The sequence below is a fragment of the Budorcas taxicolor genome, chromosome 5 (genome assembly GCF_023091745.1).
Source record: "Budorcas taxicolor isolate Tak-1 chromosome 5, Takin1.1, whole genome shotgun sequence".
In the NCBI taxonomy this organism is placed as follows: domain Eukaryota; kingdom Metazoa; phylum Chordata; class Mammalia; order Artiodactyla; family Bovidae; genus Budorcas; species Budorcas taxicolor.
In genome coordinates, this window is record NC_068914.1 from 19,041,683 (window position 1) to 19,163,578 (window position 121,896).

General features: G+C 47.6%; 2 protein-coding genes across 4 annotated transcripts; one reads left to right on the forward strand and one right to left on the reverse strand.

Annotated features, from left to right (window-relative positions):
- The first annotated feature begins 63,671 nt into the window (after positions 1-63,671).
- NODAL (nodal growth differentiation factor) lies at positions 63,672-70,604 on the forward strand. Its single transcript, XM_052641439.1, has 3 exons — positions 63,672-63,867; positions 68,179-68,870; positions 70,452-70,604. Exons 1-3 carry the CDS (start codon positions 63,672-63,674, stop codon positions 70,602-70,604), a joined length of 1,041 nt encoding a protein of 346 aa, XP_052497399.1.
- Positions 70,605-73,809: 3,205 nt separating this feature from the next.
- On the reverse strand, positions 73,810-100,736 carry EIF4EBP2 (eukaryotic translation initiation factor 4E binding protein 2). 3 transcript variants are annotated; one of them, XM_052640643.1, is made up of 4 exons: positions 100,322-100,736; positions 81,223-81,408; positions 80,188-80,262; positions 73,810-74,111 (listed from the first exon to the last, which is right to left on the reverse strand). In XM_052640643.1, exons 1-3 carry the CDS (start codon positions 100,464-100,466, stop codon positions 80,231-80,233), a joined length of 363 nt encoding a protein of 120 aa, XP_052496603.1. In that variant the 5' UTR covers positions 100,467-100,736; the 3' UTR covers positions 73,810-74,111; positions 80,188-80,230. The 3 variants fall into 3 exon arrangements, with proteins under 3 accessions (XP_052496603.1, XP_052496602.1, XP_052496601.1); XM_052640642.1 differs by having other exon boundaries at positions 73,810-77,231; XM_052640641.1 differs by having other exon boundaries at positions 73,810-80,262; positions 100,322-100,733.
- Between the last annotated feature and the right edge of the window lie 21,160 nt (positions 100,737-121,896).

Sequence of the window (121,896 nt, forward strand, 5' to 3'; positions counted from 1 at the left end):
TTCCTGCATGCCCCAACTCAAGATCCCACTGCTGCAACTAAGATCCAGTGCAGCCAAATAAGGAAATAAATATTTTAATAAAATAAAATGAAGCTATCTGGGATCTGAGATTGCAGGAAACCTTCACCAGCTGAATATCTTTCTGAAATGTTTCCATTTTTTCTAAACTGAAAAAAAAAGGTTTAAAATTAAAATCAGAAGGTGAATGAATGTTTGGAAATAATGCCATATGTTCAGCAGTGGGCTGCCTCTGTGAGGCGGGCCTTGAGTTCCAGACTTCGGCCTGCAAACAATGGGGAGCCCCAAGAGATGGAACTCGAAGTGGGACAAAGGCAGGCAGGGCAGAGTGACTGGGCAGCCAGCTGAAGAACTACAGTGAGCAGGGGCCAAGGTCAGAGTAAGGGGATCACCCTGCAGGTGGAGCCCTGGGCTGGGAGAAGCTGCAGGTGGAACAGCAGGCCCCCACTCTCTCTGAGGGGCAAAGGAGCGTCACTCTCAGCTCACCTGACAGGTGGAGAACAGAGAGGGGGCTCCTGCCGCCAGCAAAGACCCTGCCACGTGTCACCAGAGGCTCCAGTAGGGCCTGCATGCTCCTGGAATCTGGGACCCTCAGGAAGGAAAAGCGCCCTTTCCAGCACCCCTTGTTGTCTGCCTCCAGGTTTAGGGAGCCCCCTACCTCAGGAGCTCCCCATGGTGGGTCAGCTGTCCTGAGAGGAAGCTCTGCCTATGTGATGGGACCTTAGATTGGAGATGGGGGCAGGGGGCTACAATAGACATCTTGAGGAGAAGTCAGAAAATCTGAACATAGATTATATTTTGTTGGATAAATAAGCTGACTTCCTTGGATGCCACAATGAAATGTGGAAACGAGGAGAATGCCCTCATTCTTAGGAGATACAAGCTGAAGGGTTTACAGGTACAGGATCCTGACGTCTGTGAATTTCATATGGTTTAGGGAGTGGAAAGCAGAGGGAACAAATACTAGCAACGGGTGAGGAGGGGCTTGTGTTCTCTTCTTTCAACTTTTCAGTAGCTTCGAAATTTTTCAAAATAAAAAACTGGTATTTAAAGTATTTTTAAAATTAAAAAACGTTTAAATATTTAGCTACCTTATAAGAAGCTACCTTCCCACACATTCCTCTCACTGAAGCCTCAGAGAAGGCATCTCATCTGGAAGGAGAAAGTCTTCAGTCCACACAGGCAAAGTGCTTGAGCCCTGTGGTTTTGTTTCTTTCCATTCTCATTAGCTGCTAGGACCTGAAAGTCAAGGAATTTCAAATACAGCTCCAGATCTCCAGAGAACCCAAATATGCCCAACAACAGGGTGCTGTGGGATGCCCCTGGAGGGGCCCCTACCACCCTCCAGGCCGTGGGCCAGGTGGGGACCATGCTCCGGTTTAGCCCTCGTCCTGGGCCAGCCCCATGAGCACCGTATCCAGTCCACTTGTGTCCCTGCACCTGTGGGTCTTCCATCTTTCCCAAGCGAGTCCTCTTCCCTCAGGCCCCAGCAGCCCAGACAGGGCCGCACTGTCTCAGCACACACCAACCCTCTGAGAAGAAGGTGGCCCACCTCCCTCATTGTGACCACTCCATCGGGCTGGCTCCAGCCCCTGGAAAGCCTTTCTCTCTTAGGCTCAGCCCCTGCTTACATTCTTGTCCTGGAGCATGTGGCTTTCTGGTCCCAAGGCAGGACTGGCCTCCTCCAGAGAAATCTCCCTCGTGGAGATTCTGCCACCTTTGAACCACTGGCCCAGCTTCTCAGCCTGGGAAAAACCTCCAGTAAATGCCCACAGTGGGGACTTCCCCAGTGGTTCTGTGGTTAAGATTCTGTGCTTTCCCTGCAAGGGGCACAGGTTCAATTCCAGGCTGGGGAACTAAGATCCCACAAGATGCATAGCCCCCCCCACAAAAAAAAGGAAGGCCCACATTGTCTTCAGCCCCCCTCCCTCCCTTCATCTGTATTAAACAAACCGGACAAGGGACAGGGCAGCTAGCGGAGTGTGTGGCTGCCTACAGCCAGGGCCAAACTCCTGATCTCCCCCGCAGCTACTTGGGCCAGGTGACTAATCCTAGCTAATGAAACATTAGGAGCAGTGTCCTTGGCAAATTCCGGATCCTTCCCTATAAGCCCCCTTTACTCCTTTCCTCCAGCCTGCTGCCTGGAACACAGACATGATGGCTGACATTTTGCAGCCGTCTTGAGCTGTGAGCACATGAAGCCACACCCCGGGAATCTGTGTAGCAGAAACACCACATCATGGCCTGGACCGCAGAGCTCCGGGCTCAGACAGGACACAGAAATAAACTTCCATCTTGTGTAAACCACTGTCATTTGGCTTTTCCTACCACTCACAGCCAAATCTAATCCTGACTAATGCACACTCTGTTATTTTTAGGGACGGCCCTCAATGACCACAAGCTGCAAGGCACAACTTCCTTCTTCCTCCTTTCTCAGGAGAACATCAAGTTCTCTCTGGTCGTGCTCCGGCAGGTCAACACCACCAGGATCCCGTGAGTCCAGCCCACGCTGGGGCCACAGCGGCTCACGGAATACAGAAGACGCTGTCCACAGCCACCAGGGCCCATGGGGTAGCTGAGGATATGCACAAATGTCACACCACCGTTGACTGACAGATCATGTGATGCAGAAGCCTTCTCCAAGCCAGCTGCAGAAATCTAGAAGTTCCAAGCTGCTAAACATTCGTTCCACCCTATAGATAGAGGCTTGGGCTCCATTCCTCCAAAAAGGAAGACAGAGACCACAAGTCTCCCCATCTGGAGTCTCTCCAAGTCCCTCTCGAGGCCTTTCTGAGGAGGACAACTCTGCAGAAAACAAGAAGGTATTATCCGGCTGGGAGGGACTCTGCCTACAGGGTCTGTAGAGCAGGAGGGGAGTACAGACATCCCCGGGAAGATGTCAGTCAACTCTGGGAAAGACATTCCTTCTGTGCCTGAAAGACGCTGAAACTCTTCTCCATCTATGATTAGGAGTAGTGGGAGGGCCCCAGAGAGAGCAGAGTTAGAAGAATCTGGACACCCTCACACGCCCAGTGACGCTGCCCCAAGAAGCTGACCATTTGGGCTTTTCAAGGCCAGCAGAACCTACAGTCTCCTGACACCACGTCTAGGGCCCTGACCCTGCCAACACTCTCCTGGCTGCTTCCAGGGACTGGGCTCCAAAGGGCCAGCAGGAACTTACACTTGAACCCCATCCCTGACCTCCAGCAATGCCACAGGGACCTGAAGCATCACTTTAAGGAGCTGGGAAGAACAATGACCCAATTCTGCAGTTGGTCCCCATCCGTCCCAGCCCTGTGGCCTCCAGTCTAGACTCCCGTGCCTGGCCTTCAAGCCTCCAGCTCCCACCCTCAGCATCCCCTATTTACTCTCCACACCCCTGACACTCCAGGCAAAGCCAAGTTCTCAGCTGCCCCATAGGATGGAGCAGGTCAAGCCACAGGAAATGTTCCCCTCCAGCACAGGTTCTCTGAGAAGCCTCAAGTTCAACCGAGCCCTCTGTGGGTCACACTTGATGTCCACCTAGGAAGTAGGAGGCCTGGTCAAGATTGGTAGGATGAGATTTTAGCAGCTCAACCCTCTGCACAAAATCAATCTTTCACAGAAGTTCAATGTATAAAACAACTAGAAGCAGAGCTGCTGTGCTGACCGCTAGCCCAGGAAGACGGTTGCCAAGCTTTTGGTCCCCAGACCCACTGTGGGGCCCCTCCCAGGGAGGAACACACCAGAGCTGCTGACCAGGGATGCTCAAGGCCCTTGACTGCTGGAATCTCCCAGGATGCATCTGGCCCTTCCCCGCCTCCATGCCTCTGCCCTCCTGGTCCTACAACCAGGAATGTCATCCCTACCCTCACGCCTTCATCCCATCCATTAGCATGCAGTGGAAATGTCCCCTTCCCCTCCAAACCTTCCAACACACAGGCTGGACCCCAAACGACCCTGACCTTGAACCCACTGGACTGGCATTTGGTAAGTACAAGCCTCATCTCCCACTCTGGATCTGACGCTCCTCTGTGCCACGCCCCGTTCAACCCCCAACCCAGGGTAGAATCCACAATAGTTGTAGGTTCCGAATGTCAAAACGAACTGCACATCTACTATCATTTCAGCTTCAGAACAACCCTATGAGAAAGGCAGACGCACAACCTTTTGTGCCATTTAACAGATGGAAAAACTGAGGCTCAGAGAGTTCACTACATGACAGAACAGAGCCAGGCCTCTGGTTCCGCAGCCTGGGCCCTTTCCACTACACCATCCACCCAACACTCTCCCATTTCTCCTGAAGCCAGCCTCAGTTTCCCAAAAGACACTGGGAAGCTTAACCCAGGGACCTGCAGCAGGCAGAGAACAAGCTGGACCCAGGGAAGAGTGCCCCTTCCAGGGCCACAGCCTCTCACAGACCGCTGGCAGCCAGATGCCTGGGGCGGGTAACAATGGAGCTAAAAATAGGGCAGGAGGCTGAGTGGCCAGCTGCAGGAAACATCTGTCTCAGCCACAGAACAAACACAGAGGAAGTCACCATGCTCCAGGATTCCCCTACTGCGGGGCCAGGGGAGAGCTGGGGAGGAGGGGAGAGAGGGGGGTTTCAGATATTCAGCCTGGGCCCAGAGCAGGGGCGCACACCAGCCCACCCCCAGCCCTGGGTCTCATCCCCCAACATCCAGCACACACACACATGCAGACACGGGACAGGGTCTAAATTCCCCTTAAGCAGCAACATGTATCTTAAGTTAGAGCCACACCCACCTCTGAGACTCCAGTCTGTCCCTCTCATTTTACAGAGGAGCAAACTGAGGTCCAGAGACCTGCCCAGTCACAGAGACAGTGGAAGAAAGAGCCAGGACCGGGGGCCTCCCACCCTTCTCCCTCACCTCCCTGTACATCTGCTTCACTTTCCTGAGCAGGGAAGACCCTGTCCAGGAAGAGCTCTTTTGCTCCAATGAATGAAGCACAAGGTGAAAGTGATCTCAGGTACTAAGACATCATTGCCCTTCTCACCATGAGGAACAAAGGCCACAGTGGGTGAAAGTGCTAGACGCTCAGCAGGAGGCTCAGCAGTGGCCCCAGACGGGGCTGGTCGTCAATTGCGATGACAAAATACACCAGCGTCACTTAAAGATGTCCTTGATAGAGCAGTGAAGTACATGTCTTTTCAATAACGTGGCGAATAACCTGGGAAGAACGTGGGCTGGTTACCAGCACACGGCAGCTATCTGCAAGATAAACCCTCATGAACTGGTCTGCACTGTGCTGAAGCAGCCCCTTTGTCCGTGGAGCATCCCTTTTATGCAAAAGAATGGCTGACAGACAAAAAAATGTTATTCAGAACTGGGTATCTGGTAGACATTTTCTCCAGAACGAACAAAGTGAGCCTGTCCCTTCAAGGAAAATAACTGACAGCATTTGTTGCCAGTGATAAGTTTGAACACTTAAAGAAAAATTAGAATTCTGGAAAACCTGAATCAGTCACTGTGAATCTGAAAGCTTCCTAAAACATAAAGATTTTGCAATGATATAACTGATGATGCTAACACATGCAATTGTGGGATATGATGAAATGAGCTGTCCCACATTTGGAAGATCCAAACTCAATGACCTTTCCCAATCACTGATATATGTCACCAAACCACACCTGGTCAAAGAGCCATTCACAGTACCAGAGAGTCCAGTGAATTTTAATGTAACAAAATATGAAAAGTTCATCAATGTGTTTTCAGATTCTATATTCCCTTTAAGAAATTATTACTTTTATGCAGCATCAAAGGAAAACATCCTCAGGCTAACAAAATATTCCTGCCCTTTCCAATGACTTACCTGTGTGAAGCTAGATTTTCTCCCTATACTTCAACTGATCAGCATATCATGACAGACCAAATGCAGGAGCAGATATCAGAATCCAGCTGTCTTCTATTCAACCAGACATTAAAGAGATTTATAGATTGGCCAAACAATGCCACTTATCCCACTATAGTTATATTTCAGAAAAAAAATTATTTATGTGTAACATATAATGGGATACTACAAAGGCAACCAGAGAAGCGAAAAAAGAAAACCTAAGTAAATATGTAGATAATCTTGGGGCAGAAAAGAACTTTCTATGCATAATGCTAGGGGATAAATATAGTAAAATATTGATAGAGCAGACTACATTATAAAATAGCCAGCTTTTCAACAAATTTGAGTCAGTTGAACTGAGATGGACAAACCTAGAGCCTGTTATACAGAGTGAAGTAAGTCAGAAAGAGAAAAACAAATATATGTTAATGCATATTTATGGAATCTAGAAAAATGGTACTGATGAACCTATCTGCAGGGGAGGAATAGCAACGGAGACATAGAGAATGGACTTATGGGCACAGCAAAGGAAGGAGAGGGTGGGACGAATTGAGAGATGCTTTACGAAGTGTCAAACAGAGAACAGGTGGGAGCCTGCTGTAGACACAGGGAGCTCAGTTTGGTCTCTGTGACAACTGACAGGGGTGGAACTGGGGGTGGGGAGGGAGACTCCAGGGGAAGGGGATATATATGTATACTTATGGCTGATTTACACTGCTGTAGAGCAGAAACCACACAACGCTGTAAAGCAAGTATCCTCCAATTGAAAATAATTTTTTTTCAATGGTCAGGTTTCATCTAACACAGAAAAACCACAAAGTTATATGACAACTGACAAATTGGATAAAAATACTTTCAACATATTTTTATTATTTATCATTTTATATAGAGGGATTTTTTTAAAATTAGAAAACAAGTATATCTTAAAAGTAAACCATACAAAACAAAACAAAAAGCCCAAAGACACAACAAAGAAGAAATACAAATGACTGATAAATGTGAGAAAAGATATTCACCCTAAGCTGTAATTTTAAAACTGGGAGCGGCTGCCACGTGTTGCCTTTCATGGCCTCACCAGTTCAGCAGGGTGAAAACACCTGGTCTCTGCAAGGGTGCCAGGGATGGGCGCCCTCCTAAGGACGGGGCAAGGTGTAAACTGGCATGGCTCCCTGGAGGACAAACTGGCAATAATTCTAAAGTACCTTAAAAAGGTACAACTCTTCAGCAATTTTTCAAACAAATCACAGGAAATACTCAAAGATATGGCCACTAAGGTGTTCGGTACAGCTTTGTTTACATCAGTCAAAGACTGGAAACGTCTCTCACATCAACAGTGGTCGAAGTTGAACATACCACAGACGTCATCACATCATCATTCAAACAGATGGAACCTCAGATGACCGTCGCTAACAGACTGTGGAGCCAAAGAACCCAGACTAAGCAAACACTGTATGATTCCATTTGTCTAAAACTCAAAATCAAGCCAAACTGGTGCAGGGAGCTGGGAGTCACATCTGGAAGCAGGAAGGAGCGGGTGGCGATGGGGTACGGGGCCAGGGTGCTGGAGGAATTATGTTCTTTGACCTGGTAAAGCTCTGAAGGCTGTGCTCAATTCATATGACCATCAAGCTGTACATCCGTGATGTGTTGTTAAGCTCCGACTTAAGAGTTTCAAAAGAAAGAAGGAGCCCCTTATTTACTGACAGGAAAATATCTACTGTACGTTTAGTTTGGTGGGGGGGAAGAAAAGACACTAAACAGCAATTTAGAGCTTTGCCCCATTAAAAAGGAGAGAGGGATCCTGTACAAGAACACGCACTCACGCTACACAACGAAAAATGTCTGGAAGAACAAATCTCCAAACATGAATGGTCAACTGTGGTTATCACTGGGAAGTGGGACCACGGATGATTTTCCTAATCTTTCTGCATATCTTTTATTTCTCTGATTTTCCTATGTGAACAGAGACTATTTACAGAGAAAAAAAAAAAAAGAGGGGGATAAAAGGACATTCACAGTATACACACCACACTGATGCCAGGAACCAGGCTTCTGTGTCAACTCAACAGCCCAAGAAGACCATGATCCACAGAAAAAGGTCAGAAGAGGCTGTTCCTGAGTTGTCATTGAGCAAAAACTAAATAGCTTCCCTGGAAGATGGAAGAAACCAGGGTTTTAGAGTCAGAAAGACCTGGCTAGACCCTCAGCACCATTCCCGACAGAGACCCAGGTCAGTTCCTGAAGCTCCATGAAACTGAGGGTCCCTGCAGCGAAGTGAGGGCTAAACGAGGTCAAGGACGTCCAGGGCTGACCAGATCAGTTCTGGAGGCAGATCTGACAGCAGCCTCCCCCAGGTTCCACAGAAGAAGAAAAGGAGGCCCAGGGAGGCCGAGCGACCTCCTTCCTTTACCCTGCAGGCCTGCGACTCCAGGGGAAACCCACAGAGGCCCTACAATTGCAGTGTGGTCCAGAGTCCTGACCTCAGGAAGTGCCCTGCCCTCCCTGGGTCTCAGTGCCCCCAGAATAAAAGGCATCAGCTGGACATTGAACTTGACCTCAGGTAGCCTCCCTTGGGCCCCACACCCATGATTCCTGTGAAACCCCCACATGGAAGGCTATGGCAGGAAAAGTGGCTGGCTTCTCCAGACAGGAAGTGACCTTGCCGGATGAATGACAGGCCAAACATTCCATGGGGAGCCCCACCTGCTGATGACCTTCAGGGTCATGGGAGCCAGGAGTGGGTGGGCACACAGAAGCCCAGGAGGAAACAGGATTTACTGCGGAAGGCCAGGCACACGGCAGACCCCCAGGCGGGGAAGTGACTTCATTTCACATTCAGTCCTCCTCGCCTCCGCCCCTGGCATGGCAGGGAGTTAACCCTGAGGCGGCCATGCTTCACTGGCCCCGGCCACCTTTACACAGGGCAGGGCATGAAAATGAAGGCTTTCTCCTCTCCCTCTGTCCTTGGATCCCCAACCTACAGATGAAAAGTGAGGCTCAGAGAGGCTGACAACAGAGCAGAGTTTCTAAGACCTTTCCCACTACCCTGAGCTGCACAGAGGAGGGAGACGCTAATTCAGAGTTGGGAACTCCAGGAAGACTTCCTGGAAGAGGAGGCCACTGAGCTGGGCCTTGAATGATAAGCAACATATGACAGATAAGAAAGTCATTCAGCACAGAGGAACAGTGTAGAGAGAGAGATGCCTGGCACTGTGCAGAGCCTCCTAGGAAGTAATATTACTCTGGCCTTGTGAGGCCAGAATAGAAGATAAGGTAAGGTTGATTTAAGTCCCAGATGTCTTGAGGACCATGCCAGAGAGTTAGAATATTGTTCTGTGGGGTGAGATGTGCTGTCCAGGCCAAGGCAATAGGAGAGAGCCATGACAATGCCCTGTGTCAACCCAAAACGGCTGCATGGAGGAGGCAACCTAAGGGGAGCCAACTTAGCAAGGGGGACGTCTGGGGCCTAGACCTCAGCGGGCTTTACTCCACCATGCCATCACACCCAGTTCAACTTGACTTCTCTGTAAAAAAAGAAGGGAAAGGTATTCATACTACCTGTGTTGACTCATTGGAAAAGACCTTGATGCTGGGAGGGATTGGGGGCAGGAGGAGAAGGGGACGACAGAGGATGAGATGGCCGGATGGCATCACTGACTCGATGGACATGAGTCTGGGTGCACTCCGGGAGTTGGTGATGGACAGGGAGGCCTGGCGTGCTGCGATTCATGGGGTCGCGAAGAGCCGGACACGACTGAGCAACTGAACTGAACTGAACTGATAGTCCAGTGCACCCAGGTCTGCACCAGATGCCAAAATGATAAAACAGCAGGGCCCTACGTACATAGCCACTTAGGTTCCTGTGAGCTCCACCACCCCTACCTGTGTGACCTTGACAGAAACACTTGACCTATCTGCTTCAACAGCTGTCACATAAAGACAAACCCCTACCCCACTTTGAGGACTGTGAGGATTAACTGAGATGATAATCCTTGTACACGCCACTTGAGCACCCACAGCCCGTGTTCAATGCATATTCAGTTTGTTATCTCTCCATTCTGACCCACAGTGAGGCGGAGTGAGTTAGCTTAGATCGCATGCCAAAGAAATAGCAGAGCCAACATTCAAACCCAGGCCAGACCCACGCTTAGCCCAGCCCATCAGGGAAAACAAAACCTGAAACCCTCAGACCTAAAGCGCCAGCCTCGGCTCCCCAGCCTCAGCGTGGTTTCTGACAGGTGGAGAGCTCCACCACCTCAAATTTCCAGTGGCCAAGGAAAGAGCGGGGAGCAAACACCAGGGCACAGAACGGGAAGAAAAATATTTCTAAGCTTTTCCCTCTTCCTGTTTATCTATCCTCTCAAACCCAGAGCTCCTGGTAGCTATTTGTCCAGAGCAAGGTCTGCCAAGAGAGACATCCTGCTGGTGACTGCCCGGCCAGGCTTGTGCCAGATTAAGTGCAGGGGACACTGAGGCCCACACCCACCCCTGCAGCTCCCTATCTGGCCCAAGAACGCTGCTTCACAAAGGGACTTTCAACAGAAGCCAGGGTCCAGGAAGAGGGACCCAGGCGAGGGAGGAGGGGCCGCTGCCACTGCCTCCTCAGCGCCAGCTGGCACCTGTCGGCTCCATACTCAGCTCCCAGCAGCTGATGAGGATTCAAGGGAACAACTCTAAGCTTGGGCTGGGCACTGCCCTGGGTGGTGCTGGGCACTCAGATCACAGGCTGTGCAGGCAGGCAGACTCAGCATCCAATCCCAGCTAACCAATGGCCTGCTGTGTGACCTTGGCCAAGCTAGTGAGCTTCTCTGAGCCTAATACCCTTATCTGTAAGTTGAGGATAATATTAGTACATATTCCATAAGGATGTGGAGAGGATGACACGAGACAACATAAGGGAAGGGCTGGCGCCTAGTAGATGTGAATAAATGTTATTTATTTCTCACTCACACTGTCAAGTTGATCCCCTGACTCAGTCCTGAAGATCTGAGGTGCCTTTAAAATGTGCTCAAAAGAACAATGAAGGCCTTGAAAAGGAATGAAATTTTGACACATGCTCCAACCTGGATGAACCTTGAAGACATGCTAAGTGTGTAAAAAGCCAGACACAAAAGGACAATTACAATGATTCCACTTATATGAGGTACCTAGAGAAGTCAAATTCGCTGAGACAGAAAGCAGCAAGGAGCTGCAGGGGGTAGGGAGGTAGTGTTTAACAGGCACAGTTTCTGTTTGGGAAAATTAAGAAGCTCTGGAGCCTAAGAAGTTCTGGATGGTGATGAGGGTTACACAGCAATGTGAACTGTACACTTTGAAACGGTTAGAAGGGTACATTTTATGGTCTGTATATTTTACCTCAATAAAAAATTTAAGACCCATTAAGAGCATTTTTTGTGAATGTTCACATTCCTTGGAGAGCTCAGGATCGAGAGCTGGAACAGGTATGTGAAAAGCTAAAGGCTCCACCCGCCAGGAAGTTGGTAGCACCAACCTAAGTGGAGGAAGCTAAACAAAGAGACAAAAGGCTGCCTGGGAGGGCTGTGAGAGGAGGCAGCGCTAGCCAGGCTCCTTCCTATGTGAGCTGGGGTCTGACCAACACCCACCAACGCTGGGGAGAAGCAGGCCAAGGGCAGAAAGCGGGTAAGCCCACAGGTGAGAGGCCTTGGCGGGGTGGGTGGATAGACTAAACTTCCCCCATAAGTCACCATGTGACCTTGAGCAAGTCATTTCCCCTTCTGGATCTTCTGAAATCTTCTTTGCCTTCCTTGTAAAACCAGGATTCTACCCCATCACCCAGCAAGCACCCCTGAATCTACATCCTAGAGAAGCAAGTGTTTGTGTCCACCAAGAGATGGCAAGAGTGTCCAGTAGTTTTTCTCAGAATCCCTCCAAAACTGGAAAAAAGACAAAAGTCCAGCTACAGGAAAAAAAAAAAAAAAAATATATATATATATATATATAGTGATACATCCATACAGTGGAATACTACACAGCAGTGAAAAGGAGCAAGCTGCAGCATCAGTGATGAATCACAGGGCTCACGTTGAAAGGAAGAAGTCAGAAGAAGCCAGATAAAAACACCTCATATTGTATGATTCCATTCACATAAAGTTCAAGAACAAACAAGACCAATCCTTGAAAGGCACTCAGAAGCGTGGCCACTTGAGAGGATGGGAGGGTCCAGTAACTGGCTGGGAAGGATACCAGGAACCTTCCAGGCCACTGATAATGTTCCACATCTTGCTCTGAGTATGGGTTGCACAGGGGATACGCCTGTAACAATTCATCAAACTACACCCTGATTTACTGTCTGAAAATCGCATCTCAATTTACAAAATAAAATACAAACAGCTAGTAACTCATACTCTATCTTGCGAACTGCAGTGAGGTGACTCTGAGAAGCCAGCTGTGGAAAGGTTATAGAAGTGTTGCGTGGTGCGTAAGAACACGAGCTGGGAATCAGAAGGACCAGGGTTCAAGTGCTGATGCTCCCTCTGACTATGATTTTTTTTCTTTTGTGATTTTGTTGTTGTCGGCCAAACTTTTCATCATGAAATTTGTACTTAATGCCACAAGTCAAACAAGAACACATAAAAAAAAAGTCTATGCCCTTCCCTCCCCCTCTAAGCCCAGCACTTAAGCATCCTTCTATAACAAGATTTTTCCCTTAACATCACAACACAAAAACCCCTCCAATTAACTACACAGATCTCCAACTCTGTTTAATGGTGACGTGCCATTTCATTGCATCACTACTCATTCAGCAGATAGCTACTAACTATTGACCCTGTCAACCAGATAGGCATCTGAGAAGACATTCCCACAACAGAGAAAAAGGATGGGAGGGAGGAAATCAACAAATAAATACAATAATGACACACTGTGTACACTATGATGAGGGCTCCGAAGGCTGAGATGCTCAGCTAGAAAATAAGATAGGAAAAGACATATAGAGCTTCAACTTACAACAGTATTCAGTTCAGTTCAGTCGCTCAGTCGTGTCTGACTCTTTGCGACCCCATGAATCACAGCATGCCAGGCCTCCCTGTCCAGCACCAACTCCTGTCCCAATAAACCCATCAAAAGTTGAAACTATCACAAATCAAAAATGCACTAAACACACCTAGCCACTACACATCGTAGCTTAGCCGAGCCTACCTTAAATACGCTCAGAACATTTACATCAGCCTACAGCTGGGCAAAATCATCTAACACAAAGCCTATATATTTTATAACAATGTCGAATCCCAACTCCATTTAGGGCACTGAACGTGAAAAGCAGCAGGGTTGTGTGGATGCAGAATGATTGTTACATGCAAGTAACATATATATTGATTATTCACCCTCCTGAGGGCGTGGCTGATGGACCTGCCGCTACTCAACATCACGAGAAGAGTGCACTGTACATCACTGGCCCAGGAAACAATCCGAACTCAAAATTCCAAATACAGTTTTCCATGGATGCACCGCTTTCACACCATTATAAAGCCAAAAAACCCTAAATCAAACCACCGTAATTTGGGGACCGTCTATATTTGAGATATCATGGTCCCAGAAGGCCTACACTGGCATCCAAAGAACAGGGATGTTTGGGCCACACGAAAAGCAGGCCAGGCAGAGGATACAGCCGTGCCAGGGTCCTGCTGCGAGGAGGACACAGAAGTGAAAGAAGGCAGGGTGGTCTCTGGAGCAAAGTCTTATATCCTGATCGTTCTACTTCTTTAGGATAGGCTACCGAAATTTGGACTGCTTTGATGAAAAGGCGTGTGCATTTTAAAAACTAGAGTAGATCCTGCCATATTACTTTTCCATAAGGTTGCAGGACTCCATACAGCAACCAGGATCATTTAAGAGGTCCAGTTTCCCCACAGCCTCACTGGTTCAAAAAGTTACAGATCCTCTTCATTTTCGCCCACATGAAAGCTCTCTACTTCCACAGGAAAACTCTCCAGGCCCAATTCACAAGAAGGTAGATGACAAACCCTCCTCCTCAGCTGAGAAATAAATCCACCCAACCTGCTGAGCCCAGTGCCTAGCACAGAGTGAACACTCAACAAATGGGGCCTGCTGTTCCATCACCTACATGAATGCCAACTCCACAGTCACCATGCTAACACAGGGAGCTTCTATGGGGAGCCTGGATGCCCCAAACCCCAGAGGCTTAGCATGCCTGTCCCTGGAAACAGGGCTACAGGGAGAAGGAGGTGGAATTATGGCTCAGCAAAAGAGCACTGGGCTGGGAGTCAGGAGACTAGGTTCAAGTCAACCTTTCTGAGACTCCGCTTCCTCATCTGTAAAATGGGCCAAACCACTCCCTCTTCATGTAGCCATTCTACCAACGTTGCTGGGGCATCTACAAGAGATGACTCTGCACACAGACATCACCAGACAGTCAATACCAAAATGAGATTGATTCTATTCTTTGCAGCTGAAGATGGAGAAGCTCTCTACAGTCACCAAAAACAAGAATGGGAGCTGACTGTGGCTCAGATCATGAAATCCTTATTGTCAAATTCAGACTTAAATTGAAGAAAGTAGAGAAAACCACTAGACCATTCAGGTATGACCTAAATCAAAGTCCTTACAGTGGAAGTGACAAATACAAATAGAAGTGACAAATACAGTGGAAGCGACAAGTAGATTCAAGGGATTAGACAGGATAGACAGAGTGCCTGGAGAACTATGGACGGAGATTTGTAACACTGTACAGGAGGTGGCGGTCAAAACCATTCCCAAGAAAAAGAAAGGCAAGATGGTTGTCTGAGGAGGCCTTACAAATAGCTGAGGAAAAAAGAGAAGCGAAAGGCAAAGGAAAGATATACCCATTTGAATGCAGAGTTCCAAAGAATAGCAAAGAGAGATAAGAAAGCCTTTCTAAGTGATCAATGCAAAGAAAGAGAAAAAAATAATAGAATGGGAAAGACTAGAGATCTCTTCAAGAAAATTAGAGATACCAAGGGAACATTTCATGCAAAGATGGGCATAATAAAGGACAGAAATGGTATGGATCTAACATAAGCAGATGTTAAGAAAAGGTGGCAAGAATACACAGAAGAACTGTACAAAAAAGATCTTCATGACCCAGAGGACCACCATGGTGTGATCACTCACCCAGAGCCAGACAGACATCCTGAAATGTGAAGTCAAGTGGGCCTTAGGAAGCATCACTACAAACAAAGCTAGTGGAGGTGATGGAATTCCAGCTGAACTATTTCAAATCCTAAAAGATGATGCTGTGGAAATGTGGCACTCAATACGCCATCTAATTTGGAAAACTCAGCAGTGGCCACAGGACTGGAAAAGGTCAGTTTTCACTCCCATCCCAAAGAAAGGCGATGCCAAAGAATGTTCAAACTACCACACAATCGCACTCATCTCACACACTAGCAAAGTAATGCTTAAAATTCTCCAAGCCAGGCTTTAATAGTATGTGAACCGAGAACTTCCAGATGCTCAAGCTGGATTCAGAAAAGGCAGATGAACCAGAGATTAAATTGCCTACATCTGCTGGATCAACGAAAAAGCAAGAGAATTCCAGAAAAACATCTACTTCTGCTTTATTGACTATACTAAAGCCTTTGACTGTGTGAATCACAACAAGCTATGGAAAATTCTTAAAGAAATGGGAATACCAGGCCACCTTACCTGCCTCCCGAGAAACCTGTATGCAGGTCAAGAAGCAACAGTTAGAAATGGACCCAGAACAACGGACTAGGTTCAAAACTGGGAAAAGAGTATGTCAAGGCTGTATATGGTCACCCTGATTATTTAACTTATATGCAGAGTACAACATGCGAAATGCCGGACTGGATGAAGCACAAGCTGGAATCAAGATTTCCGGGAGAAATATCAATAACCTCACATATGCAGATGACACCACCCTTATGGCAGGAAGTGAAGAGGAACTAAACAGCCTCTTGATAAAAGTGAAAGAGAAGAGTGAAAAAGTTGGCTTAAAACTCAACATTCAAAAAATGAAGATCATGGCCTCTGGTCCTATCACTTCATGGCAAATAGTTGGAGAAACAATGGAAACAGTGAGAGACTTTATTTTCTTGGGCTGAAGAATCACTGCAGATGGTGACCGCAGCCATGAAATTAAAAGACGCTTGCTCTGAGAAAGAAAAGCTATGACAAACCTAGACAGTATATTACAAAAGCAAAGACATTACTTTGTCAACAAAGGTCCGTATTATAGTCAAAGCTATGGTTTTTCCAGTAGTCATGTATGGATGTGAAAGCTGGACCGTAAAGAAGGCCGAGTACCGAAGAATTGATGCTTCTGAACTGTGATATTGGAGAAGACTCTTGAGAGTCCCTTAGACTGCAAGGAAATCAAACCAGTCAATCCTAAAGAAAATCAATCTGAATATTCATTGAAGGATTGATGCTGAAGCTGAAGATCCAATACTTCGGCCAGCTGATGCAAAGAGCTGACTCACTGGAAAAGACCCTGAAGACTGAAGGCAGGAGGAGAAGGGGACAACAGAGGATGAGATGGTTGGATGGTATAACCAATGCAATGGATATAAGTTTGAGCAAGCTCCAGGAGAAGGTAAAGGACAGGGAAGCCTGGCATGCTGCAGTCCATGGGGTCGCAAAGTCAGACAGGACTGAGTGACTGAACAACTACGATATAAAGGGCACTGTTCTAGGAGTTAACAATACAGAATAAAATTTCTGCTTCATACATGCTAGCTGGACACACAGAAATAAACTATGAATTAGTAAAATATATGGCATATCAGGGGGCGATGCGTGATTTAAAAAAAAGGCTCTGTGGATGAGGTATGAAATTTTAGTGCACCCAGGGCAGGCTTCACATCTGAGTAAGGAGGAGAAGGAAGTGACAAGGCAAGCTTTGTGACTCTGGGGAGGACAGGCACCCCTGCTCAGGGTCAGCATGCAGATGCCCTGCGGTCGGGGTTCCCATTGTGTAGAAGGAGCCATGCGGCAGCCGGTCGGCTGGAGCCAGGTGAGAGCAAGCAGGTGAGTACTAGATGGAGGCCACAGGGAGAGCACTGGCCTTCACTGCAGGTAAATGAGGGGCTACTGGGGGCCTTGGGGCAGAGAACTGTCCTGATCTGACTTTGACATTCCAACAAGGTCACCCTGTTGCTGTGTTAGACGAGTCTTTTCGGCAGACAGGGTAGAAGAGAAAGGCGGAGCCTGTTAGGAGTCCACCGCAACCACTCAGGAGATCCTGATGGCTCAGACCTGCAGTGTGGCTCTGAACCTATTCTGAAGGTGAAGCCAAAAGGGCTTGCTGAGGTGTGAGAGAAACAGAGGAACCATGGGCCACTTCAGGTTTGGCCTGAACAACTAGAGGACGGGCCGCCACTCCCTGAGACGAGACAAAGGGAAGCCACAGGCGGGGAGGAGTGAGCGGAGGGAGAAGGGTGGGAGGCTGCAGTCTCTACTTCAATCTCAGAAGGAAGCCACAGGGCCTGGGGACCTGAAAAGAAAGAAGAGCTGATCCAGAGGCCTGTGTGGCTCCCTCTGGGAAGCGGTATGAAAGTCAGAGAGAGGAAGGGAGGCCAGAGGGAAATCACGGCAGCATGTACGACCCGCTACAGGCCTTGCTGCCCACAGAGCCCGGACCACGGCCATGACTGGCTGCTCACGGACCCATTTCACAGGTGGGGAAACTGAGGGAACTGAGTTTCACAGTGAGCACCTCTCTTTTAGAAGCTGGAAGGGCCAGGATGAGGTACGGCGGGGTGGCAGGCAGCTCACACCCACCATCCCAGTCAGGGACCAGGGGGCTGAACCCGGTGTCCCCACCAGCCAGGAGGTCTGCACGATCCCAAGAGGTGACGAGGACTCCGGGCTTCTCAGAGTTGAGACTAGCACTCAAACCCAGATTCCAAGGGTATCTGCTTTGGGACCCAGGAGCTCTTCCCTCCTTCACCCACTCCCTCATGGGAATTTAATTCATGCCCCATAAAGTTCACCCTTATAAGATATACAACTCAGGAACTGCCCCGGTGGTCTAGTAGCTAAGACTCTGCTCACAATGCAGGGGTTCGGTTCCTGCTCAGGGAACTAGATCCCACACACCACAGCTAAGAGTTCGCAGGACACAACTGAAAGATCCCGCATGTTGCAATGATGACAAAGACCCCACACGCCACAAGTGAGACCTGGCATGCACTCAGTCGCTCGTCGCGTCCAACTCTTTCAGACCCCTGAACTGCAGCCCACCCGGCTCCTCTGTCCATAGCGATTCTCCAGGCAAGAATACTGGAGTGGCTTAACATGCCCTCCTCCAGGGGATCTTCCCAACCCGGGGATCAAACCCAGGTCTCCCGCATTGCAGGTGGATTCTTCACCACTGAGTCATCAGGGAAGCCCTGGCATAGCCAGATAAATACATAAAAATATTAAAACAAAGAAATAAATTATACCACTCAGTGGTATTTAACACACTCACATTATTGTGCAACCATCACAGCTACCTAATCCCAGAAAAGTGAAAGCGTTAGTTGCTCAGTCATGTCTGACTCTTTGTGACCCGAAGGACCTGCCAGGCTCTTCTGTCCACAGGATTCTCCAGGCAAGAACACTGGAGTGAGTTGCCATTCCCTTCTCCAGGGTCCCTTCTTGACCCAGGGATTGAACCCAGGTCTCCCATATTGCAGGCAGATTCTTCATCATCGGAGCAAGCAAGGAAGCCCCAATTCAGGAATATCAAACCCAAAAAGTTAAACATACAATTATCCTATGACCCGGCAATTCCATTCCTAGGCACATACCCAAAAGAACTGAAAACTGGTATCCAAACAAATGCTTGTACACAAATGTTCTAGTTATAACAGCTGACAGGTAGGAGCAATCCAAATGTCCATCAAATAATAAACTGATAAACAAAGCATGGTATGTTCATACGTTACAATCCAAACACAAAGAGTCGCATACTGTATGATTCCACTTGTATGAAAAGTCCAAAATAGGTAAATCCACAGAGAGAGAATGCAGATTAGTGGCGCCAGGGGCTGGGGGAAGCGGGTAATCAGGAGTGACTGCTTTATAGATACAGAGTTTCCTTTGAGGTGATGAATATGTCTCAGATGTTGAACATTACTAATCATCCAGGAAATGCAGATCAAAAGCACAGTGAGATATCACCTCACACCTGTCAGGATGGCTATTCTCAAAAAAAGAGGCAACAAAACGTTGGCAAGGATGTGGAGAAATTGGAACCCTTGCACACTGTCGGTGGGAATGGAAAATAGCACAGAGGTTCCTAAAAATTAAAAATATTAATGGAACTTCCAGACGATCCAGCAATCCCACTTCTGGGTATTTATCCAAAAGAACTGAGTCAGAATCTCAAAAGAGGCATCAGCACAACACCCATGCTCACTTCAGCACTAGGCACAACAGCCAAGAGGTGGAAGCAACCCAAGTGTCCACCGATGGAGGAATGGATAAAGAAAACGCAGTGCACTGACTCAACAGAATATTGCTCGTGCGTGCCAAGTGGCTTCAGTCACATCTGACTCTTTGCGACCCCACGGACTGCAGCCTTCAAGGCTCCTCTGTCGATGGGATTCTCCAGGCTAGAATACCAGAGTGTGTTGCCACGTCCTGCTCCAGGGGATCTCCCCGATCCAGGGATCAAACCTGCGTCTCTTACATCTCCTGCATTGGCAGGCGAGTTCTTCACTACTTTACCAAAGCCGGCTGGTGCTTCCCAGTGGAATATTATTCAATCTTTAAAAAGAAGAAAATTCTGCAGTATGCTTCGTGGACAAAACTTGAGGTTGTTACGCTAAGTAAAATAAGCTAGTCATAGAAAGACAAATACTACATGATTTCACTTATGTGAGGTATCTAAAACAGTCAAATTCAGGACTTCCAGGGGTGGTACAGTGGATAAGAACCTGCCTGTCAATGCAGGGGACATGGCTTCGATCCCTAGTCGGGGAAGATTCCACATGCCGTGGGGCAATTAAGCCCTCAAGCCACAGCTACTGAGCCCGTGCTCCACAAGAGAAGCCGCCACAATGAGAAGCCTGTACACCGCAAGGAAGAGTAGTCCCTGCTCATCTCAACTGGAGAGAGCCCCCGCGCTGCAACAAAGACTCAGCCCAGCCGAAAATAAATAAAATAAAATTGTTTTAAAATAGTCAAATTCATAAACTCAGAGTGGAATGGTGGTTGCCAGGCTCTGGACAGAGGCAGAAATGGGAAGTTACCAATGAACAGGCACAAAGTTCCAGTTAAGCAAGGAAAATAAGCTCTAGAGATCTGCTACACAACATTGTCTTTATAGTCAAAATGATATTATACACTGAAAATTTTGTTAAGAGGGTAGTTCTCATGTTAAGTATTCTTACCACAATAAAATAAGAACTTTTTTCAACGTTTTGGAATTAGGTAGACGTGACATTTGCACAATTTTGTGCATATACAAAATACCACTGAACTGTACACTCCGAAATAGTTAACTTTATGTTATATGAATTTCACCTCATAAAAGAAGTACTGAGAGCATGTCCATGCATCCAAATGACTATCTCTCCCAAGCAAGTGCTACAGCGCAATCTAGGGCTCGAGCCTGTTCCTGTGTTCATGATTCAGTTCCTTCTTTGTGAATGCCAAATGACAAGGTTGTGGTTCAAATAAGAGAAGGGGTATAGGGTGGAGAACGGAGTCAGCATAGCAGCCTGGACATGCCCAGTGCAAAAGCCTGGTCTCTCAGCAGTCAGGACTATGTTCATCCATGTGAACAGAGCAAAGCCCACCTCTGTGCCAAATTCCACAAGAAGTGGGTTGAAGAGCAACAATGTGTAGATTTTGATAACACCATTATTTCAGCCTTATCTTTGATCAAACGAGCTAGCATTCCAGGTTATCAAGTGATGCTCTATTAAAACAGACAGTTGGGGGATTACTCATTGGCAGTTCAGGCTCAAATGTTAGTACAGTCAGCCAGCCACATCTTTGGGTTCTGCATCTTCAGAATATATTTGGGGAAAAAAAAAAAAAAACTCCTGAAAGTTAAAAGAAACAAAACTTGAATTTGCTGTGTGCTGGCAACTTTTTACATAATATTTACATTGCATTTACAACTACTTACATAACATTTACATTATATTAGGTATTATAAGTAATCCAGAGATGATTTAAAAGCTAGGGGAGGCTATGTATAGGTCATATGCAAATACTATGCCATTTTACATAGGGGCTTCAGGGTCTTTGACTTCAGAATCCAACTTTGGAATCCATGGGGGTCCTGAAACCAATCCCACCGCCAAAGATGCTGCGGAGGGACAACTGTAATCAGAATTACCCCAAACCAGCCAGCCAGCCCCTTTTCTAAGGCCCCTCTGCACAGCAGGCACAAAAGACAGAAGCAGGGGAAACAGAAGGCGCCAGCTCTCGGCCATCAACCCAACAATGGCAATTTCGTTTCAGTTCACATCCTTCCAATTAAATTAACATTGTTCATCTGAAATGCACTGGCTTTCTGGTTTTATTAGTTTCACTCTGGTTTTATTTCATGCTCGCTTTATAGTTATGTAAAAACCATGTAAACATGTCTAAGGCACTTACACTTAATTTTATATTTGTACCTTTAAGTTAGAGTTTAAGAAAATTCAAATAAACAAGTGAGGCTTTTTTTCCTTTAAAAAGCAACAAAAAAACACCTACTTATGATTTCATTTATACAAAATGTCCAGAATAAGCAAATCTATAGAGACAAAAAGTAAACTGGTAGGGTGGGGAGTGATGACTAACGGGTACAAGGTATCTTTCTGATGAAAATATGGCAAAATGAGACGGCAGTGGAAGATGTACAACTTTGTGAATACACTGAAAGCTACTGAATTGTAAACCTTAAATGCCTGAATTGTACAGCACGTGAGTTAAACCTCCATAAAGCTGTTTTCAAGAGTGGGGGAAGGGGAGTCGACCTATTACCCAGCTTTGAACAGCATTAAGCTAGAGAAGCTGAAGTTGAACGGTTCTATGAAGACCTACAAGACCTTTTAAACTAACACCCAAAAAAGATATCCTTTTCATTATAGGGGACTGGAATGCAAAAGTAGGAAGTCAAGAAATACCTGGAGTAACAGGCAAATTTGGCCTTGGAATGCGGAATGAAGCAGGGCAAAGACTAATAGAGTTTTGCCAAGAAAATGCACTGGTCATAGCAAACACCCTCTTCCAACAACACAAGAGAAGACTCTACACATGGACATCACCAGATGGTCAACACTGAAATCAGACTGATTATATTCTTTGCAGCCAAAGATGGAGAAACTCTATACAGTCAACAAAAACAAGACCAGGAGCTGACTGTGGCTCAGATCATGAACTCCTTATTACCAAATTCAGACTTAAATTGAAGAAAGAAGGGAAAACCGCTAGACCATTCAGGTATGACCTAAATCAAATCCCTTATGATTATACAGTGGAAGTGAGAAATAGATTTAAGGGACTAGATCTGATAGATAGAGTGCCTGATGAACTATGGAATGAGGTTCGTGACATGGTACAGGAGACAGGGATCAAGACCATCCCCATGGAAAAGAAATGCAAAAAAGCAAAATGGCTGTCTGGGGAGGCCTTACAAATAGCTATAAAAAGAAGAGAAGTGAAAAGCAAAGGAGAAAAGGAAAGATATAAGCATCTGAATGCAGAGTTCCAAAGAATAGCAAGGAGAGATAAGAAAGCCTTCCTCAGCGACCAGTGCAAAGAAAAAGAGGAAAACAACAGAATGGGAAAGACTAGAGATCTCTTCAAGAAAATTAGAGATACCCAGGGAACATTTCATGCAAAGATGGGCTCAATAAAGGACAGAAATGGTATGGACCTAACAGAAGCAGAAGCTATTAAGAAGAGGTGGCAAGAATACACAGAAGAATTGTACAAAAAAGATCTTCATGACCCGGATAATCACGATGGTGTGATCACTCATCTAGAGCCAGACATCCTGGAATGTGAAGCCAAGTGGGCCTTAGGTGATGGAGGTGATGGAATTCCAGTGGAGCTATTTCAAATCCAGGAGGATGATGCTGTGAAAGTGCTGCACTCAATATGCCAGCAAATTTGGAAAACTCAGCAGTGGCCACAGGACTGGAAAAGGTCAGTTTTCATTCCAATCCCAAAGAAAGGCAATGCCAAAGAATGCTCAAACTACGGCGCAATCGCACTCATCTCACACGCTAGTAAAGTAATGCTCAAAATTCTCCAAGCCAGGCTTCAGCAATACGTGAACCGTGAACTTCCTGATGTTCAAGCTGGTTTTAGAAAAGGCAGAGGAACCAGAGATCAAATTGCCAACATCCGCTGGATCCTCGAAAAAGCAAGAGAGTTCCAGAAAAACATTTATTTCTGCTTTATTGACTATGCCAAAGCCTTTAACTGTGTGGATCACAATAAACTGGAAAATTCTTCAAGAGATGGGAATACCAGACCACCTGACCTGCCTCTTGAAAAACCTATATGCAGGTCAGGAAGCAACAGTTAGAACTGGACATGGAACAACAGACTGGTTCCAAATAGGAAAAGGAGTACGTCAAGGCTGTATATTGTCACCCTGCTTATTTAACTTATATGCAGAGTACATCATGAGAAACGCTGGACTGGAAGAAACACAAGCTGGAATCAAGATTGCCGGGAGAAATATCAATAACCTCAGATATGCAGATGACACCACCCTTATGGCAGAAAGTGAAGAGGAACTCAAAAGCCTCTTGATGAAAGTGAAAGAGGAGAGTGAAAAAGTTGGCTTCAAGCTCAACATTCAGAAAACGAAGATCATGGCATCGGGTCCCATCACTTCATGGGAAATAGATGGGGAAACAGTGGAAACAGTGTCAGACTTTATTTTTTTGGGCTCCAAAATCACTGCAGATGGTGACTGCAGCCATGAAATTAAAAGATGCTTACTCCTTGGAAGAAAAGTTATGACCAACCTAGATAGCATATTCAAAAGCAGAGACATTACTTTGATGACTAAGGTCTGTCTAGTCAAGGCTATGGTTTTTCCAGTAGTCATGTGTGGATGTGAGAAGGCTGAGCGCCAAAGAATTGATGCTTTTGAACTGTGGTGTTGGAGAAGACTCTTGAGGGTCCCTTGGACTGCAAGGAGATCCAACCAGTCCATTCTGAAGGAGATCAACTCTGGGACTTCTTTGGAAGGAATGATGCTAAAGCTGAAACTCCAGTACTTGGCCACCTCATGCGAAGAGTTGACTCATTGGAGAAGACTCTGATGCTAGGAGGGATTGGGGGCAGGAGAAGGGGACGACCCAGGATGAGATGGCTGGATGGCATCACTGACTCGATGGACATGAGTCTGAGTGAACTCCGGGAGTTAGTGATCGACAGGAAGGCCTGGCGTGCCGCAATTCATGGGGTCGCAAGAGTCGGGTACGACTGAGCGACTGAACTGAACTGAACTGAAGCTAGAGAAATCATAGAGAAATGAACACACCCACCTCTTCACAGCTTCCCTGCCAGGCCCACTCCACATCTCCATCCCCCTATACTGTCCCCAAGGGCTCTGGAGCCAGAAGAGGCTAAGAGGGAACCCTAAGTCAAAAGCTAAGACCTCCCTGGGTGAGCAGGTGGCTGCCCTAGGACACCACAACTCAGGATTCCTATCTCCTGAACAGTATTAAGGCACTGTTTTGAATTATTAAATTGGGAAAAACTTAAAAACAATGAATACAACCAGTGTCAGTAAGTATGCAGGGAATGTGATTCTTGTATACTTCAAAGGCAGCATCAAGGGAGGATCCATGACAATAAAGATTGAGCACTTCAGCGACCCAACTGGCTGGGATTTGGGTAGAGGCAGGAGCACTCCAAAACTGAGCACAGGCAGCCCCCCTTCCTGGGGAGGCAGCTGCCATCCCCGCCCTCCACCCAAACACGCTCAGCATAGCCTGCAGCGCAGGAGAGGGTCCCTATCCAAGCACGCTGCCTGCAGCCAGCCTCAGCAAGGGGCAACTCTGCTGCAACAAGAAGGGAGGCCTCAGTCCATCTTCTGTCCACCCAGCAAACCTCCCTCTCCTTCGGCCTATCGCTTCCAGGGACACTTCACAGAGACAGGAAGAGGAAGCCCCTGCTGGCAGCTGCTGCGTAGGAGGCGCTGGGGAAGCCAGCGGGAGTGCACGTCTACCCATAACAGGCTGACCCCTTTTGTCCCAATGCCTTCCTCCTCTAGAAACCTGCCTGGAATCGGACCACCTCCACAAAGCCGTCATTCTGTCTCCCCCAAAGGCTCACTGAGCCCCAGCTTGGAGCCAGAGGAGGGGGAGGAGCAGACACCGGTTTGCCTGGCCCAGGACCCCCTCCTCTGGGCCCTCAGCTCAGGGATGGCTCCCAGGGAAGGTATAGAACTTGGATAGCTCTGCTGGCCACACTCCCAAAAAGTGCTAAGTGAAGAAGTGGGCCCCAGAGCCATGGACCAAGTGCAATTCTGTGTCCCCAAATTAAAACTACACAAATGCATACAGAGGCACAGAAAAGATGACTGGGGGGATATCCACAAACTGCTGACAGAGACACCTCGGGCCAAGAGAGGAAGTAAGGAATGGAAGGGCTTTCACAATTCACTCCCTTTCTCTAGGAAGCTACTACCCGAATCCTTTGTAAAGATAACCACTTAATTTTTTTTTAACTGAAAACATTTTCAAAAGCAGAGTAGATATCCATCAACTGGGAACTCGGTAAGCAAGCTATGGGCCCTACACACACTGGGATACATACCCAGCAACGAAAAAAGGAATACACTCCTAGAACACATGACATGACACCACGTTGAGGACTTGCCTGGCGGCCCACTGATTAAGAATCCACCTGCCGTGGAGAACAGACTTGGGGAGAAGGGAGGAGAGGGTGAGATGTGCGGAGAGAGTAACAAGGAAACTTACATTACCATATGTAAAATAGATAGCCAGCGGGAATTTGCTGTAGGGCTCAGGAAACTCAAACAGGGGCTCTGTGTCAACCTAGAGGGTTTGGATGGGGAGGAAGATGGGAGGGAGTTTGAAAAGGGAGGGGACATATGTATACCTATGGCTGATTCAGGTTGAGGTTTGACAGAAAACGGCAAAATTCTGTAAAGCAATTATTCTTCAATAAAAAATTAATTAATTAAAAAAAAAAAAGAATCTGCCTGCCAATGCAAGGGATAAGGATTCAACAACCATCTGGGAAGATCCCATATGCCTTGGGGCACCTAGGCTCCAGCGTCACAACTACTGAAGCCGCCGTGCTTGCTCCACAGTAAGAGAAGTCCCACGATGAGAGGCCCATGCGCCACAGCTAGAGAGAAGTCTGCACTTACTGCAACTAGAGAAAGCCCACACACAGCAAAGAAGACCCCGTGCAGCCAAAAACAAATTGAAAAAAAAGAAAAATCACGTTGAATAAAATAGGCAGAAATAAAAAATACCTATTAACTAGATGAGTCCACTTATGTGAAAATCTAGAAAAAAGCAAAACCAGAGTGACAGGAGATACCAGGCGTGAGAGCAACCACGGACTGCAGGGGAGCCCCAGGAAACTTCTGGGTGATGGAAGTGTGCCCACACTCAACTGGGGTGGGGGCTGCATGCCCATGACATTCGCCAACACTCAGCCAGCTGCACCTGTAGGCTAGGTGAATGTTACGGTATGCACACCTCAATAAAACTTAAGAGAGGCAGGAGGAAGGGAGTCAGCACTTAATGGGGAAGCGGGTCTCCCTTGGAGTGATGAAAATGTTCTGGAACTTGACGGAGGTGGTGCCACAACATTGTGAATAAACTCAGTGCCACTGTAGCTGTACTTCAAAATGGTTAATTTTACATCAAGTGAATTTCACCTCATTTTTTTTTAACTTTTTAAGTAGACAAGGGAAACATTATTATGCCCATTTTGCAGATGGAAAAACTGGGCTCAGAGGAAGTAGTCAACTGCTAGTCCTGGGTTTATCCTTAGACCTGATTTAGAGCCCAGGAGAGGAGAGAGAGTTGCTCTGGACATCCCCAGGAGGCTCTGCAATGCTGGGCCTCTACCTCCAGGGAGGGCTCTGGGCCTTTTTCTCTGGGGCATTTGAAAACCAGAGCTTCCCCACAGACCCCAGAGTGAGCCAGCAGTGCGGCACCCGCAGGGGCTCCTGAAGGCTGTGAACTCCATCAACAGACAGGGCTGCAGCCGTGGCAGGGACCGAGCATCAGCAAGAAAGTGGTCAAACTAAGGCTAAAGCCAGGATGGGGGTGGGGATGAGCCCAATCAGATCCAGGCTGGATGAGGTCTTCTGGGCCCTGCCAGTCAGGGCCCTAGAGAGATAAGGGGTCAGCACCAACCTCAGGGACCCAGGAGAAGGCCTCAGCAACTACAGGACGGCAGTCAGAGTAGACACATCCACCAGCCTCTTTGTGACTAGCAGGAGAGGGGTTCACGCCTTCCTGAGCTCTGCAGGAAAAGAAAAGAGGAGGACAGGTTCCCCTCTGTGCTTTCTAAACAGAATCTTCAAAAACACCCAGTGGCCCTGTCCTCCACTCTGGGGAGGGCCCGGACAGAGGCCACCGCCTGCAGACATGCAGAGCCTAGAGCCCAGCAGCATGTAGAGGCCGGCAAAGCCCAGGGTCGTCTGAGGGCACCCACTTCTCTCCCCCCTAAATGCCCCTGCACCAGCCTCTTGGCAGTGGGGCCTGTTTCTCATGGGCGAGGGCGGGAAGCCATGGACCCACAGCCGTCCCAGCACCACACCCTCTCTCTGCCTGGAATTTCCAAAAGCCCTGCTCCCTGGGAGCCCACAGGGTCAGGAGCGGCACACCCAGTTCCCAAATGCTCCCTACTGCCAGCCACGGGCATGGAGGTAACCCCAGATGCCCCATGTCTCTCCTTCATCAGCGTGCTTCAGCTCCAGCCCCAGCAGGGGCTGAAAATCCAGTACACATGTCAGGTACAGAAAATAAAACAACTTCCAAGGTCCAGGAATTCCACTATTAGACATTCTCTCCTCAGGAGAGGTTTCAAAGGCCTCAGTTCATTCCTGAGAAAGGGGATCTGTTAACCCATAGGTATTTCAGCTAAGAGCAAAAATAGGCATGTTGATGCTGCAATGGGGGCAGTCTGGAGCCCCCAGCTCAAAAATGAGGGGTCCCAGGGAGGGCTGGCAGGCCTTCCCCAGTGGCTTACATGGTAAAGAATCTGCCTGCAATGCAGGAGACCCGGGTTCAATTCCTGGGTCGGGAAGATCTCCTGAAGAAGGGGATGGCCACCCACACCAGTATTCTTGCCTGAAGAATCCCATGGACAGAGGAGCCCGGCAAGTTACAGTCCATGAGGTCGCAAAGAGCTGGACACAACTGGGCACGACAACTAACACAGAGAGAGGGCTGGCAGGCCTTCATAAGAGGGCAGGGAGGTCCCCTGGAGAATGGGGAGACCAACAGCGAAAGAGATTCCTTACAGTAAAAGGAGGGGCCTCTAGGCGTCTCAGGTCCTAAGAGGGAGGCCAGGGCTGCCTCTGAGCCCAGTGTGGAACAGCAGATCACAGGCCGGGAAAGCTGAGCCTGGGCCCCACCCCAGGTCTGTGGATCTGCTCAAGTTCCCTAAACATGCCAAGATGCCACATCTCTGCACGGGTTGCTCATTCTGTTTGGGAAGCCCTTCTCATCCTTGTAAACTCTTGGCCATCCTTCAAAGCCCCCCTGAAGCATCACCTCGTGCCCAGGCAAGCCCTTCCCTCCCTTCAGCTCTGACCATAGCAGACACGGCCCCCAGCAGGTACCAATGGTAGAATGTACACAGGTGCCTCTCTAGCTGGCAGGGATTGAGTCTCACTCACCTTTGGTCCCCTGCACCTCACACTGATCCCAGGGCCCTCTCACCTTGAGCCACTGCGCAAACAGCCTGGCCTCTGTGGTTTCACAGGCCTGTCGCTCTGCTGAGATCACTCTAATCATGATACTAGCAGCACCGAATGTTTACTGAGCACTTACTATGAGCCACACGTTACTGCGAGGGTACTCCATATGCTACCTCCTTTCATCTTTGTGACATTCTTCTAAGGAAGTTACTATTATTAATCCTGTTACACAAGGGAATCCGGCAGAGAGAGGTTAAGTGAGTTGCCCAATGCCACAGAGCCAATGAGGGAGGAAGCCAAAATTCAGACCCTAGTAATCTGGTTCTGGACCCAGTAATCTTAATCACTAAGATGTCCTGCAAGTATGAAGATGGTCAGTTGTCAGGACAAGCTCTGAGTGGAAGAGGAACTTGGGGGTTTTAAAGGCTAGTTCTCCCTGGGCCTTCTCTTTCCCTGGTCCCAACAGAAGACTTAGGAAGAACAGCAAGGCCTCTGCCCAGATCCAGCCTGCTGCTCCCAAGCTCATCCCTGTGCTGACTGCCAGTTACAAGAAACACAAAAGGCCCATCTGCCAGCCCCTTGGCCCAGACTGGGGAGGTACACAGCTGTCCACTGGGAGGCAGAGCCATAATTTGGGGCTATTCTTAGCAAACCACTGGCTCCCCTCCCAGAGGCCAGCAGGCCAGGCCCAAGCTTCATACAGCCTCCTGCAAGCATGGAGAGGTCCCACAGGGCTAAGGAGTGACTGCAGGGTGACAGGGGAGAACAAAGCCCTCGAGCTTTCAAATCAGAGGTGCTGGCCTGCCTACCTTCCCAGGGCTTGGCCACCTGGCTGCTGACCAGCTCTGGGGAATCCTGGCCACAGAGCAAGTCCAGTCACCAAAGTTCCACCAACAGGGCTCACTCTGTGCCAGATCCTGGGCCACACACTTTCCACTCACATTAAACCCTTGCCACACCCCAAGGGTGAGGGGTTACTGGCCCCACTTAAAGATGAGGGGTTGCACTTTAAAGATGAGTTAGTTAAGACATTGAGTAAATTGCCCAGGTAACACACTGAGTCAGTGTCAGCTGTATCTCCCATCTCCAGGTTGGGCCAGAGCCAAATGGTGGGGCGGGGGCCCTTCCCTGTCCAAGTCCAGGGTTTGGGGGAGGGGCAGTCCACACTAGAGCGCAAAGGTCTCACCAAAGATCCAACTCAAGTCTACTCTTTCTCTCCCCTCTGCCCCCTGGGACTGTCCCTTCCCTGCAAGAAACCCTCAGGTTTAGGCTAAGAAGGAGAGTCCCCAGCAGGTTCCTCCCCTATCCCGGCCGCACAGTCTCACTTCAGAAGTTGTGCAGACCCAGAGGAGATGAACCTCAAAGTTCAAGGAGCCCCTGCCGATGCTTAAGGCATGCGCCCAGCCCTTAGAGAATAGGGAGGTCAACGAATTCTCAGGCTTAAACAGAGGATCCTGAGCCCTTTGGGGTCTCCAAACCCCAAAGCAGGAGTCTAGAAATGAAGCCACACCACTCATCACCTGCACAGCCACTATCCCAAACAAGTCACCTTTCAGCCACCGCTGCCACACAGAGTCACAGGAATAACTCAACAGTGCCTGCCTTGGACTACATCTTGGTTGTTGCTGTTTGGTCACTAAGTTCTGTTCAACTCTGTGGCCCCATGGACGGCAGCACGCCAGGCTTCCTTGTGCTGCACTACCTACTCATATCCATTGAGTCAATGATGCCATTAACCACCTCATCCTCTGTCACTCCCTTCCCCCCCTGTCCTCAATCTTTCCCAGCATCAGGGTCTTTTCCAGTGAGTCAGCTCTTCATATCAGGTGGCCAGAGTAGTGGAGGTTCAGCTTCAGTATCAGTTGATTTCCTTGAGAATTAGCTGGTTTGATCTCCTTGCTGTCCAAGAGACTCTTGAGAGTCTTCTCCAGCACCACAGCTCTTGGTACCCACCTCTGACTGTGTTCTGCCTTCTGCTGCTGGTGACTCAGCAGGTTTAAGTGTCTGCGTTTCAGGTGTTCACAGCCAACTCCATGTCTGCCCAGGGATTCAAGCCACATCCATGTGGCTCCATGTCTCCCATCAGTGAATGTCAGCTCACATCCCTGTCTATGCTCCTCTGAGCCCACCAACACATCTGTCCACTTATGCCAGCCAAGTCTCCATGATGGCATAGATCTGTCTATACGGTATCTGCAGCCCATTCGTTGTCCCCGCTTGTCTGTTCACACTGTCTGCCCCTGCACATGTCTGTGCCCTGAGTTGCTTGCCCACCTCCACTGTCTTCCTGTGTCTGCCCTCATGTCCACTGTATCCAGTTCCTCACCGGCCCAGCCCACACAGCTATAAACCTGAGCACGTTGGCACACATCTCTGCCCACACCAGCATTCCCCACCTGTCCCTGGGTGACCCCGTGGGCGCCACCTGTTTGGAGGCAGGTGGGCATGTGTCCACCCAAGTACTCACAGTGCCGGCCAAGGGCTAAAGGGCAAGCTCAGCAACTCCCACTCCAAGAACAGTGTCCAAGGCCACAGGCACGAGCTCACCGCCACCTCCACAAAGTGTTCCAGGACATCTTGACAGGGATGATGGGGGAGGGAGCAGAGCTCGAAGCACAGCAGAACCTCAGAGGTGAGGTCAGAGATGCCCCAGGTACCACTAACCTCAAGCCAGTTCTGCCGGGTCTGTCCACTTCCAACACCCCAATTTCAACCCCAATGGCCAACGAGAGGAAGACTGTCCGTCTGCACTCACAGGAAATGGTGCCTGGCTCCAGCCTGCCAAGCTCATCCCCAGCCCCCAGAGACAGAGGCTCTTCAGAAAGGAAGTGAGGACTTCCTCCTGTAAGGCTGGATCTAGACCCCAAGCCTCAGAAGCCCCAGGGAAGCTAGGAAGGTTCTACGGTCAGCCTGACCCCAGAAACCAAATGTAATTCTCCTGAAGTCCGGAATAGCTTCAGTCAGCAGGGGAAAAAAAAACAACTGGGAGTGGGGCTGGGGCACATTTCTGCTGCTCCCTGTCCCTGGAGGCGGTGAGAGGTCCTAAGCATCAGGGTAATCAGAAAAGAAGGGTATGGAGGCAGAACAAGAATATTTCAAACATATTTGCATGGCTGCATGAGAATTGCATCCCAGCTTCCCTGGCAGTTACAGCCTGTGTCACTCATTCAGCAATTAATCATGTGTATTTTCTTGGTATTTCCACTGTTACTATTAGTCCAGGACTGGACTATGGAAACCCTATAGTAACGAAATTTTTCTGTGTTTATGCCTTGCATCCCACCCACCTCACCGCCCCCCACGGGGTCGCACAGAGGGGCTAAGCCACCTAAGTGGAGAACCCTCCAACTCCTTCCACCACTCCCATCCTCCTTGGCAGAGCCCAGTGCCTGGCATTTAAGAGATGCTGTCGGGGGTCCAGGCTGCTCTGCAGGAAGCCAAGGAGTTGTTGCTTGGAACTCTGGTGGAGAGAGCGAGAAGCTGGAAGCTTCCTGAAGTCAGGGGAGCTTTTCTTCCATTTCTGACTCCCTAAGAGGTAATAACATGTTCCAATAGTCCTGGATGTTTTTAAGAGTCCAGTCTCCCTGACACTGCACTCGGCTTTCTGACAGGCCGCCTGCCCCTTCAAGAAAAACCTCTGAAGATGAAAAAAGGGCTCCCCTGGGAGACCCAGGCCTACAGAAGGCAAGAACCAGATGCGGCCCAACATCAAAGCTTGCACCCACTGGGATCTCTGGACTCTTCCCAGTTCCATGGACCTCAAGTGCCTAAAGAGGAGCCCAGGGACCTCAGGTGTGGAACATGAGGCTGCTTGCCTCGCCGCAGCTGCACAGGAAGCCCAGCTCTCAGGTCTCGCCCGAGAACCAGCCATCAAGGGTGGAGGCGTCGCCATCCCACATCTACCCTAGTCGGAGAGAAAGCTCCTGGAGAAAGTGCGTAGCCCAGAGCCGGACAGAAAGAACGCCTCAATAACTCCTGTTTAAAATGTGTGGTTCCGCTTCTCTCCCAGGCACCGATCCCGTGCGGGTTTCGTTGAGGGGGGCAGGCTCTCTCCTCTCCACAGAGCCCAGGGAGGCTTGTGACCTAGGGGATGGGGAGTGGGTGGTCGGAGCAGCCCCGGCCCGGGGGTGCCGAGAAGAGTCCCTCATCAGCCCTCCCTCGCCCGCCCCGGGTCCTGACGCGTCGGTACCTGCAAGCCCGTGGCTCCGGGGGGCATCCGCGCTCCTGCGGCAGGCGCGCGGCGCCCGAACTGCGGGCGCCGAGTTAGGCAGCGGCGGGTCGCGCCGGGTACTGGCTCCGGCTCGCTCCTCCCAACTTCCCCAGCCCATCCGTGGGCAGAGGCGGCTCCGGAGGCTGGCAAGCCGGGCGCGACGAGGCGAGGGCACAAGCGCAGGAGGCCGCGCTCGCCTGAGTAGAGAGCCGCGCACCCCAGCAGGAGCGCGCCGCTCGGCTCCCGGTGCCCCGCGACCCCCACGCCGGGGGCGGACCCGGCGGGGCCGCCAATCACCGCGCCCGCCGTCGCCCAGCCAGCCAGAGCCCCGGCCCCAGCCGCCGAGGGGGCGGGGGTCTCGGATTTAAAGACACACTCACCAAGCAGCGTCCGGACTGGCATTCCAGAGCCGCTGCTGCCAGGGGGAGAGGGAACGGCTGGCCCCACCTTTCTCGGCCCCGCTTCCTCCCTCCGCCAGCCCACCCTCCGCCTAGAAGGAAAAGTTTGGGGCGGGGGAGACCGCCTGGGAAACCAGTTCCGCTTCCCTTGTCATGAGTTCGGCTCTTTCTGGAAGAAACCCAAACCCTACATCCAGCCTCCCTGGCAGGAGAAAGAAGCAAAAGCTCTCGGCGCCACACCCCCGTCCAGACTCCAGCTCCCCGGGAGATCGGCGGGCCCTCGCCGCTCTCTGCTTTTTAAAGCCAAGCCAAGCCTCCGCGGGCGCCGGAAGAATCCTCGCTGTGCTGTGCAACCTGAGCTAGGCGACTGCTCTCTCTGGACCTCGCCACCACAGGAGTCAACGGTTAGCCCTTAAAGAGCAGACTGTCCGCTCAGCTGTGGGCTTCTCCCAAACCTTGGACACCCTCAGTACCCGGAGACACAAAGCGAAGAACCTGGCAGAAACTTCGGAAGGGGAGAGGTCCCTTTGTCCCCACCCATGGCTCCCTGCAGTGACAGCACAATCCTAACCCCCAGGGGGGTCTGTCCCCGGCTCCCCTGACCGGGGGAGGCAGTCCAGCCTGGCCCACCGGAACGCTCCAGCAGTCCCTGCCAGCCCTCCGCGGGTGCGCGCCTGCAAATGAACGCTGGTGCCTTCACTCTCACCACTGTTTTTCTGAGGGAGACGAAATTGGTTGTGGTTAGTGAGTCACTTGCCGCTTCTCTCTGCCCTGCACTGGGGACCTGCGTCTTCCTCACCTGTCACTCCCGGCCTCGCCCACAATCAGGGATGGAGCGGGAGTCAGTGAAGTCCAGGTTTGCCCAGGGATGAAGGTAGTGCAGGCCTGCCCTCTCTCCAAAGTCAGGCCAGAAGGCGCTGGGCTAGGAGAGGGACACGCAGGCCCTGCAGCCCCTGTGAGCCCTAAGAACAAAGACAGACAAGAGGAATGGCTGTTATTTATGGTGCTCTTACCAGGCCTCCAGCACCTAGGTCTCAAGTACTTCACTGGGTCATTCTATGAGATGACTACTTTTATTACCCCTCTTTTAATGTGAGGGCTTCCTCCTGTTCCATCCAAGGTGTGTGAAGAGGCGAGGAGCAGAGGAAGCCCAGGAGTGGCCTTGGGAAGCAGATCTACCTTCAGAGACCAGTAGAGCAAGGCTCAGGCTGATACATACCTTACTGCCTGTATGGTCTGTGACATAATCTGTCTTCAAGTCCCTCAGCCAGAGGACAGCCTGTCCTTCAAAGTGTTGACAAGTCAGGGAGCTGAGGCCTGTGATGCCCTGGTGTGGTGCGTGGCACACTGTGGCTCCATCCTTAGGCACTGCTCCCTTCCTAACTCTTCTGCACAACCTGACAACCCCCACTTCTTGCCCCTGCAGATTCCCCATCTGATGCCCTGCCATACTGAGGGTGCTGTTGCTGTTGTTCAGTTGCTAAGTCATGTACAAGTCTTTGTGACCCCATGGACTGCAGCATGCCAGGCTTCCCTGTCCTTCAGCATCAAAGTGTTTTCCAGACTTTGCATCAGGTGGAAGGTGCTGAGTTCCAGGATAATGTGCCCTTGCAGCAAGGACCATGGTAGGGGTGTGCATGTGTACTAAGGCTGTGCTTAAGCACACACCTATACACATACACACATGCACACTCATCCCTCCTCCTCCCTCAGGTGCTGGGATCCGTGGCTGGCTGCCTCTCTAGACTGAGCTCCTGGAGGATGGAAGTCCATGTCTGAACTGTCTTTTGGTCCCTAGCACAGTGCCTGGCACATTGGTCATTCATTCGTTTGTGTTCACCATGCACACAGTAGGTGTTCTTGTTGAATCAAACAAAAAGCCCAGGACAGAGAATCACAGCCCTTCTTGCTCCTATGGACAGCCTCTGGGCTCAGCTGATAGACCCCAGAAGGAAAGGGATGAGGGTTTCCAGTTTATCCCAGAGACAAGTACAGATGATAAGATGTATAAGTACAAGTACAGATGGTGTCCAGTCCACAGTGTCCAGCCCCACCAAGCCACCCTCAGCCTCTAAGGTTCTGCCAAGTCCCTGCTCAGAGCAGCATCCTAGGGGTTCCCCCCAACCACAAGAGAGCCTGCAGGCTTTCTTCCTTCCCCACCCCCTACCCCTGGCACCTGGGAGGGGGACGGGGACTGAATGTTGAAGAAAAGAAAAAGGAAAGGACACAGCAGCCCTAGATATACCCAGAAGAAGCCACTCTGCCTTTGCTCTCCAACCCCAGGCAGAAGGGAAGAATCAAATGAGCCAACACTCAGTGCAGACCGCCACAGAAGCCCCTGGAGTGGTCTGGACACTCAGAGCAGAAGCGCAAAATTCCCTGATAAAGGATCAATGGTCCCAGAACAGGATCTCAGAAACCAGATGGCTCAAGACCCACCCTTCCTCACCCAGCACCCCCACCAGCTCTGCCACCACCCACCTCCAGATGCACAAAACACCCAGAACACCCCCTTATCATCTAAAGTGGGGGCCCTGCAACAACCATCTGCTTGCGTGTAAACACACGTATCCACACATACGTACTTGTGTTGCTCATGTATTTGCAGAGATGTGGATGAGAATGTGCATGTTTGTGTGGGTGTGTCTAGTGGGCATGAGTGCGGATGTCCAAGTGAGCATGTGTGTGTATGTGGGCAAGTGTAGCACACACATAGACTCACCCACCACCATCCGAAACCAGGCAAGCTGCTACTGCAAAGGATAGTAAGCCACCCCATTACTCACGCTTCCAAGAGAATCACCAGTGGCCATCCACAGCCCCTCTGCCCAGGCAAGCAAGTCCCAAATTCAGTCCCTGCAAAGAACCATAAGCTGTGCAAACATCCAGTTCCCTCGTGGAACACTCAAGCCAAGAATTATTTCCTGACAGGCAGAAACAATTCGCTGGAAAGCAGAGGAGCTGGGTTCCAATCAACAGAGATGAGACTTGACAAAAGATGAGAAACAGGCCCTACTGCTCTTTCTGCTCCTCACTGCGTGCCAAGCCCGCCACAGGCTGGGGGACACTGAGCCCAGGGAATGGACAAAGTCAGGGAGGGTGCTGTTCTGGCTCTGCTCCCCCTTATTGCCAAGACTGGGACCCACATGGACCCTCCAGGACAGGTGTCTTGGAACCTGCGTTCTCCCCTGAGACCCAGGTGGTCTCTGAGCCCCAACACAGAACCCTTCCCCTTTGCCCTGGCTGCCCCTCCAGGCCCACTGTCCCACCACCAGCATCCAGTAGCCCTCCGTTGTTCAGGCCCTTCCCTCTGCCGTGCAGGGCTGAGAAACCCAGGCTCTGAGGAGGGCTGACTTGCCCTGGACCTAACCTTGGCAGTTTTACCACGAAGAGACCCCTACCCTAAAAGTCACCATATTTCTCCAAGTCTTCTTTTCCTTGTTTGTAAAATGGTATGAAGAGCTGTTCATGCCTCCAGAAAATGTCTGGAAGATTAAAGGAGTGCCTGGCTCTCAGCTGGTGCTCGCAGTTGGCCGGAGCTCACTGACTGAAGCTATTTTATCATTATTGTTATTGCCACCTGAACTCACACTCTGACCCAATCCCAAACCTGCCAGGGCTAAGAGGTTCTTCGAGGCTGAGTTCAGGTTATTCCTCCTCCAGGCATCCTTCCTTGTTCCCAGGATCTCGGTTTGCTCCAGACTCCTTCCCCCTCACCTCTACGCAGGAAGCTGGGACCTGAGCACTCCTGCTTGGCACAGGATACATGGCCAATAATTGACATTATATTAATAATTATCAGCAGGATTATTAATTTCATTGGTTGGCTTTCCTTTGGGTCTAGGTCCAAGGATAGTATCTCTTATCTCCCAAATTCACACACTAGGTTCAAACTTTTTTGACAGAGATTCAATGTAAGAAATACATTTTAGGGTATAAATCCAGAAAAATCAAAACTCTAATTTGAAAAGATACGTACACCCCAACGTGCACAGCAGCGCTGATTACAATAGCCAAGATGTGGAAACAACTCAAGTGCCCATCAACAAACATTTAGGGACTTCCCTCGTGGTCCAGTGATTAAGAATCCGCCTGCCAATATGAGGACACAGGTTAAATCTCTGGTACAGGAAGATCCCACAAGTTGTGGCACAGCTAAGCCCTCGCACCACGAGTAGAGATGTCCCAGCTCACTACAGCAATGAGAAGCTCACTACAGCAAAGAGAAGCTCACTATAACAATGAAGACCCGTATGTGCGTGCCCAGTCGCTCAGGCGTGTCTGACTTTTTGCAACCCCATAGACTGTAACCCATGAGGCTCCTCTGTCCATGGAAGTTTTCAGGCAAGAATCCTGGAGTGGGTTGCCATTTCCTCCTCTGGAGGAATCCCTCTTCCTGACCCAGGGATTGCACCAGAGTCTCCTGCATCTCTTGCTTGGGCAGGAAGATTCTTTACCATCGAGCCACCTGGGAAGCTCGACAAAGACCTAGCACGGTTATAAAATAAATTCAAAAAAATTTTTTTAAAAAACAGACATTTGGCTTAAGAAGATGTATACTTATACAATGGAATATTACTCAGCCATAAAACAGAATGAACAATTGCCAGCAATGTGGATGGAATGTTATACTTAGTGAAGTCAGAAAAAGGCAAAGACTGTGTAATACCACTTATACATGGAATCTGAAAGATGATACAAGTGAACCTATACACAAGACAGAAACAGGCGCACAGACATTGAAAACAACCTTATGGTGACCAAAGCGGGAGGGAGAGAGGGACAAATTAAGAACATCTGTTTGAATAACAAATTCAAACTACTATACACAAAATAGATGAGCAACAAGGATCTACTATATTCAACATCTTATAACCTATAGTGGAATAGAATCTGAAAATATATATATATAGCTGAATCACTTTGCTGTATTAATACAAGATTATCATGGCCTATAACCAACACAATATTGTAAACCAATTATACATATATATATATATACACATGCAAATATATATACACGTATCTATGTACTGTATATATATATATTTAGTTTGGGACCACCAGCTACACACAGACATAAATATATAAAAAAAGGCTTAGCTTTACTACATGTGATGCACGCTGATACTTTCTAATGTATCCTATCCTGTTTCTTTTTGTTTTTACTGATTACAGTGCACAAAACTGATTTTATCTGTGACCTGCAGTTGGGAAATGCTTCAAAGAACAATGAGGTCCCGAGGGCAAGAGAACCTGGAGGCCTACCTCAGCATCACTCAGAACCTGACTAAAGAGTGCCCAGGACAAGTGGAAGGAGGGTGATTCTATCTCCAGAACATTCCTCAAGTACTGCAAAGAGAGTGCTCCATCAGCAAAAAAAGAGAGAAAAGGGAAAAGGAATCCTGGTTCATCCATTCAACAGATATCCCGTTCATTCACTGTCAATCAACGAACATTTACAGAGCCCCTTTTATATTCAAAAACCCTGGCCTTGAGCAGTGAATGAGGCAGACAAGGTCCTGCCTTCATGAGGCTGACATTTTAGTAGAGTGGGGGCAGGGGATACAATAAAGAAGCAAATATTAATAACAACAGAAGCAAGATCATTCCTAAGTGACTTAGCTAGGAAGAAAATAATACAATAGAATAGTAAAGAAAAGTGTGCTGGTGGGGCCGTGTCTCCAACCTCAGGTACCCATGATGCATCCTTCACTCACCTGAGCTGGCGGTTGGTTGAGGGACCTAAATGGGATGATGACTTCAAAGTACTTGGCACTGTCCTAGCAGAGCGGCTTTTATGCTCATCATTATTAGATGGATAACCGTGGTTGAAGGCAGGCTGTGATAATGTTCCACAAAGTGTAAGGTTGCACTGGGGTTCAGAGGAGGATGAGGGGACAGTGCAAGCCCAGGACCCACGCATGTGTTGACCTGTCCCTCTGCACAGCTCAGCTGGCTGGTCTCTCCCCATTTCCCAAGCCACAGCTCCCTACTTCCACCTCCCCGCACAGTTCAGCCCAGCCCAGTTGGAGCTGTAACCTCTCAAGGCTGGGGCACTGAAAGAGTTAACTTCTTTCCTTCCCAAGCCACACAGGGACAGGTACCTAGCAGCCTTCACCACCCTACCCTACACCTCTGTAGACTCTTGCTGATCAGGTCACACCTGCCCGGGGAACATGGGTGCTGACTCCCAGCAAGACAGCACAGGAGTAGAGATCTGGAGCCCAGCCCCAGGACATGCTGAAGGTTCTGGGTCTGTTCAGTGGGGGCAGAGACGGCTCAGTGGCAGGACACTGTCTTCTGGTCCCCACAGGGCTATCAGGAAGAGAGTGAGGATTTGCCTCAGCTGAGCTGCTCAAGGATCTGAGCTCCAAGCAGCAATGTTGAGTACCTACTCTGTGCCCAAACCTGGGCTCACGGAGAAGACCCCACTTTGCCAGAGGTGCTCACAGGTGTGTAGGGGAGGCAGACCAATAAACTGATCTTTCAAAATGATGTTTCCTGCAGGGTAGAGTGGGAACTGGGGTACTGGGGATCAAGTTAATTCAGAGTGGAAGTGGATGTCCTACCAGCTCAGTGATGTAAAGAGATCTGTTTTGACTTTTGCATCAGACAGACTTGAGTTTGAATTCCAGTTCTGCCACTTCTGAGCTATATGAACTCAGGCAAGTTTTCTGAGCTTTTATGAGCCTCTGTTTCCATATCTAGAAAATGAGGATTGGGACTTCCCTGGCAGTCCAATGGTTGAGACTCCGCACATCCACCACAGGAGACTCGGGTTAGATCCCTCGGTTAGGAAGATCCCCTAGAGAAGGAAATGGCAACCCACTCCAGTATTCTAGCCTGGGAAAACCCATGGACAGAGGCGCCTGTCCATGGGGTCACAAAGGGTCAGCCATGACTTAACGACTAAACAACAGGGAACTAAGATGCTGCATGCTGCATGGTGAGGCAAAAAAAAAAAAAAATCTTATAAAATGAGGATAGTCACACACATTTTGATAAGATTTTGAGATTAGGTTGGAGAAGGAAATGGCAACCCATTCCAGTACTCTTGCCTGGAAAATCCCACACCAGTTTCCTCTGGTAGATTACAGTCCATGGGGTCACAAAGAGTCAGACACGACTAAGCAACTTCACTTAAGATTAGGTGAACTAAAAAAAAAAAAGATTAGGTGAACTAACAAACTCAAAACCCTTACTAGCTGTCCAAGAAGAAGCTCAGTAACATAACAGTAGTTATGGCTGCTAGCATCATCAGAAGATCCCCTCCAAGGACTTTCCTAATGGTCCAGTGGTTAAGACTCCAAGCTCCCAAGGCAGGGGGCCCAGGTTTGATCCCTGGCCAGGGAACTAGATCTCATATGTCGCAATTAAAACCTAATGTAGCCAAGTAAATAAAAAATAAATATTAAAAAAGAGAGGGAGAAAAGAAGATCCCCTCTGAGGTGTCTCCCTCTGCCTTCACCTCCTCCCTTCTCCCCCTCCCCTACTTGTATAGTGCCTCCCAAACGGGCAGAGAATCCCCTCCCCCACTGCTATCAGTAAGAAGTGCCCAGCGGCCTTCTGCTGGGTCTCACTGCAGAATCCCAGGCCCTGGACACTGAAACTAATGAGGCGGGGTGGGATGGAGGGGGCCGCAAGGGGGTCTGCCAAACCTTGCAGCAGGAAGACCATCCATCCCTGAATAAACAGGCTGTCACCCCTTCCCTCCCACTCTCCCTCTCCCTTAAATACCCCAGATCTGTTGCCCAGTTGTATCCAAGCAACACCACTCAGGCTCCCAAGGATGTCTCTCTCTGTCAGAGCCATTTGTGAAGATGCTGCAGGGGAGGGGGGCGGGGCAGGGGTCAAGGGAGCCACGGCGGCCCGGCAGCATCTTCCCAAGGCCTTCGTATGGCAACGAGACCCTGGTCCCCAGGAACAGAGCTCCTGGGCTGACCCCTCACCAGATCAGCGGGCAGGGGGGTGTCTTGCTTACCAGCAACATTCCAGAAGAGGCCAAGACCTCCCAGACACACAGAGAAGATCCCAGACTCCCTAAAGCTTGGGACACATGGGAACCAGGGAAGGGCCTTGGCAAGAAAATTGGCCCAGGCCCAGCCTTCTGAGGTCTAGTCTTGGTGCCAACATTCACAGGCTGTGTTTCTCCAACCAGGTCACCCACCCTCTCTGAGCCTCGAAGAAATCTTTATGCCAAAAGAGGATAGGGAAGGGACACGCTCACACTTTTTGATAGCATCTGTCCACATGACATACGCACAGACTCTTCGCCCCAGCAGTTCCACGTCTAGGAATTTAGCCTAGAGATGTGCCCACACAACCAACAGATTAACAACCGCATAGAGTTATTCCTCGTTTGAGATGGTGCAAGATTGGAAACCAGTGATGAGTCTGCGGACAGAGAGATGATAGGCTGGATAAACTCTGGAACACCCAGGAAACTGGAAATGCCATACAGATATTTGAAAACACGAGGCAGATGTATGCGGGCTGACAGAAAATGATCTCTAGAGCTGGGAGCAAAGGTCAGGAGTGGACAATGACGGAGACAGTGGGGGCGCTGTGGTCTGGACGGTGGTGCCGGAGCCAGTCCTGGCATCCATCTCTGAGGGGATAGATAAGTCACACGGACTCCAGCCACAGAATCCCGTTCAACAGAAACACGCAACAATCCAGGTGCACACACAAAAACGTGCAACGAGCTTGAAAACAGTGTCCTGTGATAAAATAATAGAGCTGGATTAGCCATACAATACCCATTGATGTAAAGTAACCATGGTCATACACAGAAAAATCACCATAGTTTTTTTTTGTTTTTTGAATGAGAATATGTACATTAGGCAAAAACGTTTATCAGACATGCTACCACAGGCGCCTATGAGAAAAAGGAATGTGAGGAAGGGGAAATAAAACAAAGAGGACAATGTAAGAGAAAGGCCTTGCATGTACTGATGATGGTATTTTAAGGAAATTTACGTACTCAACTCTTCAGCTGAGGTGAGAAGGAAGGAGAGACGGGGGGAGGGAAGAGAGAAAATTGAAGGACAGAGTCTCATATTCTAGCACCTAAGGAGCTGCATAGATATTGCCCCTCAAGGTCCACTGGGATTGGTTCCAGGACCCACTGGGTATCAAAATCTGCAGATGCTCAGGTCCCTTATATAGTAACAGCCATATCATCTGTACACACAGTAGTATCAGCTCATGTGGATACGGACGGTTGCCTATTCATATGTACACACATAAACTACAGTTGACCATTGACGCAGGGGTCTGAACTGCAGGGTACCACTTATATGTAGATTTTCTTTCCATGAATACATACTACAAGATTCATGGTTGGTTGAATCTGGAGATGGAGAACAGGGGATACCGCTAGGGGCCGGCTATAAATTAAATGACACTACGATTTTTGACTGCAAGGAGGTGGACACTCCTAACCTCTGCAATGTTCAAGAGTCAACTGTACATTAAATGTCTCTGAAGGACAGATAAGAAATTGGTGATTTTAGTCACCTCCAGGGATCTGGGGCTTCCCAGATAGCTCAGTTGGTAAAGAATCAGCCTGCAGTGCAGGAGACCCCAGTTCAATTCCTGGGTCGGGAAGATCCTCTGGAGAAGGGATAGGCTACCCCCTCCAGTATTGCAGGGCTTCCCTTGCGCCTCAGCTGGTAAAGAATCTGCCGGCAATTCAGGAGACCTGGGTTCAATCCCTGGGTTGGGAAGATCCCCTGAAGAAGAGAAAGGCTACCCACTCCAGTATTTTGGCCTGGAGAGTTTCATGGATGTGTAGTCTGTGGCTTGCAAAGAGTTGGACACAACTGAGCGACTTTCACTTTCTTCCCAGGGAACTGGGTGGCTGGAGGGAAACTTTTCACTGCATACCTTCTTGTGCATTTGAATTTTGTTCCGCATGGATGTGTTATCCTACTTTTAAATAATGACAACAATTCTCAGCTGATAGGTTTGTATACATGAGGTTAATCTCTGGAAGGCTACCAAAGATGCTGGGAAGAGGGCTCAGCCCTCGTAGGATAGTTGAGGCCTGGGGAAGGGAGGCAGGAGGCTTGGGGAGGAGAATCAGACCTGCCCTCCACTCACTATCCTTTTGTAGTTGTTTTGTTTTTTTTAAACCCTGGGCACCTATGATAAAGTCTAATAATTGTCATTTTCATAATTTTTTTTTGTATGTGCCATGCAGCTAGTGGGATCTTAGTTCTAAGACCAGGGATCAAACCTGGGACCTTGGCAGTGAGAGTGCAGAGTTCTAACCACTAGATCACCAGGGAATTTCCTCATAAATGTCATTTAAAATTTTCATTTTGAACACTTTATATATGCACAAAAGTAGAAAACAGCATAATCGACTCTATATACCCACTATCACATATGACAGTTATCAAGATTTTACCACATTTGCTTCATTTACCATTAGCTTTTTTTTTTTTTTCTCTTTTGGTTTTCTTTCTGGAGTATTTTAAAGCAACCCCCAGATATCACACAATTTCACTCCAACCTCCATCAGAATATGATGGATATAATAAACACATCTTAAAGACATAAAGTCGCAGAGGCTAGACTTAGAGGGACCCCCCCCCCCCATACAAGATTTCTGAGGGCTAGTGGTCCCTGTCTCTGCTTGACTGTCCCCAGAGACAAGGAGCTCACTCCTGACCCAGTTTCCTTCTTTGTCCTGATGGCCTAGAGTTAGGCTTCTCAAAGTGGCAGACACCTCCCCCCTCCACACTCCTTTTGTTGTCTTGGAGGCACCCAGCCATGAGCAGGAGCAGCTCGAAGCCACAGAGTAATAGCCCAGCTCATTAAAGTCCCTTCCTTTCCAAAACAAACTCAGAAGCAGAACGGCATGCTACACACAGTCCCCTTAACTGGAGGCCACTGAAGACCTGCTGGTTTAGAAGGCCTCTCCGGACACCCCCACCCCCCACAACTGCCCCCACCAGGCCATCTGAGACAGACATTCACTGTCCGTGCAGTCAGGGGTAAAACTGGGACCAGAACCAGGCAGTTGTTCCCAGCCGACGTGTGCGTGTGCGTTTGAATCACCCGCGGGAGGGGCTCGACCACAGGTTCCCAGGCACCACTCCCGCCCTCCTAAGCCAGGGTGTCCAGGGCTGGGGCCTGGGAAAGCCCCCTCCCTGGGTGGTTCTAAGGCAACAGTCAACTGTCTGGTGTTTGGGAACCACTGGGGCAAATGACTCTTAAGCCTTCTTCCACTTCCATGGGCCAATCCAACTCTTAGCGGCCTGCCTTTGTACCGAGATTCTGGCCTGCCCCCTGACCAAGCCAGGGTGTAGTGTTCCCACCTGAATATGGCAGGGGACTAGGTGATGCCATCCACTCTCAAGAGTGTGCTGACCAAGGCTCAGAGGGGCATAGGCAATCTCCCAAATCCGGCGTGTTTTCTGAAGCCAGAAGCACAGATTGAGAGATGGCAGTTCGCCACCGTCCCTGCATGGTCCTTCCCCTGCAGGGGAAGGGAGACACTGAGTGTTTCCTTTGCGCCACAGTTCACATGCAGGAACCCACTGCAGCCTCACCCCGCCCCCTGAGGCAGGAGGCATCTTCTCCTCCTTCCTTACCTCCTCCCTAGCCGGTAAGGAAATGCAGGCTCCACGAGAGGCAATGATCTGCCCCAGGGCACATGGCTGGTAAGAGACCGAGCTGGGATTCACAACTGGCAACCTGACTTCAAAGCTCCCCTTTCCAAGTGGAGATGTGTATATAACTAACTGATCCACTTTGCTGTACAGCAGAAACTAACATAACATTGTCCATCAACTACGTGCTGAGTCACTTCAGTCGTGTCCAACTCTTTGAGATCCAATGGACTGTACCCCACTAGGCTCCTCTGTCCATGGGATTCTCCAAGCCAGAATACTAGGGTGGGTTGTCCTTTTCCCCTCCAGGAGATCTTCCTAAGCCAGGGGCTGAATCTGCATCTCCTGTGTCTCCTGCATTGGCAGGCAAGTTCTTTACCACTAGCGTCACACAGTCCATGCGGTTGCAAAGAGCTGGACATGACTGAGTGACTAAGACACACACATACACCCCAATAAAAATTTTTTAAAATGAAGCTTCCCTTTCCTAACCACAACAAAAGCTCCGGGACCCCACTGGGCTCAGCCACTGACCAGGAGCCCAGGGAGGTGGCGGCCTCCATGTGAGAGCAGCAGTGGATCCCCAAAGCGGGGGGTGGGGAGGTGAGCTGAGGGCAGTCAGCTAACTGCATCCCGCAGCAAGTTCACCGCAAGGAGCTCGGCGTGGCGCACCTTGAGGCTGCCACAGCTGCATGGCCCATCGGCTTGCCTGTCCCCTCCATCACTAGGCAGTGAGCTTCCAGAAGGAATGCCCACCGTTTATCACTGTGTTCCAGCCCAGGGCATGGCATATGCTGGGAGCTTAATAAGTGCTTGCATAATTGGCCAGGCCAACCCTCCAAACACTTCAAGACAGCTGCTTCCACTGTGAGAGGTAGTCTTGGGCAGAGGAAGCAAGAAAGTCCAGTCCTCTGTACCACACCATGCTTGGACTCAAGTCTGCTCTGAGTTACAAAGGGCATGCTCAGAATCATGGTGCTGGCTATTTTCAGCCACCCAGAGAGGTAAGTATCCCTCCTGTCTCCCCAGGCACTGAAGCTTGGAGTGGTGATGTCACTCCTTCCCAGGGTGGCTCTCCTGACCCCAAAGCCTGCTGTGCCCCATCCCCTGTAACAAGTCCACAAGAAGCCCTGGGCAGGGACCCCTCTGGGGGCAAGAGCAGGGAAACGGGAGTCCACACTTGGGCCTTGGGGAAAAGAAATTCCTTAACCTTGCCTGGTACCCCTCACCCCACCTTGTTTCCAGTAAGACGGGCAGGCAACCCCTCCAACTGAGCGGAATGCCTAGAGGCCAGGCTTGGTAAGGGCCATGACCGGACAGGTGGGGTGGACAGGGCCCCTGACCAGGCTTCTGGAGATTCAAGCCCTAATCGAGATACTGCCTTACCAAGTCAAGGAGCCTCTCTGGGCCTCAGTCTCCTTATCTGTAAAATGAGATAAGTAATTCTTCCTTGCACATAAACACAGGTACTCTTCTCAGACCCCATCTGTGGTGAGACAAATTGCCTATTTAGTGGCAAGTGACAAACCTCAGACAGCTCTCAGACACTGACAGAAGGAACCCTACGGTCCTCCTTCCACAGAAAAGCAGGGCTAATGGGCTCTTCGTAGGGATTAACCCAACTCCCCACCTCACCCACAAGTGCTCCCCACAATATCCAGTCCTTCACTGGCTGCTGAGTACTAGGTACTGCATTGGACTTCAGAGCCACAATCCCATGCCTCACTTTGGAAAAGCATAGTCCACTACCATCCTCATTTTTTGCATGTGGCAACTGAGGCACAGAGAGGCTGACGAACTTGCCCAGTGTCCCCCAGCCATCGCTGACTCCAGAGCCCTTGAATTCAGCCTCCCGAGTACTGCCTGACTTTAATTGTCCCAGGGATGGGAGCTCATTCTCTAGGGAGACTTCTCTGCAGAACTCTGCTGACCTTAGAGCATCCCTCCTCCTCCTCCTAACATGAATCTGACCTCCACCTCCCAGCCAGTACCCAACTGGTCCTGTCTCCCCAACCCTGGAACACCAGTACACAGGTACATAGCTCTTCCTTTCAAATATTTGAGAAATGCCATCTCAGACCCTGATCACAGACTTCTCCAGCTAAACAACCCCAGGGCTTTCAAAGGTCCGTGGGAACTTCCGAGACCCAAAAAGGCCTTGGCTATTATTCTGTCTCCATCCCCCACCCCAGGGCTTTTTCCCAAGGGAGTCCAGAAGAGAATGAAACCCTTCTCTCTCTCTCTCTTCACTCAGCACCTCCCACCCCCCAACCCCTAAGCTGGTCTCCCAGCTCTGACTTCGTACCTAGCTGACATCTGCGGGCAGAAATCTGCCACAAGCCTCCTTCTGGAGCCTCCCCTTCCCCGCACCTCCCAGCCTGTGACCGCCCCTCCTTCAAATCTCTGAAGTGGGTGCAGCCTGAGCTGCTGCTGGCAGGAAGCAGTGAAGCAGTTAAAAATGCCCACTATCTGCAGAGAGAGAGGGAGAGGCCAGGATGGGGGTGGTGCAGGCAGCTAGAGGCTGGTGGGAACAGGACGGCAGGATCAGCACAGGGCAGGGTCTGCTCAGGCAGGCGCCCCAGTTTCTGCCACAAATCCCTGCCTTCCCCACTCATTTGTTTCACGTTCTCTTTCTTCCTCTCACAGCTTCTCCCTGGTCACTCAGAGAGGCTAACCTCCCAACTCCCCTCCAACACCACTATTCAAAATGTTACTGTTTAACGAGTATGGAATTTCACTTGAAAGTGAGGTATTAGTTGATCTGTTGTGTCCGATTCTTCGCGACTCCATGAACTGTAGCTCATCAGACTCCATGCTTCTGTGAAATGAACATCTCTCCTGCGATTTCAGTATACAAGAAATGTGTTCCATGTCTGGTCAGGGAACTAAAATCCCACATGCAGCGTGGCCAGAAAACAGTGGTTAAAATGGTTCAGTTCAGTTCAGTTCAGTCGCTCAGTCGTGTCCGACTCTTTGCGACCCCATGAATCGCAGCAGGCCAGGCCTCCCTGTCCATCACCATTTCCCGGAGTTCACTCAGATTCACGTCCATCATTTTATGTTATGTATACTTTACCACAATAATAATAAACACAGAATGGGGAAAATAATTGCCCCATCCCACCCCCTCCCCCCCCAACACATGAAAGGGCTCCCCAAGAAGCTCGAGGTCATGATCTGAGTAGGAAGACCACTGTGTGAAGACAGAGACCCCTTAGAAAAAAGGGCACCTGCCAGGCCAGTGAGAGCCTGGAAACCCTGAGTCCCAACCCCTGGGCAGGGTTGGAAGTTACCAGAGGCACCAAGAGGCAGTGCCTGGCCCAAGGTCACACTGCAAGGTAACCATGAAGTTGGGGCTTGAGGTCCAGTGATCTGACCTAACCCTGAGCTGTGCTCAGCAGGGAAATGCGGGCCAGCTGGGGTCTGGGGGAGTTTAAAACAGAAGGCCCTAGGCTATTTCTCCCCACTGCTTCCCATCCTGCCTGGCACATCCTGCTGATGTGAGGAGCTCCCCAAGTTTCTCATTTCTGCAGGTTCTGCACTTGGCCTTTGCAGCTCTGCCCGGCACATAGAGCTTTCACCACCCTGGGTGGTGGCATGCCATGGAGGATTAGGGCTTTAGCATCAGACAAACCTGCCCAAGTCCTGATTCTACCTGCATATATATGCTTCTAGACTAGGCCCCTCATCTGTGAAATGGGCACAATAATGTCTAGTTTGTAAGGTTCTTTTGAGAATTAGAATAGATGATATAATACATTTGAAGGGCCTAAAACACAGTAGGTGCTTAAAAAATATTTTTTCTCTCCTCTTCCCTACCAGGGGCCCAGAACCTTCTGCCTAGAACAAGTGGTACAAAAACGGTCAGCAGTAGGGCCTCCCTGGTGGGCCAGTGGCTAAGACTCTGTGCTGCCAGTGCAAGGAGCCTGGGTTCAATCCCTGGTTAGAGAACTAGATTCCACATGCTGCAACCAAGAGTTTACATGCCAACTGAGATCCAGTGCAGCCAAATAAATATTTTATAAATAAATAAAGCTACCCTTTAAAAAAAGAATGGTCAGCAGCCTTCCCCACCCACCCACCCTGCCACTGATTGCCTGGGTAACCTGGCAAGTCCATTCCCTTCTCTGGTCCTGTTCTTCCACCTGCAAAATGAAAGAGCTCACTGACCCTTCACCAGTGTATATAACATCCCAAAAGGATGTATATAATACCTGGTTGGGCATGCCATTTACAAGGATGTTCTTGGCAGCATTATTCAGGATAGCCCAAAGATATTCATATGTAGACAACTCCAGTGTCCATCAAGAGAAGAGTGGATGAATTGTGGTGTGATGGCATAATGAAGACTTCCTAGCAAATAAGATGAATGACCTACAGACACAGCAGCAGCAGCATGGACGAACATCAGACTTGAGAATGAAAAGAACTAGATCAAATGAAAACCGTAGCATAAGATTCCATTGTTTGGGGAAACTCCTAGGACAGGCAAAACTAGCCTATGATGATCAAGGGCAGAGGGGTGGCCACCTCTGGGTAAAGGCCAACAGTGACTGGGTGGGGCCCTGTGGGAACCTTCTGGGGCGCTGGGAATGTTCCATGTCTTGATCTGGATAGGGGTTACACAGATGTGTACCTCTGTGAAAATTCATCCAGTTATGACTTCAAATCAGTGCACTTTATGTATTATGTTTCATCATCCCCTTCACCCACTAAGTTCCAGCCTAACTTCTTTCAGTTCCTCAGACTAGCCAGCTGTGGTCCCTCCTCCGGGTCTTGGCACTCGCTGATCCCTCTTCCTAGGATGTTCTTCCTCCCAATCTTCCTTCCTTCCACTTGGGTCTTTGCTCGCCTGCCATCTCTTCGGAAAGGCCGCCCCTGTTGCCTGCACCTAGAGCAACCTCTCATTCTGTTGCTGTTTCATTCCCCTGTTAAAATTCTCAGCACAGCACCCATCACTGGTGTTTTCCTTGTTCTGGCTGTTTGTTTATTGGCTTTCTCTCCCTACTAGGATGTCAGCACCTGACAGTGAGAGAACGTGTCTATCTGGGTTCAAATCTTGGTTCCATCCAGAGCAATGGCTGGCACACCATAGATACTAAAATTTGTGGGATGAACAGGCCATTTTTAGAGAAGGTCAGATTATGTCTCAAAAATTTACCCTTCAAGGTGGTGAGAGGGAATTCATTTTTGTGTGTTTTCATTCACCCCACAAACAGAGAGAAGTCAATGAGGCACTGGCACAACCCTCTGGGGCATCTGAGGGAAGACCCAGAGCGAGTGGCTGGCTCAGCCTCCCAGTTCCCAGGGCAGGGAGACTGGTGGGCTCTGGGTGTGGCCACGGCTGCTCATGCCAGCTGAACGTCTAAGCAGCAGGAGAGCCTGTGCTTTGGCAGGAAGCCACCCCCTTTAAAGAGGCAGACAGCTCAGCCAAAGCCCAGCCACTGTCCCTGCCTGCAGGCCTAGTCACCCGCTGCCATGGCAACTCTCCTGCCAAGCCACTGGCACTGAATGCAGGAGGCAGAGTGCCAGGAAGGCGACAGGGCATCTGCTGGGCTCCCCTGTCCTGGCAAAGGAGGCACCGTGGCCTGCCTGAGCCCACAGCTGGAAGAGGTGTGTGTTGCTGTTGTGTTTTTCCCTGCATGTGTGTGTGTGTGTGTGTGTGTGTGTGTGTGTGTGTGTGTCTGTGTGTGTGCTATGCACAAGCACAGGTGGTCTCTCCCACATCTGAAATGGGGATTCCGTAGTGGGTAAAGAATTGTTCAATAGTAAAAAACTGTCATTCACTGATCATTTACTACACACAGGTACCATCCTAAATACTTGCCATGTATTTCCTCATTCTAATCTCAAAACACCCTATGAGACAGGAACTATTCCCGTTTTTACAGAGGAAGAAAATAAGGCACAAAGCGGTTAAGTAATCCACCCAAAGTCTCACACTGCTAAGCAGTAGAGCAAGCACTGGAACCCAGAAATCAGGTGCCAAAACCTTAACTTCCCAGGTGGCACTAACAGTAAAGAACCAGCCTGCCAATGCAGGAGGCATAAGAGACGTGGGTTCACTTCCTAAGTCGGGAAGATCCCCTGGAGGAGGAAGGCATGGCCACCCACCCCATTATTCTTGCCTGGAGAATCCCATGGACAGAGGAGCCTGGCAGGCTACAGCCCACAGGGTCGACTGAAGCAACTTGGAACGGCCCACAGTCAGGCTCCGAGCGTTAATGTTCACCTCCAGGGGCACCCTCTATCCTGGAGATTGAGTCATTTGCTTTTCCCGAGTTCTGCACAGGCACCAAGGAAAAAGAAAGGGGTTTGATCTGGCCTCTAGCAGGAGAGTTGCCACTAGCCCCCTGTAGGAGATGAGGGTAAACATAACCATGATGTGCAACCTCAAGACTCAAAGAAGTGAGCAGAGTGCAGAGGGCTCCGGGGCAGGGGCTGGGGGAGGTTGGAGAATGGAAGGAGGGAAGCCCTCCTGGAGCCAGGGGACTGATGAAGTTCGGCCCTGGAGCGCCACCTGCTGGAAAAATGGCAGCAGGACAGCCTCCGCGGCTGGCCTCTTTTCTTCACAACAGTTATTTCTCTAGCAGCATGCTAAGTGCAGGGATGCAGAATAACCCAGATGTTAAACCCAACACCCTTGGTGCTTTCAGTATTCTGAGAGAGGCAGACATGAACCAACAGCCCCCAAGTAAAGGTGTAACCATAGCTGACAATAAGCACCCTGAAGGAAAAATACAGGGCGGTCTGAGGAAGTGTGAGGTCACCTTTAGATAGGGTGGCAGGGGAAGGTTTCTCCAAGGAGGTTATATTTAAGCGAAGACTTGAAGGCTATTCGGTGTTTGCCAGGCAGAGTGGGAGAAAGGGCATTAAGGTAGAGGGGATGGTGAGGGCAAAGGCTCATCAGATTCTAGGAACTCAAAGAGGGCTGAAGGCAGCTCAGGTTGAGGGCAAGGGGGCCTGAGACCCAGGCTTCAGGAGCTTGTATCGGATCCCGAGGCAGCGGGAGCTCTGGGGGTTTTATTGACGGAAGTGCTACAGCCCTGTGCGCACCGCGGCCACTCCTGGGAGGAGTGGACCTTGGGAACCAGCCAGGGGGACCAGGCGAGAGATGAGCCCAGCTGCAGCAATCCTCCACCCCCACCGCCCTGGGCAGTGTGGCAGAGGAAGCAGACAGACCAGGTACCAGGAAAGACCACTTGTTACGGGGCCTGAACCTTAAACGGTCAGGGGAGGGGGTTTTGAAGGAAAGAACACAAAAATACAAATACAACCAAGGCCTGGGGACCTTGGAAGGATGTGCAACTCACTCTTCCTTAGCGTCAAGGTAGCTGAACTCCAGCTGCCTTCACCTCTCGGGACTCGCACCTGCCCTGCACTAAGTGAGATAACTGTGCAAAGTGTTCTGTTGGTGGGTCTCCAGGTGAGCTCTGACAAACTGTGGTGGTAGCTGCTGGTAACTGGGCTCCCCTGGGGTCGGCAGTCTCAGATACACTGTGGAGGACAAGAAGGTGGTGGCGACCCACCCCACCCCAGAGCCAGCCTGGCACCAAGTAGGGGCTGTGCAGACGTCCCTGAGCCATAACTTCCTTCCAGGGCCCCCAGCTTAGAGAGTGGGCACATGCCCCCCACCCCCCAATCCCCACCCGCAAAGCAGGAGAATTGGGCCCAGAGAGGGGACGGGATAGATGGGAAGAGGACACATCCCGCTGACCCCCGAGCCTCGACCACTCGGCCCAGGTCGGGGCTCACTCCGGAGGGTCCCTCTTTCGCGGGGCTCCTGTCCGGGACCCCAGGATGCACAGAGCTGCGGAGCTGCCAGAGAAGCGGCGCCAGGTGGTGGACCCGAGGCGCTCAGATCCGGACCTAGAGAGGGGGCGCCCCGCTGCTCGGCTCACCTCCGCTCACTCACTGCTGTCTCCTTTCTCTTCCCTCAAGCCACAGCCGCCTCTGCCGCTCTGCTCACTGGCTGCTGAGCCCTCCTCCCAGCCGCCTCGGCCGGCAGCGGCCAGACTCGCCGGCAAGACTGGGCACCGCCCCGCACACATTCCCTTTAGGACCGTCCTCCACGAATAAGAGAGCAAAACCAGAGGCAGGCACCCACGGTAAAGGGCACGGCTTCGAACCCAAGTCCAGGGCTCCTTTCCTTTGCCTCAGCCACCTCCCCGTGACAGCAAGCAACCTGTCTGGGAAAGCAATTTCTGTTAAGAAAAGTGCTCTATTTCAGTCCCATCTATTAGCACCTGTTGTACACCGGGCACTGAACGCAGGGGTCCAGAGAAGACTTCTGTCCTCTAGACGCTCATTATCTAAGAGGAGGTGGGTAATAGGGGGCATGATATGAGGGTCCTGAGAGAGGGCTGATCGGACTGGAGAAACCTCAGCTGGCTTCCTGGTGGAGGCAGTCCTTTAAAATGAGCAATGTTTATTTCTAGATAGTGGTGAAGGATGCCTATTGGCCTGAAAAGACGTTCAGGTTACATGAAAGAAGCTGTCTACAGAACAGAAGAGTTCACACAGGGGATTGTTCCAAGTAAAAGATGTATGTGTACGTAAATGCCTGAGGTGGGGGTGGGGTGGAGCAGGACCGGAAGGACATACCCAGAATACTAACCAGGGTTACATGTGGATTGCAGAAGAGAGGATTTTTCTTTTTCTCTCTGTACTGTTATGTAGTAAATTTTCTTCAGTGAATATACATTACATTAATGTATATTACAAGCACAATATATAAGAACTAAGGGGAAAATTTTTGTTAACATTTCATCAACTGGTTAGGATGAAGAGAGGAGGAAGAAGCTGCAAAGCCCACCTGGGCAGGACCTGAATGTCAGGAAACGCTTTCAACCACTGGGCTCAGAGCTCCACCAAGTCCAGGATGGTCAAGTAGGGGACAGAGCCAAGGGCCATCCCAGATGTAGAAAGTGAGGCCACCTGGCCATGCTGGTCTGGCTTGAGCTGAGAGGAGGACCTAGTCCCCGCTCCACACACACACACACACCCTCCTGTCAAGTCTAACTGGTACTGACTTAGACCAACACCCCCTCCCCCTCCCACCCTGCTCTTTGGGAGTTTTCTTGACTGATCTTCCAGTCTGGGCAGGGCCCTCTTACCAGTGGGAAGGAACACGGTTCTGAGGGGTACAGTCCACAGGGAGGATGGAAAAGGGGAGCTGAGGGCTGGGGGGGGAGTGGGGAGGGCAAAGTGCTGGGAGCCAGGAGTAGGCTGGGAAGGGGCATTGGGCCAGGGTCTCCCTGGGAGGGGAATCAGTGTGGCCAGGACTGGATCTGGGGAAGCAGAGCCTCCCTCAAGCCACATGACCCTGGTCCTCAGGCTCTGAAACAGCAGGAGGGGTTGTCAGCTCTCTGTTGAGGGTGACTGGGGTGTGGAGGGTGGAGGGAAGAGCCACAGGATAAAGTAGGGTCGTGGGGGGGATCAGGGAGCTTGTGGACATAATATCTCAAATCATGGGCACACTCTCTCAGCACTGGATTGCCCAGTGAGTCCCTGTTCTCAAGATGTGAGTATGGTACGTGGGCAAACCAAGAGCACCCTCTACACCTCCTGCCCGCACACTAGAGTGGAGGAAAGATGAGAAGAACACCTGGGGCCGCAGCTATTTGTTCTCTGAATGACAGGGAGGAGAATGAAGGTTAACCTCAAAACAGATCTGGACTCCAATTCCAGCTCAGCTGCTCGGCACCAGCTTGACCCTGGGCACGTGTTTAAGCTGGGCTTCCCAGGTGGCACCTGCCTGCCAGTGCAGGAGACATAAGAGACCGGGGTTTGATCCCTGGGTCAGGAAGGTCCCCTGGAGATTCCCATGGACAGAGGAGGCTGGCGGGCTACAGTCCTTAGGGTCAAAAAGTAGGACACGACTGAAGCAACTTGGAATGCACACAGATGTTTAAGCAATTCAGGCCTCAGTTTTCTCATCAGTAAAATGGGAATCAATATACCTATAGAATCCACCTACAATGCAAGAGACCTGAGTTCAACTCGTGGCTCAGGAAGATCCCCTGGAGAAGGAAATGGCAACCTAGTCCAGTATTCTTGCCTGGAGAATTCCATGGACAGAGGAGCCCGATGGGCTACAGCCCATGGGGTTGCAAGAGTCGGATACGACTTAGAGAGCAAACCACCACCATACCTGCAGAACACAGTGTGAAAGGAATCCCTCAGAGCTGTGCATAAGGCACGGGTCCACAGCTTTAGCACTATGCCAGGAACAAAGGTAACTGCTGGCTTTCAACGTGGTTTTCCCTCTATGAAATGGACACATATTTGGCACAGTCCCCAGTTCAGTTCAGTCGCTCCGTCGTGTCCGACTCTTTGTGACCCCATGAATCACAGCACACCAGGCCTCCCTGTCCATCACCAACTCCTGGAATTCTCTCAAACTCACTTCCATCGAGTTGGTGATGCCATCCAGCCATCTCATCCTCTGTCGTCCCCTTCTCCTCCTGCCCCCAATCCCTCCCAGCATCAGAGTCTTTTCCAATGAGTCAACTCTTTGCATGAGGTGGCCAAAGTACTGGAGTTTCAGCTTTAGCATCATTCCCTCCAAAGAACACCCAGGGCTGATCTCCTTTAGGATGGACTGGTTGGATCTCCTTGCAGTCCAAGGGACTCTCAAGAGTCTTCTCCAACACCACAGTTCAGAAGCATCAATTCTTCGGCACTCAGCCTTCTTCACAGTCCAACTCTCACATCCATACGTGACTACTGGAAAATTCCCAGGTGTCTGGAGGTTCTGTCAGTAACCATAGAATGAAAGGCACGAGGGTGAGAATGGATTCAAACTGCTTCCATTGAATTATCTGCTTTGTGAAAATTCACCCTGCCCCACTGGGTCTCTAGTTAATCATATTAGCTCTCTGGGGCTCCCCTGCATGCCCAGCCAGGTATGTGCATCTCCCTCCAAGCTGCCTTTGAAGTCTGGGGTTCTTTGATGTGAATGGGGGATGGACCAGCCTTGGATCCCTCCAACCCTGAGGTCAGTGGCTAAATGATTCCTTATACCCAGTCATATATACAACTACCACTCTAATCAAGATGATGATTATATGATTGGAATCATTTTAATTAAAAATATATCACTAAATTCAAAAAACTAAGTAAGTGTAAAAGGAATTTTTTGAATTATATTATCAACGGATGGTTTTTGTAAGTTTCTATCATTTAGACTTTTGAGACTATTACAGCTTAAAAGAGCACTAAAAATAGCACGTGATGCCTTTTGGACTCCCTTTACTTGAATAAGTGTCCCAGGGGATTATTATGGTCAAGCGATTTGGAGAGACACTGAGCTCACAGTACACATAAATGCTTGAGCAGAATCAGTACTTGGCCTGCTCTAAGTACTCCCCAAGCACTCCTTACTCCCACAGTAAGCGCTCCCTGTTTGTTCTTAGTTGTGATTCTTTTCCTTGCCCTCTATACACACACACACACACACACACACACACACACGCATGCACATAGGCACAGAGCCTTCTCCCAGCACAGGCTCAGCTGGGTCAGCAAAGTCAGTAGCCTTGAGTGGCTATGGACGGGCAATCAGGCGGTGGGAAGGCAGGGGCAGGGGTGGCGGACTGTGCTGTGGGAATCTCTGAGAAGCTCCTGGTGGTCTCTCTGTTTGTTTCCCAGGGCAGGCTGAGCCTTCACCTCCTGACCCTGTGGGAAGCACAAGTTGGGCCTGGGCTCCACCCAGGAAGGGGCCTCCAGGAAGGGGCCAGGGACGAGAGTCTGGTCACGGGAGCTGAAGGGAGCAGGAGATTCAGGCCTGGCCCCTACCCGCTCCACCGTATACAGCCAGTCACTCTCAGAGGGTTAGACCAGCCTGCAAGGATCAGGGGAAAGGATGGAGGCCAAAGGGCACCATGAGCAACGCACACAAAAGGTGTAATGATGTGAGTTGCGTTCATAAGGAGCCCGGAGCTCTAGGGAAGCGTTCTCTCACTAGTGTCAAGACGTCTACATGCCAGAGCAGGTGGACTGAGCACTTATTGAGCACCTACTATGTACACACAGGCGTACAGGAGAGTCAAGAACTTGAAACCAGAGAAAGCTGGTAACCCGCGGGGCTCACATTGTCTTGGTGGCCACTGGATGGAGAAAGAACTCTCCTTCGTACCTCCATGTCCCCCAGTCCAGGGACTGGGTTAAAAGTTTTCATTCAACAAATACATACCGAGTTCTTGTATTGAGAACTGAGCTAAGCATTGGGAGTTCAGTGTTGAACTGAACAGACAGGAGTCTGGCTGAAAGCCCAGTGCTGGGGGAAGGGAACAGACAAAAAATCAACAAACAGTACCAAAGTAAACAATGTAATTTCCAGCCAGGGAAGTGCTGTGAAGGAAATGAGCGGGGTGACGTGACAGAGGGCAGGAGGTCCGTTTAGACAGGGGAAAGGCCTCACCGTGCGAGGGAGGTGATAAACGACGTGTTGGGACATGGTAACGTCCAGTCTGGCTTCCAAAGTCAGAATGACTTAGTTTCCACCACACCCTTACCATTTGCAAGGTACTCCATCCTGGGCAAGGTGCCAAACTCCTCAGAGCCTCTGTTTTCACACCTGTAAAATGGGAGTAAATAGCCAATCTGCTTAGTGGGAGTGATAGGAAGGGTAAATTAGATAATTCAAACAAGTATGGGAAATACTTTTAAATAATAGATTGTTTCTATTTCATCCAGCTTGGGCCAGGTGACCACAATCCATGGGTTAGTCCCTGTGGAAAAGGACAATGAGGTGGACTACTCCCAAGTCTGAAATTCCAGACTGATTCTGGACTGTCTTTCTCTCATCCAACATATAGCAAGGGTCTCAAAGTAATTTGTCTTTAGGCCGGGCACATGGGTGCAGTATGTCAAGGAATGGTGGGGGCACCTCTCTGGTGGTCCAGTGGTGAAGAATCCGCCTGCCAATGCAGGGGACATGGGTTTGATCTCTAGTCCAGGAAGATTCCACATGCCATGGGGCAACTAAGCCCGTGTGCCACCGCTACTGAAGCCCATGTGCTCTCTGCACACTGCAATGAAGACCCAGCACAGCCTAAATAAATAAATGAAATTATAAGAAAAGAAAAGAAAACAGGCATGGTGGGGACTGTGGTACTCTTTAGAGAACAGACCCTGCCTAAATGAAGTAGCTCCTATTCTACTTAAGGGAATCCTTGCCTTGATCAAACGAGGGCCTAGACCATTCCATTTTTTAAATGATGAAAACAAACTATTGGGTTGGTCAAAAAAACTCGTTTGGGTTTTTCCCTAAGATGTAATGGACAAACTCGAACAAGCTTTTTGGCTAACTCAATATTTTTTTTGCAAAATCTTATGAACTTTCAGCATTGGTGATTTAAATAAAAAACTTTTCAGGGCTTCCCTGGTGGTCCAGTGGTTAAGAATCAACCTTGCAATGCAAGGGACATAGGTTCAATCCCTGGTCCGGGAAGATCCCACATGCCTATAGCAACTAAGCCCAATATGCCACAACTACTGAAGACCTGGCACCTGCAACCTGCACTCTGCAGCAAGAGATGCCACCACAATGAGGAGCCTGCACATTGCAATGAAGAGTAGCCCCTGCTTGCCACAACTAGAGAAAGCCCACATGTAGCAGGGAAGATCCACCACAGCCAAAAAGTAAATAAAGTTTTAAAACTAAATAAAAACCTTTCAAAACACCCTTATGAGCTGGTAAAACACTGCAGATCAGCCAAGGTGGTTTGGTGGCAGATTTACAAGCTCCGTCTACCGAGGCCAGGCCCTTGGCTGAGCACTGCAGAATTCAGAGCCAGCTTACAGCAGGTTCCTGGTGGGAAACTCCTAGGGCCTCCAGGAACCAAAGCCTAAAGGGGGAAGGAGACCATGTAGAAGAGAGACCCTTGAGCTGGATTCTCTGGGATAACTAGGTGTGTCTTGTGTGAAGGAAGAGGAGGTGGAAGCATCCTGGGCAGAGGAAGAACAGCTTTGAACTTAGGAGAAGGGCAGGCATTTCCATGGGGCCAGGGTGCTCTTGGGGTACAAGGGGATTGTAGCAGAGAACTGAGGTCTTCAGATCACAGAGAGACAGCCAAGTGTGCCCACAGAGGCACCTAGACAGTCCCTCCAAGACCAGCGGTGTGGGGTCCAGAAAGTACCGGAGACAAGTACTAGAGGTGGAGGCCAGGCACCTGTGCTTAGTCCCACCTCCACCATTTGCAGGACTCCATCCATTCATTTAAGCCGAGGATCACAGCAAGCAACGGTCAATTAGGAACCAGGAACCGGAGCTTCAGAGAGTCAGGAGTCATCCTGCTCACAGAAGCTCAGTCTGGCGGCAGCTACTCATGAAAGCTTGGACAACTGCTCCATGAAGTTAGAAGAGGACTCTGCCAAAACCTAGGGAGCTAGTGACAGGTTTGCAGAGGAGGTGACAATGTGTAAGCCCTGTCTTGATAGGTGAGAAGGAGTTTATCAGGGAGATAACAGTGGAAACAGCAGGAGGTTGCGTGGAGAAGGAGCACATGAAAGGCAGAGGTGTGATTTGGGAACCTGTTTCGGGAATCTGGGCCTCCTTCAATCATATGACAAATCCTTACTGATTTCTGTGCAGCAGGGGCTGCACCTGGCATGGGAGACGCATAATAAAGCAGACACCCTCCACCTTCAGAATGACGATGCTATTTAATTCCTCTGTACTTCACTTTCCCCATCTCTGAAATACCTTACATGCCTCAGAGCTTCAGGGAGGGGTGATTAGGATTACATGGGCTTCTATAGGCTACATATATGCCAAGACAGCCAGGGTCATACTGGCATATAGGAAATGCTCATTAAATATGTGCAGAGGGACTCCCCTGGTGGCGCAGTGAATAAGAATCTGCCTTCCAATGCAGGGGACATGGGTTCGATCTCCAGTCTAGGAAGATCCCACGTGCTGCAGAGCATGTGCCCATGTGCCGCAACTACTGAAGCCTGCGCCCTAGAGCCTGTGCTCGGCAACAAGAGAGTAGTCCTTACTCACAGCAGCAAGAGAAAGCCCACGTGCAGCAATGAAGACCCAGCGCAACCACAAATAAATAAATGGGGGAAAAATATGTGCAGAACCGAACCGTCTTCCTGTCTTGACTTCCTGAGAACCTAACACCTGCAGTTATCTTGCTGAGACTCCTAGATAAGCAGGTTTGTTCAATGAATGAATAAACAAATGACCAATCGCCACTTTACACACATTTACTGCTTACAGCATTCCTGTCGAGTAAATACTATTCTTTGTTTCCATTTTGCAGCTGATGAGCAAAATCTTCAAGATGGTAACGATCTAATATGTCCAGGATTTTGCCTCCTGGCGGCCTGACCTCAAAGCTCCAGCACTTAACCCGGCACACTGTCGCTCACAGGGAGGAAGGGTCCAGAAGGCCCAATGGAAAGCATTCGAGAACTTCGAGGTCTTGGCTCCTCACCCTCCAGCTAGCTGGGCTGACCCTCAAAGGTTATCTCCCAGGTCAGGTGATCTGCCGGTCAGTTCGTCTGGGGCAGGGGAAGCAAGAAGGTGTCATTCCCCTCCTGGGAAGAAGGCACTTCTGGTCCTTCTTGCAGGAAACAGGTTCTCCATGAACAAATACCTCTTATAAATGAGAATGACTGTTAACCTCTGTCCTGAAGAGTGCCCCAGCTGGAAAAATCCAGTGATGAACGGGCTTTGACAGAATCTCTCTTGCAGGTCCCCACACGGCTTTGGGCCAATACACATCAGAAATGAGTTCTGTCTGCAGCTCCCAGACCCTGGGAAAACAAAACTTTGAGAGGTTTTCTTTCTTTTTAAGTCTTAGTACAGGCCCGAGGAGGGCATGGCAACCCATTCCAGTATTCTTGCCTGGAGAATCCCATGGACAGAGGAGCCTGGTGGGTTAGAGCCTGGTGGGTTAGTGTCGCAAAGAGTCAGACAAGACTGAAGTAACTGAGCACACACACACACAGGCACACACACACAAGCCCATGTCCACCTTGTCATCTTTGGGGAAGCCAGAGGGCTGAAAGCATGGGTTTGGGTAACCAGCAGAGCTGCCCTTCACAGACTGGCTATTTTCATTTGTAATCGTGTGGCCTTGAGCAAGTCACCTGGTTCCCTCTGAGCCTCCCTTTTCTTCATCTCTGAAGTGAGGATGAGAATAAAATCAATGCAGTGTTTATCAGGATGCCTACTGTATTTGGTGCTCAGTAAGTGTTAGCTATTATTATTATCATTTATCTTAACTGAAATATTCACCGAGCACCTACTAGGTACCACATAGTATGAGGGGACACGGAATGAATAAAGCTTAATAAAGAGATCATCTGTTTTGTTCCTTCCCAATCCTGGTGCTGAATGCCCCTGTTTAACCCAGGGACCCCCTGGATTCTAGGACACGTGGGTTTTGAGGCAGGCTGACCGCTATACCTCTGTGTAACCACAATCTCTCTCTTTCTTTTCTCCAGACATGCGGGATCTTAATTCCCCAACCAGGGGTAGAACCTGTGCCGTCCGCACCAGAAAGTCCCTCATTGCTTTTTATGTATTCATCACTTGGGCGAGGGCAACTTTTGCCTCTGGGGACAGGTCTGATGCAGAGGGACAGGACAGACAATCCCCATCCTGCAAGCCCTCAGGCTGGGGAAGTTGAATGACAGCCACAGAGCACCCATAATAATATCTGTGCTTAAGGCTTTACAAAAACACCAGGTTTTAAGGGCTTGCAAAAGATTTTACCATTTGCTTTATTGAATCTGCATGGAAGGAGTCACAGTTTACCTCCAGTCACAGTTTATAGATGAGGAAACTGAATGCAGAGAGGTCGGTTCCAAACTGCAACAAGATCCTAGACTCATCCAGGTTCTCAAAATTGTCTGGTAAGAATCAAGGGGGTGTTTGTTAAATATGTAGGTTACCAAGGTCTCTCTCCAAGTTCTAATTCTGAAGGCCTAGTTGGGACTCAGGAATCAGTAGTTTACACACACCCCAGGTGATACTTATCTTCAGGAGAGTCTGGACACTGTGCCATTCACTGATTAACTTACTCAGCTAAGATTCTTTTCTCAAATTTGACATGTACTATAAGGAGATCATGATGAACAAGACATTCTCTAGCTTTGAAAGGAACTAACAGGCATCTGGTTAAGGAGACTGTGCTGTCCCGAAGTCAGCAAGGGTCTACAGCCCACGTCTCTCCTGGGTGAGACCCTTTCCTGCTGGCTAGGCCGGCTTCCACCAGACTTGGGTTTAGAACTCCTGGCTGAGCCTGCTGGGCCTCCTTCCACTGTCTAATACCTGCTCAGCGCAGAGCCTGTGGCTCTTTGGATGGAGGCATCTTGTGAAAGAAGCCTAGGTGTGCCTGGCATGTGTGCCTGGCAAGTGTGCCGTGCTGTGCTTAGTCGCTCAGTCGTGTCCAACTCTTTGCAACCCCAGGGACTAGAGCCCCACAGGCTCCTCTGTCCATGGGGATTCTCTAGGCAAGAACACTGGAGTGGGTCACCATGCCCTCCTCCAGGGGATCTTCCCAACCCAGGGATCGAACCCAGGTCTCCCGATTTGCAGGCGGATCCTTTACTGTCTGAGCCACCAGGGAAGCCCGCATGTAGTTTCAATAAACGCACATCAGGCCTAGGAAAAGACCAGAGGCACAGGGCAGGTGGGGGAGGGGAGGGTGGGGAAGGCATCCGGTGTAGAGAACTGCTGGGTGCAGAGATTTACATTTCTTTACAGGTAATTCCAGCTGAACAGAGGCCAGACAAGGACTACTGTAGTGTAGGGGAGGAAAGCAGGGCCCAGAGAGAAAAAAGTGAGTGTCCCTGAGCTGAAATCCAGGTCTCTGGGGTAACTGAGTCCCCAGGGGAGGCAGACACTGAGGGACGTTGACAACACAGGCAATACCTTTTTCCTGAAATCCCTGGGGTGAAGTGCATCTGTGAAGGAAGATCCTGATGCCATCACAGACTCCCCTCGAGCGGGCCAAGATCACCCTGTTAGCTGTGCCCTGGGCTCCGGCTTCCGGACACTTCCTTTTCCATCCTTCATCCTGGTCACTCCTGCCCTCTGTCTTCTCCAGGAGGGAGCTTCAGTCTTTGAAGCAGGTCCCCTGGGACTTCCACTGGCACTCGTCTTTTTTGTTCCAGCGATTCCCAGTACCCAGTACTTTTTCAGAGGCTAATTCTCCAGACAGGCCCTGCCAGATAAAGCCAGAGGTGCTCCCAGAGGCCATCTGGACAGTATCCTGGAAGCTTGCACAGGGCCAGGCTGGGCTGAAGCCTCCTGGGCCAGTGTGGGGCCGCACCCTGCCTGAGAGCCGCTGGTATCCACAGCTTCCTTTCTCCACCGCTCCTGGCTGAGCTAGATGTCTATTTGGAACCTGGAGGAAGAGGAAAGGGGAGGGATCCCAGGTGGGGCAGAGTAAGGAAGCTATAATTCTGACCTGGGAGTTTGGACAAGCCAGCTGTATCTGGGAAACAAAGCCTGGAGGAGCCCCGTGCCAGCGTGCCCAGACTAGGCAAACTAGACAGACCCTGAACCTAACAGCACCTACAGATTTGGAGTCTCCTCCCTACCAGGCTCAGGTCTCACCCGCCCTCAGCAGGTGGTCCCTGTAGGGGGCCACCCCGGGTGATGGTGTGGGAGGGTGGGGTAGGGGTGTTATATGATCTCAAAGCTTCCCCCCAGGGAGGAAGGGCAGGGGCGGGGCGGCTGCGAAGGCCCAGGATATAAGAGGAGGAGGCTGCCTTTGGGGATCAGCCAGCCTACCATGCACGCCCACCGCCTGTGGTTGTTCCTCTTGCACGCCTGGTGGGCTCTCCTCCAGGCGGGCGCCGCGATGGTGGCCCCGGTGCCCCTTCGACCGTGGGGGCAGCCCTCGTCGCCATCCCCCCTCGCTTATATGCTGAGCCTATATCGCGAACCCCTGACCCGGGCGGACATCATCCGTAGCCTGCAGGCGCAAGGTAGGCAGCCCCGCCCCGCCCTGCTCCCTTCAACACCCGGGGCGCCTCGGGCACTCCCTCCCCCAGACTCCGGGAGGGCACTTGAGCATCAGGGCCTGCGGCTCGGTGCCGGTGCCGAGGACTTGCCATTTGAGGACGTACCCGCACGCTTGAAGGGCACGTCCAGGGGCTGGGCTTGAGGGTCTCTCTGCGTCCACGTTGTCTCGAGGCGCAGGGTTGGTGGTATCCGGGGTGTGTCCCGGACCGAGAGCTCAGCGTTCGTGTCTTGTTTAGGGCGGGTAGAGTGCGGACTATAGGGTGAGAGCCTGATTGTGCCACTTCTTATCTGTGCGGTCTTCAACTACTGTAATCTCCGGGCACCTCCGTTTGCACATCTGTAGAACAGGGATAGGGCTTCCCAGGTGGCTCAGAGATAAATAATGCGCCTGTCAAGGCAGGAGACATCCCTGGATGGGGAAGATCCCCTGGAGGAGGAAATGGCAACCCTCTCCAGTATCCTTGCTTGGGAAATCCCATGGACAGAGGAGCCTGACAGGTCTCGAAAGCGTCGACCACTGAGGGACTGACTAAGCAACAACACAGAATAGGAATAATAGCGCCTCCTTTATAGGACTGCGAGGGCCACTGGCAATGCACGTAAGATGCTTAACACATAACCAGGCACAGTAACAAATCGGCCTTACTGTTGCTACAATTATTTTGTTGATTTTTTTTTTTCCTTTTCACTAGTGAAGGTGAATGCGCGCCTGGGTCTGCCGTGGAGAGTTTCTCAGGCTGAGACCGAGTTTCGAAACAGGATGTCAAGCATGAACATCAGGGATTAGGTTTCAAAAGTTAGGGATTAGAGATGAGGTGCCCCGAAATCGAGAATTGAGGCAGGCTTGGTAGGTAGGTGTCAGAATCCCAGGTGACACAGAGCTCAGGGCCTAGATTTGGAGGGATTGAGGTCATTCCCATGGTGACTGTGGGAGTATGGCCCTCGGAGATGGGGCAGCGTGCCTTGCCTTCTGCCCACTGGATGCGGGTAGATGTTGAGAAGAGGGAGCCCTTCCCGCGGGGCTCTTCTACGCTGGGCAATCCACATCCTAGCGCGGGGGCGGGGGGGTGGTGGTGGCCGGGGGGTGGCCCCTGCCTCCCTGCACCTCGCTCAGCCTGCTGGGGCCAGACGGCCCTCCCCAGAGTTCCGGCGAAATCCACATCCGATAATCTGATTTGACGGCCACCCGCCGGCCCTCTGTGATCCGAGGATGGGGGCTCCTAGTTCGCTGGCCTGCCGCGTCCGGGGTCAGACGGCCAGTGACCCTCTCTAGAAGGGTCGTCTGGGGACCAGCCAGACTGGGGACACCCCGGGGTGGGGCAGTTTGAAAATTACTGGCGTGTTCCACCCCGCCAGAAAGGTGGGGGTGGGGTGGAGGTGGGGTTGGTGGCCGCAGAGTGAGAGGTGCGCTTTTCCCAATCTCTCCCTCCTTCCAGAGTTCCAGATTTGCAGTAATGTGACAATCTGGGAGTCTAGAAAACTAGATTCTGGCCCCACAAACCCTGCTTCCCCACTTACCCCTGTGTCCCTGGCCTATCAGTTGACTTTTCTAGTTTATCCTTTTGTAAAAATAAAGGGCCTGACTTTCTTTCTACCTCATTTGTGTGAGTGTGGTGTAAAATACATAAAAAGGGTTAAATTGCAAATTTTATTATGTGTATGGTGACCTTAAGTATATACACATTGTTGTGAATTGGCTTGTTTTTCAAAAGCAGCAAGAGCCTGCCTGGAGGGAGCCTGATGGAGAAGGGATGTCCCACACTGGCTCCTTTCCATCTTGGGTTTATTTGTAAACTGCACAGGATAAGGGGAAATGGGTGTTGGAGTCTAACTAAATTAGGTCTTTCACTGTTTAACCATCTTCACCTTGGACCTTAGTTTCTTCATCTGGAAAATGGAGATAATGGTGGGGCGGATTTAAAGAGACAATGCTAGTAAAATACTTGGCATGAGGGAAGCAGTTAATAGTAATTGGCCTCACAATTTATAATAATGTAGGGTGGGAACTTGGACACCCACCCTCTTTTTCTACAGAGCCCTTAAGTCTGACTCAACACCCAAGGTTATGAACCCAACCACTTCTTTCTTTAGAATTGGAAATCGGTCAAGATTTCCAATTCCAAGGAATTGGAGCCCATGTGGCCAAGTCTGCATTCAATTTCAGGGTGTCCATGAACCCCTTCTTTTTAATTACCCTCCAATCACATTTATTGTGTAAGTAGGAAATACAGTTTGTTCTGGGGACAGCATTCTTAGCTTTTATCAGGCATTGGTGATCCTCAAAGATTAGACACCCCATTCTTCTAAGATGAACCAAAACCAGATCTAAGAGAACCGGCTAGCTTTGTGTCCTGGGGAGCCCTTGGCTCCAGGTAGGGTTGTGGGGTTGCAGACTCTTCCAGCAGGAAGGAATATGCTCCTCCCCACCCCTGCATCTGCTCTACCACCCCAGCAATAGATGATTTTGTTCCCCTGCCCTACCCCTCACTGCCTGGACATCTTCATTTCCAACCTGGACCTGAGTAATGAGATAGTTGATGATGGCCATTTATTGCACTTTGCTGGTTGCACTGGGCAGAGCACTTTACACACATTATCTCAGTAAATCTCAACACTCCTGTGAGGTGGATACTGTCACCATCTCCCTTTTACCCAGAGGGAAACCAAGGCCCAAAGATTGCATCCCAGTCTTAAACAGCAAGTGGCAGAATTTAATCCATCATGGGAGACACCAGGCCCCTGCTCTTAAACACTGAGCTGGAATCCCTTCCTTTAGAAAGCCATTTGTGGGTACTCGAGATAATAAGTTTTAAGTCCTGGTGTAGGTGGAGTTGTAGAGGAGTTGCTACTTGTCCCACCTAATCCCCAGGTGGCCAGGTGGTGCTGAGATGGGCAGTGGGTAATGTTAGCCTCCCGCCACACCTCTGGGGAGTTGCTAGTCAGGGGCTGGTTATTGTCCCCTGCAGGTGCTAATGAGAAGGGAAGTGGAGATTAAGTGAAAAAGAACAGCTAGGGATGGGCTGGGAGAAGCTTCAGGAGGCTGAAGCTGAGAATTACCTCTTTCTAAGACAGGCTGGACTAACCAGAGAAATCCACTTACTGACTAAAGATGTCCTATGAAACAACTGAAAAAGAAAAAAACAAACAACTGTTACGTGGTCTTCCCAGAGTGGACCTAAATCAGAGATCACTACCTTCAGGACTGATTCACGAAAGGGTTTCTGTTTCTATTTCTAATGACTAGCCTTTGCCTTTTATTTAACAATCGACTTTGAAACATCTTCATTTCCCTGGGTCCTCATGTCATGCAGGGAAAGGTAGGACATTACTGTTTCTGTTGCAAAGAAGAAACTGGGCTCGAAAAAAGTCAAAGATCACTTTCAGGTGACCTGAAAGATGCACCCATGTGTGCTATTCCCAGACATCAGACCAAATTGATCCAGGACTAAAATGAATGGAATGTGCTTCCCCATTCCATCCCTTTTCATTCATTTGGGGTTTCACTGTGCTGGGTGTGTGACTGCTGTCTGTCCCAGATGCATAGAGGACCTGGAAGGAGTGAGCGCCCTGCTGGGTAGGAGAGACCACTGGGTGGAAAAATACAAGATCAGTGCACAGTCAAGCTTAGAAATGTATTTGTAAGGTTGCCGAGAACTCTTGGCATGTCTGCCTCTGTCTTTAGGAACTGGTGGGGGAAGGGTGGCCAGTCTTTGGCTTCTGTTGCCCGTGCCTTCCTGGGGGTTCCAGTCCTTTCCATGATCTGCGTCGCAACCACACTGTGCCTGTGAAATAGGCCACCCTTTCCAGTGAGAAGAGAGCCAGAAAAGCTGACCTGCTCCAGAGACACAGGGTGGGTGGAAGCCCAGGGTTTCTGTCCGAAAGCTCAGGGTTTGGCCTTAGACTGCACGTGTGAGGGGAGAAAGGAGAAGGAGACGAACTCATCCAGTTTTTACCAATTGTTCTCTGGAGTGTCTGAAGCGGGAGTGGCAGAACCGTGATTTGGAGATTAGGCTTTGCAGTTGGGCTTACTCTTGGCTTTGTGACCTTCCAACAATTGACACCTTGGGCAGGTGATTTAATCTCTCTGAGCCTCAATTTCCCTCGTCTTAAAAATGGATTCAATACTATTCCCAGCTCATAGGGTTGGGGTGAGGATTAAGAGAGACGATACATATAAGGTAAGGGCTCAATCATGAACTGTGGTGGTTGTTACACCAACTCAGGCTGCAGGAGGGCCCCACTCACCAGCTTCCTTCTGGCTTTTTCTCACCCAGATATGCAGGTGGATGGGCAGAACTGGACCTTTGCTTTTGACTTCTCCTTCCTGAGCCAAGAAGAGGATCTGGAGTGGGCCGAGCTCCGGCTGCAGCTGTCCAGGCCCGTGGCCCTTCCTCCCAACATCCCGCTCTCCATTGAGATTTTCCATCAGCGGAAGCTGGATAAAAACCCACCCGACTGCCTGGAACGTTTTCGGATGGACCTGTTCACTGTCAGTCTGTCCCAGGTTACCTTCTCCTTGGGCAGCATGGTCCTAGAGGTGACCAGGCCGCTCTCCAAGTGGCTGAAGCACCCAGGGGGCCTGCGGGAGCAGATGTCCAGCTTGGCTGGAGAGTGCTGGCGGCGGCCTCCCACCCCACCTGTCACCGACGTGCTCCTCCTGCTCTATTCCAACCTCTCCCCAGAGCAGAGGCGGCTGGGTGGCTCCACCCTGCTGTGGGAAGCGGAGAGCTCCTGGCGGGCCCAGGAAGGACAGCTCTCCCGGGACAGGGGCACGAGGCACCGTCGGTATCACGTGCAGGACAGAAGCCAGCTTTGTCGGAAGGTCAAGTTCCAGGTGGACTTCAACCTGATCGGATGGGGCTCCTGGATCATCTACCCCAAGCAGTACAATGCGTATCGCTGTGAGGGCGAGTGTCCTAACCCCGTGGGGGAAGAGTTCCACCCGACCAACCATGCATACATCCAGGTATGCAGCCGAGGCCTGGGGAGGGGAGGCAGTAAGCTGTGGGGGTCAAGTGTCCTTTCTTCAACATCTAGGGGACAGGACTCCAGCTTCAAATGGCTGTTAAATTCCCATGTTCTTTCACTCACAGTTATTCGAGCACCTATAAGGTTCTGTGCTAGGTTTTAAGGACAGAGAGATGACCAGCGACAACATCTTCAGAGAGCCTATGAGGAGTCATGCCCCGTTGGGTGGCCTTGAACACCTAGCTTTTCTGGGGCTTTTTCCTTCTTTCATAAAATTACGGGTGGGGCATGTAGATTGGAGTGTCTTAGCTCCTTCCCCTGCCCTGACGTTCCAGGAAAGGAAGTTTAGGATTTGGCGTTTGGGTATAGATAGGTTGAATCCTACTCATTGGCTATGTGATATTGATCAAGTTGCTTACTCGGTCTGAGCCTGTTTTCTCGCCTGTAAAATGGGGATAGCAGTGCCATATTCTGTAGGGCTGTTGTGGGGGTCACATGAGATGATATGTCTACCGCACGTGTAAGTTTAGTGGGTAACAGGTATGATGTTGTATGATCATTATTAGAAGTCTGTAATTCATTGATGCAATGGGGCCATGATTATGAGGCCAAGTTAGAGATAATACTGTTCCAGCCACTGTATTTTGCTGCCTAAAAACAGGAGCTGACCACCCATTTTGCGGGAGTAGTAAAGCCAGAGGCTACCGCCAGGTGCCACTAATCAGCCTATATGGTCTAGAAGGTGGTGGAGGGGGAGGAATGGAAGGAAAACGAGATGGAAAAAGCAGAGTAGAGCCTAATGTGGCGGTCCTGACCCACTCTCAAAGGTCATACGGGACCAAAGTGTTATTTTACTCTATGAACCCTGGATTGAGACTCTTAGACCTGTAATACAGCCTCCATGCCAAGCCTCAGGCAGAGTTCAGAGGCGCAGCATGTGAGCTGAGTTCATTCGAGGGAGGCAGTGGTGGGGGCCACTGCCCTAGAGGACCTGTCTTGGGCACAGGCCCTCCCAAGCCTCTCTTAGGCCCCCCTGCAGTCCACCAGTCTACCTGCAGCAAGGTCAGAGGGAACTAGAGACTCAGATAACCGCCACGTCACCAAATCTTAATGCTGATCTGAAAAGCCACCGCTGGACCCCAGAGATAGGGCCCAGTTCCAGAATGCCAAGAACTTAGTACCTTTTCTATTGACTCTGTTTGCCCTTCTCTGGGTAACAAAGCAACTCCCTTGTGAATTTCCACATGCCTCTCTTCTGCTTCATATTTCTGGAACTAAACCAGAAGTTTCTTGGAATATTTTTAAAGTTGGTATTCACTCTAGACTAGAACAATAGAACATACAAGTTAGCTTCTGTTTAAAGGCTGTTTTAAAAGAATTATTTTAGCAAAAAGAAAAAAAAAAGTTATTTTAGATATTAGAGCTGATGATGTATTGGCATTCTGATTCCTTTATGAAAGGAATTTTCTATTTTTGCACATAGAAACTGGTTTTAACTCTGTAACTTCACTTTACCCAGAAATGACAGTGTTGACCTGACCACTGGGATGTGAATTGACCTTCCTCTCCTCCCTTTCAGAGTCTCCTGAAGCGGTACCAGCCCCACAGGGTCCCTGCCACCTGCTGTGCCCCGGTGAAGACCAAACCCTTGAGTATGCTGTATGTGGACAATGGCAGAGTGCTTCTTGACCATCATAAAGACATGATTGTGGAGGAATGTGGGTGCCTTTGAGGAGCTCCTGCAGGGGTGTTGTGTTTGCCTGTACCCTGGAAGGTTGGGAAGCTCCTGGAAGACCTAGTAACCATCTAATCTAATGAGGAGAAACAGAGAGGAGGAATAGTTGCTCTGTCCACCAGACCTGAGGAGGAACGGCTGCCGCCCTGTCCATGAAGGCTCTGTGGAGTCTGAGTGAGCACAGAGGAGAGGAAGGAGGAAGCCTGTGAAGCAGCCTTGCTGGGTTTTCTCTCTGCTGAACATATAGTGACATGCGACGGTACTAGTGCAGGAGTCCTTTAGCGGATTTTTTTCAACCTCTGAACCCTCAGAAACTGTATGCAAGAGTTGAAGCATATGTGCATTTATTTTTGAGGTGGGACAAATTGTCTGTAACTTCTGTGTATTCTCAAACATAGCCTTTGACATACACCCGCCCTCGCCGCCCAAATATTAAGTATCACTGTGTAAAATTGAAAAGAGTCCGTTAGCTCTGGTTGACTCAGGCTGGGTCAGGGAACCCCTGCAGCTTTCTGGCTGGCCTGTAGCAATCTTGTCCAGAGGCTCTCTGGAGTGGATCTCTGCTAATGAGTTATACAAACAATAAAGCCATTGTATAGTCCTCCTAGGCCAGCTGGTGCCTTTGAAGGGCGAGGCAGGAACTCATCCAAGAGAATTGGCCACGTTGGACTACAGAAGCTGGAGCCCTGGGGTGTTCCCAAGTTAGTCTGCTTTGGCAGGCACAATCCAAGTCTATTAAAGTTGGTGACAGTTCACCTCAGTCTGGTCAATGCGTGTTATTAACGAGGGCCCTGAGTTTCCTATCCATAGAGGCGAGGACCCTGCCCTGGGTGGCAGAGACTTGGGGTATGGTCGCAGCTTAGGCTGAGCAGCTGTGACCTCAGGTGAGTAATTCATTGCTCAGCCTCGTCTTGTGACATGAAAGCAGGTGGATCCTAGTGTGTCCCTGTGATTCTACTTTTCCCTTACCAGTTGGCCTCACTGAGCACTGCCAAAACAGGGGCTCACTTTTTCTTTTGTTGGCAGGGTGAAGGGGCCATTTTATCGGAAGTATCAGTCCACAGTAAACCTAGTCTGCTTTCCAAAGAAGTTGATTGACTAATGCTTCAACCTTAGGAGAATGATTCCCATCATGTGGGAATAACTTGTTGGGTTCAGAGGTGACTCAAATTTGACTTGGTTGAGTCAAGATAGTCACCCTGGTCCAGACAGGGCTGTCTAGGTTTGAGCCAGGCCTGGGCTTGAGAAACCTCAATGCCCTGATTCAGCAACAAGACTGATCTGGTTGCTCATTCCCTGGAGTGGAAATAGCCCCTCTCCCCACATTTCAGAATCACAACAGGATTCTGCATTGGACTCTACTTAGAAAACAGTAGAGGTGGGAGTCCTCACGAGGTTTTTTGTCCCATCCTCTTTCCTAAATGAGAGCCCAGTGAGGCCTAGTGGCGTGATGCCACAGCTAGGAGTGGCAGGGCTGAGCTGAGCTCTGGTCTCTGGACCCCCAGAGGCGCCATCCTTCATAGTGTCTAGGGGTCTTTGCTCCCTGAGCTTTGGGTCAAGGCCTTAGCCTTTAGAACAGGACGTTTGAAATCCTGGTTCCACTACCAAACTTAGATTCTTGGGAGTGAAAATCCCACCCCAGGGCTTTAGGGCATCCCCTTTACCAAGTGGGTTCCTAACTCTTCTTCTGTGGGGCCAGGAAAGTGAAAGGTCAAGCTATTTGTGGCTACAGCTTGTGGGAGTGTTTACAGCTAGCAGCTCCAACTCAGAACAAACCCCACTGACGAGAGGACAGTGCCTCATATCAAGCAGAAGGTACAGGCACAAAGGCGTGAAAGGACATTTTGCTGACCTCTGATGAAAGCTCAGTGTGTCAGCAGCACGGGCAATCTCCTGCCTGGTCAGAGGTATCTGGGGCCCAGCCTGGCAGCACAGCTGTGATCTGGACCCTGCACGCTGGTGCAGGCTTTAAGTCTGAGAAAATGCTGCCTTTGGGCACCGAGTCCTGCCCTACACTGAGGGTCAGGAAGGGGCTTTCAGAGGCCAGTCAGATGTATTTTAACTCGCTCTCTAGGCAGGTCTCCTACTGTTCCTGTAGCAGTGCCAAGTCAGTAGCCAACTGGTGGAAATTGGATGCATTATTCCTTGGCCTGGGAAGTGGGGGCGCCTGGCCCAAGAATGAGTGGAGAAAAGATAAAAGCAGAAACTGGGGAGCAGTTGTGACTCACACAGCAGCAGTCAGGCTAGTCTCCATTTTGTCATCTCCCTTTTACCAGCAGTAAAGCCTTATCCCTCTAGCCTAAACTGCCTTTTAAGTTGATATCCTATTTGGCTCTGGGGCAAAGTAAAGGCTGTATGAAAGGACTTTCCAAATTATTTGCCCCAACTTCCCATGAAGAGATAACTTAGTCCTAGGGGTTGCACGGACATGCTCCAACCCAAACTTGCACATCCTGGGGAATACAGACCCACCTCTGCTTGTCACACCAACTGAGCTGTTACTGAGCTCTAGACCTACCCACCACTGGGTTAAGTGCTTTCCATAACTACACCTGAGCTCCACAACCACCTCGGTCCCTACTTATCTTAACCCTATTTTAGAGAAGGAAACCAAAGCTTAGAGACTGAGAATCCTGTTGGAGAGAATGTGGCTGCTATTAAGCAGCAGAGCAGGAATGCAAGCCTATCTTACTCCAAAGCCTGAGCCCTGAACGTCTCTGCTGTTTTGTTCTGTCACCTTCTGTTGACAACATCTGAGACATGAAAGGACAGGATTCTTGCTCTCAATACTAATATGTGGGCCTCACTGGATTATTAATAGCAAGGAATGTGATGCTCACACAGCACAGTGTAGTTTTAAGACATCAGCTGTGATGGATTTCTAACGAGTGTTCCTGAGGGGCAGAGGCAGCCCTCACCAGGAAAGCTGTGGGCTGGACTCCCTGCAGGCCTAGTGAAGGGCCTTCTCGGGAACATCTGGCCCCAGCATGTACGTGTTCACTTCCAAGCTCCTTGGGGAAGGGACACATCACCTCCTGGCACATACAGGGCCAGACGGACAAAGGAAGTGCTTTGTAAAACGATGGAACTGAGACGTGAAGTGCAACTGCCTTTGCCCATCTTCCTTATCAGCCAAGGTGCCCAAAATGTGTCAACAGGATTTCACCTGAAATTTAAAAAAACAAACAATTAAAACACCAAGTTGATACTCAAGATCTTTATTGATTCAACTGGAACAGCAACCGTTGGTGAAAATTTAATTTTTTCCGTAATTTCCAAACACTTGCTGGTTTGTAAGGACAGTTAGGAAAATCAGAAACGAAAACCTGACCATGGAGTCACACAGGGCTGCCTCAGGACTGCACGGTGCCCTCTGCTCTCCATCCACGCCACTGAGACGGACAGAGGGGAAAGGGGACACCCACATCGAGGGAGACGGAGGGAAGACCAAGGAGAGTGCTGGCAGTCTAGACTTTTCCACGCAGGATGGATAGAACCGGGCCACTGGTGGCACAAAGACAGGGAAGGGCATTTCATTTTAATATATAAAATACTTTAAAGATGCTTAAAGTGGACACCCGAACATGTGGGTGTCAGTTTACCCCTGGGCAGCAGAGGGTCTCCTCACCCAGGTGAGAAGAGATGGGTTCCATCTCCAGGTGAAGGAAAGGCACTGGCTCACAGTCTTCATGGACTGAGACAGACACCAGGAGCAGGACGCCTCACCACACAGCTCACTCCTCAGCTCTAGTGTTCCCACCTCCCCTGGTTTCAAGTAAAAATGACCCTTGGCCTGGGCTTGGTTTTTTTTTTTTAAAGATTAAGATGGGAGAGGAAAAGGGTACACTGCAGGCAAGAAGAGATACCCCGCTAGATTCACGCAATCTCAGGATGTCCAGAGATTTTGGTTTTAAGCACCGGCAAGAGCTCCCTTTGGAAATTTCAATGTGGCCAGATTTCAAGCATTGCAGCATGTCTCTGCCGGCCTCCCACTCGTTGGAAGGCGGCAGAGTGAAAGTTTAAATACCCCAAGAATGTATTTCATCTCAGTACTATTTTCCATTCAGGATCCAGGCAGTATCGTCTGCCAGGGCTGCAGGCTGAAGAAGCAAAGAGACACCAAAGATCATCTGAAAAGGGACTCGAAAGACTTCTCCTAAATCTAAGCTTTGCCAAAAGGTATCAACTTCCAGGCCCATCCAGAGAAAGAAATGTCAATTCCGCAGGGTGGGCAAGGTGACATGAACTGCTACCATTCCTTGGACCCCAGTCAGAAATGTCATGAGCTAGGCTCAGGGAAACTCCAACTCTCAACTGGGAAAACACGACTAGAACAAGCAATGTGCCTGGGGTGTAGGCATTCTAAATAACTGTGACCCAGCTGCCTCAAGATTTAATGTCATCTCTTATTTAAAGCTGGGAGGTAAAGAAGCTGGTGGTGGTAGGGGTACCACTGTATGGTCACTATGCCCCCTGTGAAGTCCAGACAGAAACTGCCCTCCCAAGTAAACACTGCTTCTTTAAAACAGACACTAACCCCTCCTAGATGCCATGCATAGGTTAAGAGATTGGGTTTCGCAGATTAATAAATAGCTGCCCATGTGCATATAGTCCAGAGACATGCTAAGACGGGTAAGTTCTGACCCAGAGAGACAAGCACTGGGATACTGATACCTCAAGTCTCCAAGATGAGAACAGAAAAGGACTGTTTCTGGAATATTGCCGCCAATACAATGAGCACCTTACACCAGGTGCCTTGATGCAAAGCAGGCACTGGCTGAGCGACAGCCTCTGGGGTAAAGCCCATACATCTAGCAGGAAATGTCTGATCTGGGAAGTTGAGGTCTGAGAGATGCAAAGAGCTGGTAACCCAGACAGCAAAAATAAAGACCACCTATTTTGACTCCACCTTAAAATCAGAAGTAAAAAATTTCGTTTGAAGGTGCTTTAAAGACAAGTTCCTTACTTCTAGAAGTACCTTTTCTTCTTTTTTTAAATAGCTGCCTTAGCAGCATTGTTTATTCAAGTATACTCTAAAGCAAGCGGGGCTATAGATAAGAAAATGCTGGGAAGTGTCAGAGTGTAAATCTAAAGAATTTGTATCCTTAAGATGTCTGAAATCCCCAAAATCTTGGCATCGGTGCCAGGGACACAGAACAGACATTCACTAAAAATGTGCGAAACCGACAAAGCTTCATCGAAGCTTCTCTCAAGGGTGAAGACAGGATTGGTTCTTTTTAAGAACCTGCTTCCATGAAGAAGCCCAGGGTGAGGCAGGTGTGCAGTTAACTTTTACTGGATGTAAAGATCAAGCACAGACAGATATCTCTTATTCCCAGATGTCCTCCCCATTTACTGAGGTGGATTTTTGGGTGGGAGACCTGACCCCAGTCTGCTTTAGATGGTGTGGTTTGAGAGAGCAGGTGCCAAGCATCAACTGGTGGGGACCTGGCTTCTGGATACTATCAGCTTTGTTACTCTGAATCTGAATGGTTAGCTATTCTTCAGCCCAGTAACCCACCATCTAATTCATGTTTACTCCCTTTGTTTGACAACCCCGACTGATCCATTTGAATGGCTCAACGAGAAGGATCCAATGCCCTTTGTCAATTCCTGGCTAAAGGAGAAAGTGAGCAAGCAGTATTGTCTTTTAGAGGTATCAAGTCAAGGACTTAAGCATCCTTGGGCCACTGGTAGTATACAACAGGAAAATGTTCAATTACCCTGGAAATTGCCATTTCTTGCCAACTCTCTCAAAACTGGCAGATGGTTCTGGACAGTCCATTTTTCATCTGTTTGTTGATGTACATCTTAGAGAACTATTCTCAGCAACAACACCTCTCTCAGTATAGCATCTAGTTTAAACCTAGCCCTTCTTGCTGATCTAGTTTCACCCTGTTGGGGGAGGGGTCGTGTTAAGGTATATCCACAAATTCTTTGACACTGCTCCATTCACTAGGTGGGGTATAACCCCAGTTCCCTTGAGTGTAGCTGGGCTTAGTGGCTTCCTTCTAAGGAATGGGATAGGAAGGTATGATGATTTGCTTTCAAAGACTGACGTAAAAGGCACTGCAGATTCCTCCTTGCCCTCTCTGGGATCGTGTGCTCAGGCAATGCCACTGCCATGCTGTGAGGACACTTGTGCTGCCCTAGAGAGACCCACACAGGGAGAGACTGAGGCATCTTGCTCAGAGAGAGAGCCCAGTAGTGGATTCTCAAGGCCCAAGTGACTGCAGACCCTGCTGAAGTCCTGACTGCAACTTCCTATGGTGCCAATACCACCATGCTAAGCTGCTTCCCAGGTCCTAACCGCAGAAACTGACAGATAATTGCTCTAAAAAGATTTTAAGTTTGGGGATAACCTGTTAAATAGCAATAGCTAACAAAGATGAAGGATAAAACCCTTGGCTTGGAAGCCTAATAGCTAGAAGCTGGCTTCTCTACACTGTGCTTTAGAGAACACAGTAGCTATTTACACAGGATTCGAGAGTGGTGAACTCAAGTCACCACACTATGAAGGAGGTAGAACCATGCGAATGCACATCTTCTGCTGGAATTTGGAGGGAGGAGGTCATTTCTCATTAAGATGGATTGTCCCCAGAAGTATAGAAACATGGTTTTCCCCTAAGGAGAAAAGTACAATTAATTAGTAAGATTTTAAGAACCGTCTCACTCACATGATACCCTAAGGGTGTTCCCTCTCCAGGAAAAGGCCCAGATAGATTAGGGCTTTAACTGTAGATGATTCCTTCCACACACTCAGGAGGCTTCCCAGGTGGCTCAGTGGTAAAGAATCCACCTGCTAATGCAGAAGACGCAAGTGACAGGGGTTCAATCCCTGGCTCGGGAAGATCCCCTGCAGTGGGAAATGGCAACCCTCTCCAGTACTCTTGCCTGGGAAATCCCATGGATAGCGGAGTCTGGTGGGGTCACAAAGAGTCAGACATAACTGAGCTACTGAGCACACAAACACACCCAGGAGTAAACCACCTACTAGATTCTGGCTTGCCCTGAAAAATGATTTTATGAGGCATGGCACATGCCTCTGTTGAAAGTTTATCTACTGCCTTGTGAGATTATCTTTAAAAGACCGATTTATGGAGGCCAAGGTAAATCTAGGGGCCTCCAGGAAAGAACTGCACCAAGCGCTATGGAGATCCTAACAGAGATGCCTACAAGATGGGCAGCTGCTGTATTATACAGCTGATGCTTCCAAGACATACTAGAAATACAGCCTCTGATTAGGAGGCCAAGTGCAGACTCCTCAAGATAGCAACAAAGGGGATCATAGCGTCTTGAGACTACTCAAGCTGGTGTTTTAATTTCCCACTATTCAATGAGGGAGCCGAGTTTTCACACGCAGCAGTAAAGACCCAACAGGGTACGCACTCTGCTCACTGACAGACTGACTACTTGCTGTAGTGGAGTCACGTTCCAGGTGATGTGGAGAAGGAAAAGCTTCATTCCCAAAGAATCAAGCTCCCAGGGGACAATGAAGTCCTGTGCAAGCTTGTCATGCAAATTACCAACACACCTTAAGTTTTTCCAAGAGTAAGTATAGTGAAATCTGGAGTTTAATAAAAATCAGAACAGAGATACATTAAAAAAGCAAGAAATATTTTTCTGATCATCAATTCTTGAGACTGAAAGCATCTCCAAAACCGTGGAGATCCAGCTTATTCCTGAGACATCAACCATCACAAAAGGTTTCACTCTTTAAACAATTCACATTTTGTAGCAGAAAACAGAACAAAGTTCCTCAGACATCCTTCCTCTCTTCTAAAATGTATTTGCAAACAGGGTCTTTTCAGAGTTCAAAAGAAAAACAGCTTTCCATCTTAGCCAGTTGGCCTGGTACTCTCACCCTGGTATCTCATCTCTTAAAAAGATGGTTCGGAGCACCAAATCCAACCACAAATTCCCAGACACCAGTGGCTATTTTACTTGTCTTTCCGTGAGGGGAGTCACTCTCCCAGGATTCCCACGCCAGTCAACAGTCAGGACCACGGGGTGGGATACGAGGCAGCAGAGGATAAAGGGAGAGAATGAGGCTACCATGAACAACCTAGGGAAGGCAGAATGGCCCAGTCTCACAGTCCACCCACTACGAACTCCAAACATGCACAGCCAACACTAGAGTGAGAGGAACAAGTTCATAAGGGACTGGGGGAGACAAGGGCTAGTGACATGGAACAGCATACTCACCAAGGAACAGTTCTCACCTTCCTAACACCGGAAGATGTATAATTAAAAAGTTGCTGTTCAAAACTGTACTGAAAACTTATCTAAAAATAGGTCTGTACTCATCTTAAAAATAAAAGGTCACTCCTCAGATAAGAGGAGAGACAGATCTTATCAGATACCAACAGGTGAGGTATCTTGGATGTACATTTGAAAAATGGCCTGGCAGAGAAAAGGGAAGGAGGTAGGGAAAGACAGGGGAATTCAGAGTACCATGGGAAGGGCAAGAAAACGGAAGGAACACATTTTTAAGCCCATGCTTATCTATCTCAGCAGCCAAACAAAGCAGGTCCACAAAGGAAAAAAGTGTAGTTCTTTGCTAAGAACACTCTTAAAGTGTTTAACTTTAAACTCAACTTTAAACTCAGAAATCAGAGACAATAAATAGCACAATGCTCATTGGACTAAGAAACAATGACTACTGAGCCTGGGTAAGGTACGCAAGTGGTTCAGTGTCTTCCGAGGTCATTCTTGGGTATCATCCTGCAGAGTATACTGTTAGGCCTTATCCAAAGTGCTTCTGTCCCGTGGAAGGGACCTGCTCAGGAACAGGAGAAATCACCTGGATAGCTCAGGGTACAAAAGGACCACAGGCAACAAGATGCAAGCAGGGAGGGATGGGAGAAGGGGAGCAAAGAACAACTGGTGACACAGGACTCCCTTCTGATGTAGAATTAGAAAATGGCTGCACAACTGTGCGAAGAGACAGAACGGGAAGATGAACTATAATACTAAAGACAGAATACATTCCTCCCAGAAGGAGGGGAAGTGGACCTCAAAACAGTGCCCCAGGGTAATGCTACTAGAGTTGTACAAACTGTGTACTCTCCCCAAGGACAAACACCGCAAAGTAAAAGGGAAAGCAGCTCTCTTCCTGTTTACCGTTTCCCTCCAGTGGTTTTCAAGACACCCAAACCTAGGCTCTTGTAAGACTGAAACCTGGGCAGGACAGTGAGGAGAGAGAGTAAGAACAGGAATGATGCTGAACCCATCAAACCTCTGTATCACTTCCCCAGACTCCCCAGCCAGTCAGTTATTAGTAGGTTGATACTGGATTTGGGATTAAAAAAAAATGGGGGGCGGGGGAGGGGAACCAGAGTTTAACTGTTTTCCTCTATGGGCTGCTTAGTTCTACAGAAATGTGTCAAGAGTCTTCAATCTAACTGTCTAACTGGGAAGGGGAACAGGAAACAGGGAGAAGAAATGGTCAGATGCAGCTCATCTTTGCATCCTTTGGCACAAGGGGAAGGAGGAGGGGGAGGAGACAGCAACGGGGATTGCTGGTACTGCCTCTTCTGTCTTTGCATCAATGATCCTATCAGCCAAATCAGGTACACACGTGTATCAGTGTTGCTGCTTTTCTTCTGATCCTTGAAGGACAATCAGATGTCCATCTCAAACTGAGCATCATCCCCTGGTTAGAATGAAGAAAAGGAAAAGTTGGGCACAAAAAGGAAAAGCAAAACAATTTTAACTAACATTCTCTCTGCACAAGAGTCAAAAAAGAATCCAAACTGTCCCATTCTCTGTAGCCTCGAAACAACTATTCTGCTCTGCCTTGGCTGGTCTTTTCAATCTGGGGGGCAACAAAAGGGTGGCAGTCACATCACCCACGGGCAGGAGCAATTATGGGAAAACTTTCCAGGTTTCACTCTCCTTTGTCCGAGGTTGACCAAACAGGAGCTTCTAGAGAACTCCTGGCCATTTATCGAGTCAGCACACTCTTCTGGAAGCTCTGAACTTTTAGCCCTGCTCGGAATGACACCCTGTCCATCAAAAACTCCTTTGGAATTTGAGAAAGTAGAAAGTTGGCTCATGTACAAGGGCCATGGAGTGCAGCCCAAGGTGTGCTTCAGGAGCTGGCCATTTCCACAGACATGGACAGGACTTACTATTAATGCTAAACGTGTGTGTGAGTGTGCAGGGAGGGGGAGGGGTCTGTGTTTACTGAAAGAGGCTGTCCTGAAAATGGGGTGAAAAACAATACTGCTTTTCCCTATACCATAAAAAAGACATTCTCCTTATAAGAAGCAAGGTCTATTTCCTGAGGATGATGGACATGGGAGTTATTAAATTCTGCTTTGTGTGTGTGTGTTATCCCTAGTCCAACAAAGCCCAGGTTCAAGAAGTCATCTTTGGGATTTACCATCCCTTGATTTTGGATTCTTCCTCACCCCCACCCCTCTCCTAGATTAGATTTGGCTATGGTTTAGAACTCGGGTTTCCAGAACATCTCAGTAAGTCTTGGTGAGGGCAGTGGGGGAACCTCAGAGATGTATGACTGAACATCAGTTATAACTGAAGCATCACCATTTTTTCAGACTGACTTGAATCCCAGGGCTATCTCTTGGTCCCTAACACCAGCATCTCTTACCAACTGCATGCTTCCTGTCATGATTGTTCAAGTTGTTCAAATTGTTGACTTCTACTTTGGAGTCTTCAATTAAGGTGCCAGGGCTGGTGACTCCTGGGATATTGGGCAGATGGCAGGGCGGGGTCTGAGCCATAGGAGAGTTGCGACGATCCAACAAAAACTTTCGATCATAAATGATTCGAGTTCCTGGAAAACAGGGTTTAAAGAAGACGAAAGTTTTATATCCTGTTTCAAATATAATTTTACACCAATGAAAGTAAAAAGTTACCATCCCTTTCTTTGCTTTGAAAAATAAGAACTAGTAACAGTTCAAAAAGGCAGCTGAAATTATGAAGAATGAATCATTCTGGAGAGCAGAAAACTTAGGTCACGTTTGAATTATTTAGGATGGAAAGTTTTCTAATACAAATTTTACAACTTTTTACCACCTTAAACAGAGAACAATCCAACCCTTTCTCGATGAATCAGGGTGAGTATGAAATTCATTTATTATACTATGTTGTGACCTAGGAAGTCTCAGGGCCTATTCAGCTGATGATCTGTATTCTCCTTAGACCAAACAGGATTTAGAAAGCTGAGGCTGTGCTTGCGGCCCTCCCCACCAGTTTCCTTGTCTCCTCCCTCACTGTTTGGCTAAGAACCATCTTTTTCCATGTCTTAAGTCAGTTTGGCTGCCATAATCAAATACCACACATGGAACTGGGTGTCTTACACAGAAATGTATTTCCTAACAGTTCTTGAGATTTCCAAGACAAAGACACCAGTTTAGTGTGTCTCTGCTGAGCGCTCTCTTCCAGACACGTTGATACCTTCCCACTGTGTCCTCTTATGAGGGAGAGGGAAGCAAGTGTCTCTTCTGCTGGGGTATTAATCCCACTGTGAGAGCCCCACCCTTAGGACTTCACCTGAACCTAATTACCTCCCAAGGCCCCATTCCTTTGTGAAGGAAATGGCAACCCACTCCGGCGTTGCTGCCTGGAGAATCCTATAGACAGAGAAGCCTGGTGGGCTACAATCCATGGGATCACAGAGAGTCGGACACGACTGAAATGACTTAGCAAGCAAGCCCCATTTCTAAATATCACATTGTGGGGGTCAGTGTGTCAATCTATGAATAGGGAGAGCACAAGTCAATCTACAGGACATGCTTCACACTCATTCTAACTTAATGTGTCTAATCCGTGGGGTTTGGAAATTGGTGATCTGATTCCAACACTACGTGAAATAAGAGCCAACAGGCTGGGAAGGAGCCTGATGGTTTTCCCATGATCTAAGGGAAGCAGCTTCAGTGGATGGATTTTGTTCTGTCACCAGCAACACCCCCCCGCCCTCCGCCCACCTTTTATTCATGGCTAGGTTTCAGAAGAGTGAGATTTTTACTGTGAGATGTTCTTACTAACATTCATGCTGCAAGTCAGAACAAGATTATTCTTACTTCTGTAGTATACTAAACTCAGAAACTCTTGGGGTGAGATGGTGAAAAAAGAGCACAGGATAAAAGCAAGCTTTCTATTTCTAAGTTATAGATCAGCAACAGCATAAACATTAAAGCACTGTAAATGAACCAAGCAGAAAGTAAGCAGTAGATTCAACCTAAACATGTCAGGTGTAACAGGAAGTCTGACAAACTCCTGTTACTGTGCAGAGGCAATAAAAAATATTTTTTACTGCCTTGAGATATAATTCACATACAACTCAAAGTGTATAATGCAATAGATTTTAGTATACTCCTGGAATGGTGCAACCATCCCCACAGTCTTTTTCTTTTTTGCTTTTGACTGCAACACATTGACTTGTGGGATCTTAGATCCTCAAGCAGGAATTGAACCCAGGCCATAGCAGTGAAAAAGCCAAATCTAACTACTGGACCACTAGAGAATTCCCACCACAACCTTAGAACACTATAATCCTCTCCAAAAGATAACCCATATACATTTAGCAGCCCCTCCCCACTTTCCTCCACCCTCAGCAGCCTAGGCAACCAGTAACCTATTTTCTGTCTCTATAGAGCTGCCTATGCTAGGCATTTCAGTTCAGTTCAGTTCAGTAGCACAGTCGTGTCCGACTCTTTGCGACCCCATGAATCGCAGCACGCCAGGCCTCCCTGTCCATCACCAACTCCCAGAGTTCACTCAGACTCACGTCCATTGAGTCAGTGATGCCAACGACCCAATCAAAAAATGGGCCAAAGAACTAAATAGACATTTCTCCAAAGAAGACATACAGATGGCTAACAAACACATGCAAAGATGCTCAACATCACTCATTATTAGAGAAATGCAAATCAAAACCACAATGAGGTACCACGTCACACCAGTCAGAATGGCTGCGATCCAAAAGTCTGCAAGCAATAAATGCTGGAGAGGGTGTGGAGAAAAGGGAACCCTCCTACACTGTTGGTGGGAATGCAAACTAGTACAGCCATGATGGAGAACAGTGTGGAGATTCCTTAAAAAATTGCAAATAGAACTACCTTATGACCCAGCAATCCCACTGCTGGGCATACACACCGAAGAAACCAGATTTGAAAGAGACACATGTACCCCAGTGTTCATCGCAGCACTGTTTATAATAGCCAGGAGATGGAAACAACCTAGATGTCCATCAGCAGATGAATGGATAAGAAAGCTGTGGTACATATACACAATGGAGTATTACTCAGCCGTTAAAATGAATTCATTTGAATCAGTTCTGATGAGATGGATGAAACTGGAGCCGATTATACAGAGTGAAGTAAGCCAGAAAGAAAAACACCAATACAGTATACTAACACATATATATGGAATTTAAAAAGATGGCAATGACGACCCTGTATGCAAGACAGTAAAAAAGACACAGATGTGTAAAACGGACTTTTGGACTCTGAGGGAGAGGGAGAGGGTGGGATGATTTGGGAGAATGGCATTGTAACAGGTATACTATCATGTAAGAATCGAATCGCCAGTCTATGTCTGATGCAGGATACAGCATGCTTGGGGCTGGTGCACGGTGATGACCCAGAGAGATGTTATGGGGAGGGAGGTGGGAGGGGGGTTCATGTTTGGGAACGCATGTACACCCGTGGTGGATTCATGTCAATGTATGGCAAAACCAATACAGTATTGTAAAGTAAAATAAAGTAAAAATAAAAATTAAAAAAATAAATAAATAAAATAATGAGTTAACTACTGGGTGACTTTAGCAGCAGGTATTTTAGAAAATGCATGAGTTATCTACTAAACTTAGTGGCACTTTCACTGCAAATTTGTTTTTCAAATTCCAAGCAGAAGACTTTACTAAGAAAAAATTTAAAAAGAGTCAGTGATGCCATCCAGCCATCTCATCCTCGGTCGTCCCCTTCTCCTCCTGCCCCCAATCCCTCCCAGCATCAGAGTCTTTTTCAATGAGTCAACTCTTCGCAGGAGGTGGCATAGGTGCAATTATGTAATATGTGACCTTCCGTGACTGCTCCTTTCACTTGCAGGTTTTTAGGATTCACTCATGTTTGGCATTTATCAGTACAGCTGATCCTTAAACAATGCAAGTTAGCACTTTTTCAATTGTAAGTACTACAGCACTATACAGTCCGTGTTGGCTGAATCCATGGATGCCGAGGGCCAATAATACGTAACCCGTGGATTAACCCCCATGTTGTTCAAGGATCAACTGTACTTAATTTATGTTTATTAACAAATAATGTTCTGAATTAATGTATATCACATTTTATCAATCTGTCCATTGAAGGACATCTGGGTTTTTTCCATTTTGAATAATGCTGCTGTAAACATTCATGTACAAGATTTTGTGTGAACTCCTGGGTATATAAGACTCCTGGGTATATATATTAGTTTCGGGTGTACAACAAAATGACTCAGTTACATATACACATGTATAAAAGCTTCATATTCATAGATGATTTGGAAATATTTTCTCCTGTGAGGTGCCTTTTCAATTTTTTTCAAAGTTTTAAATTTTAATAAAGTTCAATTTATGTCTTTTTCTTTGGTTGCTTGTGATTTTGGTGTCATATCTCAGAAACTTGCCTAACCAAGGTCACAAAGATTTGTGCCTGTGTTTTCTCCTAGGAGTTTTACAGCATTAGTGCTCACATTTAGGTCCTGGAGTCATGGGGTCCAACTCTGGTTTGTGTGTGTGGACATCCAGCTGCACCACCATAATTTGTTGAAAAGACTATTATTGGATATTTCCCATTTAAATGTCTTAGTATCCTTGTCAAAGATCAATTGGCTATAATTGCGAGGGTTTATTTCTGGGCTTCCATTGATCGATGTGTATCCTTATGACACTAATACACTCTCTAGATCTGTAACAACTTTTGAAACCAGGTGAGTCTCCTAACTGTTTTTCTTTTTCAAGATTGTTTGAGGTTATTTTAGGTATCTTAAAGTTCCATATATGCATTTTAGGGTCAGCCTGTAAACTTCTGCAAAGCCGCCAGTGGGGATTTTGATGGGGACTGTACTTTGAATAGATAAATTTTGGGAGTAGTACCATCTTAACAATATTGAGTCTTCCAATCCATGAACATGGACTATCTATTTATATAGACATTAAAAGATAAATGTCTATCTTTATTTCAAGAATGTTAGTTATACAGTTCCCATAGTATAAGTTTCATGCCTTTTTTGGGTTAAATTTATACCTGTTTTATTATTTTTATGTTATTATAAGTGGAATTATTTTATTTCATTTTTGGATTGTTCATTGAAAGACACACAATTGGGTTTTGTATACCAATCTTGTATTCTGAAGCTTTACTAAACTCACTTATTAACTAATTTTAACAGTTTTTAAGTGAATTTTTAAGTTACATTTGGTTTTAAATGGACACACAAAGTAAATAATTCAGAAGAGAAGCCATTCTGAAGAATTATGACTTTAATGATGCTGTTAATGTTCTCAAATATGGCCAGGGAAAATACGGATACAAAACCACAGTATTTCATGTGTTTGAATATTAGATCACTGGTAGCTAAAAAAATTGCTGCAGATATATGGCAAAAAGAAAGGAATCAACCCGTCAGTGACTAAGGATTCTATGGTGTAATTCAAAAGCATTTAATATTCAAAAAACCAAAACTATCAAAAGAAAAACATTAAGACTTGACTCTAAATAAAATGCTAGGAAAAAACCCTTTTTTCCCCTTTTTGATACTGTGTTTACTGTGAAATTATATAAATTCCAGGACAATTAAAAACCTAAAATATTCAGGGTCTCTTAAAAATGTGCACGCATAGACACATCTTATGAAGCAAGAACTTCCACTAATTCAATCTCAACTGCCAGTCACATTTATGTTAGCCCAATTCAATGTCAACCAACGCATGCATAACTAACTCGAGAGAAGTCGACCGTAAATCTCTAATGGAAAGGTAGACATACCAGAGAAGTAGAGGCAGGACAGGCAGACAGGATAATCTCATACGCTGCTGCTGCTTAGTTGCTTCAGTCGAGTCCGACTCTGTGCGATCCTATGGACTGCACGGCAGCCTGATGGGCTCCTCCATCCTTGGGATTCTTCAGGCAAGAACACTGGGGTGGGTTGCCATGCCCTCCTCCAGAGGGTCTTCCCCACCCAAGGATCAAACCCAGTCTCCTGCACTGCAGGCAGATTCTTTACTGTCGAGCCACCAGGGAAGCCCCATAATCTCATACGGTGGAGAGTTAAGACTGACAGACTGAGACACAGAGGTGTAACCAATTATAGAGCTTTAAAGGTAACTACCCAGGGCTTCCCTGGTGGCTCAGTGGTAAAGGGTCCACCTGCCAATGCAGAAAACATGGGTTCGATCTCCGATCTGGAAAGACCCCACATGCTGCAGACCAAGTAATCTCATGTGCCACAAGAACTGAGCCTGTGCTCTAGAGCCCAGGAACCACAACTGAGCCCACATGCCTCAACTACTGAAGCCCGAGTGCCCCAGAGCCCATGCTCCACGATCAGAGACACCACTGCAAGGAGAAGCCCATGCACCACAACTAGAGAGCAGCCCCCACTTGCTGCAACTAGAGGAAGCCCACACAGCAACGGAGACCCAGCACAGCCAAAAATACACAATAATAAAGGTAACCACTCGGAAGAACCAAAAACAATACAACAATTTATAGACACTGGCAAATGGAGAGGGGGGGAGGAAATAAGTACAGAAAGTAATGAAAGTGTCCCGTATCCCTCATTTTCATAACAGGGAGTCAACAGTATCCTCTAATGTTAAGAAATCAAGAAATTGTGGTATTAATACATATTATTTATAGCAACAGTGGCTAACCAGTAAAATCACTACCAACAGGAACTGTAAAAGCAGCAGTCTACTGGCATTTTGCTTTGCATTTCAGGTGCCTCTGTTCAGTTTTCCTTTTTCTATTTTGTTTTTAAAACATGCATATTTTAGCCTTCATGTTTGGATTTCAAAACAAATAGAAATCTTTAGATCTAGGTTAACATTAGATATCTACACACATTCTTCATTCCTTGGTGACCAGTTATTCAGATAAATCTAGTACCCTGACCTAGCATTTTCTAAATGCTGACTAGGAAAACATTAGAGTAAAATTGAGTCCTTTTGATAGAGAACAGAGAGTAAGGAGAAAACGCTTCCACTTTTTGATCTAAAAATTAGTGATTTTCAAATGGCAAGGAAAAAGAGGCAAATAAATGAGATCCAAAATTATGCCTGCCAAGATGGTTAGTACAGAAAAAAGGTCATTCAAGTCTAAGGGCCTCTTTCAAGACCAAGAAGCTTAGTTTAAATGATTATCAATCCATAATTAAGCTATATACACTCAAGAAATTGTATAACCTGATACAAAACTGCCTAGACAAAGTTCCCTGTAATATAGTTAACTGACAAGGGTAGTAGTTACTATACTTTCACAGAGCGCAGACCACAGAACTGTTTAAGGCTGCTTCCAGAACTAGAATTAAGCAGCCACTCGTGCAAATAAACATCTCAGAATAAGAAACAATTAAGTAACTTGCCCACTTGAACAGGTGGTGAAAAAACCCTCCAAGAAGGCCTGCGCCATCCCAACAACAGGCAAGAAGGGAGAATGTGGAGTCAAACAGGGCTTCTCTCAGGGGACTTTCCTCATCAAGGAGGAAAACTGTTTCTCATAAAACAGTAGTGGACTCCCCGCTATGATCATTACGCCAGAGCTGAGTCAGATGCCCACCATTCCAAACACTGGGGAAGCCATAGTGTAGTCAGGGTATATTTTCTGGGGCTTGGCACACTACTACTTTTAAAATAATGAGGAAATCCGGGGTAGCATGAAAGAAGAGAGAACAGATGTTGGGCTGGAAATCAATACTGTCAGTCACATCCATATTTAATATTTACCTAAATTTAAATCCTCATTTTCCATAGTAGAAAACTATTAGTATCTAAAACTGAGAAATAGCATTAAATCATGTTATTCAGAAATCCAGAGGTAAATGCTAGAAGAAATAGCTGAAACAGTTTAAAATGGTTTCTCCAGGAATGGAACTAGAGATGAGATGGGACGTGAGGCTGTTGTTTTTTGTTATTAGCCTAATAATACTATATGCAGAGTACATCATGAGAAACGCTGGGCTGGAGGAAGCACAAGCTGGAATCAAGATTCCTGGGAGAAATAGCAATAACCTCAGATAAGCAGATAACACCACCCTTTGGGCAGAAAGTAAAGAACTAAAGAGCCTCCTGATGAAAAGTGAAAGAGGAAAGTGAAAAAGCTGGCTTAAAGCTCAACATTCAGAAAACGAAGATCATGGCACCTGGTCCCATCAGTTCAGTTCAGTCGCTCAGTCGTGTCCGACTCTTTACGACCCCATGAATCGCAGCACGCCAGGCCTCCCTGTTCATCACCAACTCCCGGAGTTCACTTAGACTCACACCCATCGAGTCCGCGATGCCATCCAGCCATCTCATCCTCGGTCGTCCCCTTCTCCTCCTGCCCACAATCCCTCCCAGCATCAGTCTTTCCAATGAGTCAACTCTTCGCATGAGGTGGCCAAAGTACTGGAGTTTCAGCTTTAGCATCATTCCTTCCAAAGAAATCCCAGGGTTGATCTCTTTCAGAATGGACTGGTTGGATCTCCTTGCAGTCCAAGTGACTCTCAAGAATCTTCTCCAACACCACACTTCAAAAGCATCAATTCTTCGGCACTCAGCCTTCTTCACAGTCCAACTCTCACATCCATACATAACCACAGGAAAAACCATAGCCTTGACTAGACGGACCTTAGTCAGCAAAGTAACGTCTCTGCTTTTGAATATACTATCTAGGTTGGTCGTAACTTTTCTTCCAAGGAGTAAGCGTCTTTTAATTTCATGGCTGCAGTCACCATCTGCAGTGATTTTAGAGCCCAAAAAAATAAAGTCTGACACTGTTTCCACTGTTTCCCCATCTATTTCCCATGAAGTGATGGGACCCAATGCCATGATCTTCGTTTTTTGAATGTTGAGCTTTAAGCCAACTTTTTCACTCTCCTCTTTCACTTTCATCAAGAGGCTTTTTAGCTCCTCTTCACTTTCTGCCGTAAGGGTGGTGTCATCTGCGTATCTGAGGTTATTGATATTTCTCCCGGCAATCTTGATTCCAGCTTGTGTTTCTTCCAGTCCAGCGTTTCTCATGATGTACTCTGCATAGAAGTTAAATAAGCAGTGTGACAATATACAGCCTTGACGTACTCCTTTTCCTATTTGGAACCAGTCTGTTGTTCCATGTCCAGTTCTAACTGATGCTTCTTGACCTGCATACAGATTTCTCAAGAGGCAGATCAGGTGGTCTGGTATTTCCATCTCTATCAGAATTTTCCATAGTTTATTGTGATCCACACAGTCAAAGGCTTTGCCATAGTCAATAAAGCAGAAATAGATGTTTTTCTGGAACTCTCTTGCTTTTTCCATGATCCAGCGGTTGTTGGCAATTTGATCTCTGGTTCCTCTGCCTTTTCTAAAACCAGCTTGAACATCAGGGAGTTCACGGTTCACGTATTGCTGAAGCCTGGCTTGGAGAATTTTGAGCATTACTTTACTAGCATGTGAGATGATCATTTCATGGTAAATAGATAGGGAAACAGTAGAAACACTTTATTTTTGGGGGCTCCAAAATTACTGCAGATGGTGACTGCAGCCATGAAGTTAAAAGACTCTTATGCCTTGGAAGAAAAGCTATGACCAACCTAGACAGCATATTAAAAAGCAGAGACATTACTTTGTCAACAAAGATCCATCTAGTTAAGGCTATGGTTTTTCCAGTAGTCACGTATGGATGTGAGTTGGACTATGAAGTGCCGAAGAATTCATGCTTTTGAACTGTGGTGCTGGAGAAGACTCTTGAGAGTCCCTTGGACTGCAAGGAGGTCCAACCGGCCCATCCTAAAGGAACTCAGTCCTGAATATTCATTGGAAGGACTGATGTTGAAGCTGAAACTCCAATACTTCGGCCACCTGATGCGAACAACTGACTCACTAGAAAAGACCCTGATGCTGGGAAAGACTGAAGGCATGAGGAGAAGGGGACGACCGAGGATGAGATGGTTGGATGGCATCACCAACTCAATGGACATGAGTTTGAGTAAACTTCAGAGTTGGTGATGGACAAGGAGGCCTGGTGTGCTGCAGTCCATGTGGTCGCAAAGAGTTGGACACGACTGAGCAATTGAACTGAACTAACAACACTATATGACTTTTAAACTTTACTTTCATAGGTAGAAAAACAACAGGGTGACTGCATGAATACTGAAGGCATTTTGCTAAGTCAAACAAGTCAGTCACAAAAGATCAGTATCTTTTGATCCCGTGTATATGAGGTACCTGGACTAGTTGAATTCACAGAAAGTAGAATAATGGTTGCCAGTGGCTGGAGGTAAGCAAGTAATAGGGAGTTACTGTCTAGTGAGTATAAAGTTTCAGTTTGGGAAGATGAAAAAAGTCCTGGAGATGGATGGTGGTGATAGCTGCACGACAATGTGAATGTACTTACTGCCATGGAACTGTATACTTAAACATGGCTAAAATGTAAATTTTATGTTACTTACACATAAGAAATATACATGCTTTCAGACTTCCAGGCCTCAGAAACACAAGAAAATAAATTTGTTTAAAGCCTCCCCACACACAATTATCTTTTTAATACTAAGAGAAAGTGTTATAGAAATAAAAAGCAAACCCCATTATAAGCAATTGGGGGTGGTGAGTGACTCAAAATAGTATTTGTAACTATTTATATATATGTGTGTGTGTGTGTGTATATATATAGAACAGACTAACCCTGGAGCCATGAGGAAATCAAGAAATTTACAAAACAACAAAGCACTTGGCAAATAACCTCAGTATTCCATTAGGAATTTTTAGCATCCTCCATCTATGCCTCACATAAAGGCTCACCACGAGATCAGAAACAGACACAAACTGAACAAGCAGCAGAAGTGCATATGTGCTACGTCTCTCAGCCATGTCCAACTCCCCACAACCCCATGGACTGTAGCATGCCAGGCTCCCTTGTCCATGGGTTTCTCCAGGCAAGAATACTGGAGTGGACTGCCATTCCCTTCTCCGAACAAGCAACAAGTGTTTCCAATACACTCAGAAAGGTAGTCTGCCTCTTTCCCTCTCCCCACCTCCATCCCAATAGTAAGAAGAGAACATAAGAAGTGAAAAATGCAGAAAGGACTTACAAAGACAGTGGTTTTCTCTGTTTTTTATTCTACCAGCTTAGGAGGGTAATTAACAAGGTCTGTGTTTCACTATGTTAGAAAACATTTTCAATGCATTTCAGTTTTAAACATCTGTTCTTCATGGAGGCTCTGGATGGAACAGACTCCTAAAAGCTCTCTGCCAGATAACCCAGAGGAGGGTAAAAGGTGCATGACCCAGTATCCTCCAGGGAGGCTGATAGTGGCCAAATCACATTCAGTGTGTACAATCATCAAATCTCTAAAGTGCTAACAAAACCAAGAGAGGGACAATTTTTACATCAGCAAAAGGCACAATTAGAGCCCGAGGATATTATAACTTAGTATGGATAAATAATTATGGCAAATGGAAGACATCCAAGGTTTGTGAAAAGTCAATTCTACTGTCCTTTGAGTTAACTGCAATTCTCATAACCAGGAGCAAAGATTTCCAAGACATTAATTCAAAGATGGCTCCCTACCCAATCACACAGGACTCTGCAACAGTAGAACATACACACCCAGGCTGAAAGGGAAATTGATAATGACCATGCTCCTATTCAGAAGGTTCTGTGTTAGAAGAGGCCTTAGACAGCATCTGGTGGAAGCCTGTCATTTTACAGATGGAGAAAACAACATTCAAGGATCACACAGTGAGTGACACAGGAGTCAGGAGACCAACACAAATAAGCAAGGCAGTCTAAGCAAATCTGCCTTTCTTGAGTCTGGCCACAAAATGATTTGAAACAAATGACTTTTTAAGTTAGTACCAGGTACAAAGTGGTATACAAAACCACAAATTAATCTAAAATAAATGCCAACTGATTTTAAGACTATCAAAATAAAGTATGTCAAATATGTCCACATCTGTTTGGGTTTGAATACTTGTCTTGAAATAAATCTTCTTCACAATAACTACCTGGTTCTGGTTCCAGGAAAATGCTGGTTGGATGCGCCAGACTGTTGACAGCAATCTGGATCAACTCTTTGGATTAGATTTCACACATGTTGTGGTTCAGCCTCTGTAATGCTAATAATTAATGAGGGCTCACTGCTTTGGTATGGGGAGAGCACTCAGATTCAAGCCTGGCCTTCATTCCCACTTCTTGTTTTCCTCCCAGTTCACTCCTCTTGGGCACTTAAAAAGATAAAAATAAAAACAATGCAAAATACATATCTACCAACATCTTCTACTTACAGTAAGGAATCTGAACTCATCAATAAACTTCGTAAGAGGCAAAAGCCTACTGAACATCACTGGTCTAGGTCACTTTATTTATGTGCTGCCTCTTCATTATGGTTCGAGGAACTAATCAGACCAGAGAGTGGTTTCATTTCAATGTAAAAGCAGCCCAACTCTAACATAAACATTCGCTGGTGATGAGATGAGCACCTCTCTGAGGCCCAAAGCATTAATTATAACATCTTAAAAATGAATCACAAGCCTAGCAAACTTTTGATAGGTTCCTCTTAGAATGGACTTCCCAGGTGGTGCAGTGGAAAAGCATCCGCCTGCCATGCAGGAGACATGGGTTTGGTCCCTGGGTCGGGAAGATCCCGTGGAGTACAAAATGGCAACCCACTCCAGTATTCTTGCCCGGCAAATCCCATGGATAGGAGCCTGGCCTTGGAACCTAGGGAGCAATCAATGGTCTATCTTTACCAGTCCTCACCTGCTATAAACATCAGGCCATTTCTTTAAAAAATTAAAATTGAATGAGGTATTACACTGATACTAAAACCAAAGATACCACAAGAAGAATCGACAAGTATCTCTTAGGAATATAGATGCAAAAATCCTCAACCAAATATTAGCAAACAGAATTCAGCAACATATAAAAAGGATTATATACCACAATTAATGGTACTTACTCCAGGAATGAGAGGTTGGTTCAATATCTGAAAATAATTAACATGATACATCATAGCAACAGAATAAAAAACAAAAATCATAGGATCATTACAAAAGATACAACAGAAAAAACTGCCTTTGATAAAATTCAACATCCTTTCATAATAAAAATAATCAACAAACTAGGAATAATAGGGAACTTCCTGAACCTGATAAAGAGCATCGATGAAAAACCACAGCTACCCTTTTACCTAATGATAAAAGACTGGAGGTTTTCCCCTAATACCAAGCACAGGTCAATGGTATCTGTTCTCATTCTCTTGCCATGTTTGTTCAACACTGTACTGAAGGTTCCAGTTCTAGCCAGGGCAATTAGGCAAGAAAACAAACAAAAAAGGTACCTAGGTCAATGAGGAAGAAGTAAAACTATCTTTATGCATAGATGACTGTGGTCTTGTATACAGACAACACCAAGGAATCTATAAAATTTGCATTTTCCAGTTACTCATTCTTGTTTATTAAGCATTTTACTTTTTAAAAGAACTCAATGACATGAACAGCTTTAGTTCATCAGGGCATTTGTCCTCAAGATCTAAAAGACCATTTATTTAGACATAAATACTCACAAATTTCTGAGCTTTTGGCTTCAAACTGTGGCCTGAGAACCAGGTGAAAAGGGCCTTTAAAAACTAGTCCTGTATCACATAAATCAAAGCAAGATCCTCTATGACCCACCACCAGAGTAACAGAAATAATAAAAACAAAAGTAAACAAGTGGGACCTGACTAAACCTAAAAGCTTTAGCACAGCAAAGGAAATTATAAGCAAGGTGAAAAGACAACCTTCAGAACGGAAGAAAGTAACAGCAAATGAAACAACTGACAAAGGATTAATTTCCAAAATATAAAGCAGCTCATAAAACTCAATGCCAGAAAAACAATCAACCCAATCAGAAAGTGGGGAAAAGACCTAAACAGACGTTTCTCCAAAGAAGACTTACAGATGGCTAACAAACATGAAGAGATGCTCAACATTGCTGATTATTAGAGAAATGCGAATCAAAACCACAATGAGGTATCACCTCACACCGGTCAGAATGGCCATCATCAAAAAGTCTACAAACAAGAAATGGAGAGGGTGTGGAGAAAAGGGAACGCTCTTGCACTGTTGGTGGGAATGTAAATTGATACAGCCACTATGGAAGATAGTATGGAGACTCCTTAAAAAACTAGGAATAAAACCACCATATGACCCAGCAATCCCACTCCTAGGCATGTACCTGAGGAAACCAAAATTGAAAAAGACACATGTATCCCATTGTTCACTGCAGCACTAGTTATAATAGCCAGAACATGGAAGCAACCTAGATGTCCATCGACAGATGAATGGATAAAGCAGTTGTGGTACATACACACAATGGAAACATTGCTAAGTCACTTCAGTCGTGTCCGACTCTGTGCGACCCCATAGACGGCAGCCCACCAGGCTCCCCCGTCCTACTCAGCCATAAAATGGAACCCGTTTGAGTCAGTTCTGATGAGGTGGATGAACCTAGAACCTATTATACAGTGACGTAAGTCAGAAACAGAAATATCGTATTCTAACGCACATACACGGAATCTAGAAAAATGGTACTCAAGAATTTTTCAGGGCAGCAATGGAGAAACAGACACAGAGAATAGACTTCTAGTCATGTGGAGAGGGGAGGAGAGGATGAGCTATATGGGAAGAGTAACAAGAAAACTTACATTACCATATGTAAAATAGATAGCCCACAGGAATTTGCTGTAAGGCTCAGGAAACTCAAACAGGGGCTCTATCAACCTAGAGGGGTGGGATGGGGCGGGAGATGGGAGGGAGCTTCAAAAGGGAAGGGATATATGTATACCTATGGCTGATTCATGCTGAGGTTTGACAGAAAACAACAAAATTCTGTAAAGCAATTATCCAATTGCTTTCTTCTTTTCAACCAGGTGAACTAGTTTTCCCACGTTAACTTTACCCTGTCTTATCAGCAAATCTTACTTTTTTTCACCACATCACAGTCTTTACTGCTGATTGGCAGTGAAGAATCTCTGATATTCATTACTGTAGCTATTTGAGTTCCCAAAATTATTTTGGCCAAGTCCATATAAAAACAGAAAATCTGACAGTCCTTAGTTATTGATTATGACATGTCCACATACCAAAATATTTTTGTCCATACAAATTCATGAAGCCTGAATTTTACTCAAGACAGAATATCAAAAAATTGAAAGGACATGATCTGCAACTCTTTACACACACACACACATGTAGTCAAGCCTACAGTTGTCTCCAAACCATGCAAGACCCCTCCCATAAAATCATTTTTAAGACATCAGTCCTCAAAAAGTCCTTGCAGAATGCTAGCAGTGCCAGCTTACAGATGCACGTTTCACCCGTAGGCCTTGGGAGAGCAGAAGGGAGTTGCGCACTACCAGCCTGGGTGAGCTCTTCCCTCATCAGGTTGTGTATCACCTGGAGCAGGCAGAGGCGCTCCGCTCCACACAATACACTGCTGCCCACCCTGCAGCCCAGGGCTGCTGCCTTCCCGGGCAATCTCTCATCGGCAAACACGAACCCAGCACAAATGTGCACCCACCACAAAACTGAGCTACATCTTCTGGTACACACTTTGGTGGCTGACAAATGAGACTAAAGCCAAATCTCCTCTGGAATGACAACACATGTTAATTTTTGTTACTCTGAGGTAAGTATATGCCATCTTCCTTGAACACAAGGCAAAGTGACTGAAGAACTTTCAACATGTTTTTCATGCACTTCAGTTAAAAACTGAAACTACAGAGCCAAACAAGTACATTTGCTGGTTCAGAAATTTTTGGCTAGAATAAACTCAGGTCACTGTATTAGACACTTTATAACAGTGAGAAACTGGCCTTCCTTCCCCATATCTACAGAGCTCTATGCACTTCTCCCAACCAAGGAACTAGATTAACACTCAGGACTCTCCCCAAATACTCTTACTTTATTATGGCTCACACCAAGTGGATTCCTTTCCCTTCTTCCTGTCTTCTCCTTTATCCCCAGACCCTTCCAATGGCCTTCAGGGAACCAACCAATTAGAGCAACTCTTCAGCTGGCAGACAGGATGCGCAAGGGTGTGAACAAGATTTCAGACTAACAGTTCCCTCTGGCGCTCGTTATGGCAACAGCATACTTTTCCACAGCTGAGGAGGACGTTAGGCAAAAAGTAAGGCAAGAAGAAAGGCTTAGAGGTCTCTTTGTTCATTCCCCAGAGCACAACCCTCTCAACAAGGAGACAGTTCAAAACTCATTTAAAAAATAAATAAATAATAAGGTAGCAAAAAGTATCACATTATCTAGCATTCCAGAGGTAGAAGAGTCTTCTTAAATGTTTGCAAACTTCCTTTCCTAGGAAAATGTGCATCTTAAGACAGCAGAGGAAAAACCTGGAATAGGAATGAGGACACTAAGTTTGAGACTACCAACTGACATTAATTAGCTGTATCACACTAACAAGTTACTCAATTTCTCTCAATTATAGAAGGAAAGCATTAGGTCCTTTCCAGCTAACCAGACTGTTACAAAAGTGAAGCAGACTGTAATAACTTTACCTTTCATTGAGGCTAGAAGCAGCTTCTCAAAGGATGAGCCAAATGTCATCCCTATTCCTCCAGAGGCAGATAAAACAAAACAAAAACCCAAGGACGTTTTGTTTTGAACTTGGTCAAAAATTTTGTTCTTCCTTAATAATGAGAAAAGGGTACGCTTCTAAAAATATGGGAAATGTAAGAGGTTACAGAAAGTTTTCATTTCCCAACTCTCATTTTCCAACCACAGAAGGCAATTTTGAGAAGTCTTTTCAAGGGTAAGCTGTATCCTCTGTGGGGAGATGGCAAATTCATCATGTTGTCAACGTCTCTGCCCAGTCTGATCATACAGGGCATTCAGCACATCAGCGGTTATCTAGAATGCTCTGACCTGTGTATGACACGCTAGAAGCTTGAGACAGGAAATTCTAATCCCCTTCCTTCCTACTAGAGATTTCCAATACAAGCCTACTATCACTTTCTAAATGTTTTCAAGTCTGAAATATGTAACTTAGCACTTGACTCTATAAGTTTTTCATTTCAGAACTAAAAGGCTTTTCTACCACCAAGATTTTAAGACCACTGAGTGAAGACTGCATTTCCTACTTTTGTCTGTGGTCCCCTTTTGTGCAAAGCACTGCCCCGGACCCACATAACTCACTGAAGATACATACCTAACCACATCAATTCAGGTGCCTAAAGGTGACCAATAACCATGATTCAGGGAAAGAAAATTACACAGAAGAGAGGGAAATGTAACAAAAGAAATGAACAAATCATCAGAAAATTGGAAATTTTCCAAAGGGAGGGAGAATTAAACCAGTAAGTACTGCATATCTAGGTGGCACTGAGGTAACTGCTATAAAACAGTGTTTAAATCCAACCACAACAGTGCTGTATCTTATAAACATATTAGGTAGGTCTTTGTGTTAAAATTTTAAAGATCACAATGTGCTCTACTAATAAATAACAGCTCTGTGTAACAGAGCTAAGATGTAAGTATTTAAATCTGCAATTAAAAAGCAGAAACCATCTGGAGACAGGGTAAGTGATATTTGAGAAAGCAGATGAGGATTATGTATGTAGGGAGGAAGGATAAATGATTCAGTATTTCCGGCAGAATCTTTCCCAAACACTGTAGGAACTAATTCATACTATCAGGTAGGCTTGTATCTTTAAGGCACACTTAAAGACTATGCCCTTATTTTAAAACCATAGAAGCTTGGGTGTTTCAAATATGCCTAAAGGTGCCCCTGAGGTTTTTCCCTCAGAGGAATAATGATTAATATACAGCTAAAAGTTTAGTTCCTTCCGCAAATAATTATCTGCTACTATGACATTGGTTCTAAACTGCTGGAAGCACAGGCATTACAGAATTCACAAGGAATTCTGGAAGAAGTTGTAAATTTCTTTCCATCACCTCGGAAAACAATATCCATTTCTTAAACGCTGTCAGTTCAAGTTCAAGACAACCTATGGAGAGCAGATCCTGGTTTGCCAAATCTTTCACGATTAAAAGGCGAGAAGATTTCAGCATGCTCAGAGGCTGGCCTTGACCCGATGAGGTCAGGAGGGAGGTTTCTCCAATGAGGTAAGCCACCTCACTAGAAACTCCACTGTTCCACAAAGTTAAAACTTCCTTAAGCCCAGTTCTCCACATGTATCAATGAACGTCTCCGGCCTGGATCATTTCAAAGTATTCCAAGGCAGCCACGCCACCCCTAGAGTCGCCTGGGTGGATTCCTCTGTAGAGCTCTCTCCACAGATTTCTTATTCCTTGTCTGCAAGATCTTCTTACTCTACCGTCTTGATATTGTGCAATGATTAAAAAATGGCCCAGGCCTAACAGCAAGGGATTGGTTGGAGCACAACTGGTGAGCCCAGCCCACAGGAACCAAGCTAGCAATCCCGTAGACAGCAAGGGCTGCCAGCAAAGTCCCAACCCTCTAGCCAGAGGCCACCATCAAAAAGCTAAGTAACCAAGTTAAAAACGAAGCACCATTCCCCTCATGAGGTCCCTCAAGATCGCTCTCCAGTCTTCTCCCTCTGGAGAAAGCCCAGTCAGGGGACAGGCAACCTTTGAGCTCCCTTTTCCCGTGACCAATTAATTCCATGCTCTTTACCTCTACCCCAGTGTTCTTCCTTGTAAACAGTCTTGGTCGCACTTTGAAAAGCAGTGCTCAGTGACCCCGTTCTGCACGGCCCCTTCCCCCGGATGAAGCAGTCCCGCCGGGGAGGGTCCCGTCTTCCACCTACCTCCACAGGCGTCGCCGCCAAAACTCTACCCTCAAGGCTGCCAGCGCTCCTTTCCCTGGGCTATTACTTGAGCACGATTTTATCACTTCTCCGCCAGCCTGGGGACTCCCCCCACCCGTGGGGCCTCGTCCAGCGAAGTAAACAATGCTGTCAAAGCAGGATAACACTGGGCGAGGCTTCCAAACTCCGCATTCCAGCCTCCCCCCTCCTGGAGTTCTAGAAGCAGCAAAACAAGTCATCGTAGGGTCCCAGGAGCAAACTACTCGCCCCAACTTCCTTTCTAGAAAGGCCGGGAGACAGCTCCAAAATCAAGCTTCAGTGTGCACAAAGACACTATACGTAAGAGGCAGAGGGAATGCGCAGCGAGTGCAAAGCCAAGTGTAGACGAATTTGCCCTAGAGTAGGGGCGGGGGAAGGAGAAAACTGGGTCGAGTGCGTAAACCTGCCACGAAGCGGGAACAGGGGCTTTTTTTTCACGAGAGGAGAGCCAGCCACGTTCCCAGAGTGGGCACGCACTAAATAGAGTTGCGGGAGAGAGAACGCGAAGTTAAGGTTCTCGAAAGCAGTCTCAAGGGGGTTTCGGGGGAAGCCCCAAGAAAGGGGCTTTGGTGGAGCCGGGGTGGCCCGAGCGGCCCAGAGTGGATACGCCCTGAGTTAAAGGACCGTGGCGGGCAAGTGCGGGGACACCGCGGAGGTTAGCGCGGGCGCGCTCGGGCCGCGCGGGCGCCGACGCTCACCTCCCGGTGTGGTGGAGAAGAGCGTCCCCCCGGGCGTGGTGCAACAGTCATGAGGTAGCTGCGCGGCGTCGCTGATGGGCACGGTGCGGGTGGGGATGGCGCGGCTCTGGCTGGGCTGGTGGCCGCTGCCGGCGGACGAGGACATGGCTCTGGGCGCGGGCTCTCGGGCTTTGTCCGGCGGGCGGGCAGGCGGGCGGCGGCGGCGGCTGAGGGCCCGGGCTACTCCAGCTGCTCAGGCGGGCTGAAGGGCGGGCGGGGCTAGGCGCGCTCCGCTCGCTCCTCGCTCGCTTCCTCTGGCTCCCTCGTCCCGCTCCGCTCCCGCCGCCGCCCTCTCAGCCGCCGCCGCCGCCGCCGCCCTATCCTCCGGCCTCCGCCAGCAGCCTCAGCAGCAGGAGCAGCGGCAGCAGCGGCGACGACGACGACGACCGGAAGCGGGCGAAGGCGGGAGCCAGAGGGAGGTCGGGGTAGCTGGTCGGCCGGACGTGACGTCACGAGGGCGGGTCCTGAGCCGCAAGGCTGCTGGCGGGGCGGGGCTTATGCCCCGAGGACGGGACGCGAACCGGACTGAACCTACGCCAAGTGTTTGTGAACTGGGCGTAGGTGTGCTTGGAAAACTTGTGTGGGCTTTTTATTATTATTATTATTGTCAATCAACACTATTTGAGTTGACTTCTGTTTCCTATATCGAGGCAAAGTGTTATTTTACTTTTAATTGTTCATTATTAAATGAAAGGAATGTGTGCATGTATTAAAAGACGATCAGAATGGTTTATGGTGCCACCGTGCTCAAAGGGTAACAAATTGTTTCGATAAAAAGTCGGAGAGTAAATACTTTAGGCTTTACAGGCCTTATGGTCTCTGTGGCAAGTTTTCAACGTTTGTTGCTCTAGCGAGAAAGCAGCCTTCGACAACATGTAAATAAATGCGCGTGGATCCAGTAAGACTTTATTGACAAAAACGGGTGACCAGCTGGATTTGTCCTGTGGGCCATGGTTTGCAGATCCTGTCTTTGTTTTTGTTTTCGTTTGGTCCAGGTACACGTCTTATGATATCTTAGCTCCCCGACCAGGGACTGAACTTGGACCCAGGCAGTGAAAGCACCCAGTCCTAACCAGTGGACCACCAGGGAATTTTCCTGTCTTTGCTTATATTATACATTAATTCAACAAATCTTTAATAAGCACCTACTGTGTGTGTCAGGAACTTTCTAGCGGAGAAGGTATAGCAGTAAACAAGACAGAGGCCCCCTGGCTCAGTGGAGTGAATGTTCTGCTTGGAGCAACGGGGGCTCTCCTCCCCACCTTCCCTTCACTACCTAACCCAGACTGCTATTTAATACTTGGTGTGGGTGGCACTGGGCTTTCCAGGTGGCTCGATAGTAAAGAGCCTGCCTGCCAATGGCAGAAACATAAGACATGTGGGTTTGATCCTGGAGTCAGGAAGATCCCCTGGAGGAGGGCATGGCAACCCACTCCAGTAGTCTTGCGGAGAATCCCATGGGCAGAGGAGCCTGGCAAGCTACAGTCCATAGGGTTGCAAAGAGTCCCACGTGACTGAAGCCACTTAGCACACATGCATGTGGGTTGGCCTGCTTTGACTTTCCTTGTGCTGTCAGAGTCGGTTCTTTGCCCTAGGAGCTCCCGTAGTGCCCTGTGCACACTGATGTCACTTGTACCAACCTTGTGCATCAGTGTTATCTACTTATGCCTCTGGTTCCCTTCAAGACTGAATACTTTAAAGGTGAGGACTGGGCCCATCCTCCTCTCATAGTTTGGAGCCTAGCTCAGAATCAGCCTGTGGTCTGCGGTATTAAATTGACCTTAAGAAGTCTTTGTGGAGAATGAGAAAGAAACATTAGACATAGTTGTGGGCAGTTCGGCGATGGAGGGACCTTTTCAGCTGAGAAGCTGTGTTTATCAGCTGGGTTATGTGTACCCCTTTCAAAAGTGCATGTCCACGAATTTTGACAAATGTTTATTTTACATCCTTGTAAACACCACCACCCTGAAAATCTGCGACATTTCCTCACACTCAAAAGTTTCCTTTGCAGTCATCGCTTCACACCCCAAGCCTCAGCCTGAGAGAATCACTGATCTGCTGTCTATCGCTGCAGGTTAGTTTTGCCTGTTCTAAAACTTCATAGAAATGAAATCACACTGTGTGTATTGTTTTACACTTGGCTTCTTCACATAGCACAATGTGTTGTAATATCAGTAATCCACTCCTTCTTGTGGCTGAGTAGTATTCCATTTATGGATATACCGAAGTTTATCAGATGAGAATTTAAAGGAAAAATATCTGTTGTTCCCTTTCCCAGAACCTACCATGGGGAATTAGGAGGGTCTTGGGTGGCGGCCTCAACTGTACAGGCTGTGTATTGTCTCTTATATTAAGAATATTGTGGTTTATATTAGGAAATATGTATTTGTTCTCAGTCCCTGTTCCTAGCACAGAGCTCCTAAGACCATCAAGACTTCCTGAGGGATGAGAGTGATCTAGGTGTCTTTTGTGATGTCAATGTGACTTTTGAAATGCCCTTAGGTCACCCAAGAAGGAGAACTGGTCACCAGTGAAACCAGCCAGGTGATTTGGAGCGCTAGAACTTTCATTGTCACCTCTCTGACCTCTGGGGAGGGCAAGTGCTGGAGAGTGAGTTCAATCACCAATGGCCAATGAGCTAATCAATTATGCCTGTGTAATGAAGCTTCCATAAAGATCTAAAAACGATGCACAGAGAGAGGCTCAAAGAGCTTCCAGGTTGGTGAACGTATGGAGACTTGAGGAGAGTGATGTGCCCAGAAAAAGCATGGAAGCTCCACTTCCTTTCCTCATACTTTGCCCTATACGTCTCTTCCATCTGGCTATTCTTTTTTTAATAGTGTATTTTTTTTTTCTTATTGGAGGATACTTGCTTTACAATGCTGTGGTGGTCTCTGCTATACATCAATGCAAATCAGTCCTGATTATATACACCCCGTCCCTGTTCAGCCTCCCTCCTATCTCCCTCCACTCCTCTAGTTCACCACAGATTGCCAGGCTGGGTTCCCTGCGTTTCACAGCAGCTTCTCACTAGTTATACACCTGGCTGTTCTGAGCTATGTCCTTTTATAGTAAACCAGTGGTCTAGTAAATAGCAAGTTTCTCTGAGTTCTGTGAGCCACTCTAGCAAATTAATCAAATCCAAGGAGTGGGTAACTGGAACTGCTGATCTACAGTCGGTTGGTCAGAAACACAGGTGACAGCCAGGACTTTAGATTGGCATCTCAAACTGGGGGGTGGGGGGCCCTTAATCTGTGGCATCTGATGCCATCTCCAGGTAGTGTTAGAATTAAGTTGAATTATAGGGTACCAACCCAAACAAAAAACAAGTGTAAAAAAAATAGGGACTTGCTTGGTGGTCTAGTGGTTAAGACTCCATGCTCCCAATGCTGGGGGCGGGGGGTATGATCCGTAGTTGGGGAACTAAGATCCCACATGCTGTGGGGTACAGCTAAACAAACAAAACAAAACAAGACCAAGTGTACAGGGTACTCAGTTGGTCTTGGAGAATTGCCTGGTGGTGAGGGGGAAAAAAATTTTGGAATTGGGGGCAGAATCTTATCTCTGAATGAGGTTAGATAGTTGGTGATTTGAAAGCTGCTGATGCAATTGTGACCTCTGGATCCATACCTGATGTACTGCCAGGGTAGAATGTCCAATATATACCACATCTGGAGAGCCCTTTCTTGGAAATGTTAATGTTAACTAATATAACTTGGTTTCAAATAACAGAAGTGACCTGGGTGTCCCCAAATTAGGGGTTCTCCTTCTGTAGCCAATTATTCCAGTGTTTAGCTAGCAGGCCTTCCCCAAATTCGTTCCTTTTAATGACCCTGTACCTACCTGCTACCACCTTTCTCTCTGGTTTCATCTTTCCCAGGGCAGAGGGAGGCTCTTTCCCCCGCCCTCTGTATTGAGGCCACCCACACTCGATCTGTATCATCATAAGGGTAATAGCCCCTTATCTTTAGATAACACTTTTCCACTTTAACAAGCACTTTCAGACCATTATCTCACTTAAGCTGAGCCACAGCCCTGTGATGGAGGCAGCCTACTTATTATTCTTTTCATTATTATTATCTATATTATTCTTTTTACATTTCACAGATAAAGAAACTGTGACTGAAAGAGGTTATGACTTCCTGAGCTTCTGGTTGGCCATTCTGTGTGCTTCTTACTGTGCCCACAGGCCTCCTGCATCATAAAGAGGGTAAGGTGCCCCCTGGCTGAAGTGAAGTCGCTCAGTTGTGTCTGACTCTTTGCGACCCCGTCAACTGTAGCCTACCAGGCTCCCCCATCCATGGGATTCTCCAGGCAAGAATACTGGAGTAGGTTGCCATTTCCTTCTCCAGGGGATCTTCCCGACCCAGGGATTGAACCCAGGTCTCCCGCATTGCAGACAGACACTTTAACCTCTGAGCCACCAGGGAAGCCCCCTGGGTCCCCGTTCTTTATTATCATATTTGCTGAACTCATAGGGGGATGAGCAGTAGTCGTTCTTGAGCTCCTGACCCATAAAACACTGAATGTGTACAAATGGTGATAATAATCATAAATAACTTTTATAGACAGTGAGGCTGAGTCACCTGCTGTTCTAGGCCTTCTAGAGATCTTATCTCTAATACTGCCAACTTCCGTACAAGGTGGATATTATTATGCCTGTTTTACAGGTAAGGAAGAAGCCTCAGAATCCACCTGCCAATGTAGGAGACAACCGATGCGGGTTGGATCCCAGGGTTGGGAAGAAGCCCCATGGGAGGACATGGCAACCCACTCCAGTATTTTTGCCTGGGAAATCCAACGGACAGAGGAGCCCAGCGGGCTACAGTCCATGGGGTCACAAAGCGTCAGACACGACTTAGGGACTGAGCCCACACAGGCACATTCAGAGAGGCTAACTTGCCTGACTTCACCTGTGTCTCTGAAAATTCTCTAGCCTCTCGTTGTGGTTGGGAACCCTCCACTGTGGCCTCACATGTACACTGGTTCCAGTGCTGGGCCTCCCACCTGCTTGCCATGTGACCATGAGTCTCAACGTGTTCCCTCATCTAAAAAATAGGAGGGGTCCCTCATTCACGGAGTGCTCTTCTGAGGATTAAATGTCAGGCCCAGCCCGGTTAGGCAGATAGGAATGATGATTAGGCACCAATCCCAGTCCAAGAAGATGATGGGGGCCCAGAGGCCGAGGGCAGCGTGTCTGACTGTCAGGGTCTGTGTTTCAGTCTAGGTATGTCGTCCTTCAGAGGCTGTGTCAGCTGATGCCAACAGAAGTCTGCAGCTGTAGACGTCAGGAGGTAGGGTTTGTTCAAAGTTATTAGGTACCATAAAGTCCTCTGTTGAAGCTGGTTTCTTATCTGCCTGTTTACTACAATTCAGCACCTGTATTCATCATTTTCTTTCCATCTCAAAGTTTAGTAGAAGATTCTTCATGAATACAATCCTTCCTCTGTCACCCCTGGCTTGCAGGGTGAAAGTGGACAGTTCACTTAAAGCCACATCACATCGAATGGTGTGTTCTGGATTGGATGACTTGAATTCCAACCAGAGAGAGCACTTGTAAAATGGAAATGCACTGTCATCCAGAATGAATGGTGTGCCACGCCCTGTGCCAGCCACAGCCCAAAGGCAAGGCACACAGTGTTAGGAGCCTGAGAGCTAAGAGTGGGTGCTCACGAAGTTGAGTCAAGAGGCACTTCTGCCCTCTCTTGGGTGGAGGCTATGGTTTCCAATGGGAATCATTTAGCAATCATTGGGTGGTGCTGTCGGATTCAGAGTGGATGACTTAACTCAGTTAGGCGATCTGATTCTCCATGAGGGCTCTGGACAAGTTGACTGGCTTCCATGTCTCCATCAACTCTGGGTTTGGGGCGAACAGGGCAGACCTCATGCAGCTTCCATGGGAGTCATTCAAGTCCTTGCATCCAGGTCTTCTGGCTGGATTTAGATGGGGCCATTCATCTTTCCACACTGCGTTAGCGTCAGAAACCCTGAGTAGCAATGACCGGCAGTGTATATCGTATTGTCAGTTCAGTTCAGTGCAGTTGCTTAGTCATGTCTGACTTTGTGACCGCATGGACTGCCGCATGCCAGGCTTCCCTCTCCATCACCAACTTCTGGAGCTTGCTCAAACTTATGTGCATCAAGTCGGTGATGCCATCCAACCATCTCATCCTCTGTCATCCCCTTCTCCTCCTGCCTTCAATCTTTCCTAGCATCAGGGTCTTTTCAAATGAGTCAGTTCTTCGCATCAGTGGCCAAAGTATTGGAGCTTTAGCTTCAGCATCAGTTCTTCCAATGAATATTCAAGACTGATTTCCTTTGGGATTGACTGGTTTGATCTCCTTGCAGTCCAAGGGACTCTCAAGAGTCTTCTCCAACACCACAGTTCAAAAGCATCAATTCTTTGGCACTCAGCTTTCTTTATGGTCCAACTCTCACATCTCTACATGACTACTGGAAAAATCATAGCTTTGAGTAGACGGACCTTTGTTGGCAAAGTAATGTCTCTGCTTTTTATTATACTGTCTAGTTTGGTCATATTTTTCTTCTAAGGAGCAAGTGTCTTTTAATTTCATGGCTGCAGTCACCATCTTCAGTGATTTTGGAGCCCCCAAAATAGTCTGTCACTGTTTCTATTCTTTCCCCATCTATTTGCCACGAAGTGATGGGGCCAGATGCCGTGATCTTCGTTTTTTGAATGTTGAGTTTTAAGCCAACTTTTTCACTCTCCTCTTTCACTTTCATCAAGAGACTCTTTAGCTGCTCTTCACTTTCTGCCATAAGGATGGTGTCATCTGCATATCTGAGGTTATTGATATTTCTCCCGGCAATCTGTACCACCACCCTGTGGCTTCCCATACCTCTTCAGTTTGGTTCAGTTGCTCAGTCGTGTCTGACTCTGCGACCCCATGAATTGCAGCACACCAGGCCTCTCTGTCCATCACCAGCTCCCGGAGTTCACTCAGACTCACGTCCGTCGAGTCAGTGATGCCATCCAGCCATCTCATCCTCTGTCATCCCCTTCTCCTCCTGCCCCCAATCCCTCCCAGCATCAGAGTCTTTTCCAATGAGTCACCTCTTCGCATGAGGTGGCCAAAGTACTGGAGTTTCAGCTTTAGCATCATTCCTTCCAAAGAACACCCAGGACTGATCTCCTTTAGGATGGACTGGTTGGATCTCCGTGCAGTCCAAGGGACTCTCAAAAGTCTTCTCCAATACCACAGTTCAAAAGCATCAATTCTTTGGCGCTCAGCTTTCTTCATAGTCCAACTCTCACATCCATACATGACTACTGGAAAAACCATAGCCTTGACTAGACAGACCTTTGTTGGCAAAGTCCAAGGAGCAGTGGCTGCACGGGCGCAGGAGGGCCGAGAGGAGCTACTCCACATTCAAGGTCAAGAGGGGCGGCGGTGAGGAGATACCCCTTGTCCAAGGTAAGGAGCAGCGGCTGCGCTTTGCTGAAGCAGCCCAGAAGAGATACCCCACGTCCAAGGTAAGAGAAACCCAAGTAAGATGGTAGGTGTTGCAAAAGGGCATCAGAGGGCAGACACACTGAAACCATAATCACAGAAAACTAGTCAATCTAATCACACAGACCACAGCTTTGTCTAACTCAATGAAACTAAGCCATGCCGTGTAGGGCCACCCAAGACAAGCGGATCATGGTGGAGAGGTCTGACAGAATGTGGTCCACTGGAGAAGAGAATGGCAAACCACTTCAGTATTCTTGCCTTGAGAACCCCATGAACAGTATGAAAAGGCAAAATGATAGGATACTGAAAGAGGAACTCCCCAGGTCGGTAGGTGCCCAATATGCTACCGGAGATCAGTGGAGAAATAACTCCCATACCTCTTAGGATCCTGAATAAGGCCCTCCATGGTCTGGCATCATCTCCTGTCTTTCTCTTCCCTTCCTGTGATCCTGTTCCTCAAACGGACTGTGTTTCCTCCTGTCACAGGGCCTTTGCAAATGCTGTTCCCCATGCCGGGTCGTTCTCTGTGATGAACAGACTTTAAGGTGACCCCCCAACCCCACCCCATGATCCCTAACTCCTGGTGTTCACACCTTTGAGTGTGGGTGGGGCTTGTGACTTGCCTGTAACCAATAGAATATGGCAAAGGTGACAGAATGTCACTTTTGTGGTTATATTATGTAAGATTCCATCTTGCTAGAGCCTCTGACCCTTCTCTAGTCAGGTCTCCATGTCAGAACACAGCCCTGCCTCACCCCCAAAGAAACTGTGAGATAGCAAAAGTATTCTTTTTTGGGGGGCAGCACTGCACAGCTTGCAGGATCTTAATATCCTAACCAGGGATTGAATCTGGGCCCTCAGCAGTGAGAGCGCTGAGTCCTAACTGCTGGACCTTTGAGGGAACTCCCTCAAAGGTATTCTTTTAAGTTATGTTTGTTGTTTAAAAAGAAAAAGCTGGGTAAATGCATTACTGCTTTCTATATGCAGCATAGAAAACCAATATATTCTCTACTATTCATCTAGTTTACGCCTACTCATCCCTCACCATTCCCACCCCACTGAGATTTCTCATCAGCCAAGATGCTAAGGCCGGTCTCCTTATTAGAGGTTCTCAGGCCACTGTGTGCCTCGCCACTTCATGACTTACATGGTTATAAGTGTGTGATTATTTAATTAATAGCTGCCCCCCTCCCCCAGATTGTAAGTGCCAGGGAAGCAGCCTGTCATGGTCTCTGTGTTTCCCAAGAGACTAGTATGGTGCCTAGCACAGGTAGGTGCTCAGTAGATATCTGTTGAATAAATAAGTGATTTGTAGAACATTCAGGGTCAAAAAGGCTTAGGATATAGACAGGGGCTGGATTGTTCTGTGGCTAGAGGTTAACGTGACTTGGGTGGAAAATGGATTTTGTAGTACTAAAAACTCACTTTGGGGATTTCCCTAGTGATTTAGTGGCTAAGACTCCAAACTCCCAAAGCAGAGGGCTGGGGTTCTCTCTTGGTTCAGGGAAAGAGACCTCCACATGCTGCAACTAAAAAACTGGCATGCTGCAACAAAGATTGAAGATTTAATATGCCAATACTAAGACATGGTGCAGTCAAATGAATAAACAAATGTGTTTTTTTAAAATCTTGATTTTATCGTGACGGAGCTAGACAACTGAAGCTAAAAATGCATTTGGGGGGGCATCTTTGATGGGAATAATATGTGTCCATACAATAGTCACATGAGCCACCCCATGGCTTGGCATAAGGATGTTTCTCTTCACAGCTCCAGACTCCTTTCTCCTTCCAGAAGAATATCTTGTGTTTTGATCACCAGGCAACTTTCTTGACATCCTATGAGTTTCCACCTTCACGGTCAGAGAAAGGACAATGCAGGGGGAGGAGGAAATGGTGTGGCACTCTGGCTGATCACGTCTAATTCACAGGTGTTATTATTTGGCTCACATATCATTCAAAATCACTTAATGAGTTTCGCACATTAGAAACCTGGAGATCCCTGTGCAGAACAGCCAGACAGGCTCCTTGAGGGGGACAGGATCACGCAGGACTCTCCAGCTCTATTGCCCAGATCGTCAAGGAGCAAGGAGGCTGCCTTCTGAGGCCAAGTTGTCGGGGGTCGGGGGGAGGTGTAGGGGGGTGCCCTCTGCCTGTGCTCCACCCCCCTTCACCAGTGTCTTCCCTAGACAGACTGCGGTAAAACAGTACATGAATCAATAAAGAAGTGATGCAAGATGCTAGCCTAAGAAAAAAAGCAAAAACCTGGAGATTTCAACATAAAAAGTGGATTTCTGGCTCTTCCTGAAAAATGAGATTCAATAAATTCTTGACCCAGGGCAAGAGCATCTAGACTGGATGCTGATTTATAGCTGCCCCACGTGGTGGGCCATTTTCCAGTCTTCCCCTGCCTGCTTCAATCACTCCTGCTGCTGCCTGGACCCCAGAAGCATATGAGTTTGCTATACTTAAACTAGATAGTCTCAAATTTTCATCCAGCCTGGGATTTTTTTTATCACTGTATGTAAGCAGTGGAGGAAATTCCCTTGGGACTTGCTCTAGGTTCCCCTCTCTGACTGATCCTAGTAAATCCACCTTCCCAAGTCTCCTCATTAAGAAGCGTTACTAAACCTATCTGCTTTTTGCCTCTTTTCTCACTTCCCTGTCCACCCCATCATCCGTGTGTTTCTAATACTCCTCTGGTTCTGCCTTTAGCTATAAGGCCCCTGGCATTCCAATAGTGGGGCTCCTCAAAGCCCAGCCTTTTCAGGCATTTCCGTAAAGACTGTGTGTGCCTGTGCCTTGCTGTTGCTCTGGAGGTGACATGAGCTTTAAAACACCAGAAGACAGATGAGTGGGATGTTCTATAAGATTCTGAAGGTCCCCTAACAAATGCAGGTGAGCTAAAGAGAGTCCCAGGAGATGGCAGTTCAGTTAGAAATTCATTCCTGCATTCACACCTGCAGATATTGGGCTGGCCAAAAGGTTCATTCAGGTTTTTTCTATAACATCTTATGGAATCATTTTTTAGATAATAATAATAATAAACTCTCTTTAAAAGCCATGTAATAAGAAGTCCAGGGAGTTCCCTGGTGGTCCAGTGGTTAAGAATCCACCTTCCAATACAAGGGACGCGAGTTCAATGCCAGGTTGGGGAACTAAAATCCCACATACCATGGAGAAAGCCCGTGTACCACAACTAAGACCCAACACAGTTAAATAAATATTTTTTTAAAAAAGAAAAAGAAGTCCAGAGCTCTGAGGTTGTTGGAGTTGATTCAGGGCCTCGCTGTCATGGTCAGAACATGGTACTCAAGGCTGCAGCTCTTATATTTACATTTAAGGCAGGAAGAAAGTTTGTCTTATTGTATCAGGAAAGTGAACATTTGCAAAATACCCCCAACTGACTTCTGTTTTTATTTCATTAGTGCTAGGGGTTCAGTTATGCCCTTCCCCAAAAAGGTATGTTGGAGTCCAAACTTCCAGTACCCCAGAATGACCTTATTTGGATTGTGTGTGTGTATATATATATATATATATATATATATATATATATTTTTTTTTTTTTTTGCCACACCTGACCAGGGATCAAAACCAAGCTTTTGGCAATGAAAGGTTGGAGTCAGGGCCAACCAGGGAATTCCTTGAAGACTGTATCTTTAAAGAGTTAAGCAAGTTAAAATGAGCTCATTAGAGTGGGTTCTAATCCAATAGGGTGTCTGTGTAAAAAGGAGAAACTTGGACACAAAGGGAAGACAATGTAAAGAGACATTTGGAGAGACTTCCCTGGTGGTCCAGTGGCTAAGACTCTGCCCTCCCAAAGGAGGGGGCCCGGGTTTGATCCCTGATCAGGGAACTAGATTCCTCAGGCCACAACTAAGAGCCGGTGCAGCCAAATAAATAATTTAATTAATATTTTTTTAAAAGACAGAGAGAGAGAGATTGGGAGAAGATGGTCATCTGCAGGCCAAGGAGAGACACTGAGTAGACCCTTCACTCCCAGTTCAGTTCAGTTCAATTCAGTCACTCAGTCGTGTCCGACTCTTTGCAACCCCATGAATCGCAGCACACCAGGCCTCCGTGTTTATCACCATCTCCTGGAGTTCACTCAGACTCATGTCCATCGAGTCCGTGATGCCATCCAGCCATCTCATCCTTCACTCCCAGTGTACTAAAATCGCCCTCCCAAAGAAATTGCCCTGCTGACACCTTGATTTCAGACTTGTAGTTTCCAGAACCTCGAGACAGTATGTTTCCATTGTTTAAGCCACACAGTCTTTGGTACCTTGTTATGGCAGCTCTAGGAAACTGTTGCAATTGACCAGACCACAACAGGAGCTTTCCCATAGTTTCAAGAGAGGGCAGGGAAAATGAGTGCATAGTTGGGCTATTGTTGTTCAGTTGTTAAGTTTTGTCTGACTATTTGCAACCCCAAGGACTGCAGCACACCAGTCTTCCGTCCCTCACCATCTCCCAGAGTTCAAGCAAGTTCATGTCCGTTGAATTAGTGATGCCATCTAACCATGTCATACTCTGCCGTGCTCTTCTCCTCCTGCCTTCAATCTTTCCCAACATTAGGGTCTTTTCCAATGAATCGGCTGTTCACATCAGGTGACTAAACTATTGGAGCTTTAGCTTCAGTATCAGTCCTTCCCACGAGTATTCAGAGTTGATTTCCCTTAGAATTGACTGGTTTGATCACCTTGCTGTCCAAGGGACTCAAGGTTCTTCTGAAGCACCACAATTTGAAAGCATCAATTCTTTGGCATTCATCCTTCTTTATGGTCCAGCTCTCACATCTGTACATGACTACTGGAAAAACCATAGCTTTGACTATACAGACCTTTGTCAGCAAAGTGATGTCTTTACTTTTTACCCTGGTGCCCCAAACAAAAGTGAATTCTACTGATGAGAAAAAAAGAAGGTGGATGTTGGAATAGCAACCGATGGTATCAGCCAAAGTCCTGGGGAGTCAGAGGCAAGAAAAGCCGATCTCCAAGAAGGTGTGAAACGAGTGGATGAATGACTCATTTCCTGGCCTGCTGATAAATGAACGATGGATCAATAAACAGTGACTAAGCATGTAGGGTCTCAGTCCTGTGCCATGCAGAGGATACTCGCACAGTCAGTCTCGACTCTTCCCTCAGTCAGTTCATAATTAGACTGTAAACATAAAATCTTCATTTATAAACCATATTTTCCTGGACCCCAGCAGTTTGAACATGAAAGCGACTTAGCACACATGCACACCTACATTTTAATAGGTGGAGACTAAGCTAAAGAAATAAATCTTGTTTTTCTTGCTCAAACTGCCGGTGCCCAGGAAAAACATGATTTATAAAATGTAGGCACTCCTACCCTAAATCCCTCCTTTTGGCAGAGATCACTAATTACTCCCCAGTATCCATTTTCCCCTTCTTTATAGTTATAAAATTCACAAGTTTTAGCTGAGCACAAGAACACTCAGTCATGGACTACATTTCCCAGCCTCCCTTGTAGTTAGGGGTGGTCACATGACTAAGACCCAGCCACAGGATGTAAAGGAGACTGCTCATGTGGGTCAGCTCCTTAAAGGCAAAGTGGCTTGCTCCAGACACTGTTTTCCTCTCCCTGACAGCTTAGAAATAGTATACCTGCAATAGTAGCCTTAGACCCAGAGAAAGAAGGAACGTTTTGAAAGTGACAGAGTAACTGGCCCTCTTGATTTTTAGACGATCTTTTGGAGCAGAGCTTGCCTAGACCACCTTTTTCATAGGAGAGAACCTATCTTATCTAAGCTGAAGTATTTGGAGGTATAGATGAACCCTAAGTGATGTATTCCATGAGAATAAAGTAGGGGTGACTCGTGTATTTTCAGATGTACTTGTCCTTCCGCATGTTAGATGGGATACTCTCCACTCTGACGTATCCTGCATGTGATTTGATTCCAAACCAGTCCTGTCTCTAGTTTTCGGTTTCTCACTGAGACCCAGAAGCTAGGGGCAGGGTTTGGGTGGGGCAAAATCTAAAGAGGCACTATCAGACCTGTGTAGGATTGGCAGTGGCAAGTGAGTGTGAAACCGAGTCCCCCTAAAACTGAGTCCCCTTCCTAAGTTTTATGATTAATACCTCTATCCAAAACTTTACGCTCTCGCTTGCCTCCTCTGAACTCAGTCCCTTTCCTGTCCCCTTTGACCTCAATCTTGTGGTAACTGAACGCCCATTAACCAGAGTCAGATGACTAAGACTGCTGTTGTTGATAATATCGTTAATGTACTAAAATTGCTGTTGTAGAAATCATTAGTGTACGAATTCAGGCTGTTTCCCCAGGGCAAGATGAGCTCACAGACCTGTTAGCCATGGGCCGATTGGCCGAGAACTGTAAACTAGAGACATCCTGACTCCTGAAACCGTGGTTAAGAAATGTCACAAGACGATGATTAATCCCAGCCTCTTTGTCCTTCCCCCTTAAAACATCCCTTGCTCAAAGACGGAGTTGAAGTGGATCTGAGAATTGTCTCCCACTTCTTAGCTGCGCATCCTGCAAATAAACCCTGACTTTGCTGCAGATACCTGCTGTCAAGGTTTGGCTTTCTGTGGCTGTGAGCACATGAACCCTCCTTAAATTTTGCATCATTGTGTTCCTAAGTCTCCTTAGGAACCTTAGTTTTCCTAAGCCACTCTAGTCTCAGCCCTGCCAGAAGTCATAGCATTCTCATTTAAAAACTTGAATATATGCTTGTTCTTTGGCCTAATTGCTAGGAATTCTTCCTTTGGAAATAAACAGGGTTCTAAACCATATGTTCAAAATGATTATATATATAAATATAAGACAGGAAGGACATGCACCCAAATGATAAGAGTTTATCTCTGAGAGATAAGGTTATAGATTATTTTTTTCCATTGTGCTTGTGGGTTTGTGTGTGTGTTTTACATATTTTCTGCACTTGACAAGTATGTTTTTATGGCTAGGGAGAAATAATGTTATATTTAAATATGACCCATTGTGCTTAGGCTAAGCACCTTACTGCCCTCTTTCCTTCTGGGCAGCACTTTCCCATGAGGCTCTCTGATCCCTCATGCAAACAGCCCCACAGAATCTCACCCCACAAACCTCTCAGACAGGCATACACATGTCTGAATCTACAGAGAGGCTGAGACAGGCCTGTTGGGGTGTGGTCTTCTCTGAGGGCACTGTAGGACAGGATATGACGATTTAAAGGCCCCTCCCCAACTTCTACCTCCTCTCCCAGGGGTTGTTCAGGGAATCCACACCCTCGTGGAGGGAGTCGGATGGACAGGATTTGAATCCCTGACTTTGCCAGGTACAAGCCATGTGACTCTGGGCAAGTTATTTCATCTCTCTGCTCAATCTTCACGTCGTTAAGATGGAGATAACACTGGAAGTTATAGCGCAGTGATCTTCGGGAGCCAGTAAGAAGATGCATGTGGAGTGCGGATGCCAGTCTGGCATGAGGTGACTCAACAAGAGGTAAGTGGTGGCATTCTTATTGATGCCCTGGTAGCTGTATCTCCCTCATCTCAAACACAGTACTGGACATGCTGAACTCTTAATCACCCCCACCCCCAATCTGTTTCTTTCTAGGCCTGGGTCATGGTAGCAGCCAGGAAAGGCTCACCTCTCTTTCAGTCTCTCAGTTCAATCCACCTCCATGTCCTGATGGTTCTGCCTTCTAACTATTTTAACATCCTTCTGTCTCCTTTATCTCTCCCCTGGAAGACTGAATGCACCTCTAGTTATTCTTCCCAGGTCCACTCCTGGCCCCTCCAATCCTTCTCCACATTGCAGCCACAGGAATAGTAAACTCGAAATCAGCTCTTGTCACTCCCCTGTTCAAAACCCTTTTTGACTTCCAATTGCACTTAGACCATACAAGGTTACCAAGCCCAGCCCCGTCTGCCTAGTCCGCTCTCTGTACCACTCTCATCCTTTGCCCTCTCTCCCACTGCATGCCAGCCTCACAGACCTTCTCTTGGTTTCCTGCAAACACCAATGCTTTGTAGCTTCAGAGCCTTGAGCTTCAGAATGCCTGCCCCAGATACTCTTCTCCCCTTCCTGGCCTGGCCCTGGCTCACCCATACTGTTCGTTCAAGCCCCAGTATAAATGAGGTTTGCATAAAGAGCCACCCCACCCCACAACACCCAGTCTAAAGCAGGCCCTCCTGTTGCTCTCTTCCCCTGTACTCTCCTTCAAAGCCCTTTTCACCAACTACCCTGATCAGGATGTATTGAATGTCCTCTTAATATCTGTCTCTAATACCAACACTCCAGGAAAGCAGGGACCATATTTCTTTTGCTGATTACTGTTTCCATAACACCCAATGAGGTACCTGCGACAAAGTGTACATTAAATAAAATATTTGTTAAAAGAACTAGTTAACTATCAGAATAAAAAAATCTCTGAATGTTAATATATGTGTTATATAAACTCGAAGCAAATCATATTGGAATTTGGGTCAATGAGAATTTATTGTGGGCTAGTTTGGCCTGATAAATCATCTTGGAAGAGGACGTCCCTTGCTAGTCCGGTGGATGAGAATCTGGCTGCCAATGCAGGGGACATGGGTTCAATCCCTGGTCTGGAAAGACTCCACATGCCTTGGGGCAATGAAGCTTGTGCTCTGCAGCCACTGAGCCCATGCTCTGGAGCCTGTGCAACAGGAGAAGCCAGCACAATGAGAAGCCCTCGCACCACAGCAAAAGGTAACCCCTGCTTACCACAGCTAGAGGAAGCCCACACACAGCAAAGAAGACCTAATGTAGTAAAAAATAAATTAATGAATAAATTTTAAAAATCGTCTTGGAAGAGCAGTAAGCATCCATTTAGCTATCCGTCTCCCCGTAAAGCGATCCACTCATAAATCCATTCATTCACTCAGCCATCCACCCACTTGCCCAATTGTCCATCCATCATTTCATCCAACATTCATTGAATGCCACTCAAAATGTTGAAAGGTAAGGATCTAATATAAAACGTGATGATAACACTGTATTGTAAAATTAAAATTTCTTAAGAGAATGTCCTCACAAAAAAATAAGATAAATTTGTGAGGTAATGGATATGTTAATTAGCTAGTAGGGGGAATCCTTTCACAGTGTATATTTATGCCAAGTTACCACGATGTGCACTTTAAATACCTCACAATTTTATATTTCAGTTATGCTTTAATAAAGCTGAAATTTTAAAAATGTTGAAAGGGGGGAGAGGGGATAAATTAAGATTTTGAGATTAACAGATACAGACTATGCTATATGAAATAGATAAATACAAGGACCTACTATATGACATAGGGAATTATATTCAATATCTCATAATAATCTATAATGGAAAAGAATCTAAAAAATTATATGTATATAATAATCACTTTGCTGTACACCTGAAAATAACACAACATTGTAAATCAACTATTCTTCAATTTAAAAAATGCTGAAAGAGCTGAGCCATCATCTAGGACAGTGGCTGATAAGCATTTTTGACATTGATTTACAGTTAAAAAGTCCCACACTCATTATTGTGACTCAGTACATTCATTCATTTATATCAAATTGAAACAAAAGTTTTGTTAAATAATACGCTTATCACATGTGAACCTCCCTGTTGTATTCTATCCTGTTCCATTCACAAGAAATGTTAGTATTACCCACTGCGGTTGGCAGTTTCTGAAATGGCTCCCAGTGATTCTAACCTCCTGATAGTCATACCCTATGTAATCCCTTCCCTTTGAGTGTGGGCTGGACCTACTGACCTGCATCTAATCAACAGAACACAGCAGACATGGTGAGGTGTCAAGTGACAGGAAGTCCTGGATTAGGTTACAGAAGACTGTGACTTGTGTACTGACAGCACTCTCTCTTGCTGACGCTCCCATTTGCTCTCTTCCTTGCTTGCTTAAATAAAGCAAGTTCCCATGTTGAGGGATGCTCTGTGGAAAGGCCCACATGACAAAGAACCGAGGGAGGTTCTTGCCAACAATTCATGAGGATTTGAGGTCTTAGTCCAATAGCCCATGGGAACTGGATGCTGCCAGCAACCCTGTGAGTGAGGCAGGAAGAGGGTTCTTTTCAGTTTAGCCTCCAGAGACAGTAAGAGACTCAGAGCCAGAGGACCGACCTAAGCCATGCCCAGATTCTTGCCCTACAGAAACCAGGACAGAATAAATGTTATTTTACCTACTAAGTTTGGGGTAATTGGTTATGCAGCAATAGATAACTAATACAGTCACTAAACTGGCTTCTCAACTTGCTGATGAGTATTGACTTATAAATGAAAAAACACTGATCTGGTTCTAGATGCAAGTCCTGTGCTGGGGTGGGGGGCATCAAAAAGAGATTGAGGATGAACAGGAAAATGAGACAGTAAGAAAATGTTTGCAAATCATATATGCAATAAAAGATTTGTATATAAACAAAAAATAAGTCCCAGTCATTGCCTTCAAAGAGCTTTAAGTGTCTTTTGAGGATCCATAATTTAATAGGATGCATATATTTGTGGGGCAAAGTTCAAAGACAGAAGAAGTAAGTGAGAGGTTCGCCCAGGCTGAGCACAGAGATGTCTTGTTTGGGAATTCGTTATAGAGGTAGATACAGCCTTCAGAGGAGGATGCAGAAGGATTCTTCCACACTCAGAAATGCCTGGGAGAGGAGGATGAGAAGGACCACGAGGAACTCTACTCTGGGCAAGGATCAAAGCAGCCACAAACCATGTCTTACGTCTACTGTGGTTAGAGTCTGAGGATTACTCAGGAGTCTGAGAGTAGGGAAGGCGCGAGGAGGACAAAGACGTTATAAGACGTATGCAAATAAATATGTGTAAAACGCTAAGAATGGTGCCTGATGCATACTGAGTGCTATGTGTTGTTATTCCTGTGGTTTTGTAATAGTTATCTGGTCCTGCCCCTAGCAGTGTTCATTGGCAATGTCGAAATGATCAAACTCAGCGACTTTTCTCAGTTCTTCCCTCCTCGCCTCCCTGCAGCATCTGGCTTCTCTGCTGCCCAAGTTTCCACTGAAGCTCTCCAGACCCACACCTTTTACGAGCCCTTTCTGCCCTCTCTGCCGGGCTGACTTCTCCTCTCTCACACCCAGCACCCACCTTCAGATGTTGCTCTAGTGTCTATTCTCAGACCTTGCCATCTCTCACCGTGCCCTCCCCTCTCCTCTCTCTGAGGATCCTTGTTGCACAGCTTTCAGCCAGGGCCTCTGACCTATGAGCCTGCAGCCTTGACCTCCAGCCCTGGTCTCTCTCTGCACCTCCTGACCTCTACTTACAAGACTTTGTTGGGCAGCTCCAAATGGACATCTCCTTAATATCCTTCTCAGCATATTCTACATCCTCCTCCTCTTTATTCATCCTACACCAGCAAGACCTCCAGGCACCTTAATCCTGTGCAAGGCACAGCCTAGTCCCCCACACCTGACACCTCTCCCATAAGTTTTGTTGTTATTGTTTAGCTGCCAAGTCGTGTCTGATTCTTTGTGACCCCATGAACTGCAGCATACCAGGCTTTCCTGTCCTTCACCATCTCCCGGAGTTTGTTCAAACTCATGTCCATTGAGTCAGTGATGCCATCCAACCATCTTATCCTCTGTTGCCCCCTTCTCTTGCCCTCAATCTTTCCCAGCATCACGGTCCCTTCCAATGAGTTAGCTCTTTGCATCAGGTAGCCAAACTATTTGAGCTTCAGCGTCAGTCCTTCCAATGAGTATTCAGGGTTGATTTCCCTTAGGATTGGCTGGTTTGATCTCCTTGCAGTCCAAGGAACTCTCAAGAGTCTTCTCCAGCACCACAGTTCGAAAGCATCAATTCTTTGGCATTCAGCTTTCTTCATTGTCCAGCTCTCACATCCATACATTTCCCCTCACATCAGTTTCCAAGTGCTGCAGGGTCTATCTCATAATTGTCTGTTGAATCTATCCTTTTTTTTTTTGTCCCCTCTACACCTAAATTTGGCCCTTCTCTTCCTCACATCGACCATCAAAAGGGTTTTCTCATGAGTCCTTCCATAGTTTTGAGAACTAAACTGTTGTCTGCTGTATCAGTAAACAAAGGATATCACAGCCACTAAGCCATCACATTATGGCCACCTGGATGGTGAGCCCTGAGGGAGCTCAGGATGGAGACAAACGGGCAGCCCACTGCCAAGCCCATCTAGCAGTCACCCCCATCACCACCACCCCATGGCACACCTAAGGAAACCTAGGATGGGAAAACACCGACACTGCGCCCAGATAGCTGAGGCGCATACCAAAGGAATGATTTCAGTGAGCCCAGACTCTTGCATCTTGCTATACACAGAGAAGTGTTAACTTCCTTAACTTGAGATATCTGGTTTTCTTTTATTAACAATAATCTTTGGATGTTCCAACTACCTGGTTTTGCTGCAAAACCTCCTATATACCCTGGCTTCCCCTTTTCTTCTTTGGAGCAGTCTTCTCAGTGCTGTTTGAGATGTTGTCTCCTGGGCTTGAAATCCTAAGAATATCTGACAAATAAAACATAACTCACAGCTTTTAGGTTCTGCATTTTCTTCAGTCAACAGTTCAGTAGTTATACATGCAGAGTTATGGAGATAGACTACCTGAAATTGAATCCTAATGCTTCCACTTAGTAGCTCAATGACCTCTGACAAGCTCTTTTATTTCTTCATGGCTTGGTTTCCTCATCTTTAAAATGGGGCTACTAACAGGTGTGTGTACCTGTGTAAGTATGTATGTATGTATGTAAAGACTGAGTAAAGTAACAGCTTGGTAGAAAAAGTGACACTCTAGTATAAATCATCATTGTTATCCTTATCATTTCAAATCATCCCTTGCTCTGTTCCGTCCTCCCAGAGTGCTTCCCTAGTCACACCACTCCCTTGCTCCAAGGCTTCCAGAGATCTTCTGTTACCTATTATGGGAGATTGATGCCTTCACGGTGCCAAAATGTTTACTCCTGCCTCTATCCACACCCTTGTTGCCCTTCCGTATGGACTCCAGGCTTGGCCATGATTTGGTTAATCAGGTAATAGAAAACTGCCACTAGCAGAGGTTTGAAAAGCACCCTGGGCTTGCTTTTCAGCTTGGGCTGAACCCCTGGGCAGTAAGAGACCACGTGGAGCAGAGGGCGGTCAACCAACAGCGAGCCCTACTGTCAGATGCAGCTGTGAGTCTGTCCTAGGTCATCCAGCCCCAGCCAGGTGCCAGCTGATTGTAGAGACCAGCTAAACCAGTTCAGATGGAACTGCCCAGCTTCACTACAGAACTGAGAGAAATAATACACATTTATGGTTGTGAGCCAGTCATGCTCAGTGAGGTCTGTTGCAAAGCAACAGCTAAGTGAAACATCCAGTTAAGTAAATCAAGTACGCCCTCGTCATTCTGGCAGTGAAGGCTCTCGTGGGCAGATCAGTGCACCCTTTCCTATTAATCCCACGGTTTCCTTCCCTCCAACCCCCAACCCAAGCCTCGGGCAGGAATGCAATGAACTTGCTGACTTCCGAGCCTTTGCTCAAACTGAGCCCTCCTCCAGGAATGGTCTTCCCTCTCCTCCTCCTTTCCTACTCTCCCTGGCTTCTCACTCTTCTTCTGTGCCTATTGAAATTTAACTCACCCTAAGATTTATTCAAGTACCATTTTTTTTACTCCCTGCAGTTGGTGGGCACATCGGGAGCAGCCTGTTTTTGAAACTGTTTACTTGGTACTGCTCAACTGAAATTTCTCTTTATTGCAATATGACAAATCTTTCCCAAGGAGCTAATTCCTGGAGCTCCAGGAGCACTGATGTGAGAACTATTCCCTTTTCAAATCTTGTTCAATCATCTTCAATTAACCAAGGCACTGGTACGCTTTACTATCTCCCTAACATTTGCTAGACTCGTTTATAAAGAGAACAAGTCTTTATAAGTCCCAGAAGCAGGCCTTTGGTAGGCAACAATAATTTTCTATAATTTAATAACATTGATTCATTTTAATTATATTTTAAAATGTTTTCCACTTCTACTGGGATACAATTGACTTATGTTTATTTTTAATGTTACTTTCTATAGCAAATGATACGAGTTTCCACTTGTAGTAATAATACA

Bases quoted from the DNA above. Each gene is read 5' to 3' on its own strand.
- EIF4EBP2 (XM_052640643.1), bottom strand. From the start codon at position 100,466: ATGTCCTCGTCCGCCGGCAGCGGCCACCAGCCCAGCCAGAGCCGCGCC. The intron at 81,409-100,321 runs GTGAGCGTCGGC...CCTGTTTTCCAG, and splicing joins CTTCTCCACCACACCGGGAG to GAACTCGAATCATTTATGAT. The intron at 80,263-81,222 runs GTAAGAGATGCT...CATTCTAACCAG, and splicing joins TGACAGGAAGCATGCAGTTG to GGGATGATGCTCAGTTTGAG.
- NODAL (XM_052641439.1), top strand. From the start codon at position 63,672: ATGCACGCCCACCGCCTGTGGTTGTTCCTCTTGCACGCCTGGTGGGCT. The intron at 63,868-68,178 runs GTAGGCAGCCCC...TTTCTCACCCAG, and splicing joins CCGTAGCCTGCAGGCGCAAG to ATATGCAGGTGGATGGGCAG. The intron at 68,871-70,451 runs GTATGCAGCCGA...CCTCCCTTTCAG, and splicing joins CCAACCATGCATACATCCAG to AGTCTCCTGAAGCGGTACCA.